At 43.3% G+C, this 144,179-nt stretch overlaps 2 protein-coding genes across 5 annotated transcripts in view; both read left to right on the top strand.

Annotated features, from left to right (window-relative positions):
* LOC145344271 (podocan) overlaps nucleotides 1–6,419 on the top strand; it is a 14,367-nt gene extending 7,948 nt beyond the window's left edge. Inside the window, exon 4 of the mRNA XM_080191323.1 lies at nucleotides 5,202–6,419. Coding sequence (XP_080047449.1) covers nucleotides 5,202–6,288 — 1,087 coding nt within the window. The 3' untranslated portion in view covers nucleotides 6,289–6,419. The remainder of the gene's footprint in view (nucleotides 1–5,201) is intronic.
* A 57,077-nt stretch (nucleotides 6,420–63,496) lies between these two features.
* Nucleotides 63,497–132,071, top strand: dcn (decorin). Of its 4 annotated transcripts, none has more exons than XM_080191326.1 (8): nucleotides 63,497–63,768; nucleotides 87,943–88,155; nucleotides 107,421–107,533; nucleotides 119,814–120,027; nucleotides 120,564–120,677; nucleotides 126,887–126,980; nucleotides 128,781–128,919; nucleotides 131,308–132,071. In XM_080191326.1, the coding sequence occupies exons 2-8, from the start codon at nucleotides 87,972–87,974 to the stop codon at nucleotides 131,500–131,502; spliced, it is 1,053 nt and encodes a 350-aa protein (XP_080047452.1). In that variant the 5' UTR covers nucleotides 63,497–63,768; nucleotides 87,943–87,971; the 3' UTR covers nucleotides 131,503–132,071. The 4 variants fall into 4 exon arrangements, with proteins under 4 accessions (XP_080047452.1, XP_080047453.1, XP_080047455.1 ...); XM_080191327.1 differs by lacking the exon at nucleotides 63,497–63,768 and adding an exon at nucleotides 63,866–63,950; XM_080191329.1 differs by lacking the exon at nucleotides 63,497–63,768 and adding an exon at nucleotides 63,900–63,920.
* Nucleotides 132,072–144,179: the final 12,108 nt, after the last annotated feature.

The raw sequence follows: 144,179 nt of genomic DNA, 5'->3' as shown, positions 1-144,179 counted from the left end.
ATCTGCTTCTGTCTTCTTTCTCTTTTGCTTTCTGTCTCAGCACTCTTCCACTCTCATTCCCCAACCCCAATACTCACCTCACTCCCCTTTGCCGTCCTTTGAACTTCCGGTCTACTCACTCAGTCCTGTCCATGATCCTTACCTTTCCTCATTTCAAAGAATCATACAATTCCTACAGTGCAGAATGAGGCCATTCAGCCCCTCATGCATACACCAACAGAGCATCCTACCCAGGCCCAGCCCTCATCCTGTCCCCATCATCCCATGCATGTACCCCATTAATCATCATGACCAACACAATTTGGGACATTAAGGGGCAACTTATATGGCCAATTGACCTAAATTGCATCTTTGGACTGTGGGAGTAAGTCATAAATGCATTTATGGCATAGAATGAGGCCACTCAGCCCATCGGGTCCAAGCTAGCTCCCCATGGAGCAAATCCAGCCAGTTCCACTCCCCCGAGTATTTTTAATTCAGAGATAGATAGATTCTTGACAAGCAAGTGGGGGGGTGGGGTGAAAGATTATCGGAGTCAGCAGGAATATGGGGCTGAGGTTACAATCAGATCAGCCATGATCTTATTGAATGGCGGAGCAGGCTCAAGGCACTGAGTGACCTACTCCGCTCTTAATTCATATGATCGTATGTTCTTGTGTGTCATTGTTTTCCATGGTGGCTGATGGGTTTACGGAGGGGAGTTGTTTGGAGAGGAAGGATTGAAGAGACCCAGAGAGGGGAGATTAGTGGAATGGTTAGAAAGGATCAGTGGCCTCAGGGGCAAGGAAAGGAGAGAGATAAGTGGGAAGGAAAATTGATGATGGGGGGGTGGGGGGGGGATTGGTGTTGGTGTTGGTGGTGGTGGGTGGTGTTGGTGGTGGAGGATGGGGGTGTTGGGGGGATTGATGGCAGAGGAAGTGGGGGATAGGTAGGGTATGTTAGTGGCTGGGTTGGGGGGGGTGGGGTGGAAAGGAGTGGTGGCACTTGAGCACCCAGTTCCTCTCCCTTACAAAAGCATAGCTGAGTCACAGCCAATAAATAAGATTGCAGTGGCGTGGCAGTCCTGTGCTGTGAATCAGACACAGTCTGGTTGGTTTAGTTGTAAAATACCCCAGCCATGATTCAGTCTGTCCACAGTGGGTAGTCTGAATTCTGTGACCTGGCACAACTCTGTTTTCTTTTCCGATGGGCTGTGTGGTCTGTTACTTTCACACATGTTCAGATTGGCAGCCCCACTGGAGACAGAAAGAGATAGCCTCCACCATTCTCTGCACCTCACAGGAGTCTCTATGTCAGCTGCGGGGAAAACCTGTCAACAATAGGCCTTCTGTTTCTCCAGGGAAGCCAATGTTGTTTGATTCATGTCAGGACGATTGACAGCTTTGGACCTTTGACTGTAAACACAAGTGCTCAAGGCAGATCATACACGTTAACCATTTCGCTGCCAAGGTGCTAAAAACATTCTTTTAATTCCATAGCCTTGTGCTGTCATGTTACTCACAATGAAAGAAAGATTTGGATTTATTAAGGCCTCTCATGATCTCAGAACTTTCCAAAACACTTCATAACCAAAGAGGTGTAATCCCGGAAGTAGGAATCTTTTGTGAGTTGGAGAGGAACAACACTGGGATTGTGTGGAATTGTGTGTTTGGATGCACTTTGCATTAGCTTCATAGATTACATACAATCTACAGCACAGAAACAGGAGACTGAGTTTTACATGCTCCCAGAGGGCATGTCTCCTCATGGTGGGTGGCCATCCCACCATTTTCCTGCCCACCCCAAGTTCATCACCATACTATGAGGGATGGGCAGGTGGTACTGAAATAGGCAGCATGCCTGCAAATTGAAATGATTAGTTAAGGGTAAATTGGTCTTATTGTCAAGACTATTGACCTTAATAATATGCTGCCCATGCCATAATACCTTTGACGTTGCAGCAGTAAGCCCAATTTTAAACGTCAGATGGTTAAAGGCAGGAAAGAAGCGGTTTGGGGGAGTGTTGTTCTTTGGGGGCTGCCCTTTGCTAATCATGGGGTGGCCCTCCTCAGACTGAACTACCCCTCCCTACCTACTCCGCTGCTTAAACCCATCCAATTCTCTACTGTCTCTCCTTAATGCTCCTAAACCCTCCTGGCCTAAGACTCGGGGCTTAACTGCTCTGGAAATCACAGGCCTTGGGTCCCTCTCTTTAGGTGCATTTCTGGTGGCAGCCACCTTCCTAGTGCTGCTGGGAACCATAAAATCCCTACATGTACAAGGAGGCCATCTGGTCCATTGAGCCTGCACCAACTGTCTGACAGAGCATACCATCCAGGCCCTCCCTTCCACCCTATCCCCATAACCCCTCTCATTTGCCATGCCTAATCTACCTAACCCACACATGTTTAGACTGTGGGAGGAAACCGGAGCGCCCGGAGGAAACCCATGCAGACACAGGGAAAATGTGCAAGCTCCTCACAAGCAGTGACTCAAGCTGAGAATCGAACCCGGGCCGCAGTGCTAACCACTGTGCCACCATGCTGTCCTTTGTGTTGTCCATTCTTCCACCCTGCCCCCCCCTCGTTCCTGGTACTATTCTGCCAAAGACATTCAGCTCAACTAGTCAAATATGATTAACTGGAACCCCCTTAACCTTTCATTGCTAATCAGTCTCTATTCCCTTATTCCTCATAAGCCTGTCTAGTCTCCCATTCATTGCATCTATGCTATTCACTTTAACCACTTCCTGTGGTAGCGAGTTCCACATTTTCACCACTCTGTCGGTAACAAAAAATCTTCTGAATTCCCCGTTGTATTTCTTGCTGACTGTCTTACATCGAGTTATGTTCTCTACCACAAGAACTAACATTCTCTCTGTATCCATTCCATCAAAATCTTTCAGAATAATAAAGTGTTCCAAAAAGGGGTCATATTGGATTGGAAATGTTAACTCTGTTTCCCTCTCCACAGTTGCTGAGTCTTTCCAGCCATTTTCTATTTTGATTTCCTCATTTTAAATTGATGTTTAATTAGATGGCCCCTCTGAATGGAAGAGAAACCCAGCCCATTCAATCACCGCAGAAAGACTTGCCTGAGGAAAGTCTGGCTTTTGTTCAGCTTCTTCATGACCTCAAAAAATCCCAAAGTGTTTCTCACTTCCAATGAAGTATTTTTGAACTGTAGTTACAGCTGTAATGTTATCCTTCACAAATGTGTAACCCTGTGCTTCATCTATTCAGAGTGACTCCCTTTTAAATTTTTCTGTTTTCTTAAGTGGCTTCATATCCTTTGGAGCATATTGCAAGCAGAGTCACACTAAGAGTGTGGGATGCCCCAATGCAGACCACTTACACCCCTATGCAATTGAAAAGCTCAATAGATTCAGAAAGGAGCTAAGTGAACGTGCACTTTCGAGGTCCAAATAAAATTTGATTTTTGATTTGATTTGATTTATTATTGTCACATGTATCAAAATACAGTGAAAAGTATTTTTTGCGCACTATATAGAAAAAGCATACCTTTCATAGGGAAGGAAAGGAGAGAGTGCAGAATGTGGTGTTACAGTTATAGCTAGCATGTAGAGAAAGATCAACTTAATGCAAGATAGGTCCATTTAAAGTGTAGGAAAGTGCCAATATGACAAAATGAGATTCATGTCAAGACTTGAGTTTGTTAACATGTCCTTCACACTTGCTCATCTCTCCATAAATGGTCAGAAACTTAATTTGATCATCATTCTTTTCCTGGGAGACGCTTCCCAATCTCTTATGTAAAATGCAAACTATAAACGTTTCTTGGAATGTTAGTATGTCGGGGTCTGCTGCTTACCTTCACATTCCTCACAATCTCTCACAGGACCAAACCGTGCATGGACACGTTTAATGCTTTAACTGGAGATTCATTTTCTCTATCACAACAATATCGTCATGCATTTCTATAGCACACTTAATGTAGAAGAATATAGGATTCTTAAGGGACTTGAGAGGATGTTTTCCCTCATGGGAGCATCTGGGGAGCCAATTCAAGACTAGGATGAGGAGGAATTTCTTCTCTCAGTGGGTAGTGAGTCTTTGGAACTCCTTGCCACAGAGACCTGTGGGGGTAGAGTGCTTGTGTATGTTTAAGGTTGAGATGGATAGATTTTTCATCAGTAAGGGAATGCAGGGTTATGGGGAAAGGGTAGGAAGGTGGACGTGAGGAATGCTTAATCAGCCATGACCCTATTAAATGGCAAAGCAGGCTCAAGGGGCTGAATGGCCTTCTGCTGTTCCTATTTCTTATGGTTTTATGGTGTTAGAAACACTTTTCAAGGCACCACACAGAAGCAGAGGGAGATTTTAAGGAACACCTTAAAGGAGGAGAGATAAGGAGATGGAGATGGTTAGCAAGGGAATTCCAGATGTCAGAGCTTTGGCAGTTGATGGCATGGGTGCCAAATGTACAGCAAAGTTAATCAGGAATGTCAAACAGGCCAGAATTGGAGGACTACCAAGATCTTGGAGAGCTGCAGGTCTGAAGAAGCTTAAAGAGATAGGGCAAGGGGAGCATGGAAGGTGGGCAGATGGGAGCCATGGAAGGATTTGAACACAAGGGTGAAAATTTTAAAATACCAACTTTGTTGGACTGTGAGTCAATGTAAGTCAGCAAGTATGGAGGTGATGGGTACATGGGATTTGGTGTACATTAGAATATGGTGAGCTAAGGTTTGGATGGATTCAGCTTTAAGGAATGTTGTAGTTGGGAGGACCATCGAATCCGTAGAATCCTTACAGTGCAGAAGGGGGGCATCAGCCCTTCGAGTCTGCATCTACTCTCTGAAAGATATCTTACCCAGACCACCAGCCCCATCCCCGTAATCCTGCGTATTTACCATGGCTAATCCATTGAACCTACACACCTTGGACTTGTGGGAGGAAACTGGACCACTCAGAGGAAACACATGCAGGCATGGGGAGAACATACAAATTCCACACAGACAGACACCCAAGGTTGGAATCAAACCCAGGTCCCTGGCATTGTGAGACAGCAGTGCTAATCACTGTGCTACATGTGTCATCCTTGATTTTGAACTCTTGTGCATCACTCTCCTCCCCTTCTTCCAAAGCTGTGATCACAAATAATTAGAAAATACAACTATAATTTCACATAATTAAAGAACAGCAGTAAGGTTCCATTAAATGATTACTTTTATTTCATCAGTCCGAAATGTTTGCTTTCAGGGTTGTTCAGTGCTCAGATAAAGGCCTAACTAAAATCCCGTACGGAATTCCATTCAACACCAGGAATCTCTTCCTAATGAATAACAAGATCGACTTAATTCCACTGGATTTATTGAGTGAGTATATGTTGCTGGAATTTCTGGTCCTGAACAATAACAGGCTGACAGATATTGGGATAGAGGGTGCCTTGGAAGGCATGCAGAAGCTGACTCGCTTGTACATGGACCAGAACAATCTCTCCAGTGTCCCGACAGATCTACCCCAGGCCCTGGAGGAGTTGATGCTAAACTCAAACAATATCAGCACGATGTCATCTAATGTCTGGGCAAATTGCAAGAATCTCAAAATCATTAGTCTTAATAACAATAAGATAAGTGATGAATCGATCCCTCTGGGAGCATTCAAACCAGTGCAGAACCTTCAAGTCATTAAAATGAACCAAAACCTGTTGACTGCTGTCCCCGCCAATTTAAGCACAAGCCTCCGAGAGCTACACTTAGAAGGAAATCAGGTTCAGAAAATATCGGTCAAGGTATTTACCAATTCCTCTGCACTGATATATCTTAGTCTCCACAACAACCAGCTCAGCAATAAAGGCATCGGGGGAAAGGCCTTCCAGCACATGAGCAAGCTGGAATATTTGGATCTTAGCAAAAATGCCCTTACTAACATCCCCAAGCTACTCCCTCACTCCTTGAAGAAGCTGATTTTACAAGCCAACAGCATCACCTCAGTTAGGAAAGATGCCTTTCTGAATATGTTGAACCTGGAAGAGATTTACTTAGCGTACAATCAAATTTCACTGGTGGCCGTTGGCACTTTCAGGGGCCTGGTGAGTCTGCGGTGTTTGGACCTCAGTTACAACCAGTTACTGCAGGTCCCCCGCCAGCTACCTTCAACGTTGCAATACCTCCACCTCCAAAGTAATCAGATTGTTGATATTCCGAGAGATGCTTTCTGCGGCCACCAGTGGGGGAAGAGTGACCTCATCCTTGTGCGTCTTGAGAAGAACAACTTTGACCTGAGGCAAATGGATGCCCATGCATTGAGATGTCTTCGGGGCTATCAGGTGATTCACTTTGAGTGAACTTCAAAGAGGAAGTGAGTCCTATTTCCGGTCTAGAGGATTAGTTATACAAAGTTCAAATTCTGGGTTTATTTTAGCTCAGGGCAGAACAGACTTTTTATGTAAGCTCTATCTCCTTTGCTGTGATATATCAGTGGTAGCCATAATGTGGAGTTGCCAGTGTTGGACTGGGATGCACACACTAAGAAGTCTCACAACACCAGATTAAAGTCCAACAGGTTTATTTGGTATCACAAGCACTTGATGAAGGAACAGTGCTCCAAAAGCTCGTGATACCAAATAAGCCTGCTGGACTTTAACCTGATGGTGGGAGATTTCTTACTGCTATATATCAGAGTAGACCCCAACTTCTTTGGCTGCAATGAAGATATTAGTTTAAAAAATAACAAAGCTATGCTCTGATTGACCAGGTAAAGTTGTATTGTAATAGAATTGGAACATGTAACAGGGACTTCCAGAATCATTGGTGTGTCTCCCTTTTTTATATGGGTGTGGGTTGATGTATATGAATAAAAAGACTCTTTTCCATGTTTGAACACATCTCACTCAGTCCCTTTCACTAATGCACCTGAGCAAACACATACAATCTGCAGAAGGCAATAACGCTAATTGGGAGCTGTCAACTGAATCATAACTTTTACACATTAGAATAAGCAATTGTTCATTGATGCAGCATTTAATAAATAGATCTCATTCATGCACTCTGTGCAGTAAATGAAACTGAGTTTATCTCTATGTTTATCTGTCTCACTATCCATACATGTCTGTTCATCTATCCATTTCTCTTTCTGTCTATCTATCTGTGTCTATCTATCCATCTGTTGATCTATGAACCTGTCTGTCTTTCTGTCTGTCTATTTGTTTTATCAATCTTTGTTCTGAATTTTTCTATTGATCCTCCGGAGCCTCAACAGCTGGTGGGGAGAAATGGTTCCACATTTCCTTTGCTCTTTGTGTACAGCAGTGATTCCTTGTTTCATCCCGAAATGGCCAAGCTCTCATTTTAAGATTAAGTCGGACTCCTCCTGGGGGAAACAATGTCTCTCTTCATTCTATCAACTCATTTAGTCATTTAAAAAATACTAATTGCATCACCTATTATAATTGAGGGATTACAAGTGGATAATATAATCATTTCTAGCCCTGGTATCATTCTAGTGAATGTGCACCACACCCACTCCAAGGCCAATATATCCTTCCCCAGGTACAGTACCGAATGCAACTGTCTAAGCAAAGCTCTTTACAGCTTGAATGTAATTATCACCCATTTGTATTCCAGCCCACTGTTTCCAGTAATATCTGGGCATGAACGCCTAAGTCTCTCCACCCCTTCACAATGAGTAGCTTCCCACCATTTAGAAAATACTCAGATATATACATTGTTGGAAAAAGAGATATGCTATCAAAACCTTTCATCTTCCACTCATCAGGACAGATGTAAGGGCACAAAATTTCAAAGGGAACCACAATTTCTACTGCATGAAAAATGGGCACTGATTGGTTGGCAGTTGGACTCTGATTGCTCAAGATATAGAACATAGAACATAGAACATTACAGCGCAGAACAGGCCCTTCGGCCCACGATGTTGCGCCGACCAGTTACAAAAACAATGACCCACTAGCCTATACCAATCCCTTTTCGTCCATAAACCTATCCACAGATCTCTTAAACGCCCCCAAACTAGGCGCATTTACAACTGCAGCAGGCAGGGCATTCCAATCCCTCACCACCCGCTGGGTAAAGAACCTACCCCTGACATCCGTCCTGTAGCTACCCCCCCTTAATTTAAAGCCATGCCCCCTCGTGCTAGCTTTCTCCATCCGAGGAAAAAGGCTATCACTATCCACCCTACCTAAACCTCTAATCATCTTATATGTTTCAATAAGATCCCCTCTTAGCCGCCTTCTTTCCAACGAAAACAACCCTAAATCCCTCAGTCTCTCCTCATAGGACCTCCCCACCATACCAGGCAACATCCTAGTAAACCTCCTCTGCACCCTCTCCAAAGCCTCCACATCCTTCTTGTAATGTGGGGACCAGAACTGCACACAGTACTCCAAGTGCGGCCGCACCAGAGTAGTGTACAGTTGCAACATGACGCTGCGACTCCTAAATTCAATCCCCCTACCAATAAACGCCAAGACACCGTACGCCTTCTTAACAACCTTATCTACTTGATTCCCAACTTTCAGGGATCTATGTACACATACACCTAGATCCCTCTGTTCATCCACACTATTCAAAGTCCTCCCGTTAGCCCTATACTCGACACATCTGTTGCTCCTACCAAAGTGAATTACCTCACACTTCTCCGCATTAAATTCCATCCGCCACCTCTCGGCCCAGCTCTGCAACCTATCTAAGTCTCCCTGCAGACTATGACACCCTTCCTCACAATCTACCACACCTCCGACTTTGGTGTCATCAGCAAATTTACTAATCCACCCAACTATACCCTCATCCAGATCATTAATAAAGATTACAAACAACAGTGGCCCCAAAACAGATCCCTGAGGCACACCACTCGTAACCGAACTCCATGATGAATATTTACCATCAACCACCACCCTCTGTCTCCTATCTGATAGCCAATTCCTGATCCAACTTCTTAGATTACCCACAATCCCATACATCTGCATTTTCTGCAGAAGCCTACCATGGTGAACCTTATCGAACGCCTTACTAAAATCCATATATACCACGTCAACTGCCTTGCCCCCATCCACCTCTTTGGTCACCTTCTCAAAAAACTCAATAAGGTTAGTAAGGCACGACCTACCCGCTACAAAACCATGCTGACTATTTCTAATCAATTCCTTACACTCCAAATAACTATAAATCCTATCCCTAATAATTTTTTCTAAAACCTTGCCCACAACAGAAGTAAGACTCACCGGTCTATAATTCCCGGCAAAGTCTCTGTTCCCCTTCTTAAACAATGGGACAACATTCGCTATCCTCCAATCCTCCGGGACTACACCAGAGACCAATGACGACCTGAAGATCAGAGCCAGAGGCTCTGCAATCACCTCTCTAGCCTCCCAGAGAATCCTAGGGTAGATCCCATCCGGACCAGGGGACTTATCTATTTTCAGCCCCTCAAGAATATCCAGCACATCCCCCTTATCAACCGTAATACTGTCTATTTTACACCCCTGCAACCCAGTGTCCTCCTCAGCTATATTCATGTCCCCCTGCGTGAACACCGAAGAGAAATATTGGTTCAATGCTTCTCCAATCTCCTCCGGTTCCACACACAACTTCCCTCTGCTGTCTGTAACTGGCCCTAATCTTGCCCTGACCAACCTTCTGTTCCTGACATACCTATAGAATGCCTTAGGATTCTCCTTAATGATATCGCTTCAGGGAGCATAATAAGGCCATAAGACATAGGAGAAAAAGCAGGCTACTCAGCCCATCAAGTCTGCTCCACCATTCAATCATGGCTGATATTTTTCTCATCCCCATTTCCTGTTTTTTCCACATAACCCCGATCCCCTTATTAATCAAGAACTTATCTATCTCTGTCTTAAAGCAACTCATTATCTGGCTTCCACAGCCTTCTCTGGCAAAGAGTTCCACAGATTAACCACTCTCTGGCTGAAGAAATTCCTCCTCATCTCTGTTTCAAAGGATTGGCTCTTTAGTCTAGGTTATGCCCGCTGATTCTCGTTTTTCCTACTAGTGGAAACGTCCTGTTTATGTCCACTCTATCCAGGCCTTGCAGTATTCTATAAGTTTCAATAAGATCCCCCCCCTCATTCTTCTAAACTCCAATGAGTACAGACCCAGCATATTTCCAATGCTTTTGCTTAATTGAAAAAGATACAATATCTGGAGATAATTTTACTTCTTGAAGAGGACAGAGTCCTGTGTATGAATATATATAAATCTTTGAGCAGAGATAAGTGAGCTGCATTGCAAACCTGACTGATAGGTTGGAATTTTACTGCCTTACCCGGAATCTGATGGGCGAGATTGTAAAATCCTGCCCACAATGTTAAATTGGTTATTAAAGTATTTCTTTGCATATTTGAGATGAGTCAGTAAGCGCTGTTCAATTGTAAATCATATCTAGTATGACAATGCTTACAGAACAATCTCAAGTGTGCTAAGAATTAGACTAACAACCAATTTAAGATTATCAGTTTGCTTTGCAATATGCTTCACTTACCTTTGCTGCCAGCTCGAAGAAGAACATGCCCAGGCATTATGTTGTTATCAGTTAAACGAAAGCATCGGGGAAAATGTTCACTCATGCATTCCCCATGACAATGCCTCAACCAATTAGAGTCGATTTGCCTTTAGTGAATTTAAACAAAAGCCTGGAATCGAACCCTTGTCCCTGGCTCTGTGAGACCTGTGCTACCATGCCGCACATACTCTGGAACTTATTCTGGAAAGGCAAAGGATCTCAAACACCAAACAACCTAAACAACCCTTTTCATGATGTTATCATGTAGTAGTGTCACAAGTGGTGTTTTTCGCTGACAGGATGCTGCCGACAGTCCAAAAATACTTATCACCGACTGCAAAATTGAGCAACGTCATGTATGAATTTCAGTGCCACTATGATACTAAGTGTATAGGCTGTAATCCCAATGATTAATAGATTGAGTCAAACAACACGTTCCTTCAGTTATTCGTAATAGGCAGAGTACAGGCCGTGCTTACAAAAGCCAAGACAAAATGTCTACTATTAGATGTGATTCCACGATTGGGCAGCACTTGCTGAACAAGCCCAAGTGCGCCAATAGCTACACTAACAGCCAATTTAAGGTAATCAGTTGAGCTCATAATATGCTTCATTTACACCTGCTGGAAACAACACACATTCATATGCAGGGACCTATTGTCTGCAAACAAAAGGAATATATTCAAACCTTGTGCTTTATATAAATTTCCCAAGACATGAAAGGCCCATGGTTCCCCTGTTGGTTTCTCCATGGCAATGCTTGGCCAATTAGAGTTGACTTTTCAACCAATCACATCCTTTTTTCCTTCAGTATAAATGGTTGTGATTGTTTGGAGTTTGCTCTGACCAGTGCCTTCAGCTGTTTCTTGATATCATCTGAAGTGAATCAAATTGACTGGAGACTGTGAATTTGGGGATTTCCAGGCGAGACCGTGATAGATCATCCACTCTGCATCTTTGGCTGAAGGTTGTTGCAAATGTTTCAACCTTATCTTTTGCACTGATCTTTTTGCTGGATCTGTTTAAAGTCTATCCCATTTCACATGGTAATAGTGCCATATAGCATAACCTTTCAAAAAAGAATTTGATAAATGCTTGAAAAGGAAATTTTGCAAGGCTGTGGGGCTAGGCTGAGGGGCAATTCACATTTCTCTTTCAGGCAGCCAGCCAGCACAGATGCAATGGCCAGAGTGGCCTCCTTTTGTGCTGTTAGATTCTATGATTCCAAGTCTTAAAGACTTTTGACTCACCTGATGAAGGAACAGCACTTCAAAACCTTGTGATACCAAATAAACCTGTTGGACTTTAACCTGGTGTTGTGAGACTTCTTACTGTGCCCACCCCAGTCCAACACTGACATCTCCCCATCAGATCTGAAGGTGGAGGCTTTAGTGTAAGTTGTTGATTTGGAAAAAAAGCCAATTCAGCCTTTTAATTTGAAGAGGTCAAAATCAAAAGTTGTTTGGAAGCAGAGAGAAGGAGTTGAGTTATATCTTACCCGTTACAACCTTTTATGGAGAAACTGTTGATCCAAAACATTCAATTTGCCAGCAGTTTCCTGTCAAGCTGGCTTGCAATGTGTATCATTTCAGAAACGAAGACCCCCAATCAAGGTACAAGTGTTCTAACCACAATCTAACAGCTGATTGAGCAAGTGATCCCTTGACCTTTCTGAGGAATATTTTTGCTGTGGCCCACATTACCACACAAAAATGTCCATCTTTTTGACACTTCATTGGCAGGAAAGGTGCTAATTTTGGTTCAGGAGTTTAATTTGGCGCATCCACTCAGCACTCAAACTAAGATAACCATTCATTTCTAAAGAAACTGGATCTGGAATCACCTCATTTGCTGCATCATGCAATAATATGGCAGAATGATCAAGATTATCATTGTTTATTTCAATGTATCATGACCTTGCAATTCTCTGACACACTCAGATGATTTACTTACTGTATATTGCAGCAAATGAGTTAACCTGCTGCATAAGATGACCACATTTTTTCAACGCCAATGGTATGTTTAGACCTATCCTTTGCATTTAAGCTGAACGACACCCAACCCAATTTTTAGTGAATATATCCATGTTTAAGACTAATACCTGCATTAGGAACTGGCTTCAATTTTAGATCAGAAATATATATTTGCGGTTACATTTACGGAATTGGCGTAAGGAATGAAGCAGGTGATACAAGTCATGTTGCCAGGAAGATGTGTAGCAGTTTAAGGTACACCAATGCAGAGCAGAGTATGGCTTATCAACAACAGAAATGGGTTCCCTGACAAAAAGAATGAAGTATGATGCTGGTTCGAGCTACAGCAAGGAAATTTGCTGTGAGGGAGAAATTGGTGCAAGAATGGAAGAAGAAGGAATCCGTCTTGAAGAAAATGTCCAAGACAAAATGTGCCAGGAGATCAGGAACCAGCTGTGGGCCTGATCTGAAAAGCTCATATCAAAAATCTTCAGAATGGTTTCACTATCAACAGAATCGCTATGTGTATACACATTGGGAGGAGATGGTCTGATATTATTATCGCTAGACTATTAATCCAGAAATTCAGCTAATGTTCTGGGGACCTGGATTCGAATCCCACCACAGCAGATGGCGGAATTAGAATTCAATAAAAAAAATCTGGAATTAAGAATGTACTAATGATTGTTAGTTGCTGGAAAATCCATCTGGTTCACTAATGTCCTTTAGGGAAGAAATCTGCTGTCCTTACCTAATCTGGCCTACATGTGACTCTAGAGCCGCATCATTGTGGCTGATTCTCAACTGCCTTCTGAAACGGCCTAGCAAGCCACTCAGTTCAAGGGCAACTAGGGAAGGGCAATAAATGCTGGCCCACCCAGCGATGCCCATATCCCATAAATGAATTTAAAAATATACATAGTTAAGTGAGCCAAATCAAACCTTGAGTCCAGCAGAGAGTTCAGAAGAACAGTGAGCTGGTCTAACTGCTTTATGGAATGGAACAGTCTGGTGCTCTGGCAGTAGACCAAGATCACTCGGTGATTACCAAGGGACCTCAATGCCAAAGTTTCCAGTGATTCATCATTGACATTTTTTGTATCCATTATGTCACATCGGCAAAATGGATGAAACACCCATGAATTTTGAAATGCCACCAACTGAATTACGGCATGAAAAGATTGTAAAACAAAGAACAAAGTACAAAGAAAATTACAGCACAGGAACAGGCCCTTCGGTTCTCCAAGCCTGCACCAACCATGTTGCCTGACAGAACTAAAATCCCCTACCCTTCTGGGGGCCATATCCGTCTATACCTATCCTATTCACATGTTTGTCAAGACGCCTCTTAAAAGTCACTATCGTTTCTGCTTCTACTACCTCTCCCAGCAGCGAGTTCCAGGCACCCACCACCCTCTGTGTAAAAAACTTGCCTCGTATATCTCCTTTAAAACTTGCCCCTTGCACCTTAAACCCCCTAATAATTGACTTTCCCATCCTGGGAAAAAGCTTCTGACTATCCACTCTGTCCATGCCCCTCATAATCTTGTAGACTTCTATCAGCTCATCCCTCAACCGCCATCATTCCAGTGAGAACAAACGAAGTTTCTCCAAGCTCTCTTCATAGCTAATGCCCTCCATGCTAGGCAACATCCTGGTAAATCTTTTCTGCACCCTCTTCAAAGCCTCCATATCCTTCTGGAAGTGTGGCAACCAGAATTGAACACTATATTCTAAGTGCAGCCTAACTAAGGTTCTATAAAGCTGCAACATAACTTGCCAATTTTTAAACTCAATGCACTGGCCGATGATGGCAAGCATGCCATATGCCTTCTTGACTGCCTTCTCTACCTGCATTGCCACTTTCAATAATCTGTACCTATACACCCAGATCCCTCTGCCTATCAGTACTATTAAGGGTTCTGCCATTTACTATATATTTCCTCCCTGTATTAGACCCTCCAAAATGCATTACTTCACATTTGTCCGGATTAAACTCCATCTGCCCACTCTCCAACTGATCTATATTTTGCTGTATCCTCTGATGGTTCTCATCGCTATCCACAAATCCACCAACCTTTGTGTCATTCACAAACGTACTAATCAAACCAGTTACATTTCCTGTACATCATTTATATATATTACAAATAGTTTCAGCAAAAGGCACAAGACATGGGAAGACAGGATTCAGCGTGGTGCCAGCCTGTGAGACCTGAAGATGATGTGAGAGTCTAAGTGAATCCAGATACATTCAATGAATTCTGTATCTGATGTTGAAGATGATGTGTTTTTAAACCATCACAATAGTGGTTCAAACTATCCTTGTAGAATAATTTCATTAAATCAAATGTGACATGTTGATTTAATTTGCATCAACAATATTATATTATGCACATAAAGCCCTAGCAGTGCAGAAGGGGGCTATTTGGCCCATCGAGTCTACACCGATTCTCTGACAGAGTATCTCACCCAGGCCCTATCCCTGTAACCCCACGTATTCACCTCGCTTTTCTCCCTAACCTACACATGTTGATCACTAAAGTACAATTTTGCATGTCTGGGCAGCACAGTAGCACAGTGCTTAGCACTGCTGCCTCATAGCACTAGGGACCCACATTTAATTCCGGCCTCAGATGACTGTGTGGAGTTTGTGCATTCTCCTCGCATCTGTGTGGATTTCCTCTGGGTTCTCCGGTTTCCTTCCACACTCCAAAGATGTGTGGGTTAGGTTGATTGGCCATGGTAAATTGACCAACAGGGTCAGGTGGATTAGCAGCATAAATACATCGGGTCACAGGGATAGAGGCTGGGTGGAATTGTTGTTGGTGTAGATTCGATGGGTCAATTGGCCTCCTTCTGCACTATAGGGGTTCTATGATTCTATTCTATGACCAATCCACTTAACTGACACATCTTTGGCCTGTGGGAGGAAGCTGGAGCATCCAGGGGAGAATGTATAAACTCCACACAGTCACCCAAAGCCGGAATTGAACTCGGGTCCCCGACACTGTGAAGCAGCAGTGTGCCACCATGCCATCCATTTGCAAAAGCCATCTGATAAAGTGCTGTAAACAGATTTGTGAATAATGTTACAGTTCACGGAATAGAAGGGACAGTAGTGGCATGGAGACAAAATTGGGTGAGTGACACGAAACATAGGGTGATGGTAAATGGATGTTTCTTGGGACCCTTGCTTTTCCTGATACCTATTAATGACCTAGACCTTGGTGTTTGGGGCACAATTTCAAAGTTTGTGGAGAGGAGGATAGTGTAAATTTTAAATTCAAAAGGACATGGACAATTTGATGGAATGGGCAAAACAGTAGCAGTTGAATTTCAATGTGGAGAAATGCGAATTGATTTGGTTTGGCAGGAAGAACTTGGGGAGACAGTGTGAAACATAGGGTACAACACTAAAGTAGGTACAGGGGCAGAGGGACCTGGCTGTATATGTGCATAAATCCACTGTGGCAAGACCGATTGAGAAAGCATACAACATCCTAAGCTTTATTAATGGAATTCAAGAGCAAGAAGGTTATACTGAAGACTTGTGCTGCAGAACTTGCTGTGTCCCTGGTTAAGCTGTTCCAGTACAGCTACAGCACTGACATCTACCCAACAATATCAAAGTCTGCCATATCCCATACCTGTAGTCCTCTTTATCAAGCCCTGTGTTCATTTTAAATGATCCACATGCTGTTTTACACAAAGACCTTGTACTTCATCAGAAGTGATGTTAGGGGTAAGTTTTTCACTCAGAGGGTGGTGAGTGAATGGAATCGGCTGCCGTCAGTGGTGGTGGAGGCGAACTCGCTGGGGTCTTTTAAAAGACTTCTGGATGAGTATATGGGGTTTAATGAGATTGAGGGTTATAGATAGGTCTGTAGGTTGGTAGATGATGATGTGATCGGCGCAACTTGTGGGCCGAAGGGCCTGTTTGTGCTGTAGTGTTCTATGTTCTATGTTCTACAAGGTGAGAAAGTGGCCCCATCCTCTCTGCAATTTTCCTGCACTCTGGTCAGTCCAGCACCAAAGTTCCTAGTCATAACTAAGTCATCAACCTGGTCCATTCTATCCCCTTTTCTCAAGTCATGGTTTTCTTTCTGAGAGGATTGCTTAGCCTCCACCGTCACCGACAAATCTGGAAATACCAAATCCAAGCGGGTTGGTAGGTGGTGTCCCATTAATAATTTACCCACTCATGCGGGTGCTATGTTTCCAGCCTTTTAATCCATCTAAACAGAGATTCAGAGAGATACCTGCCTCTGACTCCCATACAACAACCTCCAGAGAAAAAGCTATCTTCAAACCCCAAAACTACAGAGAAGGAGACCTATTTTCTGACAGGGCCCAATCTCCAATCTTCAGAGAGGGAAAGAGCTACTTCTTTCTGCTGCTCCCAAGCAGCAACTGAACTCTTCATATAAGCTTAATCCTTCCCAGTCACATGATTTTTCCTATTAATCAATTTAATCAAGCCCATCTCGAAAAACCCCAGGGGAAAACATTAAAATAACAACACTGTATTAGCCATGATTAAAACAAACATTCTAGCAGTTAGGACAATTATGCTGCTGCAGTAACAACAAGGGCTGCCAGTTTTCAATGAAATAGCACTGGTCAATAGAACTGACTATTAAAGCAAATCCTGCACAAGAAACATGACACAAATACATTTCTTAAATGCACAGTATTGTCACACAATGGTTTGGTTATATCAAAATGTATAAGTAGTGTTGATGACTGTAAAGCTTGCTTTACTTTAGTAAACACATCTTTTTGCGTCTTTCCTCATTTCCATCATTGATGTTTCTTCAGAAGGTTGTATATTTTGGCCAAAGTTGTAGACACATTTTGCAGGAATCTATCATACACAGGAGACTCTATGGAGAGGCCATATGAGAAACCCAGGAACAATCACTTTCCTCCTCATCTAATTGCACACTGTGATCTCCAATGACTGGCGTAGTTTTTCCTTGTCGCCAGTGTAGTAAGTTTGAAGGCGATTTGTTGTAGCTCCAGCAAGAAAAAGTTAATTAATTAACTAATATAACATATATTTACAAGATAAGGGGCTAACAAAACTAATACACAAGTCTTCTCTTCTCCTCCCAAGCTCCAACAAAGAATCCTCCCCATCCCAAGATGGGTGCCCTTGCTCCCGATTAGCTCAGCTTTCCACATGCCTTCCACATAGTGTCCAATCCAGTCATGTGGTCCACAAAGGCTCGGCCCCTTAAAGGGACCACCTTACCACACTATCAAAACTCTACCCTGAATAAATTCAAGAGCCTAGCCTTCTATCCTTTCTGGGGAAGAGAATTCCACAGAGTAACGATCCCGTGAAAGAAAAAGAAATGATCTCCTCTCCATTTTCAAAGGGAGACCTCTTATCCTTAAAACGTGTCCTGGAGTTCCAGTCTCCCCACAAGTGGAAAAATTCTCTCGGTACCGACTCTATTGATAAGCTGAAGTGGAGCAAACTCAGGGGTGTGTTGCATTTGAGTAGCAAGTTTTATGACATCCCAAACCTTTTTACAGCTAATTCTGTACTTAGTCCCTGTTGTAATAGGAAAGGCTGCAACCAATTTGCACTCAGCAAGTTCACCAATCCAGCTATGTGATAACAACGTGATAATCTGCTCTTTTTTATAATGTGGGCTAAGGGTTCAATGCAAGCTATCAGCACTCCCTCCGTTACAACATCAGAGGTTCAGCCTTAACTTAATTTCTGGAGTGGGACTCGATCTGACAACCTTCTGACTCGGAATACTCCTGGCAGAACCACAGTCATGGGCAGGAGTGCTACAGTTTGATGTCTAACTGCGCAGTCTGCAAGAGACCCTGTCCACAGGCATGTATCACTGCTCTGAGGGAAAGGTGAAAGGACAGCTAGATATCCGAAAGATTCAACCATCCTTTGGGAAGTGTGACACAGCTAATTAAAAAAAGAACACTTAAACAAATGAGCCCAGAAGTATCAGCAATCAGGGAGGCAGTTTTAAAATTGCAAGTCAGACACCAAGTGTTCCTTATGCTCCAAAAGGACCACAGCTCCTCCTCTGCATTCGTTATACCTGCGGGTACTATTCTGAAATGCTTTTTAACATGATGTGAGACTAGCAGCTGTTGTGCAATCAGATATGTTCACTAAAGGCATTGCTGCTCTCACTAAAGTGCAGGGAAGACACTCATTTTAAATTGTGAGAGAGGCTCAGATACAGAGAGCAATGAATCACATAGCAGACTACTACCAGCCATGAGTTAGTCCAGTACTCAGAATCTATGTCCAGTCTCCCCGCTGCGATTAACTCGATATTCAGGGAGGGTTTGGAGCACCCCTGCTGTTGACCGTTTAGATTGACGTGAGAAGAAATTTAAAGTCACATCTGAATGAAGGGGCCTGGAGGGAACAGAATCTTTTTTTCAGTGTTCCTTGTAGAAAGGGGAGGGGGAAACTGCTTCAAGCAAATTATCGAGAGCAGAAGCCTTTAAATTTGTCAACTTTTGCAAAAAGTATTTGGAAAGGAAATAATAAAATGTCACGACCGTTGCAGTGTCGGGAATATCTGTGAAATGATTGCCAATAGCAGTAAAATAAAAAAATTTAAGCCTAGGCAAATTCTAATGGCCTAATGCCCAAACAGTCCACTGCACAGATGGTTCACATCTCTCTCTCAACAACTGCAGGAAGCTCATCAACCAACTGTAAGTCATTTTATCATAATATTCAGAGTTGCCTCCCCCACCCCTTCGCCACCTCATCCCTATTCTTTCCCTCCTTGCCCCTCTCACCTTGATTCCCTCTCTTTTCCAGCCTGCTCATCTTGATTCCCTCTCCTCCTTATCCCTCTTAACTTGATTCCCTCTCCTTCCTCACCCCCTCACCTTGATTCCCTCTCCTGCCTATTGTCTCACTTTGATTCCCTCTCCTCTCTACCCCTCACCTTGATTCACACTCCTCCCCATCCCCTCACCTTGACTCCCTCTCCTCCCTATCCCCTCACCTCGATGCCCTCTCCTTCTTATCCCCTCACCTTGATTCCCTCTCCTCCCTACCGCCCTCCTTCTCCTCATCCTCATTGAATGAAACACAGTGAGTGAGAAAAGCAGTGGGGATTTACTTGCACATACTCCTGACTGTCCCCAAATAATGCAGGAATGATTAACCCATTCCTGCCTGAGCACTGAGTGAGTGGAGTGGAGGGGGTTCAATACAACGCTTAACAAAAAGCCAAAAGACTAAATAAAAAAAAAATCTGCCAGTCCTTAGCCTCCTGTAGTGGAAAGATCTGCTTTGAATTAATTGATGCAAAATGCTTTCTGCAATAAATTATTGCTTTTATTACTTACAGATTTTTTGCTCATTTGGAGTTGATTTTCATTTGATAACTTTTGTGTCTGCCTGCGAAAAGCAAGGAATTGGCTCGCTAGTTTATGATTAGTTTTTGCTTCTTTGTCTCTGTATGTTCAACAGAATACATGAAATGACTGCTAAATAACTTTTGCCTTTGCTTCAGGGAGAGGTGCCTGTAGCTGCATGCTGAATAAAGGAATGGAGCCATGAGAGCCAGGCGGACCCATACTCTGGTCTGTATTGTTTAAAAGTGAAAAGGAACAGCAGCCCAAAGCTGATTCTAAATACTACATGTTCTGCACACACACCTCTGCCAATACTGCACCCATTTGTTAATGAGTTTTCGCTTAATAAACTTAGCCCACACAGTTTATCTCTTCCTTTACAAAATAAGAGCAAATCCTGTGATGAGAAAAATAAACCTTCGAAATCAATGGAACATTTCTTCTTTCCAATCAGTACAGAACATCTTAATGAGCCCCCAAAAACTGAAATGTCTGTTTAGTTTGTTTAGTTTAATTGGTAAAATGAAAGAACTTGCTTTTATATAGCCCATTTTCATGAATTCAGGAATTCCTGTTGGATTTTATAGCCAGTGAAGTACTTTATTGAAGTGTGAGGATGCTGAGGGAAATGGCAGCTAATTTGTGCAAGGCAAGATCCCACGATCAGCAATGTGATTATAACTAGGCGATGTTCACGATGCTACTCAAGGGTTAGATATTAACCAGTACATTCCCCCTGCTCTTTGTGTAAAAGAGGATTGGCGCAATGGTTAGCAATGCCATCTCACAGCGCCAGGGACCCAGGTTCAATTCCAGCCTGAGGTGACTGTGTGAAGTTTCCACGTTCTCCCCGTGTCTGCGTGGAATTTCTCCAGGTGCTCCGGTTTCCTCCCACACTCCAAAGATGGTTAGGTGGATTAGCCATGCTAAATTGCCCCTTCGTGTCCCAAGATTAAAAACATAGAAACTAGAAGCAGGAATTGTTCCTTTGAGCCTGCTCTTTTACATTCATCTCAGAGGGTAGACAGGGCCTGTAGAAGGATAAGAGATATTGACAACTCACAAATTCTGTGAATTAGGTTCAAGGCCCAGAAACAACAGTAAGGAAAATTGGTAATTGTTTTAAAATGTTTGGAGAATCTGTAATTGTTTTTAAGAGCGTTTAAAAATGACTTTTAAGCATTTGTCTCACATATAAGGGAATCAATTATAAATTTGGGATAATAAGAAATATTGATCCATATGACCTGGTTATTCTTGACCTGAAAGTTGTGCCAAGAGGAAGTTAAAATACTGAGGCTGTGAGACAATGCCATAAAAGAGGGAAGAGAAAAGTTGGAGTGGAGTCAGAAAGCTGGATTCCTGTATGGCGGGAAAGCACGTTTATAATGGCTGCTGCTGTTTCTTACACTGCTGAATAATTGAATAGAATCATAGAATCCCTACAGTGCAGAAGGAGGTCATTTGGCCCATCGAGCCTGCACCAACAACTATCCCTATCCCCATAACCCGACATATTTACGCTGTTCGTCGTCCTGACACTATGAGCAATTTAGCATAGCCAATCAACCTAACCGGCACACGTTTGGACTGTAGGAGGAAACCAGAGCACCCGGAGGAAACCCACACAGATATAGGAGAATGTGCAAACTCCACACAGACAGTGGCCCATGGCCAGAATTGAACCTGGATCCCTGGCGGTGCGGGACAGCAGTGCTAACGACTGTGCCACCATTCCACCCATAGAATGCATGGAATCAGCCATTATATCAAAAAAAACCATGGTTTTGGTCGAGCCAACTACCACAGCCAAAGGGAGGTGAGAATTGAGGAGGTTCCAGAAAGAAGGGTGCCATTGTGTGAAAGACTGCACAAGTGGAACCCCCATTTACGTGGACACTGCTGCCTGCACAATCCTAGCTAAGTCCTTGAAGGAAAAGGATTGGAATTCTACCCAAGGAAGATCCAAGCTTGGAAGATCTTTGTCACTGAAAATGTTTGCTGTGGAGAACAGGATGAATGTGTAGAAACTCTGTGCAATAGTTGTAATCTATTGCAAAATGTGGTCATTTTGTTATATAGAACATAGAACATTACAGCGCAGTATAGGCCCTTCGGCCCTCGATGTTGCGCTGACCAGTGGAACGAATCTAATAAACCTCTAATGTAAGCTATTCCAATGTTATCCATATGCCTATCCACTGACCATTTGAATGCCCTTAAAGTTGGCGAGTCCACAACTGCTGCAGGCAGGGCATTCCACGCCCTTACTACCCTCTGAGTAAAGAACCTACATCCGTCCTATAATTATCACCCCTCAATTTAAAGCTATGTCCCCTCATGTTAGCCATCACCATCCAAGGAAAAAGGCTCTCACTGTCCACCCTATCTAACCCTCTGATCATCTGGTATGCCTTAATTAGGCCACCTCTTAACTTTCTTCTCTCTAATGAAAATAACCTCAAGTCCCTCAGCCTTTCCTCATAAGACCTTCCCACCATACCAGACAACATCCTGGTAAATCTCCTCTGCACCTTTTCCAGTGCTTCCACATCTTTTTTGTAATGCGACGACCAGAACTGTACGCAATACTCCAAGTGCGGCCGCACCAGAGTTTTGTACAGTTGCAACATGATCTCACGGCTCCGGAATTCAATCCCTCTACCAATAAAAGCTGACACATCGTACGCCTTCTTAACAACCTTATCAACCTGGCTTCTAACTTTTGGGGATCTATGCACATGTACACCAAGATCTCTCTGCTCAACGACACTACCAAGAGTCCTTCCATTAGCCCTATATTCTGTACTCCCGTTACTCTTTCCAAAGTGAATCACCTCACACTTTTCCGCATTAAACTCCATTTGCCACCTCTCAGCCCATCTCTGCAGCTTATCCATGTCCCTCTGCAAACTGTAACATCCATCCTCACTGTCCACAACTCCTCCGACTTTGGTGTCGTTAACAAATTTACTAACCCATCCTTCTACACCCTCATCTAGGTCATTTATAAAAATGACAAACAGCAGTAGTCCCAAAACAGATCCCTGAGGTACACCACTTGTAACTGAACTCCAGGTTGAATATTTCCCATCAACCACCACCCTCTGTCTTCTATCAGCTAGCCAATTCCCGATCCAAACTGCTAAATCACCCTCAGCCCCATGCATCTGTATTTTCTGCAGTGGCCTACCATGGGGAACCTTATCAAACGCTTTGCTAAAATCCATACGCCACGTCAACTGCTTTACCCTTATCCACCTCTTTGGTCACCTTCTTAAAGAACTCAATAAGGTTTGTGAGGCATGACCTACCCTTCACAAAACCATGTTGACTATCCCTAATCAATTTATTTCTCTCTAGATGATTATAAATCCTATCTCTTATAATTCTTTCCAAAACTTTGCCCACAACAGAAGTAAGGCTCACCGGTCTATAATTCCCAGGATGGTCTCTACTCCCCCTCTTGAACAAGGGGACAACACTTGCTATCCTCCAGTCTTCCGGCACTATACCTGCAGCCAATATTGCCCTCTCTGGTGGAGAGGTATAAGTTAAGTTAATTCAATAATAGCTATCATCAGCTGAGCAAGTGTTAGTCTTATTCAGTACAATACACAACAGAATGATTCTAACAAGGCTGGGATGGATTTTCTTTTACATTTCATGTGAGAAATTAAGACTGAAGAACATTGTGACACATTTTTGGAACTCCTAAAGTTGATTTTGAGGAAGTTTGGACAATTTGAAGGATTTGTTTGTGTGCACATGGTAATCAAGTAAACAATGACTGAGTCAGCGTGGTACATATAGGGGCAGTAGGGGAATTCCACCTTAACAAAGAGAATTGATGCACTATGTATATCCCACGCACTAAGTTGATCTTTCTCTAAACCCAGATATGACTGTAACACTACATTCTGCACACTCTCCTTTCCTTCTCTAGGAATGGTATGCTATGTATAACATGCAAGAAACAATACTTTTCATTGTGTACTAATACATGTGACAATAATAAATCAAATCAAAATGTACGAAAGTTACACATTAGGCTGAAAGCAAATAAAACTGCAGATAAGAATAAAGTGAATGTTCTCTCAGCACATCCCAAAGCCCTTTTCACCCAGTTAATTATTTTTGATGTATAGTCGCTGTTGTAATGTGAGAAACACAATTGCCAATTTACACACAGCAAGATCCCACAAACAGTAATTAAATAAATGAGCAATTGCTGCTATTTAGAGGTACACATGTTGACCCTGCTCAATCCTACAAAAGGTTAGTGAACAAAAAGCACATTGGATTAGGGACAATATACTGGTATGTATTTTAAATTGGTTAATGGACAGAAAACAGGCATAAACGGGTCATTCTCAGGTTGGCCAATTGTTAGTGGGGTACTGTAAGGATTTGTGCTTGGGCCCCAACTATTCATTATATTAATAATTAGGATTAGGATTTGTAACATTTCCGACTTTGCTATTGACACAAAATTAGACGGGAACGTGAGTAATGAGGAGGATGAAAAACAGCTTTAAGTGGATTCAGACAGGGTGAGTGAGTGGGCAAGAACAGGGTTAATGGAATATGATGTGGAAAAATAGAAATGCAGAATATTTCTTAAATGGAGGGAGGCTGGGAAGTGTTGATGGCCAAAGGGACCACAAGAAACTACAAGAGGTTGTGAACATAGCCCAGTCCAACATGCAAACCATCCATTGACTCTGTCTGCACTTGCCGGTGCCTTGGAAAAGCAGCCAGAACAGTCGAGGACCCCACACACTCCGAACATTCTTTCAGCTTCTTCTGTCGGGAAAAAGATTCAAAAGTCTGGGATCACGTACCAACCGACTCAAGGACAGCTTCTCTCCTGCTGCCGTCAGGCTTTTGAATGGACCTACCATATATTAATCTTGTCTTTTCCTAGCTATGACTGTAATACCCTCTCCTTTCCTTCTCTCCTATGTATCTATGAACAGTATGCCTTATCTGTATAGTGCGTAAGAAAAATACTTCTCACTGTATCCCAGTACATGTGACAATAATGAATCAAATAAAAAAAGTATGATGAGTTAGTAGATATGTTCAATGCAAATACCTTGTCATAAAAGGATTTGGTTCAGTAAGGGTTAACCTGGGGCTGAGTACAGTACCGGCCACTGGTGATGTAAGAAGACCCTGACCTAGAGCTTAGGCCAGCATCTGCAGTGAGGTAGCAACAGGGAAGGACATGCCACAGAGCCCTGTCCGTATCTATCCCCTCGACTATGAATATGTACATGTTCAGTCATATTAATAAAGACTTCTTAGTAACTTCTACAAAGCTGCTTTATAGTGTCTAAGCAGAACACACAATGGATACCGACAACCCAGCAATACACATCTTGAAACTCTTCTGAAAATGTAGAGTGATTGATGAATTTTGGAACTTAACAAAGCTTTTGTGGCTCTTACCTTTAAAATTTTATACTGTATACTCTTTAAAGTTCAATACAGTGCATATTGCCATGATGATAGAGCCAAACCCCCAATTACATACACACAGACATATGGGACTTTTAAATAACACATGTACTTTTAAAAATGGACACACAAACCAAGGACAGCTGAGGATGTTAATTCTGAGAATTTAAAATTCAGTGACTGAGAGGTTCTTGTGTGGGTGTAACTAAGAGAGAGATAATAAAATGTCACACCCTGCCTCAGAAAGAAATTTCGATGAAAGAAGCCATGCAAGAGTGAACAGCTATTTCCTGTGGAGACAATGGAAGCTGATTATGATCTCAGCAGAAATCATATCTTCTAAGTTATGCCCCAGAATTGTTTTGTGTGTCTTCTCCTACCAGGAATACACACAGGTCTGGCATAAAATTCTAGCTCAAAAGGTAGTGTGTGAACTAGTGCTGAGTGTGTCAGAGTGTGTGACACAAAAGCAAGAAAAGATAGCAACAGTCACCCCTTCAAAGGTTTCAGATAACAGCCTCTCTCTAATTTCTGAATCAGGTAAGTCAGCAAAGTCACAAGTGAAAAGGGAGCAGGACAACATCTCTCAGCTAATTTGCAGAACTCCAGGATCTCAAAACTAACTACTCAACTGCTGAAGTCAGCGCAACTGAATCACAAATCTCAAATGACCGCAACATTTCACCACGGATATGTCAAAAGCTGATTAACGTATCTTTTTTTAACCTATTCTTGAACTCTTCTTATTTCTAATCAGTATAAATGCATATGCATGTGTTTTATTACTTTCCTTAACTTAGTAGCAAATAAGCTCACTCTCCCTTTAACTCATGAAAATCTGATTAAATCAACTCATTTTAAAACATAAATACATTGGGACTGGGAAAAGGTTTCCATAAGGAAAGGGATCCTTTTTGAAGTAATCTTACAGCGACCAACCAAGTGGTTTGAATAAAGAAAGGGAGCTAGTTCATCCCTTCTCACTCGGGACATAAAATTTGGGGGTATCCCATCCTGAATTTAAAAAATTGGGGCTCTTGTAGCAACATTTCACACAGAGGGGATGGAGGGTAATGGATTTGAGGACATCGCCTGTGTCATAACAAATTGGGAGTTCGTTGGGACCTTGTCCAGGAACCAGTTCTTACATATTGTTTCAAATAGATGGTGACCATGATAGATGATATGCAACCTTGGTTGGAAACATCTACAAAATAATACCATAGGTCATAAGAACGTAAGAAACTGGAACTGGAGAAGGTCAATCAATTGCTTGAACCTGCTCCACCATTTAACAAGATAATGGCTGATGATCTTCCTCCAACTCGATCTTCTTGCATTATCCCTATATCCAATAACTCCCTTAGTACCCAAACATCTACCAACTTCTGTCTCTGATCTCCTCAGTAATTGAGCACACAAAAGCCTCTGAGGTAGAGAATTCTGAAAGAAATGTCTCCTCCTCTCAGTCCTAAATGTCCAAGGCCTTATCCTGAGAATAGATTATTTGATGTGGAGATGCCAGCGTTGGATCACAACAAAGCTTTGACAAAGGGTCATTTGGACTCAAGATATGAATCCAAGTGTAATGACTCAGGAATGACAGGAAAGGAATGCATTTTACTACAGGATGCAAAGCAAAACCACTACATGGTGCATACACACTAGTCCCAACCTGGGACTACATGTCAGCAAGTCCAGTCCTGGGACTACAGGTCAGCAGGTCCAGTCCTGGTACTACCTTATAAAAGGTAATGAGTCCCACCTAGGTAGGCCACTGAATGTTACCAGGAGACCTCATACTTAGCGAGCCCCACAGGTAAATTAGTGATTCCCCATGGACCTGGAATTAGAAGGGCGAAGAGAGGGCATGAAATGGCTTTGGCTGGTAGGATTAAGGAAAATCCAAAGGCATTTTATTCCTATATTAGAGGCAAGAGAGTAGTTAGAGGGAAAATTGGTCCTCTTAGGGACAAGAGTGGAGAGTTATGTATTGAGTTGGAGGGAATGGGGGAGCTCCTGAATGAATACTTTGCGTCGGTATTCACGAAGGAGAGGGGTTCGGAATCGTGCGGTCTCTTGGAGGGAGCAGAGGATCAGTTGCAGGAGATATCCATTACGAGGGAGGAAGTGCTAGGGCTTTTAGGTAGCGTAAGGACGGATAAAGCTCCGGGGCCTGATGGTATTTATCCCAGGCTGCTTAGGGAGGTGAAAGATGAAATTGCTGGGCCTCTGACGCAAATCTTTGTCTCTTCTTTGGACACAGGTGAGGTCCCAGAGGACTGGAGGGTAGCAAATGTGGTACCGCTGTTCAAAAAAGGTAGTAGGGATAACCCTGGAAATTATAGACCGGTGAGTTTGACATCGGTGGTAGGGAAATTAATGGAAAAAATACTTAGGGGTAGGATGTATGAGCATTTGGAGCGTTGCGATCTGATTAGGGATACGCAACATGGCTTTGTTAGAGGGAGGTCTTGCCTTACGAATCTGGTGGAATTCTTTGAGGAGGTGACAAAAATGGTTGACGATGGGAGAGCCGTTGATGTCATCTATATGGATTTCAGTAAGGCGTTTGACAAAGTCCCTCATAGTAGGCTGGTAGAAAAGGTTAAGGTGCATGGGATACGAGGCCAGGTAGCTAGGTGGATCGAGAACTGGCTGGGCAATAGGAGACAGAGGGTAGTTGTGGAGGGGACCTTTTCGGGCTGGAGGCCAGTGACCAGTGGTGTGCCGCAGGGCTCAGTACTGGGACCTCTCCTCTTTGTAGTATACATAAATGACTTGGAAGACAGTGTAGGTGGTGTGATCAGCAAGTTTGCTGATGACACCAAGATGGCAGGGTTGGCGGGTACTGAACTGGATTGTCAGGTGATACAACAGGATATAGATAGGTTGGTGCATTGGGCAGATAGGTGGCAGATGGAATTTAATCCTGACAAATGCGAGGTGATGCATTTTGGAAGGAATAAAGCAGAGAGGAGCTATGTGATAAAAGGTAGACAGATTAGGAGTATAGACATACAGAGGGACCTGGGAGTGCAGGTTCACAAATCCATGAAGGTTGCGTCACAAGTGGAGAAGGTTGTTAGGAAGGCGTATGGAATGTTAGCCTTTATAGGAAGGGGTATAGAGTATAAAAGCTGCCGTCTAATGCTTCAGTTGTACAGAACGTTGGTTAGACCGCATTTGCAGTACTGCGTCCAGTTCTGGTCACCTTACTACTGGAAGGACGTGGAGTCTCTGGAAAGGGTGCAGAGGAGGTTTACCAGGATGTTGCCTGGCATGGAGGGGCTGGGTTACGAGGAAAGGTTGGAGAAACTGGGACTTTTCTCCTTGGAAAGACGGAGATTGAGGGGGGACATGATAGAGGTATATAAGATACTGAAGGGAATAGATAGAGTTAATAGTGAGAGACTGCTCCCTAGACTGGGTACAAACACGAGAGGTCATGATTTAAGGGTGAGGGGGGAGAGGTATAATTTGGAAGTGAGAGGAAGGTTCTTTATGCAGAGAGTTGTGGGGGTATGGAACGCGCTACCGAGTAGGGTGGTGGAGGCAGGGACGTTGGACTCGTTTAAGGTTCAGTTAGATAGACACATGAGTGAAACGAGGATGGAGGGTTATGGTAGGGGCTATTAAATAAGGTTAGAACCTCAGGAGACACCGGAAAAGCAGGCTTGTAAGATTAACGTTTTTGTCTTTTTATTCCGCAGGTGGAGGTCCACCTCGTGTCAAACGAGGGGCATGCACACGGTGGGTCGTGTGTGGGCTGCTCTTGGAAGTTCCGGGAGTGGCCTAGTACTTCGTGTCGGTGTGTGTGCTTGATCCTGGACCGGTAGACGGGCGCCGCAACAGCTCAGTGACTAGCACTGCTAGCTGTGCAGATACATGGATTTGGGCCTGTGTCTGTGGGAGTTTGCGCATTCTCCCTGTGGTTGCGTGGGTTTCCTCCGGGCGCTCCGGTTTCCTCCCACACGCCAAAGATGTGCTTTTAGGCTGATTGGTTTTACCAAATTGACACTATTCTCCCCTGAATCTGGCTAAGTTAGGGGTTCCATTCGTAGACATGCAGGGTAGAATAGGTGTAGGGTGATGCGGCGGCACGGGCTTGTTGGGCCGAAGGGTCTGTTTCCCGTGCTGGGTTGTTCTTTGTTCTTTGTAAGAAAAGCAGTTGTTTAAACATTCATGCTGTATTGTGTGCTTAATAAGATTTGAGTGGAGCAATTTCCTCTGTAGAGAAATACTTTGTGACCAATCCAACATTCACTGGCAGGTGTATGCATTCCAGAGTGAGATCTTAAAGCAATCAATGGCTTCTGGACAGCAGATTATTTTTCAGTGTCCAACAAAAATCAAAGGATCAGTTTGGGGCTGAAATGATTAATTTTTTATTTTTTGTGATTGCATGAGGCTCATTATCAATGAGGGGGAGGCAGAGGGGGAGGCAACAGGGTGGAGGGCACTATCGTCAGGAAGGTTGCAGAACTGTGTGGACATAGAACCAGAGAATCCCTACAGTGCAGACCCATTTAGCTCATTGAGTCTGTACTGACTCGGAAAGAGCATCCCACTGTGGCGCCAACCCGTGCTGCCTATCCCCATAACGCCCCACAGTTACCATGGCCCATCCACCTAACCTATACATCTTTGGACTGTGGGAGGAAACTGGAGCACCCGGAGGAAACCCACATAGTCATGGGGAGGATGTGCAAACTCCACAGACAGTGATCCGAGGCTGGAATCGAACACGGGTTGTTGGCGCTGTGAAACGCTGAAGAATCCTAACCAGCCTCACTCGTCCCAGATCAGTCTTGATTAGGGGCCTAAAGTATGTTCTTAATTTACATACATAAGATCTAAGATCTGTTTTTGGTAGCTATCAGGGGCGCCTGTAAAATAGCTTCCCACAAATTCAGGTCTGGCACTTTTCAAGCATCCTGGAGCGCAAGGCATTGGTCCTCAAAATTAGACCTTGTTGCATATGTAAAATAAGCACAAGACCAATTCCTACCCATAGAAATCCACAGGCTGTTATTGATTTGGTTTTGGAAATGTAATCCTGCGATGGCTAACTGAATTGCCGTGGTTACCTGACTCTGTCACGAGGGCCCTGCCTCTGGAAGCAGACATCTTAAGATCAGTTCAATAATGACTCTCACTGAGTGGACACTGCTCTTTGTAATTGAAACATGGACCACAACAGCGGGATCTTCCCGTCCCACCAATGATCCACTCCCACCACGGCTTTCACAGCGGCAAGCGGTACATTCAAGGGGAAATCCTGTTGAAAATGATAGGACCAGAACATCTCACTGATGGTCAATGGCAGGCTGTCCACAGCTGCCATGAAACATGTGGCAGGTTGCGCAGTAGATCCCGCCCATGGCTTAATAAAATGATTAAAGATTGAATTTTGAGCCATGGAAATGATTTGGAGAAAATACTGAGAGCCTGGAACACAAAATGGTTCAATGTATGCAGAAAATAAAAGCTGCTGAGAAAGGCAAAGTAAATCAGACAAAAGCTTTAAGGCTGCAAATGAGACAGCTTCAGACAGGCACAAAGCAATATAGCTGGCAGAATCATGTGAAACTGGACAGCTGAGAGATTATCTGATGAAAGATAGATTGCTTCTTGGTGTGAGGGACCCCACGGCAAGAGCAAGTCCACTAAAAGATAAAAAAAAGTTAAAGAACGCAATAGATATGTGCTATAATGCAGGAGTTGTGAAATGTCAGTTTTTTGAAATGTTTATTTATTAGGGTCACAAGTAGGCCTATTTGGGTACACTGAGGGAGAATTTAGCATGGCCAGTGCACCTAATCAGCATGTCTTTCAAGCTGTGGGAGGAAACCGGAGCACCCAGAGGAAACCCATGCAGGCATGGGGAGAATGTGCAGACTCCAGTGACCCAAGCCGGTAATCAAATCCGTGTCCTTGATGCTGAGGGGCAGCAGTGCTAACCACTGTGCTGCCGTGCCACACTGTGCCACTCTTGCCGCCACCTAGAGCAGATATATGGCAGTGTGGACCTGGAGATATATAGTTACAAGAGATGGTGCAGAGGAAACAAGCTGAGCACTGGCAGGCAAAGGGCAGAATGCAATACTGTGAAGCACGGTACACGGGAAGAGAAGGATTGTCCAGCCTGGGGAAAGCAGTGTTTAACTGCAAGAGGCAGGATCATTTTGCATGGCAGTGCTTACCGAAAAAAAAAGCAAATGAGTTGATACAGACAGTCACTGCTGAGATTTCAGCGGACAGGTCTGATGAAGAACCATACACAATGCAACAGGTTAGTGCAGTCAGGTCTATAGGTAAATAGGGCCCAGATGGATCAGTCAGTAGAGCATCAGGCTTTTAATCTGAGGGTCCAGTGTTAAAGTCCCTGTTCGAGCGTTGCTTTATGGGCGGCACGTTGTACAGTGGTTAGCACTGTTGCCTCACAGTGCCAGGGACCTGAGTTTGATTCTCAGCTTGAGTTAATGTCTGTGTGGAGTTTGCACATTCTCCCCATGTCTGCGTGGATTTCCTCTGGGTGCTCCGGTTTTCTCCCACAGTCTGAAAGATGTGCCAGTTAGGTGCATTGACCCAAACAGGCACCATACTGTGGCGACTTGGGGAGTTTCACAGTAACTTCATTGCAGTGTAAATGTAAGACTTATTTGTGGCTAATAAATAAACTTTATTTATATAAAGTAGGCAACAAATGGTTTGTGATTGTTACCAGACAGAGCATATCAAGCGAATAAGAAGTGTCAGTATACACTGCATTATACAACATGATGATCTTCACAGACCTGTGAGAGGTAGTTCAACATGGCAATCTAGAAATGAAACCTTTGAAAGAAAGATTAAGGCTCTATGATGGCATGATTCTCATACCAAGTGGGCAAATTAGTCTGACAGCCCAATGCAACGGCAAGAAGGAAGATATCGAGTTCTAGAATAGAGATGGGACGCAACAGCTACTTAACTCAGTTGGAACAAGTCTAAAACTTGCACTGGTAGCCCCAAACGTGTCAACAGAAAGGGCAGAATGAGATTCCAGTGAAAGGGTAGAGAGAGAGAAACAAAAGACTCCAGAGAGAGGGAGACGGAAGACCCCGGAAAGAAAGAGACAATGTTCAAGTAAACCGCAAGATGATTATCGACTGTATCAGTGCAATGAAATGCGTGAGCTGAACGTAGATGTTCTACAGAATAATGTTCACATTAGAGCTGAACTGGAGAGTTGAAGGTCAAAATTCCAGCTGAGTCTATATCTTTGAAAACACGTGATAAACTTAAAGTCTTCAATGGACCAAACTGTGTGAGGTCGGATCAAATAAATTTCAGCGACAACTCTGACAACCCAGGAGGGAAGAATGACCCACGGTTCCACAGCTTGGAGCTCAAAGTGGAAACTGAAAAGACTCTGCCAGATATACATGCAAGCATAAACACTCAACGAATGAAGATGCTCCTTCTCAGCAATTGGGTGGTTGGGGAGAACATAGAACATAGAACATAGAACATAGAACATTACAGCGCAGAACAGGCACTTCGGCCCACGATGTTGCGCCGACCAGTTACAAAAACAATGACCCACTAGCCTATACCAATCCCTTTTCGTCCATAAACCTATCCAGAGATCTCTTAAACGCCCCCAAACTAGACGCATTTACAACTGCAGCAGGCAGGGCATTCCAATCCCTCACCACCCGCTGGGTAAAGAACCTGCCCCTGACATCCGTCCTGTAGCTACCCCCCCTTAATTTAAAGCCATGCCCCCTCGTGCTAGCTTTCTCCATCCGAGGAAAAAGACTATCACTATCCACCCTATCTAAACCTCTAATCATCTTATATGTTTCAATAAGATCCCCTCTTAGCCGCCTTCTTTCCAACGAAAACAACCCTAAATCCCTCAGTCTCTCCTCATAGGACCTCCCCACCATACCAGGCAACATCCTAGTAAACCTCCTCTGCACCCTCTCTAACGCCTCCACATCCTTCTTGTAATGCGGGGACCAGAACTGCACACAGTACTCCAAGTGCGGCCGCACTAGAGTAGTGTACAGTTGCAACATGACGCTGCGACTCCTAAATTCAATCCCCCTACCAATAAACGCCAAGACACCGTACGCCTTCTTAACAACCTTATCTACTTGATTCCCAACTTTCAGGGATCTATGTACACATACACCTAGATCCCTCTGTTCATCCGATACATCCCGGACCCCAGTCCCTGGTAGGCAACACACCAGCCCTGAGTCCCTACCCTTACCTCCAACTCTCCTATCCGTCCCCAGAGGTACCAGATATATTGAATATAAAACTATTATTAATCCCAGGCATCCATCAGTGCCAACAACTACAACAAAATAAGAAGAATCACCAAGGTAACAAGGGCCATGGGAACAACAGTCTCCAGACAAAAAACGTCACCCAGAAGAACAGTCAACATGCATGTTTTCCCATTAAGGAACCTGCACAATTTAAAAATTACCATGTATAATTCATATCTAGAGATTGATACTAGACCAAGCAGTTGTTAATGCATGAGAACAGTGGTACATAGTGGATAACTTGGATAATCATAGTCACACAGGATCGTGCATGCAAATGTGTCACTGGGAATGAAGACTGCTGTGCTTATAATTTAAACAGTATTCAAAGAGGAATGGATGTGTCCTTGCCTCAATAACCACTGCGAAAGAAATGAATTCATTGTTTGTTTATCTTGGGGGGCTGTCTGTGGAATCTTGCTGTGTACAAATCAGCTGTCATGCATGTTTACATTCTAAGAGTAATTACACTTCAAAAGAATTTCATTGGTGGTAAAGTCTGAGATGTCTGCGGTTGTGAAACAGGCTATATAAATCCAATTCTTTGTTTCTAACTGACCTTATGGCCACTTAACAAATAAATACTTTTAGATGGTAGGGTTACAGTAATTCTGAAAACATGTGGGAGCCTGCCCTTACTTTCAAATAATAAGTAGGAACATATGAGGCCCATTGATTCTGTTATACTATTCAGTTAGATCCTGGCTGCTATTTAACATAACTCTATCCACCAGCCTTGGTTCCACATCCCTTAATAATAATGTCTAATAACAATCTATCAATCTCAGGTGGCACAATGGTTAGCACTGCTACCTCACAGTGCCAGGACCCTAGTTTGATTCCTGGCTTCCACTGTCTGTGCAGAGTCTGCACATTCTCCGATTCTGCGTGGGTTTCCTCCAGTACTCAAGTTTCGTCCCACAGTCTGAAAGACGTGCTGGTTAGGTGCATTGGCCGTGCTAAATTCTCCCTCAGTGTACCCGAACAGTCGCCGAAATGTAGCAACTGGGGGTTTTCACAGTAACTTTATTGCAGTGTTAATGTAAGCCTAATTGTGACACTAATAAATAAACTTTAAAACTACATTTGCCCTGGAGACTCAGCAGCAATACTCTGGGTGAGAAGGTTTCAGATTTCCACTCGTGCAAGGAAATGTTTCTTCACATCACCGTTAAATGGCTGTTGCTCTAAATTCAATGTTATGCTGTTCTTTGTTCTCCCAGCACAGGAACTAGTTTCTCTCTATCCCTTCTAAAGGTACGATGCCCCAGTGGGCATTGGTGACCATGGGCTTCTATTGGATTGGTCCATGATTATGCTTGGCAATGGTTTGCTATTGTATTCTGCTGCGTGGCTGACCAGGAATCTCTCCAACTCCTACTTCCTGTCATCAGGCGTGTTGGAAACATTTACAGGCTGATAATCAAGCTGTTGGCCAAGTTTTGAATTATCTTCTGTGACCAGCAAGTCTTGAAGGGCGTCTTGTCCCAGAAGTAGGGACCTTACCACTGCATCTCAAGACCTCCCACTCTTTCCATCAACCCTATCAAGTCGTTTGATTATCTTAAATAGTTCAATTATATCACTCTTTAATCTTCTATACTCAAATGCACACAAGACATTGTAACCTGTCCTCCTAATTTAACCATTTTTGTTCTCAGTGATTGGGTGCAATTTAAGTTCCAAAGTGTTAAATCCTTCATGTGCAAGCTTAGATTTAATCCAAAATCTGACTGTATTTTGTGACACAGGATGCTTCTGTCCAGCTGCAGAGGTAAACATCTGGTTCATAGTTTCTCAGAAGAGGAATGTGCTGTAAAACAAATATACAATGTAAAATCCAAGCCCTGTATAAATATTAATGAGATCCAGGTGAGAGGCCACATGTTTTATTAGATGGAACTCGTTGGGAGGACTGATGCTAAATAAGGATTCCAGTATCCAGGAGGGGGTGGAGGTCAGGATTTTTGAATGCCCAAGGCCAGGCAAATAACCTGCAGGTGGTTGTACAAGGAAGGATGTGCAATTAATTAATGAGGCCGTGTGGGGGTCATTCAAAATCGATTTTGGTTCAACCAGATGAATTGTGGGAGAACTTCAGGAATTAACTGGAATTCAACACAACTCTCAAGGAAACAGAGACACCAACAAAGAGGAAGAGGGGCTTGACGCAAAATCTGGCTGGAACATGAGCCCAGTGAAGCAACGGGCAGATGAAGACTCTTTCAACTGCTCACTTTTTACATGCTTTAAGTGAAAGAGCTGATGGGAAGTTTCAACACCAGGAGAATGTACAATGGCCCATTTAATGGCTGAACCTCATGTAAATGGAGTCATCAAGGTGCAGGGTGAAAATGGGCATCTAGACACAGCTTTCCAAATTCACACTGACACAACACTGGGATAGCCCAGCAAGATTGTTTTTGATGGGAACCTGAGCCGCTTTCTTGTTCCTCCCCACTTCAAGGGAATAATTTTCAGCATTCATTTTTGCGATCTGCTCAAATTTATCAGTAGTGGAACTATACTCTGAGAGTATACTACAGATTCCTCAACCGGCAATTGGCTCCCTCACTTTGATATAGAACACAACTTGCATTTATAAAAGTCTTTCCTCATGAAACATGTGACCACTGCCCAATGAATGATCCTTGTAAAAATGTCAATGAACAGATAGCCTCAGCTTTAGAAGGGCCATTTGGTCCTACTGCTGTGAATCTTGGCCAGTTAAAATTAACTCAAACCATTGTGAAATGATCCCAACGTGTAAACCGAAAGCCTTGAGCGTGGCTCCCATGGATTGTCTGTTATAATCATTATCCTCCACCCTGATCAGAAAACACTCCATCCATGAATGAGTTTACCACTGACTTAGGGCATCATGAATGAGGGGTTGCCGTAAACAGCCTTGAGTGAGAGTTAATTAGTTGGAGGTCATGTTTCCAATGACCTATACTGGGCATGATCATCCATGGTTACCCAGTGAAGACCTTCTTAAGTTTGGTTGTATACATGCCTGATACCATAGGATGACTTGCCTTAAGAACATCAGAGATGGATAAGATTGGTTGGAAAAGAAGAAGGGAAATTAAATGTAGAAAAGTACTCTGAGAAAGAACCACAAAGGAAACACTGAGCAACTAAAATGACATTGAGCTTCAGTGTTAGTTAATTGGCTTGTGCATGGATTGCCAACCAGACAGTAGTAATGGAAAGAAGTGTGTTGTAAACAGAAATTTGTGGCAAATGGAATTCTTTGTTGTTGGAAAACGTTACTTGTTTACTGGTACAAGTACATCATTGTAATTGTACAGTATCATAAAATAGGAATTGTGGGAAGTTATTTTAGCTTAAACAACGGCACTTGCAAGTTGTTGACATAAGGTGGGAGACATGAATTGTAAGCTGTAGTCCGAGCAGTGTGGCTTCATGAGCCGATTGGACTGAAGGTGCAAGTAAAGTTAGCAGCTCTATGTAGCTTCCAGAACTTAGTGATGGTTTTGTCAGTGTGTAAGGCACATATGGATGGTGAGACACTAAAGCTTGCACCAGGAGAATGTACAGCTGACTCTGTTGGTTTTCTGGTTTTAATTATTCAGATGTCTTTATATCAAATCTTGCAATCATCAAAGAGTAACTGAGCCCTTCATTTTGCTAAGCAGCTTACATGCCTTAAAAAAAGCAATTCTGTATTAAAGACCATGCCGAATTCGACCTAAGTATTCATTGAGCAGCTAAATCAAAACTGTGCCAACAAGCCTGTTTCATTAAAAGAATATGACATCTGGATAATAAAGTTGAATTTTGTGCAGGCCAGATTGGCACTGCATTTGCTCAGAAATTCAGAACTTTCTCAATTTTTCTGAATGTATATGGGTGTAGTGAGATCTTTCCCTTGGTTGAAGAGTCTAGAACAAGGGAGCACAATTTCAAAGTAAGGAGGGTGCCATTAGCACAGAGATTATGAGAAATTTCTTTACACAGAGGGTTGTGAATCTATGGAATTCTCTACTCAGAGGGCTGTGGAAGCTGTCACTGAAAATGTTTAAGGCAAGGACTGTTAGATTTCTGATTAACAATAACGTTAAGGGTTATGGGGATAATGGGTGTAAAAGGCATTGAAGTGTCTGATCAGTCATCACTCTATTGAATGGCGGATAGGCTTGATGGGCTGAATGGCCCAGCCCTGTTCCTATGTTCCTGTGCCAATCAAGCTGAAGACTGCATGGAGCTACCTAGAGGCTTATGACTGACCCTGATATTCAGTGACTTATATCAGATTTGATCCTTGAGCATAAATGAATGATGCAGAACAAATTGTTGTTCATTTATGTAGCAAACCTGTAATGATATACTTGTGGAAGATGGACTGAAACCAAATTGTGCAAAACCAGAGGCAGTGCAGTTTAAATTTATAACTGGTCATATATAACATTCTATTTGTGGATGCTTGCGTTATAGAAATGTAAATCCTTCATTCCTTAACCCTTTAAATAATTCAAAATAAAAAGCTTGTATTATCTATTTGTGTCTATTTTTTGTCTACTATTTGTAAGTATGCACTGGAATCCTGTGTGTCCAACATGGGTAGTTTTTTTAGCAGAAATTTCTACTCAAGATACTAATGCAACTTTGCCAAATCAACATTTCATAGCATCTATAAAGTGCCCTCTACAAGATGTACTGCAGCAACTCACCAAGGCTTCCAAAATTGCAACCCCTACTACCTGGAAGGACAAGGGGACACTACCACGGTAAGACCCTCTCCAAGCCACTTAACATTCTGACTTCAAACTATTGCTAAGGACTAGGTTAGAAACTCCAAGGTATTTTGTGAACTTAGCCGGGACCCTAACTTTTACATTTGATTTTGGCATTGGTGAGCACAAGGTGTTTCACTCCAGGTATGATTCAAGTGACCCACTAGGAAGCTTTTATCAAAACAAGCTTTAGTTAAGAACACAATTAGAATATAAAAAAAGAATTAGCATAATTTTTACCAATTAAAATACTTAAAATGACAAAGTATATTTCTAAGCAGTTAGCTATCTATTGTTGTACTTTAGCAATAGCCCCGCAGGAATGAATCCCTTCTTTAGAACCAGTTAACACAAACACCAAAGATACTTACATAGGTACTAGATTTCCAGCCCTTTGACACTTCTGGTGAGTGATCGAGCCAGACATTTGTCTTCTAATTCTCATATAGCAACTTCCAGAGAAACCCCAGACAGTAGAATCTCAGAGAAAAGTACTTATTTCTTGGCAGATTCCGGACTCCACTTCAAACCCTCTCTCCCTAAAGAGCCCAAAAAACAGACTGCCTGGAGGACTCCGTGAAAGTTTAGTTACACCTTATAACCAGTCACATGACCCTACCTATCAATCAACCCAATCAAGCCCCATTCTGCAATATCCCAAGAGAAGACACAAAACAACAGAACCATGCATTTATTCAGATCAAAATAAACCCTGTATCAATTAAGATCAATTATGTTGCTGTAGGAACAATATAGTGCTCTTGGCTCAAGACAAAACAGCTCCAATAAAATGGAAGGAACTAGTAAAAATACTCAGCACAGAAACACAACCAAAATACATTTCTTAAAGACACAGTTTTGTTGACAAAACTGCTGTTCCTTCATTGTCACTGGATGAACATCCTGGAAGTTCCTAACAGCACTCTGGGTGCACATAAGAACATAGAAACAGGAGCAGGCCATCTAGCCCCTCAAGCCTGCCCCGCCATTCAATAAGATCATGGCTGATCTGAAGTGGATCAGTTCCACTTTCCTGCTTTCTCCCCATAACCCTTAATTCCTTTGTCTGTCAAAAACCTATCTACCCATGACTTAAATATATTTAGCGAGGTAGCCTCCACCACTTCAACGGGCAGAGAATTTCAGAGATTCACCACCCTTTGAGTGAAGAAGTTCCTCCTCAACTCCGTTCTAAACTGCACCCCCCTTATCTTGAGGCTGTGCCCTCTAGTCCTGCTGTCCTTTCTGAGCGGGAAGAATCTCTCTACCTCTACCCTATCCATCCCTTTCATTATCTTATATGACTCTATAAGATCCCCCCTCATCCTTCTAAACTCCAACGAGTACAGACCCAGTCTATTCAGTCTCTCTTCATAGTCTAACCCCCTCATCTCCGGTATCAGCCTAGTGAACCTGTTCTGCACTCCCTCCAAGGCCAAAATATCCTTGCGCAAGTGTGGCAACCAAAACTGCACACAGTACTCCAGCTGCGGCTTCACCAGTGCCCTGTACAGTTGCAGCAAGACCTCCCTGCTTTTATATTCTATCCCCCTCGCTATAAAGGCCAGCATCCCATTTGCCTTCTTGCACCCACAGTGAATTACCATTGTTCAAGAAGGAGGCTCACCACCACTTTCTCAATTACAATTAGGGATGAGTAACAATGCTGGCCTTTCCAGCAACTTTCATATCTTCTGAAGGATTATACAGTATGCAATTCTGTGGAACAATCTTGTGATCTGTCTGAAGCAAGCTCTTTGTAAGATTGTAAGATAATCTGTTAAGAGAATGTTAGCAGTCCATCCTTCATGCAGCAAGATATAGGGAAGTAATTGCCCGATTAAAACATTGAAACTTATGCAGCAAAGACTTTAAGAGGGAAGTGAACTGAATGGCAAAGTTATAAAAATAAGGACACTAGCCCCGAAGGAATCTATTTCATTGAATCCTGTGCAGATTGTATTTCTGTATTATGTAATGAAATAAACTATACCTGTAATCCAAAACTAATTGACTCTCTTTGAATTTTTACACATTTCAAACTTTAACAAGATTCAACATAACAAAATCTCAAATCCTGGAATACAACTGAAGAGCCTAACCATCAAAAGGGAGTACATTCTAGAAGAAAGTCTACAGATTCTCTGAGCTGTGAGCTCCTGCCCAGAGCAAAGTGGGCCAGTGAATTTATCACTATCCCAGTCCAGTGTAGTATATTTAGTTCAACATTTGTGTATAAGCAATGTTCTGCACGTACCTTTAGAAATACAAATCATTAAAGGGACATCGTCTTTCTGAAACCAATATCATGAAAATGTTTCTTTACAAACATAAATTATCATTGAATCATAGAACCCCTACAGTGTAGAAAAGGTCATTCAGTCCATCGAGTCTGCACCAACTCTCTGACAGAGTATCTTACTCAAGCCCTCCCTCTCACCCTATCCCTGTAACCCCACATTTACCATGGCTAATCCACCTAACCTACACATCTTGTGATGCTAAGGGGCAATTCAGCATGGTCAATCTACTTAATCTGAACCATGGGTGGCACTGTGCATTGTGGTTAGCAATGCTGCCTCATAGCGCTAGTAACCTGGGTTCAATTCCAGCCTTGGGTCACTGTCTGTGCAGGGTCTGCACATTCTCCTTGCGTCTGCGTGGATTTCCTCTGGCTACTCCGGTTTCCTCCCACAGTCCAAAGATGTGCGGGTTAGGTTGATTGGCCATGCTAAATTGACCTTAATGATAGGGGGAACTAGGTAAATATATGGGGTTACGGAATAGGGCCTGGATGGGATTGTGATTGGTACAGACTTGATAGGCCAAATGTCCTCCTTCTGCACTGTAGGAATCTCATGGTCTTATGATCTTTGGACAATGGGAGGAAACAGAGAATCTGGAGGAAACCCATGCGGACACAGGTTCCACTTAAATAACTTTATGCTTATGAATATTTGAATGAATATCAAATAATGTCTGAACTTGCCTATTGGCTGAAGTATACCACACATGCTCCTCAAAGAGCTTGTGTCACATTGGGGTTGGACCTCTGCTAAAATTGACTGCTGTAGGGGAGACTGATGAATCCCTGTGACCTTCATATGGATGGTGTGGTTCAGAAATGAATGGATCTAATCATTCTGGATGTTAGTAATCACCCGGACTTGATCAACAATTGCCAAAAACAGTTTCATAAGATAAAGGTTGCCTTAGACACACCTAATCCAGTTTCTTTGGAGATGTTACTAGGGTGGTAGCTCTGGACGATCAAGCAACTACTTGGATTTCTGAAAAGCTTTCAATAAATTCCCTCTTGACAGATTGTGCACAAACTTTAACATCATGGAGTGAGTGTAGAAAAGGCAAAGTGAATTCAAAATTAGCCAGCATTGAAATGGTGACTTTGAGCAAGGTAGCTTTGCATTAAGGGGCCTGTCACAGGTGGGTTTAGTTTTGGGGCCTGTGTCAGTCATCAGGTCTCTGCATGGATTCCTTGCTGCTAACTATGTCAGTTAATGATTTTGTACAGGAGATAAATATAGTTGGTAGATGCAGGTGACACTAAATTGTGAGGTAGCTGAATCTTATGAAGAAGGAAATTAGTCACATTTTTTTGGACAGATGAAGAACGTGAGTCCAAAATTGGCAAATTCTATTCAATCCTATAAGATCATAGCTTGATAGTCACCCTAAGCACTTGACGAAGTGTAGCTTAGCCAAGCGGCACTGCATAGACCTGCTAACCTTTAATGCCATGATCTAAGTACACTCAGTATCAAAAGGTATTGTCATCTGTTTAAACTGGGAAACTGCATGAAGGGCGTGATTTTCCTTCCTTCAACTCTTTCTGGATGGCAGCTTGTGAGACTATCAAAACAATGCAGGACAACAACGTGCATTTATGTAGCACTGTCAAGTTAGTAAAATGTATAAAAGTACTTTATAGCAGCTAAATCAAACAAAATTCCACATTGAGCCAAAAGAGATATCTTGAATGGGATGTGGGTAGCACAGGCAGGACCTGCAATTATTGCCCATTTCTCATTGCCTTTAAACTGAGTGGCTTGCTGGACCATTTAAGAGCCAACCACTTTGCTGGGGTCTGGAGTTACACATAGGCCAAAAGCCTGCAGATTTCCTTTCCAAAAAACGCATTAGTGGACTAGATTTGTAAAAATTCATTCTTGTGATGTGTGCATTCCTGTCTAGGCCAATATTTACTGCCCATCCTTAACTGCTGGCTTTTTGAATCGCTGCAGTTCATGTGGTGTAGCTATACCACAATGCTGTTAGGGACGGAATTCCAGGATTTTGACCAGCGACAGTGAAGGAAGGGCGATATATTTCCAAGTCAGAGTGGTGAATGGCATGGAGGGAAACTTTCAGGTGGTGTTGTTCCCAGGTAGCGCTGTTCTTGTCCTACTAGATAGTAACAGCTATGAGTGGAAGGCTCTGCCTAAGTGAATTCCTTCCTAAGTTGTTGCAGTGCTTCTTGTAGATGGTACACACTGCTGCTACTTGCATTGGTGGTGAAGGGACCAGATGTTTGTAGATGTGGTGCCAGTCAAACGGGTGCTTTGTCCTGGATAGTGTCAAGCTTCTTGGGTGTTGTTGCAGCTGCACTCATCCAGGCAAGTGGAAAATATTCCATCACACTCCTAACTTGTGTCTTGTCGATGGTAGCCAGGCTTTGGGGAGTCAGGAGTTACTTAGCACAGGATTCCTAGATTCTGACCTGCTCTTGTAGCCACAGTATTTTTATGGCTAGTCCAGTTCAGTTTCTGGTCAATGGTAATCACCAAGATGCTAATAGTGGGAGGATTCAGTGATTGTAATACCATTGAATAACAACTTTTACAGACGCACCATAGAAAGCATCCTTTCTGGTTGTATCGCAGCTTGGTATGGGCTCCCACTCTGCTCAAGACTGCAAGAAACTACAAAAAGTTGTGAATGCACCCCAATCCATCACAAAAACCAGCCTCCCAACCATTGACTCTGTCTACACTTCCCACTGCCTTGGCAAAGCAGCCAGCATAATTAAGAACCCCACGCACCTTAGACATTCTCTCTTCCACCTTCTTCTGTCGGGAAAAAGATACAAAATCTGAGTTCACGTACCAACCGACTCAAGAACAGCTTCTTTCCTGCAGCTGTCAAACTTCTGAATGTACCTATCTTGCTCTTGTTGATCTTTCTCTACACCCTAGTTATGACTGTAACACTGCATTCTGCGCTCTCGTTTCCTTCTCTATGAACAGTATGCTTTGTCTGTATAGTGCGCAAGAAACAATACTTTTCACTGTACGTTAATACATGTGACAATAATAAGTCAAATCAAATCAAACAGATGATGGTTAGATTCTAACTTGTAGAGATGGGCATTGCCTGGCACTTGTGTGGCATGAATGATATTTGCCACTTGTCAGCTCAGGCCTGGATATTGTCCAGGTCTTGCTGCATATGGACATGAACTACTTCAGTATGTGAGGAGTTGCGAATGGTGCTGAACATTGTGCAATCATCAGCGAACATCCCCACTTTTGAAGGTATAATGAATGGAAGATCATTGATGAAGCAGCTGAAGATAGTTGGGCTTAGGATACTACCCTGAGGAACTTCTTCAATGATGTCCTGGAGCTGAGGTGATTGACTTCCAACCACCACAACCATCTTCCATTGTGCCAGGTATAACTCCAACCAGTTTTCCCTCTGATTCCCATTGACTCCAGTTTTGCTAAGGCTCCTTGATTCCACACATTCAAATGCGGCCTTGATTTCAAGGACAGTCAGTCTCACCTTACCTCTGGAATTTGCTCTTTTGTTGATGTTTGAATCAAAATTGGGTGGCCCTTGCGGAATCAAAACTGAGTGTCAGTGAGAAGGCTATTTCTGAGCTTTATATTTCAGATTTATTAATTAAATTTAGATCCAATCAGCTGCTGTAGAGGGATTTGAACCCCCATACCTTGGTATACATGTACACTGTCCTTTAAGATGGCAGGATAGGTGAATAAAGTAAAGAAGGAATATGGGGTACTTGCCTTTATTAGCTAAGACATAGAGTTTTAGAGCAGGGAGGCTTTGCTGGAACTGTATAAAATGTTGGTTAGGCTAGAGTATTGTGTGCTGTTCTGGAAACCACATTATAGGAGGGATGTGATTGCACTGGAAAGAGTGCAGAGGAGATTTGCCTGGATGATACTGAGTTTTAGTTATGAAGAGAGGCTGTATAGACTGAGGTTGTTTTGCTTGGAGCGAAGGAGACTGAGGGGGTTATGATTGGGATGTATAACATTACGAGGGTCATAGAGTAGACAGGAAGGATCATTTCATCTTGGTAGAGAATGAATGACCAGGGGACCATAGATTTAAAATAAGGGGCAGAAGATTTAGAGAGGATGTGAAAACTTTTTTCACCGAGAGGGCGGTGGGAGTCTGGAACTCACTGCCTGAAAGGATGGTGGAGGCAGAGACCCTCATAACATTTAAAGAGTGTTTAGATGTGCACTTGGGATGCCAAGGCATACAAGGCTACAGACCAAGTGCTGGAAAATGGGATTCGTATAGTTGGCTAGTGTTTTTGACCAGTGCAGATGTGATGGGCCAAAGGGCCTTTTCTGTGCTGTGGACTCTATATCTCAGCATTGGCCTCAGCCTCTGGATTGAAGTTTATTTATTAGTCACAAGTAAGGCTTACATTAACACTGTGATTTTGAGTCCAGTGACATTGCTGGTTGTGTGGCTTATCCGATCCAGAGAGACTGTAGTCTGACTTGGGGCGTTACTGCAATCTGTTTTATATACATGATAGGTTATAGAGTAAATACATCTCTCATGAGTTCAGACTGTTCCATTCTGCTGATGCCACTGTTAGATCATAATCTACATCACTCACTATCATAACTTTTCTATTGACGCATTACACTACAGGTACAATTACCACAGCACCACCATCTCCTGTTAAAAAATAACCGTAAAATGATCAAAACCTTGATCAAAGACGATTGGTTTTGAGAGGAGTAAGAGAGGTAGAGAGGAGGAAAGATCTAAGGAGGAAATTCCAGAGTTTTGCGCCAGGTAGCTGAAAACATGGTCACCAAAAACAGAGCGATTAAAACTATAAATGTATGAGAGATGGCAATGAGAGGAATGTAGTTATCTCAGAGGGTTTGCAAGCTGGAGTTGGCTACAGAGCTAGGGGGGGTGATAACTAAACCATTGAAGCTTTTGTAAACAATTGATACAAACCATATGGAAGTCCCTATATCCCTGGAACATCTCAGCGTTTCCTCATACATACTTCCCCCTTCTACTTATTCAGATTGTCTTGAGATTTCACAGTTTCATTTAGATATAACTGTTCAAATTTATTCTTTCTTAACAATTTCATCAGAAAATCTTCACTATTCCCAGTTTAATCCAGTATGAAGGTAATTATAGGGTCTCCGCCTAATTGACTGAATGTAGCACTCTTGCTTCTGAATCAGAATGTTATGGATACATGCTCCAGTCCAGAGACTCAAAGACACAGGCTGATCCCACCCAAAGTCAAGAGACTTTTGGCTACTCCATCAAATTTTCTGCCTCCCCATAGCAGGTGGGAGCAGAAAATCCCAGCCATAATCTAAGCTGACACCCTAGTGCAGTCTAGATGCCATCTTTCAGAGGAGATATTAAAGCAAGGCTCCCTCAGTCCTGGCCTTCAAATATCTCAATTATACTGGTCTGCAGCTCCAATGATTGGAGCTCAACTCTACAGATTATGTTTTCAGACAAAGTCAATGAGTTCAAACTCCAGGCAGGAAAATCCCCAAGTGCTGCGGCTGAATAGCCAAGCAGCATCAATCAAAAAAAAAAAATTTTTGGCTGCTAGAGCATGCTTGTGTAAGATCAGAAGGATAGATTTAAGTTTCATGCATAGTTGGGGTATAGCTCAGTGGTGGAGCATTTGACTGTAGATCAAGTGATCCCTGGTTCAAACCTAGGTGCCATCTTGAAATTGTTTTCAATGAGCCAAAAGGCCTCCTCCATCTTTTTGACTCCCATCACACTGTCTCAGTGCATTAAAAACATAGATAATAGAAGCAGAAGTAGGCCATTCGGTCCCTTGAGCCTATTTCACCATTAATTTTGATCATGGCTGATCATCAAATTCAATATTGTGATCCCACCTTCCCCCATCCCACTCCCCTATATCCTTTGATCCCTTTAGCCCCAAGAGCTATGGCATCATTTGTTGAAAATAGTTCCCTGATGTGGACAACAGAAAGGAATGTACATTTTAAATCCAGGATCAGGTCACTAATAAATAGAAATACCTCGTTGAAGAGGGATGGCTTGGAGTTGAGAGATCGAAAAGGTTATGGCTGTGATGAAATAAACTAGGAAGGCTCCACTGGTCTGTGTTGAAGATTAACTCACAATCTGTGAAAATCACTTCATGTATTTTTCGGTTTCTCCCATTGTCTACTGATCTCATGCTGGAAAAAATTCTGACTGCTTTTTCCCAATTGACATTTTTCAAACAAATTGTCCCAATAAAGCTGAGCCAGATGTCTGTTTTTTTTTTGTACATAACCCCGAGGAACTATTTTTTTTGAAAACTCAACAAATTAATATTCCAGCAGCTGTCTGGTGCAGTGAAAAAAGAGTGTTACAAAACACTTGCATCAAGTACTATAATATTTTGGGTGGTTTCTTTCCTGTCAATGAAGGTATTCGATATACTTTGGCATTAAAATTCAAGAGAAAACTTGGATTGTTTGAGAAAGCAAAGTACTTTACTAATGCTTTATTCTCCTGTACTATTGAATTGCATATCTCCCTCTTGCATGTACAGCAGACTCAGAAAGTACCAGACATTGCCTACCCGAATATAATTTTCCCATATGTCAGCCTTGGGCAGTGTCATGCCTTGATTGAGTTCCTGTAGGTGCTGCAGCTGCGATATATTAGGGCAAAGTATTCGACATGTTTTGAATTGAAAAGCTGGCGATGTTAACTAGGAAATCTAATGATTATTCTGAATTGAACATGGGATTAGATATGAGTATTTTTGTGTTCATTTAATATTAATATTTGAAAAAACTGCCATGATTTTGTCTCCTGTCTGACTGTGATACACTGACAATTCAAAATTCTGTTTGAGATAGTTGCCATAGAGTCAGAAGATCAGACTGGGTTCAAGTCCTGCTCCAAAGATCTAAGCATTTAATCCAGGCTGTCTCTTTGGTGCAGTACTGAGGGGGTGCTGCACTGTTGGAAGTGTGGCCTTTCTCATGAGACATTAATCCTCTCCAGTGGACAGTTAAAATGCCATAATGCTACTTGGTTAAGTGTTGCTGATGCTTTCTGATGTCCTGACTGACATTTGTCCTTCTAACTAATGCCAAGTGTGCAATTATTTATTTAATTGTTGTTTCCGGGAGCTTGCTGTGCGCAGTGCTCTGTTTCCTATGTTATAATAGTGAGCACATAGCAAAAGTAACTAATTGGACGAAAAGCACTTTGGGATGTCCTGAGGTCACAAAAAGGAGTATATAAACTTGGTGTTGCTTCTCTTTTCAAAAATGAACAACCTCTACCAAGACCACAGTGACACAGTGATTAGCACTGCTGCCTCTCAGCGCCAGGGACCCAGGTTCAATTCTACCTCAGGTAATCACTGTCTGATTGGAGTTTGCACATTCTCCATGCGTCTGTGTGGTTTTCCTCCAGGTGTTCTGATTTCCTCCCACAGTCCAAAGATGTGTGGGTTAGGTTGATTGACAATGCTAAATTGCCCCTTAGTGTCAGGAGATTAGCAGGGTAAATATGTGGGGTTGGGGGAATAGGGCATGGATGGGATTGTGGTCGGTTGAGACTCAATGGGCCAAATGGCCTCCTTCTACACTGTAGGGATTCTATGATCCTCTGATCAGGGAAAAATGTCAATGGAAGTCCTGCTCCGAGGAGTTGGTGGTTTTTCACTTGTGTCATGGGACAGCAGAATTGGCAAACTCATTCTTCAGTGCTAACTGGTGTTTTCAAACAATTGTGGTGGTCATGTTCGTAACAGCTATTTAAAGAAAAAAAATGGAAGAACTAATGTTTGCAACAGCTCTTTAGCAAATCTCCAAGAAGTGTTCTAAACTGCTTTGCATGTGTAGAGCTCCATTGTGCGAGCAGTGCTGTTATGTAAGTCATTGAACATTTCAGGATGTGTAAAGGATCACGAAAGTCTGGACAAAAATTGAATCCAAGTTTCAGGGGCAAAATTTATGAACAATCAGTTTGATTTAACGGATAAATGCAAGCCAGGATTTCCAGGGTTGAAAGGTCAGGTCAGTGTGCCATCCCATTTTGGGATTTTCAATCAGGGAAAATCAAATAAAATCATAGAATCCCTTTGGTGCAGAAAGAGGCCATTTAGCTCATCGAGTCTGCACCAACTCTCCCATCCAGATTCATCCTTCAACTCCATCTCTGTAACCAGCCACATTTCCATTATTGCCACTATAAGCAGAAGCTATTTGTGATTCTGGCTCACAATTTGATGACTTTTTGAAAAATAAATAAAAATATTACTAAAGATGCGAAGGCAACACTGTTAAATGAATTAGTAGTGCTGGTCTATTTTTTCATTAATTGTTAAAGGAAAATAATAATTTGCATTTCACAAGCACTTTATAGCTTATTGATGAAGTCTTTCTTCTGTGTTGGAAAAGCAAGAGCCTGGTCTTAATGGAAGTTGTCAGTTTTTGAAATTAGAAGGGACATTTGCATTTATATCCCCCGTATTCACCTCCCCAACCTCTTCCTCATGTCCCATCCCCTGCCCTTTGTGATCTCAGGACATCCAAAAACCCTATGTGCCCAGTTAATTACTTTTGAAGCTTGGTCACTGTTGTCATCCAACAAACAGTTTATGTTTACTTTATACTAAATTATAGGATGCTTGAAATTTAAAAGTCTAATGTGATTGATTTTTGCACTTGGATATTCCACTTGGAACTTCACTGAACTTTAGATTTTTTTCTGAGTATCATTTTTACCTTCCATTTTAGGTGATCGGGACTAGCAACAAGAAGCTGAAGTGATGGAGTGACAGATTTATAGACTGAGAAGCACACAGTTGCCACTAGGTGGCATAGGCCTAAACTGGAGCAAGGGTAGGATGGTGGAACAGTGCAGAGTTACCTCAGATTGTAGAGGTGTGAAGTGTATGGAAATGTTGTGAAAGTGAAAGACTGGATGCCTGATTGGGCTTGATCTGTGTCAGTTGAGATGCCATTTTCAAATGAATTGTGTCATGTTGTTGAGAACCCCGTTGATGTTAAATGCAAGAGTAATCCAAAACACAGAAGGGTAACTTGTAACGTCAGTTCTTCGTGGTATGTATTTTCAATTTGGTATAATGTGAGGAAAGATGTGCAAATCAGTGAGGAACCATTAGTCTTGTTGTAATCAATTAATAAAGACACAATTAATAAACACACAATAAAAAAGACTACAATACAATACCACAGTACTCTTAATTTCAATGACGGCTATGCACATACAGTATCTCATGAAGTTAATCCTTGTTCACAGCTATCTATATTCCTAAACTATGAAAAATGCCCTTTTCCCACACAAAATCCAATATTATATAACTCCATGAGCTAAATCCAGCATTTAGTTACCACCCATAAGTTATCTTCCCGTTTGGGATAATCTTTCTTCAGTTCAGCGTAGTGTTTCTTCTCTTCAAGAGATTTAAAACAACAGCTTTCAGCACCAACCTGTTTTTGGGACATGCTGCCTTCTCCAGCAGGGTGCGGCTATGGTTGCAACTGCTTATCAGTTTTATCTTTCTTCCTCCTCTCCTACTGTACTTAATTAAGCAGTAAGGGTCAAGAGCTTCAAGTTTTTAAGTGCCCAGATCACCAACAACCTGTCCTGGTCTCCCCATGCCGATACTATCGTTAAGAAAGCTCACCAATGCTTCCGCTTTCTTAGAAGACTAAGGACATTTGGTATCTCAGCCCACGACTCTCACTAACTTTTACAGATGTACCATAGTGAGCATTCTTTCTGGTTGTATCACAGCTTGGTATGGCTCCTGCTCTGCCCAAGACTGGAAGGATCTACAAAAGGTCGTAAATGTAGCCCAGTCTATCACTCAAACCAGCGTCCCATTCGTTGACTCTGTCTACACTTCCCGCTGCCTCGGCAAAGCAGCCAGCATAATTGAGGACCCCACTCACCCTGGACATTCTCTCTTCCACCTTCTTCCTTTGGGAAAAAGATAAAATTCTGAGATCACATATCAACTGACTCAAGAACAGCTTCTTCCCTGCTGCTGTCAGGCTTTTGAATGGGCTTATCTTGTATTAAGTTGTTCTTTCTCTACACCCTAGCTATGACGATAACACTACATTCTGCATTCTCTCGTTTCTTTCTCTATGAATGGTACATGACAATAATAAATCAAATCAAATCAAAATGAATATATTGTTTCTTCCCTTTGATGTTATTCTATTTTAGTATCACCTTGGACCAGGTTTTTAGCATACAGGCGCAAAGTATTTTCTTTTCTCTCCACTTTGAACTTATCTCTTCCCCAGTTCTAACACATATTTTTATACAACATTGTTCACCTCCTAGTCACTTAGATAAACATGTATTTTCCTATTGCTATGCTACTTTGCATATCAAAATGATCCCTTCGGACTTGTAACACTTGTAATGGTTCCCCTTTTATCCAATACTTGATTTTACTCTATCCTTGAATCTTCCTTTTACTCCAGTATTTTGACAAATGTGGTGGTTACATTGCAATTTGAAGCAAGACTGATGATACCATGCATTTTACAAGTATGTCAAGTGCAGCTTAGCTTGTTGCGATCTAAATGTTTCAAGTTTCAGCTCTTTCATACTTTAATGAAATGAATTGAGATAGGACTGTAAAAATGTTTTTATTCTGCACTGTTTGCAATGTATAGACATGTAGGTTTGCAATGGATTAATTGAGATTTTTATGAATAAAGTATATTTTTGGGAAAAAAAATTGAGATGTTGTTTTTGAAATAAAGCCCTTGTTTTTGGTATCATCTATGCCTCACACAAAGGTTTGCAAGTTCACAGAATTATTACAGTATATAAGCAGATCATTTGGCCCACTGTGTCAACACCGGTTCTTAGTGCCATTCTTCAACCTTCTCCCCATAACCCTGCACATTCCTCCTCTTCGGATAACGGTCTAATTCTCTTTAGGATTCTTTAGTTAAACTTGCCTCCACCACACTCTCAGGCAGTGCATTCCAAAACCTCAGTCACATATTTGTAAAAACGTTTTTTTTCATATTGCTTTTGATTCTTTTGCCAATTATGTTAAATCTGTGTTCTCTGGAACTCGATCCTTCCATGATGGGAACAATTTTTCCAGACCTTCTTGTCCAGCCCCCCCATTATCTTGAATTCTTCGATCAAATCTCTTCTCAGCCTTCTTTTCTTCAAGGAAAACAGTCCTAACTTTCTAATCTATCTTCGTAACTGAAGTTCCTCATCCCTAGAATCATTCTCATGAATCTTTTCTACACTTTTTCCAATGTCTTTACATCCTTATTAGTAAAAAAAGTAGGACTAGAGAAATTAATAGACTGGTGGCTGTCAAGGTAGTGAATGCACTGGTGGTCACTTTCCAAAGTTATTTAGATTCTGGAATGGTTCGTGTACATTGGAAGATAACAAATGTCACTCCACTATTTAAGAAGATAGTGAGAGAGGAACCATACATATTGGCACTCCACTAGTTAAGAAAAGAATGAGAGAGGAACCATACATGTTGGCCTGACATCAGTTGTAGGGAAATTGCAAGAATCTATTATAAAGGATGTGATAACAGAACACTTGAAAGTTATCACATAAGGCCAACATAGATTTATGAAATAGAACTCATGTTTGACTGACCTGTTGGAGTTTTTTGAGGATATAACTAACAAGGTAGATAATAGATATTTAGAGGCTTTTGATAAGGCTTCACACAAAAGGTTAGTAAGCAGAATTAGAACATATGGAAATGGGAGTAATATATTGGCACGTATTGAGGATTGGACAGAAAACAATGAATAGGAATAAATAGGTCATTCTTAGGTTGGCAGGCTGTGACTAGTGTGGTACCACAAGGATCAGTGCTTGGGGCCCCAGCTATTCACAATCAATATCAGTGATTTGGATGGGGAGACCAAATGTAATATTTCCTTGTTTGCTGTTGAGATTAAGCTAAGTGGGAATGTAATTTTGAGGAGAATGCAAAGAGGCTTCCAGTGAATTTAGACAGGCTGAGTGAGTAGGGAGGAACATGGCAGATGGGATATCATGTGAAAAAACGTTATCCACTTTGGTGAGGAAAGCATAAATGAAAAGCCTTGTTTAAAGGGTGAGAGGTTGGAAGGTGTTGATGTGCAAAGGGACCTGTGTGTCCTTGTTCACGAGTCACTGAAAATTAACATGCAGGAACAGCAAGCAATTAGGATGGCAAATGGTATAATGGCTTTCATTGCAAGAAGACTTGAGGACATGAGTAAAGATGTCTCGCTGCAGCTGTATAGAGTCTTGGTGAGACAACACCTGGAGTATATTGTACAGTTTTGCTTTCCTTACCTAAAAGAGGAAATATTTGCCAAAGAGGGAGTGTAACAAAGGTTCACCAGACTGAATGCAGAGATAGCAGGATTGTCCGAGGAAGAGAAACTGAGGAGACTGGGCTGGCATTCTCTAGTATTTTGAAGAACGAGAGGCTACCTCATTGAAATTACAAAATTATTCTAGGGCTCTAATAATAATTTATTATTATTATGCATGCAGGAAGGATGTTTCCCCTAGTCAGTGGAGGGGTCCAGAATCCAGGGACACAATCTCAGAATAAGGGGTAGGCCATTTAGGACAGAGATGAGGAGGATTTTCTTCATTCAGAGGGTGGTATATCTTTGGACTTCACCATTCCAGAGGTGATGGAGTCATTGAGCACATTCAAAGCAGAGGTCAATAGATTTTTAGATAGTAAATACATTAAGGAGTATGGGGATGGTGCAGGAAAATAGCATTGTCATGGTAAATCAGCCATGATCTAATTGATTGACAGAGCAGACTTGAGAGGTCAAATGGCCTGTTCCTGCTCCTATTTCTCATGTTCCTTCCTAAAGTATAGTTCCCAGAATTGGATACAATACTTCAGATGACACTGAGCTGGTGGCTTATACAAGTTCAACATAACCTCCTAGCTATTATACTCCATGAGCCTTTTAGTAAAGACCAGGATATTATTTTCTTTATTAACAACTTTTTTAACCTGTCCTGCCACCTGCAGTGATAATGCACATATACATCCAGCTCTCCCTTCTTCTGCACACCCTTCAGAATTGTATCCTTTATTTTGTATTGTCTCTTCATGTTCTTCATACCAAAATTAACCACTTCACGTTTCTCTGCATTGAACTCCATCTGCTGTGGCTGCCGGTCTGTTCCACCAACTTGTCAATGTCCTTTTGAAGTTCAACACAAACCTCCTCACAGTGCTTCCATGTTTTATGTCAGCTAAACATTTCTAAATTGGGCCCTGGAACACCACAGTGGGTTCAAACTTCACTACACCTGACACACCAATGCAATAATGGATCAGTGCCAGAGGTGCTATTTTTCAGATGTGATGTTAAACTAACGCCATGTCAGCTCTCTGCAATGGGCACAAATAATCCTATGGCATTCTTTAAGAAGGGCAGGTGAGTTCTTTGTCAAGCATGATTTCCCCTTCATAAATCCATGCTGATTCTGTTTGATCCTCTCACTGCTTTCTAAATGCTCCACTAATGGTTTTGAGAATTTTCACCACTGCCGGTGTTAGGCTTACTGATCTATAATTCCCTGTTTTCTCTCTACCTCCTTTTTTGAATATTTATTAGCTATCCTCCAATCTGCAGGGACAGTTCCACAGTCTATAAAATCCTGGAAGATGGCCATCAATGCATCCACTGTTTCTAGAGCCACTTCCTTAAGTACTCTGGGGCGCATCAGTAACAATGTGCATCATTCATATGCTGTTCATTCTTCAGCAAAATCTGGCCCAAGCAAATTCTTTCCTTTGTTAAAGGCAATTAATGGAAAATCTAAGGCAGCTGTTCAAAGTTATGAGAACATCAGATAAATCTGGAGGAACAATTGGTTGATGAGTCACCAACAAAGGCCGTCTCCAAAAGAATTAAAAAGATGTTTGAAGAGTGTTTTTCATTTTCTTCAGGCAGTTAATCCAGAGTGGGTGACTTGACCAGAAACAGTGTTGGAAGCAGAATCCACAATATCTTTTAAATGGGAATGAGATTAGTATCAGCCATGAGAGGGAAGTAACTTGATAAAAATGGAAAGTGCTAAAAATACTCAGCCAGTCAGCCAACATCTGTGAAGAAAAGGCAGTGTTAGTATTTCAAGTTGGATATTGCTGTTCTTCAGAGCTTAGTATTTCCAGCATTTTCTGTTATTATTTCAGATTTCCAGCATCTGCGATATTTGTTTTTGTATTTTTGAAAAGAGAGACATGTTGTGGAAGTTTTCCACCTTACGCTCATCAAGACAAATGCAAAAATTACAAATTTCAAATGCTCACTGCAATTTACGCAACAGGAGAAAAGGGTGCTGATTGGTTGGCAAGACAACTCTGATCAAGCAAGATGTATAAATTGTGGTGATTGTTTGAAATTCTTTTATTTGTCTTGACGAGTGCAAGTGAAAAACTTTGACAACCACTGAAATCTTGCTCTTGCTCACGCTGGCAGAATCTTACAGGCTAGCTGACGGCACACTCTCGCTGTGGATTTCAGTGGGAAAACCCGGTTGACAAAGACAGCACCATAAGATCCCACTGCTAATAAGTGATATGTCACCTCCCACTGCCACCAAACTCGTCATAGAGAGGGAGAAAAATCCCACACAACAAGTCTTCCTATTCAGTAATGTTCAAGTTCTGTAATTTTGAGCAATGGTTTTGCTTTTAGTATAAGTATAAAATGATGCTAGAAAGGGCAGAAAAATGGGATTCTGGAAGACGTATGCTTGAACCAGCTCTCTTTGATGAACCAAATGATTTTTCTATGCTGAAACACTCACTCCATGGTCTTCTTGTGATTTTTTTGAAAACATATTCCTCATGTTGTGCTGTTCTCCTTAAAGCTGAAAGTTCAAACTATTAATTGCTCTCATGCACCTTTGAACCTATGGAATCATCCAATGCAGATGGAGGGCATTTGGCCCTTCATGCCTAAGCTGACTCTTTGAAAGAGCTATGCAATTGGGTTCACACCCCATCCCTCTTTCCCCCATAACCCTTGCAAAACTTTCCTCTTTAAGTAGTTGTCTGATTCCCTGATTTTGATTTGATTTGATTTATTATTGTCACATGTATTAATATACAGTGAGAAGTATTGTTTCTTGCACACTCTACAGACAAAGCATACCATTCATACAGAAGGAAATGAGAGAGTGCAGAATATAGTGCTACAGTCAAAGCTAGGGTGTAGAGAAAGATCAACTTAATGCAAGGTAAGTCCATTCCAAAGTCTGACAGCAACAGGGAATAAACTATTCTTGAGTTGGTTGGTATGTGACCTCAGACTTTTGCCCCTTTTTCCTGATGGAAGAAGGTGGAAGTGACAATGTCTGGCGTGTGTGGGGTCCTTAATTATGCTGGCTGCTTTTCCGAGGCAGTGGGAAGTGTAGACAGAGTCAATGGATGGGAGGCTGGTTTGCGTGATGGATTGGGGTACATTCATGATCTTTTGTAGTCCCTTGCGGTCTTGGCCAGAGCAGGAGCCATACCAAAGTGTGATAAACATAACATAAGAACATAAGAACATACGAAATAAGAGCAGGAGTAGGCCATCTAGCCCTTTGAGCCTGCCCCGCCATTCAATAAGATCATGGCTGATCTGAAGTGGCTCAGTTCCACTTTCCCACTTTCTCCCCATAACCTTTAATTCCCTTGCCTACCAAAAACCTATCTACCCACATCTTAAATATATTTAGCGAGGTAGCCTCCACCACTTCAACGGGCAGAGAATTCCAGAGATTCACCACCCTTTGAGTGAAGAAGTTCCTCCTCAACTCTGTTCTAAACTGCACCCCCCTTATCTTGAGGCTGTGCCCTCTAGTCCTGCTGTCCTTTCTGAGCAGGAAGAACCTCTCCACCTCTACCCTATCCATCCCTTTCATCATCTTATATGTCTCAATAAGATCCCCCCTCATCCTTCTAAACTCTAACAAGTACAAGCCCAGTCTATTCAGCCTCTCTTCATAGCTCAATCCCCTCAACTCTGGTATCAGCCTAGTGAACCTCCTCTGCACTCCATCCAAGGCCAAAATATCCTTGCACAAGTGCGGCGACCAAAACTGCACACAGTACTCCAGCTGCGGCCTCACCAGTGCCCTGTACAGTTGCAGCAAGATCTCCCTACTTTTATATTCAATCCCCCTCGCTATGAAGCCCAGCATCCCATTCGCCTTCCTGACCACCTGCTGCACCTGTAGGCTGGGTTTTTGCGACTCATGCACAAGGACCCCCAGGTCCCTCTGCACTGTAGCATGCTGCAGCTTTTTGCCCTATAAGTAGTAGTTCTTCCTACTATTATTCCTGCCAAAGTGGATAACCTCACACTTGCCAACATTGTATTCCATCTGCCAGGTCCTCGCCCACTTGCTCAGCCCATCTAGATCCCCCTGCAGACTTTCTACACCTTCCGCACAATTTGCTGTTCCACTTATCTTTGTGTCATCAGCAAATTTCGACACTTTACACTCAGCTCCCTCCTCCAGATCATCTATATAAATGGTAAATAGCTGAGGCCCCAGCATCGATCCCTGGGGCACTCCACTAGTCACCAACCGCCAATCCGAATAGCACCCATTGACACCCACTCTCAGCCTCCTATTTGACAGCCAATCCCCTATCCACAACCAGAAAGAATGCTTTCTATTGTGCATCTGTAAAAGGGCAAGTTACCATTGAATCAGCTTCCACCAACAAGTCAGGCAGCACATTCCAGATCACAACAACTTCATTCAGTTAAAAAGGTTCTCCTCATCTCTACCTCTCTGGACAATTATCTTATATATCTCTGTCACCTGGTTGCCAACCAGCCAGTGGAAACAGTTTCTCCTTATATTTTTGATGAAAGCATGGCATCCCTATCCCATGCTTTGTGAAGATCTTTGTTAAATTTCTACTTAACTTTCTCAACAACTAGAACTTGCGATGGGACTTACTAGATTACGTTCTTATGTTGCATTTACAAAGCCTATCCATTGCAGCAAAATGTCCCACAGCGAATGTCTTCACAGGGGCGATTGTCAAACAGAATTTCACAACAAGTCACTTTGGGAGCTTTAGAACAAGTGACCAAAGGCTTGTCAAATGGATAGGTTTTAAGGGATGTCTTAAAACAGGAAAGGGAGATTGAGAAGTAGAAAGGTTAAAGGAAGAAACTCCAGAGTGATCTTGCTGGTGGTGCAGATCATTTCAAGGTTATGATAACATCAAGTTTGCAAAGAGTCTGGTCAAACATCAGGCAGTTGCTAGGGAGTGGGATTGAGTTGGTAGTGAGGGAACATAATTTGTGGTGGCAATTAAGACTTTTTAAAAAATTTAGTTGGATGAAATTTCTGGTCATCGATAGCTGGGTGCATATCGGACAACCAGTGTGATGATTTGGGGACATTGGCGGGGTCGGCAGAGATGGTGGTGAGGTAAAGTAAAGTTTATTTATTAGTCACAAGTAGACTTAATGAAGTTACTGTGAAAAACCCCTAGTTGCCACACTCCGGCACCTGTTCAGGTGCACTGAGGGAGAATCTAGCGTGGCCAATGCACCTAATCTGCACATCTTTGAACTGTGGGAGGAAACCAGAGCACCCAGAGGAAACCCACACAGACACGGGGAGAATGTGCAAACTCCACACAGTCAGTGACCCAAGTCAGGAATTGAACCTGCGTGCCTGGCACTGTGAGGCAGCAGTGCTAACCATTGTGCCACTATGCCGCTCCTGGGGAAAGGGGGTAGCTTTTCACATACATGTCAAATGCGACATGTTATTGGAAGGAAGAAATAACTTGCATTCATATAACGCTTTTCACGACTCAAGACTTCCCAATTCAAATCAAACAGTACTTTCTGAAGGGTAGCCATGCTGTGAGGGATGAAACACAGCAGCCTGTCCCACGTGACCCACTGTATACAAAATGCGGTATTGAGGGAATGCTCCACATTTGGAGATGCCAGGTTTTGAACCTGGCGTTAAACCAAATTCCCATCTGCTCTCTTGGGGCGGGGAGGTTGTAAAAGATCCTATGCCAGCAGTCTATGGAAAAACAGGGTGGGGTTAGCGCCATTATTCTGGCCAATATTTACCCTTCAACCATCACCACTAAAAGCAGATTACTTGGTCGTTGTTTATTATTAGAAAAAATCTTTTTTGATGGTAAAGTACTTTGGGATGTCTTGGGCCGCTATGTAAGTTCTTTTTATCTTTCTTTCAACATAGAAAAGTTTCCAATGCTAACATTCATCACTGTGCATGGCTTTCGAAAAGGTTATTAAGATTTTGTTTCTACTTTAAATCCCAATTGCTTTTTTAAATCAATTGACGGGCCATTACCGGTCCTGATTGGAAATTTGACATGGGTGGAGAAAGGCAATTATAAGCTACTTCACAGTGAAGGTCTCTTGAAATATGATTTTACACAAGAAATGGTTTGCCCAGAGCAAAGTGGCGTGGAGTTACGAATGAAGCTGGGGACAAACATTTAGCCTGCTTGTGCTTCATTCCTCCACGTGCTGCTTTTAGGCAGGTTATTCTATCATCATTGTTATTAGCCCATTGAATATAAGACCAAGTAAATGAGCTAACTGCACATGGAGGTACGTATTTCTTTTTAATGCTTTCATGGGATGTGGGCGTCATTGGCAAAGTCAGTATTTATTACCCATCCCTAAGCAACAATCCCTAAGGGAAGGTGATGGTGAACCACCTTGTTTAATCTCAGAAGGCCAAGTGATGTAGGTATATCCACAGTGCTGTTAGGGAGGGGGTTCCAGGATTTTGACCCAGCAACAGCGAAAGAACGGTGATATATTTCCAAGTGAGGATGGTGAGTGGCTTGGAGGGGAATTTGAGGGTGATGGTGTTCCCATGCATCTGCTGCTCTTATCAATCTAAGTGGTAGAAGTTGCAGGTTTGAGAGGTGCTGTCGAAGGAATCTTGGTGAATTGCTGACTATAATGAGTGCAATAAGTATTTGTACCTAACTTTGCAGATTGGAATTCTGTGATGTGTTTCCAGGTGAGTTGTTTTGCTGCTGTAACTGTTCACCTAGGAGCTACTTCTGCACACCACCAAGTATCACTGAAGCATCCATTTTAGAAGAAGGCCATTTGGTGCATAATGCCTGTGCCATCCCTTTCAAAGTGTTATTGATTAGTCCCACTTGTGACACAGTCAAAAATGGGAGAGGATGCAGGGTTCTTCTGGCATAATGGCCAAGATTTATCCTTCAACTGTCACCATCAAAAACAGATAATCTGCACATTTATCACATTGCCGTTCACTTCCCCTCATATTTAGTTACTAATGCATGTTGGTCTTTTCCAGTTTGTGACTATGGTGTGTGCGCTTAACAAGTCCTATGTGGTGTCTTTTAGGATGCATTTGTGTAACTTAGTGGGAACATTACTCTCCTTGTTCTTCCTCTTATTCCGACAACTTTGTCCCTCGAACCACTGAATCCCTACAGTGCAGGAAGAGGCCATCGGCCCATCGAGTCTGCACTGGCTCTCCAAAAGAGCATCCCCTCTGTCCTATCCTTGTAACCCTGCGCACTTAGCATGGCCAGTCCACCTAACCTGCACATCTTTGGACATTAAAGGGGCAATTTAGCATGGCCAATCCACCTTGAAGTATATATCCAACTTCTGGTTTGCTAGTTGCAATTGAATTTGCTTCCATCATTTTTTTAGTCAATGTATCCCAGATCACAATAACTCATTGTGTATAAAGAATCCCCTCTACACGCTTCTAGCTCATTGTGCTAATTAGCTGCTGCAATCTCTATCCTTTGGTTAGCAACTGATCTGCCATACATTGACATTCATTTAAAACTGGATGAAAAAAAAGCTTTACACTTATGTAACTTTTTAAGTTTGTGAAAGATCCCAAAATGATTCACAAAAAGTAGTTAGATATCAGTCAGCTGAAAAGAACTTGTGCTGAAATACACCTTGGTGAAACTCGATCACAAGATGGTCCAAAGTGCCTTTTGTACAATTACCTTGAAGCTAAAAGTCACCACACTCCACTGCCTGTTCAGCAGGTACACTGAGGGAGAATTTAGCATGGCCAATGCATGTAATGAGCACATCTTTTGGACTGTGAGAGGAAACCCACACAGACACAGGGAGAACTTACAGACTCCACATAGACAGTGACCTAAGCCAGGAATTGAACCTGGGTCCCTGGCGCTGTGAGGCAGTAGTGCTAACCACTGTGCCACTGGCCCACTCCAACACTGCGTGGATAAATGCACTGGACAGTTTGCACAAGCTCCTTGGCTACGTCATTTCAATCTTGCAGCTGAATTCAGAAGGCTGATTACTCCGGAGTCATGAGCACAATCTCCAGGCTGAAACTTTATTGCAGTACCGAGGGAATGCTGCACTGTTGGACTTGCTGTTTTCTGGATGAGAAGTTAAATTCAGGCTCTGTGTGCCCTTTCAGTTAAATGAAGGCCCTCTGACATAATCTCATGACGGGAAGGAGGCCTCCTAGTGTCCTGGCTAACATTCAGTCCTCAACAAACTGTACGAGTCTACAATTTCAGGCATCCAGCATCAAGTCAAATATTCACAGAATCCAGGTTAACCATAGTATAGTCAGTGCTGATCTCTCTGCACTTTCACCCTTGCTAACACAACCTACGCAATTGTAGAATGATTTCCATTTCCAGTATCAATCCTTTTTAAACCTGCCTGAGTGATGAGGGTGGAGCAATTTGAAGCAGTTTGTGCTCCTTTACTGCATTTTTATAAAATTTACTTTATTCCATAATCAGAAATGTTGTCATCAGTTTAATAGCTGCAGAATTTGGTGAATAATTAACAATGAGTTCACAAAGTCTGTCATTATTACCATGTAAAACAACCCCTAGGAAATTGAGGCAAGGAAGGGATCCACCATAAGTTTGGGAATCATCACAAACTGCTGGAAGATTTGGCCCATGTTGCCCCCAAATATGGCAGCAAAGCCTTCAGCCTCCCAAAGAGTGTCAAGGAATGGCTAGATTTACAATGTGAATATGAATAAGCCTCATCACAGCAAGTTAGGGCTGGTATTTTACATCACAAGGACCCTGATATTGGGGGGATTTATCGTTCTGATCTTCCACCCAACCTCCCCAGCCCAGAAAAGAACAATTGAAAGTGTCTAATTGCAGCAGGTAGTAACTTATTCCTGGAGTTATACAAGGTTTTTACTTTTTTTTTCTTACTTTTCCTTTTGGTTGCTGTTTCCTCTCTCGTTTTTAATCCAATCTTTCTTTCCCTCTCTTTATTTCTTTCTGTACTTGATTTGACCCTAATTAATCCTTATTCCTTCAGTGTTGCTTCCTCCTTTTTACCCCTCAATCTTAAATTTTATTAGTTAATAGGAGATAGATCATTGGATCCATCTTCTCTACCAGGTCTTCTTTTCTCAACTCTCAAATGGCTAACTTTGCAGGAGAGGCCAAAGAAAACACTTCAAAGACACTCTGAAGCTTGCCTTGAAGCATTATAGCATTGACCTTAATGACTGGAAGGAGCTTGTCATCAACTGTTAAAAATAGCAGTAACTTGTATACCAAGTTGCATCACGCTTTGAGTCACAAAGGGCAAGATTCTCTGGCCTTCCAGCCATGTGTTTCCCACCAGCGGGAGGTGGCACATTGTTTGCTTGTGGCGGGGTTCTGTGGTCCCATAGCTATCAATGGGAATTCCCATTGACGTCACCCCACGCTGGTGGGAAACCTGCAGGAAGGGGTACGCTGCCGGTGAGGCTGCAGAATCCCACCGGCCTCAACGGTCGGAGAATTCTGGTCCACATCTTAATGATGAGGCAGGGCAGCAACAGAGAAGGAAAGTAAAGGATGCAAATCCTACACTCCAGATGCCACTACCTCGTGGGAGATTCTGCGCCTAAAGATTGATTAGTCAATTCGGCCTGATCAGTCACCGGAAGACCCATGATGGGATCTCGCCACCCTGAGTAGAAGTCATTCTCGACAGCCAGTGAGAAGAAGCACCGCAATAACACGCCACCAGCAGTCTGTCATGCAAAAGATGCGTTCTGAGGGGGTGAGACAGTAAGAATTCAATTTGTGGCACTCACTACTAGTTGTCCCTCTCCAGCAATTTCTGGGTAGACGTTTCGACAAGCTAGTGATAATAATTGTTTCAGCAAAAACTAAATGTTAATTGTGTTATAACTCTTTAGTGGGTGTGATGGTCTGCTGTGGGGTCGCAATTCAGGTTAACTTGTGGGGAAAGTGAAGTACTGGCCACTCACTTTAGTATAGCGGTGGAAAGAGGTTATTCTGGTGCAATAAGCACTTTAGAAGACCAGGCTAACGGCAGCCTTGTTATAAAGCTAAAAATGGCCAGGCGTCTTCTGTCAACTAAATAGCAGGCCACCCAAAAAGGGTTTCTTTTATTTAAAAAAAACTTTTTTGCATTTTACTAAATACTCTGAAAGGTTCTGTGACAGAACCTTGGATTTCCATTAGGTTGAAATCTTCACCTTGAATATACTGTGCCCCAAGTAAGATCATTTCTAATTGATACCAATTATCATTTTAAGTAACTGTAACTGTTTCCTTTTCAAACCCATGGAAAGTGTCACCATTATGGAGTTTATTTTCACAAACCCCAGCGACACATTTGATAAATTACAGTTCAGATCTAGTGGGTGTGTGGCTTCACAAATCCACCAGCAAAGAGGAGTACACAACTGGGGTGGAGAGGTGGGGGGTGGGGTGGGTAGAATCCAACAAAAGGCTAATAAAGTGTTCTTGGCTTCAATACAAGGGATATATCATTACCATATGATCAGGAGTTGCCGGTGTGTGTGTGTGTGTGTGTGTGTCAGTTAAAGTTCTCTGCAGTTAATGGGACCTAGTCTGGAGGCTAGCTAAAAGAACAGGAGCAGGGGAGTTTTTTTTTAACCAGCTGTGACCCTCCAGCGAACAGCAACAAGGCTCCCTCCCCCTTACACACCTGTACTGCTCTCCCCAGGCAGCTGAAAACTTCACCATCAGAACATCTTCAGAGGAATACTGGGACAGATCTCAGCAACTGAAAAGGTATGGCTCGCGTCCAATGCTGATCAATTCAGTCTTGCTGTAAATAGTCATTTGATTGTGATTTTTTCTCTCTCTGTCTAAATGCTGTCGCCTCTGTGAACCTGAGCGACTTGTTCTCAATATTCAACTCGATTGCATGCGTTGGATCCGAGGTACTTTTCTCATCCACCAAAACATACAAGGTTTGCTTTGCTACAAAAATAAGTTGAGTTCTTTTTATTTGCCCTTTCAGCATGGGCTAATTATTAAATGGCTCGCAGTTATCGTGCAGGACGGGCGCTTTGTTTTGACTGCAGTAATGTAAATGTAGTGAAATGTTTTAGCCTGCAACGCTCAGAGTTTAACGGGCTTGAGGATGGATGTGTTGACTTTATCCCCTTAACGTTTGAACGCACCGAAAGGAGTTGCAAAACTGACCTTGTAAGCTCTTTGTTAGCAGCGCTCGGGGGGTGCAGTCAATTAAAGCGACACGGTGGAGCTGAGCAGATAAGCTTGTGGTACTGGAGTACATTGCTGTTAGTCCCATTCACAGAATAATGAAACTGATAAGTGAAACAATCACATGGTCCTAAAAATATTACTTTAACTAAAAAGATTCTAGATGTATAGAATCCCGTGTTGTCTAATTCTGAGCAGTTCCATTTTCCGTCACAAGCTATTTTCTTAGCATCATTTCTGAAATGATCACTTTGATCTCTTCCTGTAAGTGTTTGGAAACTGTGCCCAAATTCATGTTTCAATGCGGTAAAGTAAATAGTAGCTTGAGAGTCCCTTCGTAATGTTACATTCCCATAGATAGTGACCAACTAACCCTTTGTACACCAGATTGAAATATAGATTTTTTTTGAGGAAAAATTAAGAACAAGAGTCACCACAAAGGGTAATTCCAGTCATTCAGAGTCCTTGCCCTCAATATTTTGTTGAAATGTGTTGCAGTTTGAAGAGGGTGTTTCATTAGTATTGTAGCAAGGTGACATATGCCCCATCTGATTTTTCCTTCAGAGATAAAAATTAATCCCTCTATAAACTCATTTCCATTTCCTTTGTTGCCCTGATCTATTGAATGGAGGGGTATCAGCTAAAACATGAAGGTGTGTGTGGCCAGGAGCATATTGTTATGGGGCACTAAATGGAGGGGGGGTGGTGGTGGAATCATTCATCAATCAGTTGGTGCCCACTGTGGCTCACTGAGCTGGACTCACACCCTGACTTACAAGGTCATTAGTTCAAGTCTCATATCAGACAATTGAACATGCAATTTAGGTTCATAGAAATACTACAGTGCAGAAGGAGGCCATTTGGCCCATCGAGTTTGCACAAACAACAGTCCCATCCAGGCCCTATCCCCATCACCTACATATTTACCCCACTAATCCCTCTAATCTACGCATCCCTGGACACTAAGGGCAATTTAGCATGGCCAATCAACCTAACCCGCACATCTTTGGGTGTGGAAGGAAACCAGAGCACCCGGAAGAAACCCATGCAGACACAGGGAGACCGTGCAAACTCCAAACTTAAGTGGTTAACATTACTGCCTCACAGCACCAGGGTCCCGGGTTCAATTCTGGCCTTGGATCACTGTCTATGTGGACTTTGCACATTCTCCCCTTGTCTGTGTGGGTTTCCTCTGGGTGCCCCAGTTTTCTCCCACACTCCAAAGAAGTGCAAGTTAGGTTGAATGGCTATGCTAAATTGACCCTTAGTGTCAGGGGACTAGCAGGGTAAATATGAGGGGTTACGGGGCCTGGCTGGATTGTGGTCAATGCAAACTTGATGGGCCAAATGGCCTCCTTCTACACTGTAGGGATTCTATGATTTGATGCAGACAGGGACCCAAGCTGGGAACTGAACCCAGATCCCTGGAGCTGTGAGGTAGCAGTGCTAACCACTGTGCCACAGTGCCACTGCCATTAGGTTGACATCAGCACACTGTTGAGGGAGTGCTGCAGTGCCGCAGGTACTTCCTTCTGCATGAAATATTAAACCAAAGCCTTGCTGCTCTTCCAGGTGGCATTACAATATGTTGAAAAAGGCAACATAGTTCTTACTGACATCCAGGTCAATATTTACCCTCCATCAGAGAACATACAGCATAGCAAGAGGCCCATCAGCCTATCAGTCCTATACTGGCTCTTTCAAAGACCTACCCAGTTAGTACTTATTTCCCCACTGCCCAACACTGCCCAATTATTCCTCTTTAAGTAAATATCCAGTTCTCTTTTGGAAGCACCTATTGAACCTGCTTTCATTTCACTATCAAGCAGCACATTCCTGTGCATCAATTACCCTTTCATGGGATGTTGGTGTTGCTGGCTAGGCCAATATTTATTGCCCATCCGTAATTATCTTTGTGAAGGTGGTATTGAACTGCCTTCTTAAACTGATACAGTCCATATGGTGTAAAGTACACACACAATGCTGAAAGGGAGGGAGTTCCAGGGTTTTGACCCAGGGATAGTGAAAGAATGGTGATATATTTCCAAGACAGGATGGTGAGCGACTTGAAGGGAACCTACAGGTGGTGGTGTTCCCATGTGTTTGTTACCCTCTCCTTGCTGCATAAAATCTTTCTTCTTGTCACTTCTGGTTCCTTTGCCAATCACCTTAAGTCTGTGTCCTCTTGTTATTGACCTTACTGCTAGTGGAAACTGGTTCTCTTCATTTACTCTATCAAATCTCCCCTAATTTCCTCTTTCCTAAGGAGGACAATTCCAGCTGCCCAAGTCTCTCTAAACTGCTGCAGTTTTTTTATTCCTGGTCTCATTCTATCCTCTCGAAGACTTTGAAATCCTTCCTAATGTGTGAATCCTGCAATTGTACACAATGCTCCAGTTGGATCCTACCCAATGTTGTTGTAATTATGCGGTCTATCTCTTTAAGACAGCACAGCAGAAGAGGGTTACCTGGCTTGAGGGACCAATCGGAACTGAAAATGAGTGATCACCCAGAGGGTGGAGTCCTCTCTTGGTTCCTATTGGCTCCTCAAGGCAGGTAACCCTCTTCTGATCTGCGTTCTTAAAGAGATACCCCACAATCACTCCAGGTGTCTTATAAGTGACATAATTGCTTTGCTATTACACTGTTGCTGGCAAGCCCAGCACTTATTGCCCATCTCTAATTGCCCTTGACCTGAATGGCTTGCTAGGCCATTTCAGAGGACATTTTAAGAGTCACTCACATTGTTGTAGGTCTGGAGTCACCAGTAAGCAGAACCAGGTAAGAAAGGCAGATTTCCTTCTCTAAAGAGCATTGGTGAACCAGATAGGATTTTATGACAATCGACAATGGTTTCATGTCATCAGTAGACTTTTAATTCCAGATTTTTATTGAATTCAGATTTCACCATCTGCTGTTATGGGATTGAAACTTGGACATTATACGGCCCCTTTCTTCCCATGGGCTTCAGTTTTGCTAACAAGTCTATTATTGGCATATTGGCAAAGTTTGAAAGTTTGCATAGCCAACATCAGCCACACTGTCTCCATCAATCCTCTCTAAAACTTAATTCAAGAACTCAGTCAAGTTAGTCAGATATGATTTCCCTTTAACAAGCCTACACTGGCTTTCACTTCTAACATAGCTTTCCAAGTGCCAATTAATTGTGTCCTGGACTAACCTCTCTAACTGTTTCTCTATCACAATATTAAGCTGAATAGAATTTAATTCCCAGGTTTACCTTTTTCTCCATTTTTGAACAGAAGTATGACAAATCCATCAGCATTACGTATAAAAACCCCAAATTATCTGGTCATTATGACATTGCAGTTTGTGGGAGCTTGCTGTGCATAAAATTCCTACATTACTGCAATGACTATGAAGTATTTAATTGGCTGTAAAACACATGGGGACATTCTGAGATTGTGAAATATGCAAGTTCTTTCTTTTATCATTCCATAGGAGCTGCCCTTGGCCTCTTTTAAGGTCAAACCAAATAGACAAATTCAAATTAAATTAAGACAAAGTAAAAGGCGCAGCTCCCCAAAAGGATGGGGAACAGCCCGAACAAAAAACAAAGTACAAAGTAAACTTAAAAAACGTCAAATTAAATTGTGATTATTAGGGTCAATAATGCACCCCAGCCCCTGTGGTGCCCAACGGGTGCAGAAGGCATCAACTGCGCCTGTGGACACCACATGTTCCCTCTCCAGGGACACCTGGCCACGAACGTAGCCGCGGTAGAGGGGCAGACAGTCAGGATGGACGGCCCCCTCAATCGCCCGCTGCCTGGACCTATAAATGGTGGGCTGCCCTCGGAGTCCCATAGAATTACTAAGGTGCAGAAGGAGGCCATTTGGCCCATTGAGTCTTTACTGATTTAGCATCTTATGCTCGCCCATCCACCCCTTCGCCCTGCCTTATCTCAGTAATCCTGATGGCTAATCCACTTAACCTGCACACTTTTGGACTGTGGGAGAAAACCGGAGCACTCGGAGGGAACCCACGCTGCATGTATTTTTTTCCCTGTGTCCCTTAAATTGAATAACCTTTAAACATCTGCATTAATTGTCACAGAACAGGGCCAACATGGAGGAATCTAGTATCAGGGAGGGCACAGTTTAAAATTCATTGAGCTTCCATTAAAGATGGAGATGAGGAGGAATAATTTCTTCTCTGACACGGTGGTTAGTATTGAGAATTCCCTTCCCCAGAGAGCAGTGGGTGTTGGGGCATTGAACATATTCAAGGGAATTGAGGGTTATGGGGAGGCAGACAACAAAAAGGAGTTCAAGCCACTATCAGATCAGCCATGATCTTATCAGTGGAGGGAACATTTTCGAGGGGCAGATTGGTCTACTCTTGCTCCAATTTCTTATGTTCTGTATGGTACTTTCAGTGGCCACTGCACTCAGCTTTGCTGGAACAATGCCTGACAGTTTCTATCTCAATGCTTCCCCTTTCTTTGTGATTCTCACCCCATTCCTTTCCTCCTCTCCCCTCTCTCTGTTACTCTCTCCCTACCTCTGTCCCTTTTTCTTTCTCTTGCCCGCTCCAGCTGGATGGAAGGTGAGAAAGAGAGGCTGATATGGAAGGAGGTTTCATCTGTATCTAACTGCATTTTCTGAACTGCCTGTCCTTGTTTGATGAAACAGTGAAATGGGAGATTGACTTTGTAATGGGCTGTATGTGTGTGTGTGTGTGTATGTGTCTGTGTGTGTGTCTGCGTGTGTGTGACTGAGTGTGTGTGAGTGTGTCTGTGTGTGTGTATATCGTTGTATGTATCTGTGTGTGTATTTCGGTGTATGTATCAGTATGTGTATGTATCGGGTGTGTGAGTATGTAGCGGTGTATGTGTCAGTGTGTCTGCATGTGTATATCTGTGTAGGTATCAGTGTGTGTGTGTGCATGTGTGTTTGTGTGTTGGTGCGTGTGTGTGTGTGTGTGTATGTCAATCCGTGTGTCTTATCAATGTGTGTGCGTGTATTATAGTGTGTGTGTCTGTGTGTATATCTGTATATGTGTGTGTGATATCTGTGTGTGTGTGTGTGTGTGTGTATCGGGTGTGTGTGTGTATCGGGGTGTTGTGTATCAAAGACAAAGACAAAGAACAGTACAGCACAGGAAACAGGCCCTTCAGCCCTCTAAGCCTGTGCCGCTCATTGGTCCAATTAGGCCATTCATTTGTATCCCTCCATTCCCAGTCTGCTCATGTGACTATCCAGCTAAGTCTTAAACGATCCCAGCGTGTCCGCCTCCATCACCCTACTTGGCAGTGCATTCCAGGCCCCCACCACCCTCTGTGTAAAAAAACATCCCTGTGGGTCTGCATTGTGGATCTGAGGTGGTTTGCATTGGTTTATTTGCACGTGTGTGAGTGTGTGTGTGTGTGTGTGTGTGTGTATTCTGCATGTATGTATGTGCACATGTGAGTATATGTGCATGGGAGGTGTTTGTGCATATGTGTGCCTATATGTGAGAGTATGGGTGTGTACGTGAGTGAAATTGTGTGTGTGATTCTGTGTGTGAGTGTGTAAGTGTTTGCCTGCATGGGGGTTAGTGTGTGAAACATAGAAATGAGAATCAGGAGGAGGCCATTTGGCCCTTTGAGCTTGCTCCACCATTCATTTTGATCATGGTTGATCATCAAATTCAATATCCTGATCCCCCTTCCCCTCCATAACCCTCAATCCCTTTAGCCCCAAAAAATATGTCCAATTTCTTCTTGAAATCACATGTGAACATGTGCAGGTTCCTAGCCATCTGTATGTGTGTGTGGTGTGTGTGTGTGTGCATACATGTACATGTGTCTGCATATATGAGTGTGTGTACATGTGTGTGTGTGTGTGTGTATGTGTGTGTTCACATATGTTTGTGTATATGTGCATATGGACTGTATGTTGTCGGTCAGTCTGTGTACATCTGCTCCCTTTCTCTGTGTCTCTGGAACACAGATTCTGCCTCAGCAGTTCAGCATTTGATCATTTTCTATTTCAATATCTGACCTTTCCCCACTGGAACTGTCTGTAAATCATGTTGGAAGGAACATTAGGGCCAAGTCTTGCTACTGAGGGAGAGACAGAGAGTGAGAGACAGAAAAAGAATGAGATTGGGATGGTTAATGAGGGCTAATATTGCCACAAATGTGTGTAGCAGTGTGAAGGTAGTAGCCAGACTCTGCTCTGTGTGAAATAACCGTCTCTCTCTCTCTCTCGGGGACACGAATTTGAAGGGATTGGTGAAAGAACCAATTGTCATATGAGGAAATCCTCTCTATCCCAGCTTTTGGTTGCCTGTCCGAATATCTCCCCGTGTGTCTGGCTGGGAGAATTTGTTTTTGGAGGGCCCCCATGTGAAGTGTCTTTGGGACGTTCCACTCTGTTTCTGGTGCTATACTAATGCAAATTGTTGTTGCTTTACAAATCCTGCTCACATGTTCCAACCCGGGTTGGGGGGGGCGCGGTTTCTCAGCCCCTGTAACCTGGGCCATTTGAACGTCCCCCAGTCACAGTCACTCCAACATCAGTGGCTGTGTCTTCAGCTGCCGAGGCCTCTAACTGTGCAATTCCTTCCCTAAAGAGGTGATGATGGCCTAGTGGTATCATTGCTACACTCTTCATCCAGCAACTCAGCTAATTTTCTGGGGACCCGGGTTTGAATCCCACCACTTCCTCCCATTGTTCTCTTAATATGGCCCCACATCATTTTACACCCCTCCACCCCACTAAATCTCTGCTCAGCTCCCACCACCGCCTTGATCTAAAGAAGTCCCACCCCGTCTAATCCTTCCTAATCGCTAATATTCCCTAATCCCGATAATTTAGAACCATCGAATCACACAAAGCAGAAGAAGCCCTTCTGCCCATCGAGACGGCACTGACACGTGGAAACCTGACCTTACCTGATCCCATTTACCATTGCCCTGAATATACAATGTGCTATCTTTTATAAAGGATGTGAGGCAACCCGCCTCTGCCACTCTCCCTGCAGCGGATTACAGACTGTCACCAGCATCTGGGTGACAAAGTTTTTCCTCAAATCCCCACTAAACATCCTCCGCTCATCTTGACCTAAAAGCATAAGATCTAGGAGCAAGAGTATGCCTTCTGGCCCCTCAAGCCTGCTCTGCCATTCAATAACATCATGGGTTACTTTATAAATGGGGAAAAGCTGGAAACAGTGCATGTCCAAAAAGACTTGGAGCAGTCACTTACATATAGAAAATAAGAGGAGGAAGAGGCCATTCGGTCCATTGAGACTGACCCACCTTTCAATACTATTATGGCTGAGCCTCTGTCTCAGTGCCATGCATCAATGCAATCCCCAGACTAGAACCTTAGAACTTCATATATTCCCTTCTTTTATATATCATGAATTGGCTTCCACACCCTTATTCGTTGGAGAATTCCACAGGTTCACCAACCTCTGAGTGAAAATATTTCTCCTCATCTGAGTCCTAAATGGCCTAACCTGATGCTGAGACTGTGATCCCTTGTTCCAGACTCTCCAGCCAGAGGAAACATTATCCCTGTATCCAACCTGTCAGAGATTTATAAATTTCAATTCGATCTCCTCTCATTCCTCTAAATTCCAGTGAATACAAACCCAGTTGCCACATACTCCCCTTATACAACAATGCTGCCATCTGAGATAAAGAAAGCAAAACTCACAGGTGTCGTCTTACCGAGGCCCTGTGCAGCTGCAGTAAGACACCTTTGTTCTTTTACTTAAATCCTCTTGCAATGAAGGGCAACATACCATTGATCTTCCGAACTGCTTGCTGTATCTGCACGCTGTTTTCAGCAACTCGTGTTCTCGGATACCCAGGTCCCTTTATACAACATTTCCCAATCTATCACCAGTTACAGAATACTCTGCCATTCTGTTTCTCTGTCCAAAGTGGATAAGGTCACATTTATCCACATTATTCTGCATCTGCCGTGTATTTCCTCTCTTACTCAACTTGTCCAAATCACTCTGAAGCCTCTTAACATCCTCCTCATCAGTCACTCACTCACATTCCCACCAAGTTTCATTTCATCAGCAATCTTGGAAATATTGCATTTGGTTCCTTCATCGAAATCACTGATGTATTTTGTGAATAGCTGGGAACAAGAACTGAACCTTGCGGGACCCCTCTAGTCATTGCCTGCTATTTAGAAAAAGGTTCATTTATTCCTACTCGCTGTTTCCTGTCTGCTAACCAATTCTCAATTACCTCCAATCCCATGCACTTTATTTAGCGCACTACCTCCTATGTAGGACTGCTCCATCCATTTGTGTGCAGTGTAGATTTACCAGAATGATACCAGGGCGGCACAATGGCACAGTGGTTAGCACTGCAGCCTCACAGTGCCAGGGACCTGGGTTCGATTCCTGGCTTGGGTCACTGTCTGTGTGGAGTCTGCACGTTCCCCCCATGTCTGCGTGGGTTTCCACCGGCTGCTCTGGTTTCCTCCCACAGTCCAGAAGACGTGCAGGTTAGGTGAATTGGCTATGCTAAATTGCCCCTTAGTGTCATGGGGGCTAGCTAGGGTAAATGCAAGGGGTTATGGGGATAGGGCCTCGGTGGGATTGTGGTCGGTGCAGACTCGATGGGCCAAATAGCCTCTTTCTGCATTGTAGGTTTCTGTGGTTCTATGACGGTCACCCAAGGTTGGAATTGACAACTGTGCCATCGTGCTGCCCTGGTACTCATTCACTGATCCTCGTTCTAAATGATGCTGAACTGTGCTAAACCACATCAATATAATTAACCAGTGTCGTGTTAGTCAGGCCTCCCATGATGTACAGAAACTGTGAAGAAATGTTTCACAAATAATGAACCTAATTTAATTGGTTCACAATTATTGCTGGCCAAAATTTAAGTCCCCCATATCTGGAAGGAAGATGAAATTAACTTAAATGACCTGCATATTTCCATTCCTCCTAAGTGCCACATTCCATTTTATCTTTCAAAATGGACACAGTAAGTAGTCTCGTAACACTAGGTTAAAGTCCAACAGGTTTAAAGGGAATATTAGGGGGAGGCTTCTTCAAACAGAGAGTGGTGGGAGTGTGGAATGAGCTTCCAGATGAAGTGGTGAATGTGGGCTCACTTTTAACATTTAAGAAAATCTTGGACAGGTACATGGTTGAGAGGGGTGTGGGGAGATATGGTCCAGGTGCGGGTCAGTGGGACTAGGCAGAAAAATGGTTCGGCACAGCCAAGAAGGGCCAAAAGTCCTGTTTCTGTGCTGTAGTGTTCTATGGTTCTATGGTTTATTTGGTAGCACAAGCTTTCGGAACATTGCCCATTCATCAGGTGACTCACCTGATGAAGGAGCAGCACTCCGAAAGCTTGTGCTACCAAATAAACCCGTTGGACTTTAACCTGGTGTTGTGAGACTACTTACTGTGCCTAGCCCCAGAACAACGCCAGCAACGCCACAAAATGGACACTGGTAATGTTCACAGACATCAAGCCCTTGTTTAATTCTATTACCTCAACAACTTGGAAGGCAACGTACACCAGCATCCCTACACTCAATGACGAAAAAAAGTGATCCTCCTTTAAGAAATGGAGGTGTGAAAATACATACGAACACATAAATTTGGAGCAGGAACCTGTCTGTCACTCAAGAAGATTGTGTTTGATCTGATTGTAACCTCGATTTCACATTTTCACCTACACGATAACCTTTCACCCTCTTGCTTGTCAAGAATCTCTCTACCACTGCCTTAAACATAATCAAAGACTCTTCCCACTGTCTTTTGAGGGAGAGAGCTCCAAAAACTCATGCCCCTCTGAGAGAAAAAGTTCTCCTCCTCTCTATCTTAAATGAGTGACCTCCAACTTTTAAACAGTGACCCCGAGTTTAAGATTTTCCCACAAGAGGAAACATCCTCTCTAATCCACCCTGTCAAGTTGCTCTTTGGATCTTATATGTTACAACCAATTCGCTTCTTACTCTTATAAACTCCAGCGATGCAAGCTGAGACTGATCAACCTTTCCTCATAAGAGATCCCACCCATTCCAGGCATTAGTATAATGAATCTTTGTTCTTACTGGAATGACGGAGGTTGAGGGATGACCTGATAGAAGTCTACAAGATTATGAGGGGCATGGACAGAGTGGATAGAAAGAAGCTTTTCCCACAGAGGAAGAGTCAATTACTAGGGGGCATAAGTTTAAGATGCGAAAGGCAAGGTTTAGAACAAAGAACAAAGAACAACCCAGCACGGGAAACAGGCCCTTCGGCCCAATGATCCCGCACCGCCGCATCTTCCTACACCTACCCTGCCCTGTGTGTATGTGAATGGAACCCCTAATGTAGCCAGATTCAGTTTAAAGGAGGAAATTTTTTACACAGAGAGTGGTGGCTGCCTGGAACCTGTCGCCAGGGGAGGTAGTGGAAGCGGATAAGGTGGTGACTTTTAAGGGGTGTCTTGACAAATACATGAATAGGATGGGAACAGAGGGATATGGTCCCCGGAAGGGCAGGGGGTTTAGTTCAGTCGGGCAGCATGGTCGGTGTAGGTTTGGAGGGCTGAAGGGCCTGTTCCTGTGCTGTAGTTTTCTCTGTTCTTTGTTCTTCTCTGATCTGCTTTCAATACATTTGCATCCTCCCTTAAATAAGGAGACCAATACTGCACACAATGCTCCAGTCGTGGTCTCACCATTGTTTTTGGTTTTCCATTAATGAATCGGGACAGAAATAATAATTGCTTCTGGATGCCTATGCTCTGTGGGATTTAATTGGTAGGTTTTCTACCACATGTAATCTTGCACTGTTTAACATGTGTATAACTTAATCAAGGACATTAATCCAATTTCAGAGTGGGAGCCAACATGAAAATGAGCAAACCAATTTATTTATCCCAATTCAAAGATATGTTCCTTCCTGAATTTTTCAAGACTGTTTTAGAATTCATAGAATAATACAGAGCAGAAGGAGGCTATTCGACCCATCGAATCTGCACAAACCATAATCCCACCCAGGTCCTATCCTGATAATCCTATTCAATTACCCTAGCTAATTGCTCTGACATTAAGGGGCAGTTTAGCATGGCCAATCAACCCACACAGCTTTGGACTGTGGGAAGAAACCAGAGCACCCGGAGAAAACCCATGCAGACACAGGAAGAATGTGCAAACTCCACACAGACAGTGACCCAAGCTGGGAATCAAATCTAGGTCTCTGATGCTGTGATGAAAAGTGTTGTTTCTTGCGCACTATACAGACAAAGCATACTGTTCATAGAGAAGAGAGTGTGCAGAATGTAGTGTTACAGTCATAGCTAGGTGTGGAGAATGATAACTTAATGCAACGTAAGTCCATTCAAAAGCCTGATGGCAGCAGGGAAGAAGCTGTCCTTGAGTTGGTTGGCATGTGACTCAGACTTTTGTATCTTTTTCCCGACAGAAGAAGGTGAAGAGAGTACGTCTAGGGTACTTGGGGTCCTTGATTATGCTGGCTGCTTTGCCAAGACAGTGGGAAGTGTACAGAGTGTCAACGGATGGGAGGCTAGTTTACATGATGGATTAGGTTACATTCATGACCTTTTGTAGTTTCTTGCGGTCTTGGGCAGAGCAGGAGCCATACCAAGCTGTGATACAACCAGAAAGAATGCTTTCTATGGTGTATCTGTAAAAGTTGGTGAGAGTTGGTGGGATTTGGTGGTGCCCAGATTATTAGCCTGGGCCTCTGGATTGCTAGCCCAGTGACATTACTATCATGTCACCTTACAACATCATACAGAGTATAAGTTTGTGAACATCAAGCAAAATATGAACACAAGGTTACATGAACTCATTGCATTTAAATAGCAACTTTTCTTCTCCGAACCAACAGTACTAAGTTCAACTCTTCTGTCCCTGTATGTAACACGTTGGGTCACCTCCAATCGGAATGGGAGCTCGTACTGCAGTCTATAAATAAGAGGAAAAGCTGTATTGAAGTATTAAGTTCCATGAGAGTCGAGAGCAGGAGTTCACAGCTGACACAAGAATACAACACAAGATGTAGCAGCAGGAGTAGCCACCAGGACCTGCACCGTCATTCAATATGATCATGGCTGATGTATGCTGGCCTCAGCTCCTTTTCTGTGATATTTTCCCATAGTTCTCTATTCTTCAATCTATCAAACATTTGTCCACTTCACTTTGATGATCCAGCCTCCTCCACCCTTTGGGTCAAAGAAATTCAGAGATTCCCCACCCTCTGCGAAAAGAAATTTCCACGCACCTCAGTTTTAATGACTGGCTCTTTAGCTTGTAACTATGTCCTCTTGTTTGTGAATCTCTCACTGGCAAAACATAAGAACATAAGAACATAAGAAATAGGAGCAGGAGTAGGCCATCTGGCCCTTCGAGCCTGCCCCGCCATTCAATAAGATCATGGCTGATCTGTCGTGGCTCAGTTCCACTTTCCCGCCCTCTCCCCATAACCCTTAATCCCCTCTCTTATCAAAAACCCATCAACCCGCTTCTTAAAAATATTTAGCGAGGCAGCCTCCACCACTTCAACGGGCAGAGAATTCCAGAGATTCACCACCCTTTGAGTGAAGAAGTTCCTCCTCAACTCCGTTCTGAACCGCCCCCCCTTTATCTTGAGGCTGTGCCCCCTAGTCCTACTGTTTTTTTTGAGCGGGAAGAGTCTTTCCACCTCTATCCTATCCATCCCATTCATCATCTTATACGTCTCAATGAGATCTCCCCTCATTCTTCTAAACTCTAACGAGTACAAGCCTAGTTTATTCAGCCTCTCCTCATAGCTCAACCCCCTCAACTCCGGTATCAGCCTAGTAAACCTCCTCTGCACTCCCTCCAAGGCCAAAATACGTTTCACCATCTACCCTGTCAAGCCTCCTTAGGATTTTATTAAACAATAAGTACTAATGGAAACGGGCTACTGCTGGATCTGCCATCTTTGATGTCATTAGTTTACCAGGAGTGCAAACCAAAGTACAAATGCAAATTGATGCAGTTAAAGACCATCTGATCCAGCAAATATGCCCCAAACCTACGTGATGGTTGGGGCATCAAGATTAGATGATACCAACCCTTGTCCCCTGCCTTGAATCCTCGCGCCTCATCCACCAGAAAGGGAGCTAAAGAGAAAACCCATGGTCAACGATAAAAATCTGCGATATTTGTTTGATTTATTATTGCCACATGTATTAACATACAGTGAAAAGTATTATTTCTTGCGCGTTATACAGACAAAGCATATCATTCATAGAGAAGGAAAGGAGAGAGTGCAGAATGTAGTGTTTCAGTCATAACTAGCATGTAGAGAAAAATTGACTTAATGCGAGGTAGGCCCAATCAAAAGTCTGATGGCTGCAGGGAAGAAGCTGTTCTTGAGTCGGTTGTTATGTGACCTCAAAGAACAAACAACAACCCAGCACGGGAAACAGGCCCTTCAGCCCAACGAGCCCGTGCCACCATCTTAACAAAGCATTTTCCTACACCTACCTTGCCTCGTGTGTATGCAAATGGTACCTCCATTGTAGCCAGATTCAGGGGAGAATAGTGTAGGGTCAATTTGGTACACCAATCAGCCTAAGAGCACATCTTTGGGGTGTGGGAGGAAACCGGAGCACCCGGAGGAAACCCATGCAACCACAGGGAGAATGTGCAAACTCTCACAGACACTGGCCCAAGTCCATGTATTTGCACAGCCAGCAGTGATAGTCACTGAGCTGTTGTGGTGCCCGCCTGCTGGTCCAGGTTTAAGCACACACAACGACACAAAGTACTAGGCCACTCTCGAAACATCCAAGAGCAGCCCATGCACGACCCACCGTGTGCATGCCCCTCGTTTGACAACAAGGTGGACCGACACACCTGTGGATTAAAAGAAACAAAACATTAACATCTAGTATTACATTTCCAGTATCGTCCTGAGGCTCTGACCCTTTTTAAAACCGTCTTCTATAACCTTCCATCCCTGTTTCACTCATGTGCCTATCTAAGTAAACGTTAAACAAGTCCAGCATGCCTGCCTCCATCACCTTACTTGGTAGCGCATTCCATACCCCCACGACCCTCTATGTGAAAAACCTTCCTCTAGTATCCAAATTATACTTCTCCCCCCTCACCCTTAGCTCGTGACCTCTTGTGATAGTTGTCTCCAATCTAGGGAAAAGCCTGCCACTGTTGACTCTATCTATACCCTTCATTATTTTATACACCTCTATCAGATCCCCCCTTAATCTCCGTCTTTCTAAGAAGAGCCCCAGTTTACCCAATCTTTCCTCATAACCTCGGACTTTTGTATCTTTTTCCTGACGGAAGAAGGTGGAGAAGTGTATGCCCGGGGTGAGGGGAGGGTGCTGGCTTTAAACCTTAATTATGCTGGCTGCTTTTCTGTGACAACGGGAAGGGTAGACAGGGTCACTGGATGGGAGGCTGGTTTGCGTGATGGACTTGGCTTCATTCACGACTATTGTAGTTTTTATGATACAACCAAAAAGAATGCTTTCTATGATGCATGTGTAAAAGTTGGTAAGAGTTGTAATGGACATGCCAAATTTCCTTAGCCTCCTAAGTAGAGGTGTTGGTGGGCTTTTTTTTTACTGTACTTTTGGCATGGAGGGACCAAGACAGGTTGCTGGTGATTTGGACACCCAGAAACTTGAAGCTCTTGCCATTCCCCTCAGGTACTTAAATTCCAGTCCACAGATCATTATTGGCTCTTTAGTTATCTCATTATTCAAGTAAGCATTTACACATTCTTAACTTCCAACGAGGACCTTTATTTCTAAGACCTGAGATTCCACAGGTGTTCCTGCCATAACTCAGACCATTAGTGCTGTTTCCCTAGGGACAGATGTTGCTTCACATTTACTGAGAGGCTGAGAGGTTGCAGTGAAACATTCCACTACATTTCAGAGCCTCAGTCCTATAGCAAACAGCAGCCACTCATATAACACCAATAAATAATATCTCACATTCCAAAGGATGACATTTATAATATTTAACACTCCCTGAAATATTTGTTCTGCATATATTTGGTAATAATTACAACAAATTTCCAGTTTTCCCCTGCAGTAACCGCATTTCTTCCTATTCTGTGTTCACCCTTAATGTATCCTGGTTGGGGGGGTAGTGGCAGGGAAGTGGTGGTTGTATGTGTGGCTGGTGCAGGCAAGGACAGCTGGATTTTAAACAGATGTTTGGTGCCAAATGAAATAACAGTCGGAGAGTCTGGTGGAACATTAGTAGAGGAAGGATGAGGTGGAGTTCAGTTGCAGAATTGGCATGTAGGATTTCACGTGGATCTGTCAAATAATTTGTCATATCTTAAGAATTGAGTAGAAAAACAGAGTGTAGAATAACATCAAATAGCAGCAAATGAATATGGTGTTTTTCTGACTGCCATCTAAACTTGTTACTGATAGTTCTCAGCTGGGCTTCAGTCAGCTTTGGAGCACTGAAATTTAATGTACAGTGTCTATAATTTGAGCTTTCTATTCATGCTGTCTGTCTCTTTATCTGTTCTCCCTGGCTCCTTCTCTCGGATTGCTATTTACTGCCTCTGTATGTAGTGCTGCAGCTCGAGTTTTGAATAGCCATGAATGTATAGATGTACTGTCTGGCTGAGTTCTAGAGCAATCTTGATCTCTTTTCATAGCCTCCCATTGCTAAGGGTGCAGTCAATGATACTGCAATCAGTCAATAGAAACTGGTGCAGCTCCTACCAATTATTGCAAATTGAAGCATGAAGATTAGCAAAATTCACCCAGTATATGGTGGAGGTTGGGTGTCTATTTAAAAATGCTTATCCTTATGGATGTTACAGTCTCTCTGGTAAAGTTAGGTAACAAAATAAAAGGAAAAAAAGATTTAAATTATCTCACATCTTTCATAATCCCATGATGTTTCAAAGCATTGTACAGCCAATGAGGTACTTTTGGAATATAGTCACTGTTGTTTACTGAACATTGTCTAACCATGATCAGTTTATATTTCATCGTTAATGTGCAATTATGTATATTAGTTCTCTATTTAAACAGGGAATTGAAAACAATGGCCAACATTTCTGGGTGTTTCCACTGGAGGGATCTTCCAGTCTCATTGACACACCCACCCCCCTGCCCCCACTCTCCACTATGGGGTCTTTGGAGGGTGTGACCAATGTGGAAACCTGTTGACAGGTGCGGAACTGGAAGATCCCACTGCTGGCCAATTGTGGGCCACCTCTGCTGCCGCAATGCACGCTGCAGAGAGGTTGGAAAATTCCACCCTTTGAGTGAAAGTATAATAAATTCACATGCTATTTTGTGCGCACGGTGTGATGACAGATATTTTTAAACATATTTTTGGGATTATGGTGGTACTCTTTAAGAAAGTTGTGTTTGTGTGTGTGTGTCCATGATTCATTAAACCAGAGGAAGGTGACTGGAGACAGCTTCTCTGTGAGAACTAAGAGATGAAAGGGTAAAGGTGTGGTGAAGTTTGCTTTACAAGTAAATCGGCTGGATTTAAAATTTGCATTAAGAGATAAGCAGGGACCTGGCTTTTCAAAGGGGAGTTTAGAAGTTGCAAGGGACTATTTTCACAACCTACAAAGGTTTCATAAGTAAACATGGGAAGGTACATTACATTTTATTGGCCCAAAAGTGGAGGCAATAGGAAAAGATGAAAGATTTCTATATTTCGAAATGTTGAATTCAAAGAGGTGTTTGAGGGCAATGAACTCTGAGGTGAAAGGGAAAATGGATGTTTTAGAAAAGAAGTTTAGTTGTGTTGTGGGCTGGAAATGGCCTGAGGATCATATCTGTGTGTTGAAAAGATACAAAAGGGTGAATTTGAAGCAGCCATACAGCTTCAAGCCAGAAAAGTCTTTGGTTAAAATTTTCTTCCCGGTCCCACCAGTGAGATCTTCCAGTCCCACTCATGGCAAATAGTCACACTATGGCATGTTCCCTGGTGGCAATGCAGTGTGCAGGGCATACAAAACGTTGCAGGTATCGGTGGGACAAGGAAATCTTACCAACAGCCGCCATGACTACTGGAAAACATGCCGTATGGAGCAGATGGGGGGTGGGGGAGGGGGCAAAAATTCCCACCCACCCTTTGTTTCCAGAAAGCAGTTTATTTCTGACCTTTTAGTTTGGATTTCCACTGTCTGAGGAGAAGTGTTTGAGGAGTTGTCCAATACACATTTTTTAAAGAGACACCAATTCATGCTTCGGATAATTTTACTGTACTTTTATGATTAAAAATCTGTAAGACAGTTGTTGTCAAGAAGGAAGTTTACTTGTGTGTTTTGACCAAATGGGTTTTTTTGAAGGGTTGTTCTACAAGATAGATTTAACTGTGTAACTTTAATTTTTCTTTAGTAAATCTCTTAATTTTCAAAGTCCTAAAGGTGTTGCTGGAGTTCTATGCTTTTGGGGTAGTAGCTATCCCTCCTCATTTTCACAATAGATTAAAAAAGTTTTATGGTCAGTCCCTCTGGGATCTGGCTCGCTTAGCAAACAATGTCTGGTGTGATCATAAAAGCAGTGAGTATTTGCAATTTGGAAGGATGGTGGAAGCAGATTCAATATTAACTTTCAAAAGAGGATTGGACTGATATCTGAAAGGGAACAATGATCGGTGAAGGAAAGTGGGACCTCATTGAATCTTTCAAAGTGCCACTACAGGCACAATGGGCCATATGTCCTCCATACTGTAAGATGTGATGATTCTATGGCCCCGACTCTGCAGCCATTCATGTTGGCGGGATTCTCCAGTCTCACTGGCAGCGCACCCCATGCTGCGGGTTTCCTGGCAGTGTGGGGTGGTGTCAATGGACATTCCCACTGAAAGTGACAGAACCAGAAAAATGCAGAGGGGGAGGCCGGAGAATCTTGCCATTGTCTAATTCAACTCCTACATTGTTAAAGCTGCTAATTCCATTACCTGTATTATTTACTCAAATTTTTCCAGTCCAAAAACATCTAAATCCTTCCAAATCCTTACTGTGTAGCGATCTTTGTTATAAAGAAACTGATCACTTGTTGTCAACCTTTAACTATTACTGGATACATTTTTAGAGGTTCCTTGCTGCAAAGCAGAACCTCTCCTAAAGGGTTCTGCAAAGCAGAACCTTTCCTAAGGGAGGAATTTGCTTGGTATTCTTTATGGCAAGTATGTTGTTAATATTTTCAACCAGTTGTGTCTGCTAGCTGTGGTTCAGTGGGTAACATTGACACCCTTGAGTCAGAAGGTGTTGGGTTCAAGTCCAGCTCTTGAGATGTGAGCACCAAATCTTGACTGGTGCTTTTGTTCAGTAACTGGGGGAGTGTTTTGGATTAAATGTTGAAGTGAAGCTCTATCTGGGTTCTTAAAGATCCCTGGCACTTTTTGAGCAACATTTACTCCTCAACTGACGTCGAAAAGCAGATTATCTGGTCATTTCTGCTTGCTGTGTGCAAATTGGTTGCCATGTTACCCTCTGTTACTATAGTGACTACACTTAAAAAATGCTTCATTGGCTGTAAAATTCTCTATGATCTCCTGAGGATATGAAAGGTGCTAGATAAATGCAAGTTCTCTCTTTTATTCTGTAGTGAAATTTCTGTGCACGATTGTGCGTCTGTTTACTTGTGTTTTGATTGTAAATGATTTATCTAATTGTGTAGATATGATGATAATAACTTTTACAATAGCCTTCTAGAACATTCTTTTTGAATATTTGATTATTACATTTAGGAGTACAATTGCATAGTAATTATGCTACTGGGTTATTAACCCAGAGATAAAAACAAAAAGTGCTGGAAATATATTTTCAAAAATGACAGGCTCTGTGGTTTAGTTGGTTGAAGCGCCTGCCTAGTAAGCAGGAGATCCTCGGTTCAAATCCCAGCGCAGTCTTGATTCTTATGGGCAGCACGGTAGCACAGTGGTTAGCACTGTTGCTTCACAGCTCCAGGGTCCTGGGTCCTGGGTTCGATTCTTGGCTCGGGTCACTGTCTGTGTGGAGTTTGCACATTCTCCTCGTGTCTCCGTGGGTTTCCTCTGGGTGCTCCGGTTTCCTCCCACAGTCCAAAGATGTGCGGGTTAGGTTGATTGGCCATGCTAAGAAATTGCCCCTTAGTATCCAGGGTAGCAGAGGTTAGAGGGATTAGTGGGTATGATATGGGGGTAGGGTCTGGGTGGGATTGTGTTTGGTGCAGACTCGATAGGCCGAAGGGCCTCTTTCTGCACTGCAGGGTTCTATGATCTATGAAGTCAAAGTGGTGAGTGGCTTGGAGGGGAACTTGCAGATGATGGTGTTCCCATGCATCTACTACACTAAGTGGTAGAGATCACAAATTTGGAAGGCACTATTGAAGGAGCCTTGACAAGTATATCTTGTAGATGGGCTGCCACACTGTGCATTGGTGGTGGAAGGAGTGAATGTTTAAGGTGTTGTATCCATCAAGCAGGGCTGCTTTGTCCTGGATGGTGTTGAGCTTCTCGAGAATTGTTGGAGCTACACTCAACCAGTCAGGAGTGGGCATTCTGTCACACTCCTGACTTATGTCTTAAAGATAATGGAAAGGCTTTGAACAGGGGTAAATTACTCGCTGCAGAATTCCAAACTGTTGATCTACTTCTGTAGCCACAGTCTTTATATGGCTTGTCCCTTTCAGTTCCTGATCTAAATTTAAATTCAGAGGGAAACACATTGATACAAGCTATTTAAAAAAATCTTTACAAAATGATATCCAATGTGGTCACACATGACCACATCTCCAATCCTTCTAGCGACAAATTTAGAATATTCGGGCAATATAATTTATTTAGCTCAAGAGATGGCCAGCTGTGGAATGAGACAATGTCTGATCTGAAATTCCTTATTTTCATAAGCAACACATTGGCTGGAATGTCACAGAGAGTAACTGCCTGAATTTTGTGGTAACTAGAACTGCTGTAGTTTTAGAGTAATACACCAGACTGATGACTATTTGACGAGACTTAATTATGATTAGATGTGAATGAAGATGCTGAAATAGGTAGTCAGGGATTCAGTGATGTTTTCCAAAGTTATATTTTTTCTTAATTATATGCCTCAACTCCACAAACATCTATTTCAAAATAACATTTCCCTCTGCATTTATCAGAAATGTGCATGTTGAATGAATTATTGTCAATTCACTTGAGACAGTTCAGGAGATATATTTAGAACTCATTGGTATTAGCAGTGGAGGAAAATATTCCTGCTGATAAACTGAATTCTGGAGGACTCTGAAAGGGATGGCCTTATAGAGCGCTATTAAATTATTGTGACACACGCTGTGACAAATTTCACCAGTTTGTGTCTACTTCTCTCATTAAACATTGAGGGAACAAAACAGAAAATGCTGGAAAACCTCAGCAGGTCTAACAGCATTTGTGGAGAGAGAATAGAGCCAACGTTTCGAATCTGGATGGCCCTTCATCAGAACTCTACCAGCTCTGGCAAAGGGTCACCGAGACTCGAAACATTGGTTCTATTCTCTCCCCATAGATGCTGTCAGACTACCTGATATTTTGCAGCATTTTCTGCTTTTGTTTCAGATTCCAGCATCTGCAGTATTTTACTTATATGTAAACATTGAGGAGAGACTGTCTGCTTTGGAGCTTGCACCATGGACCCATCTTTATCAGTTACACATATTGGGTGGAAATCAGGAGCAGTTTTCCCATTCCCATGGAATAGGAGACAAAGTGGAAGAGCTGGCTGCTTCGGATAAACCTTGTGTGATGCTCATATAACCAAATGGATCAGGCTCAAGTTCCCATATTTCTTTCAGCATTTCGTCCAGCTTTGGTAACCCGTGGCACATTTTCACAAAGGATTCCCACATCACTCTTCAGGCCTGAGAGCCTTTCTCCATTATTAGGTTAAGCAGAAGTTTGGAACTGTCTGTCCGGTTCCCCTTCTCTGCAAGCTTGGTGACTTCATGACATTCTTGTCCACTGAAATGATCTCCATCTGTTAACATGAGATCAGGGTTCTTCCATCTCTTCTTCAATCACCTGTTCCAATCTGTCCCCGTAGAATTTAGTCAACTGGAACAGCTGGTAATCGTCGTACTTTGTCACAAGTTCAATGATTGTAGGGTTCAAACCTCACCCCCCCCTTCAGTAACGACTGCAGCCGCGCACCCTACGACCTCGAGACCTCCTCAATCTGAAACTCTCCTTGAATGCTCAGTGCTAGGGTGGTGTAAAGAGCCAGTAAATCTCTCCTTCTGAACAGCTTCTAGTTATCCAATGTACAACTAACAAGAATTACTATAGAATCCCTGGCTCATTCAAAGCCGGAATTGAACGCAGATCCCTCACAGTGCCAGGGAGCTGGGTTCAATTCTGGCCTTGAGCGACTGTTCGTGTGGAGTTTGCACATTCTCCCCATGTCTATGTGGGTTTCCTCCGGGTGCTCCAGTTTTCACCCACACTCCAAAGATGTGCAGGTTAGGTAGATTGGCCATGCTAAATTGCTCTTTAGTGTCTAATGATATGTAGGCTAGTGGATTAGCCATGGTATATGCATGGGGTTATGTGGATAGGGAAGGGGTGAGTGGGCATGGGTAAGATGCTCTTTCAGAGAGTTGGTGCAGATGTGATGGGTCAAATGGCCTCTTTTTGCACTGTAGGGTTTCTATAGATTCTATGGATAATTGACAAGAATGAGTCACTATAGGAAGAATGTGATTGCACTGGAAAGGGTGCAGAGAAGATTCATCAGGATGCTGTCTGGACTGGAGTGTTTCAGCTATGGAGAGAGACTGGTTAGCCAGGGATTGTTTTCCTTAGAGGGGAGAAGTCTGAAGGGAAGACCTATTGAGATGTACAAAATTATGAGGGACACAGATAGGGTAAATAGGTAGGAACATTTTATATTAGTGGAGGTGTCAATAACCAGGGGCATAGAATTAAGGTGAGGAGTAGGAGATTTAGAGGGGGTTGGAGGAAAGGGTTTTTCATCCAGACGGTGGTGGGAATCTGGAACTCACTGCCTGAAAGGGTGGTACAGACAGGAACCCTCACAACATTTCAGAAGCATTTAGATGAACACTTGACACACCATTGCATACAAAGCTATGAATGAAGTACAGGAAAAGGGGATTCAAATAGAAAGTGCTTAATGACCAGTACACACATGATGGACTGGATGGACTCTTTTTATGCTGTAAAACTGAGAATGAAATCTAGGCTGACGCTGCGGCAAAGTACTGAGGGAGTGTTGCACTTTCAGAGGTGCAGTGTTTCAGATGAGATGTTAACTGAGACTGCTCTACTGTCTCGAGTGAATCTAAGAAATTCCTTAGCAGTTATCAGAGAAGAATAGGGAATAACTCCTCAGAGTTCCTGCCACTATAATATTTATCCCTGGATCAACATCACTAGAACAAAACAGATTATCATTTGTTTTCTCTCTATTTGTTAGAGTTTTCTGCACACAAATTATTGCTTCTTGCATCACATCAGTTCAAAATAATAATTATAAAACACTTTGGGATGATCTGAGGTTGTGAAAAGTGCTATATAAATGTAAGTTCTTTCTTTCACTCAGTGCTGTTGAGCAGTGCTGGCTGAAGCTTTGAACAAGTGTGCAAGGGGTTGGAAAAGATTGGAAGGAGTGTTAGCTGAGTGCAGAACCATGAATTACAGTGAGCAGCTGGTCTTTGAAACCCCCAATTTAATAGATGCAGAATCTATTTCAAATAAACTGCAGGAAAGAACTGACTGGGAGTGGGAGGAAAATCTTTTCACTGAACTGCATACAGTTTTGGTCTCCTTCTGTAAGGAATAGAGGGATTGCAAAGAAAGTTCAACAGATTGATTCCCGGGACTGTCCTGTGGGGAGAGATTGAAGAAACTGGGCTCGTATTCTCCAGTGTTTAGAAGAATGAGTGGTGATCTCACTGAAACAAAGACAATTCTTACATGGCTCGACAGAGTAGATGCAGGTAGGATGTTTCCCTGGCTAGGTCTACAACCAGGGATCCAGTCTCAGAATAAGGGTTAGGCCATTAAGGTCTGATTTTAGGAAGAATTTCTTTAGTCAGAAGGTGGTGAATCTTTGAATTCTTTACCCCTGCAGATTGTGAAGTCATTGAGTATGCTCAAAATAGAGATTGATAGATTTTTTGATATTAATATAGAAACATAGAACAGTACAGCACAATACAGGCCCTTCGGCCCTTGAAGTTGTGCCGAGCTTTGTCCGAAACCAAGATCAAGCTATCCCACTTCCTATTATTCTGGTGTGCTCCATATGCCTATCCAATAACCGCTTGAAAGTTCCTAAAGTGTCCGACTCCACTATCACAACAGGCAGTCCATTCCCCATCCCAACCACTCTCTGAGTAAAGAAATGAATGATATCAAGGAATATGGGGATAATGTGGGTAAATAGCATTGAGATGGAAGGTCAGCCATTGTCTAGCTGAATGGCAGTGAAGGCTCAAAGGGCTGAATGGCCTAACTCCTGCCATTTCATAAGCTCCTATGATCTCAAAGGTTTGTGTTTCCCTGCCCCCTGCAAAGCTTTACTACATGTCACTATCTTGATCTTTGAATGACATGTATATTATGTATATGTGTTATACATAATATAGCAAGATGCATTGAAGGGGGAATATGTGAGAGGGATAGAAGGACATGCTGATGGGGTTAGAATAGAGTGTGGGAGGAGACTAGTTGGGCTGAATAGAGCTGCTCCGGGACTGTCAACGTAATGCATTTCTGTGCGTCATAACCACAGTGTTCCTTTGTCTTCTCCTAGGTTAAGTCACTGTGTTACTTGTACCAACCATGCGTGTGATCATATTGCTGGTGTTCCTGATCGCAGCCTCCTGGGCCAAGCCATTCCATCAGACACAGTTCCTTGACTTTATGCTGGAGGATGAGGGATCTGGTTTTCTTCCTGAAAGCGAGGGACCCATCTGCCCATTTGGTTGCCAGTGCCATCGCAGAGTGGTTCAGTGCTCTGACTTAGGTAAGCTATGTGATCTCAAATTGCTCCAGTCATGGGGATTTCTCTTCCCCGTCATCTTCATGTTGAATAAATCAGGTCAAATTCTCAGTCTTGTTTTCATCTTCCTCCATTTTCTCACCCTTTACTATCTCTGTAACTACCCCTGAGGTTTCCAGCCCTCCCAGATTTCTTTTTTGCTCTTATTTTGTGAGCATCCCTGATTTTTAATGGCTCCACCATCAGTGCCCGTGCCTTCAGCTGCTTAGGCCCGAAGCTCTGGAAATCTCCCCTAAACCTCTTGGTCTCTCTTGTCCTTTAAAATGGTCTCCTAAACACCTACCTCTTGACAGGATTTTTAATCAGCTGGCCCAGTAACGCTTTCTTTGGCTTAGTTTTATTTTTGATAATGCCCTTGTGAAGCTCCTTTTGGGCTGTTTTATCATTTCAGCTAGTTCTTGTTCGCTATGAAGAATGGTTCTGATAGAGTAAATGAGGAACAACCACTTCTATTGGTGGGGCCCGATAAAAACAGGGTGTCCATAACCATGAAGGGGAAATGAGGACAATCTTCATTTTAACACAATTAGTAGTTATGATCTGGAAAGCACTGCTTGAAAGGACAGAAGCAGGCTGAGTCGTAACTCTCAAAAGGGAATCGAATTTGTACTTGAAAAGGAAAAAGAAATGAAGGGCAATACGTGAAAGAGCTGGAGCGGGACTAAGTGGGCATGCTTTCAACTAGCTATCATGGGCACGATGGCTGAGTGGCATCCTCTCTGTGTTAATGTTGAATGGAGTACATACTTTAAGTTGGTAATTAAGCACCGCTGTCCCCGGCTGGGGAAGGAATAGGAAACCATTGCAAGAGTACGTAAACCAGTTCACTCTGGGTGTCTGGAAGGAACTGGGTGAGTCTGTGACTTTATTTTGTTGTCTGGGAAATAAACCTATTTTAAGATACAGGCTAGCTTCTGACTCATTCTTTCACAACATTCCATTATTGGAATTAACAATCTGCTGGATGGTTGTACGGTTTGATAATATTACTAACCACAAAGAATGGAATTGTGAAAATGATGAATAGAATCCTATTGTATCTGATACTGAATTGTAAATCTGGATTTAAAACAGCAAATGCCTGATAAACTCAGCAAGTTCGGCAGTATCTGTGGAGAGAGAAACAGAGTTAACATTCCGAGTCCTTAACTTTGTGACACTATAAGATGTTTTCAGTCCTTAATGGCACCATTAGCACCTCCTTTGCCTTCTGTCCACAACGTATTTGCCAATTCCTCTTTAGCTCTGACCTATGCCTGATATTTCATTCTGCCCCAGCCCGCTCTCAAACTATATAACTCACTACATTTCATTCCTCTTCAGTACTGTAGAACAGTCATATTAGACTCATGTAGAACGCATGTTCCACTGTGAATAGTCACAGTACCTGCATAGTCCAAGTTCAAGAACCTGCATCCAATCAGCCAGAGCCCAATTTCCCAACCATTCAGTTGGAAAAACAATGACTTTGGAACAAAATCCTTCATAATGAGTCCAAGCCTGACCACTGAACACATCCTAAGAATGGAAAAACATTCTTTGAATATCTTCTCTTTTTGAATAGACTGGCTTATAATGAGTTGTAAGGCACATTTGTGCGTGTTTTTATTTAATTTTTGGATCAGTGATGTGCACGACAGAAATGTAGATTGAGTCCAGGGCAAGGACACAAACACAAATGTGTCCATAATTAGTTTGATCATCAGCTTTGACGCAGGCTTACAAAGCTTTCTGAAAAAGATAGATGGTCTGGGTAAATTAAATCAAGTTGCCTTTATAGAGTTCATCAGACAGAAAGATTTGGATTGTTTTATTCTCTCAGGGGATGTAGATATTATTGGGCTAGGCCAGAATTTTTGCCCATCCCTAATTGCCCAAGATGGTGCCTTCTTGAGATGTTGCAGTCCTTGTGTTGTAGGAAGATGCACAGTGCTGTTGCCTCACAGAAATGCTCTCGGGGTCCTTTAGCACTGTGCGGAATGGTTTCCTATATAGGCTGCTGCTGCACACCATTCACTCCCTTGCCTTCATCCGCTGTCCACACACATCCAAGTGTGCTTTCCATCTAGTGATGGAGGATCCACTGGAGGGTTTTCTACACAGGAGTCCTTCCCCATATAGGAACCTGGGGTGGAGGATGTTGTTAGAAGCAGCCCCATACAACTGTAGGTTGCATTGTTTCAATGACTCTCAAGATGACTGCATCTTTTGCAGTCGTGTGGACTATGTGGACTAGCTTTCTGAGAAATCTGTTACTTTTTTGGTTGCACTTCAGATCCATGTTCTTGATCTTCAGGCACCTGTACAAAAGGGATGGGGGGGCTTGATAGTAGGGCAGGGGGTGAGAGGACCATCTCCTCTTAGCTCCTCTCCTGGGAGTCAAGCTGGCCATTAATAGGTTCAGGCAGTGGGCGTTTGAGGGCGTTGCCCTTCCTGACTTTCTGTCCCTTTTCTGCGGCTATGTTTGCTGCTGGGTGTTCCTGGAAAGGGAGCATGCATGGCACATGGGTGTCTATGGACATCATCAAGGCCTTCCATGCCCAGTGGGCACCGCGGGGACTGGGCTGCATTATCATATTTAGCCATATTTTGTTTTGATGTTTTATATTTCCTTTGAGATTCTGTTTACTTTGATATTATGGTGGCACAAGGCAGCATGGTAGCACAGTAGTTAGCACTGCTGCTTCACAGCTCCAGGGACCCGGGTTCGATTCCTGGCTTGGGTCACTGACTGTGTGGAGTTTGCACATTCTCCTTGTATCCTCATGGGTTTCCTCTGGGTGCTCTGGTTTCCTTCCACAGTCCAAACATGTGCAGGTTACGTTGATTGGCCATGCTAAAATTGTTCCTTAGTGTCCTGAGATGTGTAGGTTAGAGGGATTAGCGGGTAAATGTGTAGGGATATGGGTGTAGGGCCTGGGTGGGATTGTGGTCAGTGCTGACTCAATGAGCCAGATGGCCTCTTTCTGCACTCTATGATTCTATGATACAGTTTCCCTTTAAGAAGTTGCATTGTAATTGATCCCACAGTTTGCTGCGTTAGTTTATTTGGTTAATGAAGAAAAGCAGAGTGCTGTTAGAGAAGGCGCTCTAAGATTTTGACCCAGTGACAGTGAAGGAACGGCAATTGCGTTCCAAGTCTGGATGATGGGTGGCTTGGAGGGGAACCTTCTGTTGTTCCCATGCATCTGCTGCCCTTGTCCTTCTAGCAGATAATGGTGATGGGTTTGGAAAGTACATAGCACATCATATCGTCAGGTTGTCCCAAACTGTTTCACACCCAATGAAGTAATTTTGAAGTATAGTCACTGTTAGAATGTAGGATCGTAGAAGCATGTGGCACAAGAGGGGGCCAATTGGCCCATCATTTGCCAGGGAAGAAGCAGACTGTATTCCCCAGGTCATGCCCTGGGGTCACTTTTAATACTTTACCCCACCCAGCTGGAATGGTGAGCAGGAAGGTTAAAACCAGCCCCATTTAAACTAGGTAGGTATGAGGGGAGTGGGGGGGTTGGAGGGTGGAAAGTGGGAAGAGGGGAAGGGGTTGGGATGGAGAGAGGGAGAGGTTGGAATGAGGTGGAGTGGGTGTGGAAGAAGTTTCATTAAGATGGCGGTGAAATTAGGGGCGGGGGGGATGAATGAGGTGTCTTGGAGGGTGGCAGGGTGTTCTGGAGAGCTGGGGGTTGGGGGGGTATTGCAGGACTAGACTTAACGTCAGTGGAAAAACAACAAACGCTGGAAATACTCAGGTACCATCTGTGGAAACAGAGTTAAATGTTTCAAGGTGATGACCTTTCATCAGAGCTATATTGTGTCAAACACAATCGAGAAACCTGGCTGGAGATAGCAAGTGGCCAAACTAAGTTAAATTATTTATATTCTCCTGAAGAAGTCCTTGTCCAGGTTCTGTAAGGAATTCTTGCCTGCCTCAAACTCTCCTACACTTAACATTCCCACAATCCTCTTAAGCAGTTAACTTATTCTTGTTGTGGTCTCCCAGTGCCCCAACTCTTGATCCCACTCATTGATCATGGGGTTGTTCCCACCGAGCAAAAGACTTAATTTCAAATATTAAAAATGTTGGATCTACCAGGCCTCGCTTCCTTCTGACCTCCAGAATGCGATGTCCACTCCCGGGCCTCAGCTCACTGATCCCAAGAAAATTGTTCCTCCACCTCCCCAGGTTTGATTGTCCCTAACACAACTCCCACCTACAAGACACAGAGAGGGGTTGATATAAGTACAAGACATATCACGTGGAAGAATTTGTGCAAATTGGCATATCAACTTGAATAATAATCATATCAGCACAAATCATTAATCTCCTGGTCAGAATCAAGGTTTGAAAAACTAGTTTGGAAACTGGTGGCAGCAATAAACCTGGCAAATAGTTTAAGGACTAATTCAAGTGGAGCCTTTTTGCTCTGGTTCCATTACTTCATTTAGGCTAAAATATCAGATGTGCAGGGAATTTGTTTGACTCAAGGTTCTTGTTTTAAAGCTTAATGATATTCTTTTGGCACATCGCTTTGGTGAGAATGTATCCACCAGAAATCTTGGACAAGGGACTCTCATTCCTAAATCTTTCCACTTCTCAAAGTTCTTTCCAAGATGGTGATGTGATATTTGTGATATTTTCTTTGTGCTTATGCCTGTGTAGGATGTGACTAAAGGGGAAAAAAAGAGCTTTCCTCGTTTAAGTTACCCAACGAAAACATCAAACACATCGAGTGTGGCAGGGCCAGATGGAGAGTAAAGGCTTTCTCCATCCTGCCAAACAATGTTCCTCAGACACAAACCCGGAGGTCATTTTACATCAGACCACTTAAGTTTTTCCAACTCCTGCGAATGGCATCCTCCCAGGAGTGTCAATTGGTAACAGAAATTAGGGACAGTTCTTGTGCTGTGGGACACACATCCCCTAAGAATAGATTGAAAGTCTCCAAATTCTTTCACTATCAGGAAAAACAGAGCAGCTTTTATCTCATTCTTCTATCCATGTTCCGACTTGACATAGTGGAAGAACAGTTTAACTGTTTCTACCCATAACTCAGGCAGGAAACACAGGTAATAGCAGTTTGACACCATTGAGTGTCAAACTAAGGGGCAATTAAGAGTCAACCACATTTCTGTGGGTCTGGAGTCACGTGTAAGCCAAACTGGGTAAAGATGGCAGTTTTATTTCCCTAAAGAATATTAGTGATCCTGATGTATGTTTATGGCTGTTGATGATATTTTTATGTTCAGCATTACTGAGAATAGCTTTATATTCCTAGAATATAGAACACTACAGCACAAACAGGCCCTTCAGCCCACAAGTTGCGCTGATCATATCCCTGCCTACCAGGCCTATCTATAACCCTCAATCCCGTTAAATCCCATGTACTCATCCAGAAGTCTCTTAAAAGACCCCAGCGAGTTTGCCTCCACCACCACCGACGGCAGCCAGTTCCACTCACCCACCACCCTCCGAGTGAAAAACTTACCCCTGACATCTCCTCTGTACCTACTCCCCAGCACCTTAAACCTGTGTCCTCTCATAGCGATCATTTCAGCCCTGGGAAATAGCCTCTGAGAATCCACCCTATCTATACCTCTCAACATCTTATAAACCTCTATCAGGTCACCTCTCATCCTTCGTCTCTCCAGGGAGAAAAGACCTAGCTCCCTCAACCTATCCTCATAAGGCATGCCACCCAATCCAGGCAACATCCTTGTAAATCTCCTCTGCACCCTTTCAATAGCTTTCACATCCTTCTTCTAGTCAGGTGACCAGAACTGCGCACAGTACTCCAAATGGGGTCTGACAGGGTCTTATAAAGTTGCAGCATTATCTCTCGACTCCTAAACTCAATCCCTCGATTAATGAAGACTAGTACACCATATGCCTTCTTGGCCTCCACCTGCGAGGCTGATTTAAGAGTCCTATGGACCCGGACCCCAAGGTCCTTCTGATCCTCTACACTGCTAAGAGTCCTACCCTTGATATTATACTCCTTCATCCCATTGGACCTGCCAAAACGGACCACTACACATTTATCTGTGTTGAAGTCCATCTGCCACTTCTCTGCCCAGTCTCGCATCCTATCTATGTCTCCTGATTTTATTTATTAAATTTATTCCTGATTTTATTAATTGAATCTAAATTTCACTAACTGCTGTGGTGGGATTTGAACCTTAGTATTAGATGGGTTTTTGGATTACCAGTCCAGTGACATTACTACTACACCTTTACTGCATCAAAGAGCCTTAGCAAAACTGGAGTCATACTTAACACAAAGCAAGATGGTTGTGGTGGTTGGAAGTCAAGCATCTTAGACATCATTGCAGGAGTTCCTCAGGGCAGTGTCTTACACCCAACCATTTTCAGCTGCTTCTTTAATGATCTTCCCTCCATCAACAAGTCAAGTCATATGGGACTACGATGTTGTGGCCATTACGGAGACATGGTTAGAAAAGGGACAGGAATGGTTGTTGGAAGTTCAGGGGTAAAGATGTTTCAGTAAGAGTAGAGAAGGTGGTGAAAGAGGTGGAGGAGTAGCATTGTTAATCAAGGATAGTTTAACAGCTGCTGAAAGGTAGTTCGAGGGGGATCTGCCTAATGAGGTAACATGGGCTGAAGTTAGAAATAGGAAAGGAGCGGTCACGTTGTTAGGAGTTTTCTATAGACCCCCAAATAGTAATAGAGATGTGAAGGAGGAAATTGCAAAACAGATTATGGATAGGTGTGGAGGTCACAGGGTAGTTATCATGGGTGACTTTAACTTTCCAAATATTGATTGGAATCTTTATAGGTCAAATAGTTCAGATGGGGCAGTTTTTGTATAATGTGTGCAGGAGGGTTTCCTGGTACAAAATATGGATAGACAAGAGGTGAGGCCACATTGGATTTGGTACTAAGTAATGAACCAGGCCAAGTATTAGATTTGTTTGAGGGAGAGCACTTTGGATATAATGACCACAATTCAGTGTCTTTCGTTATTGCAATGGAGAGGGATAGGGCCATATGGCAGGGCAAGGTTTATAATTGGGGGAGGGGTAATTATGATGCAATTAGGCAAGAATTAGGGAGCATAAGATGGGAACAGAAACTGTCAGATATGGGCACAAACGAAAAGTGGAGCTTTTTCAAGGAACAAATACTGCATGTCCTTGATAGGTACGTCCCTGTCAGGCAGGGAGGAAATAGCCGTGTGAGTGAACCAAAGTTCACAAAAGAGGTTGAATGTCTTTCAAAAGGAAAAAGGAAGTGTATGTAAGGATGTGAAAACGAGGTTCAGTTGGGTCGCTTGAGGGTTATAAGGTAGCAAGGAATGAACTAAAAAAAGGGCTGAGGAGAGCTGGGAGGGGGCATAAGAAGTCCTTGGCGGGTTGGACAAAGGAAAACCCCAAGGCTTTTTATTCTTATGTGAGAAATAAAAGAATGACCAGGGTGAGGTTAGGGACGGTCAGAAGAGATAGGAAAGGCGATGAATGAATACTTTTCTTCAGTGTTTATAAGGAGAGGGGCCGTATTTTTGAGGATGAGAGTATGTACAGGCTGATAGGCTGAAGGAAGTAGATGTTCTGAGGGAAGATGTATTAGCGATTTTGGAAAACCTGAGGGTCGATAAGTCCCCTGGGCCAGATGGGATATATCCTAGGATTCTTTGGGAGGCAAGGGATGAGATTGCAGAGACTTTGGCTTTGATCTTTGGGTTCTCACTGTCCACGGGGATTGTGCCAGAGGACTGGAGAGTGGTGAATGTTGTTCCTCTGTTCAAGAAAGGAAATAGGAATGACCCTGGTAATTATAGGCCGGTTCGTCTTACTTCGGTGATTGGTACGTTAATGGAAAAGATCCTGAGGGACAGGATTTATGACCATTTGGAAAGATGCAGCTTAATCCGGGATAGTCAGCACGGATTTGTGAAGGGTAAGTCTTGCCTGATAAACTTATTGTATTTTTTGAGAGGGTAACTAAGTGTGTAGATGAAGGTAGAGCAGTTGATGTATACATGGATTTTAGTAAGGCGTTTGATAAGGTTCCCCATAGTAGGCTCATGAAGAAAGTAAGGAGGTATGGGATAGAAGGAAATTTGGCCGATTGGATAAGTAACTGACTATCTCATAGTCACCTGACGAAGAGGGAAACCTCGAAAGCTTGTGCGTTTACTATCAAATAAATTGGTTGGACTAAAACCTGGTGTTGTCAGACTTTTTACTGTATCTCATAGAAGACAGAGGGTGGTGGTGGATGGAAAATTTTCAGATTGGAGACCAGTTACCAGTGGTGTACCACAGGGATCAGTGTGGGTCCTCTGATATTTGTGATTTTTATCAATGACTTGGAGGAGGGGGCTGAAGGGTGGGTCAGTAAATTTGCTGATGACACCAAGATTGGTGGAGTAGTGGATGAGGTGGAGGGCTGTTGTAGGCAGCAAAGAGACATTGATAGGATGAAGAGCTAGGCTGAAAAGTGACAGATGGAGTTTAACCCTGATAAGTGCAAGGTGATTCATTTTGGTAGGACAAATTTGGATGTGGATTACAGGGTCAACGGCAGGGTTCTGAGGAATATGGGGAACAGAAAGATCTTGGAGTTCATATCCACAGATCTCTGAAGGCTGCCACTCAAGTGGATAGAGCCGTGAAGAAGGCCTATAGTGTATTAGCATTTATTAACAGGGGGTTTGAGTTTAAGAGCTGTGGGGTTATGCTGCAACAATATAGGACCTTGGTGAGACCACATTTGGAATATTGTGTGCAGTTCTAGTCACCTCACTATAAGAAGGATGTGGAAGCATTGGAGAGAGTGCAGAGAAGATTTACCAGGATTGCCTGGTTTGGAGGCTAGGTCTTATGAGGAAAGGTTGAGGGAGCTGGGGCTTTTCTCTTTACAGCAGAGGAGGATGAGCGGAAACTTAACAGAGATTTATAAGATAATGAGGGCGGTAGAGCGGATGTTCAGAGACTATTTCCTCGGGTTACTGTTACTAGGGGGGATAACTATAAGAGATATAGGAGGGATGTCCAAGATATGTTCTTTACACAGAGAGAGGTTGGGGTATGGAATGGACTGTCTGTTGTGATAGTGGAGTGGGACACTTTAGGAACTTTCAAGCGGTTACTGGATAGGCACACGGAGCATACCAGAATGCTAGGGAGTGGGATAGCTTCATCTTGGTTTCGGACAAAGCTCGGCACAACATCGAGGGCCAAGGGCCTGTAATGTGCTGTACTGTTCTATGTCTATGTTTAAAAGCATATCAAACATAGAGAAGAAAAGTGAAGAGTGCAGAATGTAGTGTTACAGTCATAGCTAGGATGTAGAGAAAGATCAACTTAATGTGAGGTAGGTCCATTCAAAAGTCCAGTGGTAGCAGGGAAGAAGCCATTCTTGAGTCAGTTGGTAAGTGTCCTCAGACTTTTGTATCTTTTTCCTAATGGAAGAAGGTGGAAGAGAATATGTCTAGGGTGCATGGAATCCGTGGTTATACTGGCTGGTTTTCCTAGGCAGTGGGAAGTGTAGACAGAGTCAATGGATGGAAGGCTGGTTTGCATTATGGACTGAGCTTCGTTCAGGATCCTTTATAGTTTTTTGTGGTATTGGACAGAACAGGAGCCATTCTAAGCTGTGATACAACCAGAAAGAATACTTTCTATGGTGCATCTGTAAAAATTGATGAGAGTGCTACTGGACATGCCAAATTTCCTTAGCTTCCTGAGAATGTAGAAACATTGGTGGGCTCTCTTAACTATAACATCAGCATGGAGGGACCAGACAGATCATTGGTAATCTGGACACCTAGAAACTTGAAGTCCAGTCCATAACACAAACCAGCCTCCCATATCAACAGGGGCATGTCCTCTACTATGCTTCCTGAAGTCGATGACCGTCTCCTTTGTTTTGTTGACATTAAGGGAGTGATTATTGTCGTTGCATCAGTTCACCAGATTCTCTATCTGTACTCCAGCTCATCATTGTTTGAAATCTGACCCGTCAGCAAACTTGAAAATGTGTTAGAGAGCAATTTGGCCTCACAGTCATAGGTGGATACGGAGAATGGTAAGGGGCTGAGGACACAGGGATGTTATTGCCTATCCTTACTCATTGCGATCTGTGGATTAGGAAATCTAGGTTTAATAGAAGTCTGGGTTCATTCAACCAACCATTGCGGAATAGCCTATCTAAGATTGCAAGTAGCAGTTAAGCACATAACCTACAAGTTGGAACCCATCGTGAGAGGTCAACCTTTTTCCTCAGAATCAACACACTCCTCACACTTTCCTCACACTCCTGACTTGTGCCTTGTAGATGGTGGACAAGCTTTGGAGAATCAGGAGATGAGTTACTTGCTGCAGAAACCCTAACCTCTGACCTGCTCTTGTGGTCCAGTGTTTATACCATAAAATCATAGATTCAGTGATAGTAACACCATTGAATGTCAAGCGGCAACAGTGAGATTCTCCATTTTTGGAGATGGTCACAAATATGAAGAGGGGTTTTAGATAAGGAGAGTGAGCAGTGATAAGAGAATTTAGATAGGGAGAGCGAGCAGCGATGAGGGGATTTAGATAGGGAGAGCAAGAAATGATGAGGGGATTTAAATAGGGAGAGTGAACAGCAATGAGGGGATTTAGATAGGGAGAGTGAACAGCGATGAGGGGATTTAGATAGGGAGAGAGAGCAATGATGAGGGTTTTTAGATAGGGAAAGCGAACTGTGATGAGGGGATTTAGACAGGGAGAGTGAGCAGTAATGAGGGGTTTTAGATAGGGAGAGCAAGCAGTGATGAAGGGATTTAGTTCGGGAGAGTGAACAGTGATGAGGGGATTTAGTTCAGGTGAGTGAGCAGTGATGAGGGGATTTAGACAGGGAGAGTGAACAGCGATGGGGGGATTTAGATAGGGAGAGTGAACAGCGATGGGGGGATTTAGACAGGGAGAGTGAGCAGTAATGAGGGGTTTTAGATAGGGAGAGCGAACAGTGATGAGGGGATTTAGAAAGGGAGAGCGAACAGTGATGAGGGGATTTAGATAGGGAGAGTGAGCAGTAATGAGGGGATTTAGACAGGGAGAACGAGCAGTGATGAGGGGATTTAGATAGGGAGAATGAACAGCGATGGGGGGATTTAGATAGGGAGAATGAACAGCGATGGGGGGATTTAGATAGGGAGAGTGAGCAGTGATGAGGGGATTTAGATAGGGAGAGTGAGCAATGATGAGGGGAATTAGATAGGGAGAGTGAGCAGTGATGAGGGGATTTAGAGTGAACAGCGATGGGGGGATTTAGATAGGGAGAATGAGCAGTGATGAGGGGATTTAGATAGGGAGAGTGAACAGCGATGGGGGGGATTTAGATAGGGAGAATGAGCAGTGATGAGGGGATTTAGATAGGGAGAGTGAGCAGTGATGAGGGGATTTAGATAGGGAGAGTGAACAGCGATGGGGGGATTTAGATAGGGAGAGTGAGCAGTGATGAGGGGATTTAGATAGGGAGAGTGAGCAGTGATGAGGGGAATTAGATAGGGAGCGTGAGCAGTGATGAGGGGATTTAGATAGGGAGAGTGAACAGCGATGGGGGGATTTAGATAGGGAGAATGAGCAGTGATGAGGGGATTTAGATAGGGAGACTGAGCAGTGATGAGGGGATTTAGATAGGGAGAGTGAGCAGTGATGAGGGGATTTAGTTCGGGAGAACGAGCAGTGATGAGGGGATTTAGATAGGGAGAGTGAGCAGTGATGAGGGGATTTAGATAGGGAGACTGAGCAGTGATGAGGGGAATTAGATAGGGAGAGTGAGCAGTAATGAGGGGATTTAGATAGGGAGAGTGAGCAGTGATGAGGGGAATTAGATAGGGAGAGTGAGCAGTGATGAGGGGATTTAGAGTGAACAGCGATGGGGGGATTTAGATAGGGAGAATGAGCAGTGATGAGGGGATTTAGATAGGGAGAGTGAACAGCGATGGGGGGATTTAGATAGGGAGAATGAGCAGTGATGAGGGGATTTAGATAGGGTATAGTGAGCAGTGATGAGGGGATTTAGATAGGGAGAGTGAACAGCGATGGGGGGATTTAGATAGGGAGAATGAGCAGTGATGAGGGGATTTAGATAGGGAGACTGAGCAGTGATGAGGGGATTTAGATAGGGAGAGTGAGCAGTGATGAGGGGATTTAGTTCGGGAGAACGAGCAGTGATGAGGGGATTTAGATAGGGAGAGTGAGCAGTGATGAGGGGATTTAGATAGGGAGAGTGAGCAGTGATGAGGGGAATTAGATAGGGAGAGTGAGCAGTAATGAGGGGATTTAGATAGGGAGAGTGAGCAGTGATGAGGGGATTTAGACAGGGAGAGTGTGCAGTGATGAGGGGATATAGATAGGGAGAGCGAGCAGTGATGGGGGGATTTAGATAGGGAGAGTGAACAGCGATGGGGGGATTTAGATAGGGAGAGTGAACAGTGATGGGGGGATTTAGATAGGGAGAACGAGCAGTGATGAGGGGATTTAGATAGGGAGAGTGAGCAGTGATGAGGGGATTTAGATAGGGAGAGTGAGCAGTGATGGGGGGATTTAGATAGGGAGAGTGAGCAGTGATGAGGGGATTTAGAGTGAGCAGTGATGAGGGGATTTAGATAGGGAGAGTGAGCAGTGATGGGGGGATTTAGATAGGGAGAGTGAACAGCGATGGGGGGATTTAGATAGGGAGAGTGAACAGCGATGGGGGGATTTAGATAGGGAGAGTGAATAGCGATGGGGGGATTTAGATAGGGAGAGTGAACAGTGATGAGGGGATTTAGATAGGGAGAGTGAACAGCGATGTGAGGATTTAGATAGGGAGAACGAGCAGTGATGAGGGATTTAGATAGGGAGAGTGAGCAGTGATGAGGGGATTTAGATAGGGAGAGTGAGCAGTGATGAGGGGATTTAGTTCGGGAGAACGAGCAGTGATGAGAGGATTTAGATAAGGAGAGCAGGACTTTCTGCCTTTGCCGTGCTTATTGCTCTCCAGTGATTTGGCGAGTCTATTAACTTTAGTGGAACTGGATGATCCCTCTGGCATACAGGGCCAGAAAATCCCAATGGAGAAACTGTTCCACATTGACGAGCATCAGTGACCAAAGGACAAAGATTTAAAAGAAAAATTTAAAATTTGCAATGAGAGAGGCGATGAGTATTATTGTTACTCAGTTATGGTCTGGAATGTGTTGTGATCTGGAATGTGATGAAAAAAGTTTAAATCATAATGTTTGGAAGGGAATTGGATAAATATTTGAAAAGGAGATATTTGTAGGACTTTGGGGATAGAGCATTTATATCATGTCTATTCCAAACACAGGACATTCCAAAGTACTTTAAAGTCATTGAACTATGCTTGAAGTGTAGGATGGGATCCAGTGGCATGCGGGAAAGTCGCCCTGATTTCCACTGGCAGTGGAGAGGGTGGAAACATACAATCCTTCACTTTCCAGCTTATTAGTTATGCATCAGGGAGGCACTGGGTGAGTCTCGTGGTGGGATGGGCAGGAAGTTGCCTGCCCCACATTTATCTCATAGGGCCTAAGTTCTGCTGCCATTTCTAAAAGGCACCTGGACAGACATTCAATCATTGCAGGTGAGGAGTGCTACACTACTCCTCCAGAGTCCTTGTGGCCACAGCTCGTATAGGAAAAGCCGGCAGATGTGGGCAACCACAACCCAGGACATGGGAGCACCTCGGGCATTGCCTTTCGTGCATCCCTGCATAAGGGCAGTGTCAGCAATACACCCATGCTCAGGCCAATGCCCTAAAGCAGTGGTCGGTGTTCACCAGTCCCTTGACCTTCTAGAGGTTGTGCTGCCTCTTGCTGTTCAAGCACTTGCTCCTCCTGGCCCTGTGCCAAACTACAATGCACCCCGTCTTCTCCCCATCTGATCAGAGCTGTTACCAAGGCAATGTGGCCTATTGAGTGAATCAGTGACATCTCAGTGCATCTTTGAACAAATTGAAGTGATACACTTAGTAAGCATGTCCTCTACAGGTTTCCCTCCATCTGAGAGTTAGAAGGCTAATGCTGAGCTCTCCACCTGTCAATCCTACCCCATGTTCTACCAGATTCTAAATGTGGACTTGCTACCCCACTGCATCCCACTTCCCCCTCTGACTGTGTCTGTTCGCTCTTGTTTTTATCCTTTTATGGCATGTGACCGTCACTCGTTAGGCCAGTGTTTATTGCCCATCCCTAATTGCCCTTGTGAAAGCAGTGGTGAGCTGCCTTCTTCAACTTTTGCAGTCCTATAGGCAGTACCTTGAGTTCTTATCCAAGGAGCCAAGCATCAATAGTACTGACCCTGCCTTATAAGATGCAACCCACTCTAGACATTCCCCCTCCCTTTCTCCTGTAATCCTGCCTCTCCTGTCCAGCTTTCACTCACTGTCCACCCTCTCCCTCTCCCCATCCCAGCCTTTGCCTGCCTGCTTTGTTCAGTCTTGGTGCAATGTTTGCTAACGCCACTCGAGTGAAGTTACACATTGCCTCCGAGAAGGAGAAAGCAACATTTATGGACCACCGCGGTGTGAAGAGGTGAAGCTCTGCCAGGCATGTGCCACTCACGTACAGTCATAAAACTGAATATACTAAATTCTCGCTGGCAAGACACTGGATTATAAAGGGTGAATTTCATGCTGATAAGGTGGCTTTCAATGAGCATGCAGGAGATGCTTTAATTCATGCAAATAGTGTTCCCAAATTGTTCATCGGGAAGGCTATAACCTGCCTTGAAAGTCGGGAATCAGTTTATCCCTCTCTTTGGAAACAGGTCTTTTGCCTCCTGTCAAATTAAGTGACCATCCCCAATCCCTCATCATGATTCCCACTGTTGGAGACACCAGAAAATGTTGCCCGTAGTGAATGTAGTGAAATGCAGCAGCCAATTCACAAAAAAGTGGCAGGAACTAGTGGGATACCTCCTTCAAAGAGTTGGAACAGCCTAATGGGCCAAATGGCCATGTTCTTTGCCATATGAATCTATGAGCTGTATTGGTTCCTCATTTCAGAATTGACACTGGCTTAACAAGATGAATCTCAGGGGAACATCTCACCGGTGAAACAATTTTGAGACAGGCCCACAGGCAAAACCCACACTTGCTCTTTCCCAGTTTTCAGTCAGCAGTTCGCCTTTTCCATCAGTTAACTCCAGCCCAGCATTTAGTCAGGTATCTCGCAGGCACATCACACAGACATTTCCTCCTGTCTCCAGTGGAGCAGCCTGACAGCTTTTGAACCGCCTGCTTCACTCCACTGGGAAGGACAGCTTTAATTGTTGAAGCCAGACTATGGCTCCAGGCTCTCAGCTAAATGAACCAAGCGTCTGATTCAGTTCAGACCTTGCTGAGTCTGGTTAATGCAAGTTTTGCCATCCCTTCCCCCACCAGCCCATATATTTTTAAGTCTGTTTCAAAGTATATCTCTCAAAGCTAACTCCTGACACACCAGTAAATGATCCTTTAGCCCGCATTTCTATGCAGAGGGAAATATGGGACGTGTAAAATTCAAAGGGAGGAGGGAAATAGACTGTGTGTGTTATATGAGGTGGACTGGTGGGAATTGACACAAACAAGTACCTGGTGTCCTCCAGCAATGTCAAAACACAAGGTAGCTGTCCACACAGTCATGGGTGGCCCTTCCCACCAGGATCTTCCGAACCTGTCGAAGGAGACCAACCCCCTTGTCATGCCAAAGGTCCTGGCACCTGGACGGGCAATCCATGCAAAACATCGTTGAGATTGGCAGGTATGGAAGTTCCCACCAGCAGAACTAGAGGGTATAGCCTCAAAATCAGAACGAGAGGGCACAGCCTCAAAATAAGGGCAGGGGGACAGTTTAGAACAGACTTGGGGAGGAACTTCTTTACTCAGAGGGTGGTGAATCTCTGGAATTCTCTGCCCATTGAAGTGGTGGAGGCTACCTCGTTGAATATGTTTAAGTCACGGGTAGATAGATTTCTGATAGATAAGGGAATTAAGGGTTATGGGGAGCAGGCAGGTAAGTGGAACTGATCCACTTCAGATCAGCCATGATCTTATTGAATGGCGGGGCAGGCTCAAAGGGCTAGATGGCTAACTCCTGCTCCTATTTCTTATGTTCTTACGTCAATGGTAAGCTACCATTGCTGCTGGAGAACACTGCGGGGTGGGATTGGAAGAATATCGGCCACATTTGTTTCCAAGATACAGGGTGGGATTTTCCAGCCCCATTAATGGGGTGGGGTGGGGTGGGGGCAACCATTGCAGGTGGGATGTGTGAAGTCAATCTTCAGTGTTCCCATGTCACCTATATGAATGTTGGCGCGACTGAGATGTTAGTCTGTTACCAACATGACTGGAAGAGAAGCAGAATTCAGGAATACTCTTAACTATTACACGGGATTCTTATCATTACTTTGAATGTTCCATTAACCCAAAGCCAGAAAAGCAATTGGCACTTACTAATTGCTTTTTAATTCTTGGATCATAGGCTTATTCAACACGTTATTATAGTTTCTGTCATTTGAACCATCTGTTATACATACATTCAGGTACATGGAGTTTGTTTCATTCTTTCACGGGATGTAGGTGTCACTGACGAGGCAAGCATTTGTTGCCCATCTCTAATTGCCCTTAAAATGAGTGGCTTTCTCAACTATTTCAGTGGGCAGTTAAGAGTCAACCACATTGTGTGAGTCTGGAGTCACATGTAGGCCAGACCAGGTAAGGACAGTAGATTTCCTTCCCTAAGGATCATTAGTGAATTTTTACAACAATCAATAATAGTTGTCCTGGTCACCATGACTGAGACTAGCTTTATAATCCTGATTTATTAATTGAAATGAAATTCCACCATCTGCTGTCATGGGATTCAAACCCACATTGCCAGGGCATTAGCCTGGGCTTCTGGATTACTAGGCCAGTGACATTAACACAATAGAAAACTTTGCTCAATCATTTTGCACAAATGCCTCAGCAAGTTTGCCATGAATTGTGGACTATTTTAAATAAATCCGACTAAACAAACTGATGGTCTTTGCTCCGGAGAGGATAAGACTGAGATCTTGAATATTATCAAGAGGTTCGATAGGGCATATGGAGAAAAGGTGGTTTCACTTGTAAGGTGAATCTAAAACTCGGGGCCACAAATCTGAGATAGTCATAATAGAACTGAAATGTCAGGGAGTTATGCTGAATCTTTATTGATTAGGGTATGGCATGCAATTCTGGTCTCTATATCATAAAAAAAGATATAGAGGCACCATCAAGGGTGCACAGAAGATTTACAAGGGCGATAGTAGAAATGTGTGGGTATAACACCAGGAAAGGATTAACAGGTTGGGTCTCTTTTCTCTTTAAAAAAAAATGACCAAGGGCCACAAATGTGAGATAGTCATTAATAGAATTGAAATGTCAGGTAGTTATGACGAGGGTTTTTAAAATGATAAACCTCTTGAAAGACTGGATACAAAGAGAATGTTTTTTCTTTTGGGAAGGAGCATATTTGGAGGCCACTAACACCAATAAATTCAACAGGGAATTCAGAAGAAATTTCTTCACCCAGAGAGTGGGGAAAATGTGGAAGTCACTCCCATAGCGAGTGGTTGATGTGTTTAAGGGGAAATAGAATAGAGAATTGCAATGATAGATTAGATGAGGAAAGATGGGAGGAGTCTTGAGTAGAACGCAAACACAGCATGGGCTGGTTGGTCCAAATGGCCTGTTTCTATTTATGGATAAATCCAATGGGGAATTCAGGATAAATTTTGGGTGAGATTCTCTGGTCTCCCCACAGTGTTTTATTCAGCGACGTGAGATGATGCACCATTTGCTGGTGGCGGGATCTCCTGGTCCTGCCACTGCTAATGGGATTTCCTATTGACGGCACTCTACACCGCTGCGAAACGCATGGCAGGGTGCGTCGTCAGTGGGACCAGGAGATCCGGCTGGCATGAACAGTTGGAAAGTTCCAGCTTTTATTACTCAGAGAGTGTTTAGAATGCTACAAGGAGTAGTTGTGGTGTATTTTACAGTTGCATTTAAGGGGGAGAGAGTTGAGTACATGAGGGAGAAAGGAGTAGGAAGATTAAATGAAAAAGGGCAGAAGGAGGCTCATATGTGGAGCATTAGCACAGGCCTAGGCCAGTTAAACCGAGTGGCCTGTTTCTGTGCTGTGAAACGCTATGTAAATCATGAGATACACTTCTTTTATCAACGTTTCATGTCTTCAATTAAATTAAATTTGTTTTTCATAAATCTACTTGATTTTCAAACCTGGGGCTATGTTGTTGGAGCATCTGTATAACATTAAATGAATTACACATTCTTGTAAGTGGACCATTATGTTCTGGGATACATGCTTTGCTTTGAGTTGTTCTGAGAAAGGAAAGTTTTGGGGGCTGGGGGTGCAGCTGGGAAATGGGTTGCTACTTTGGTTCGATAGTTTGGTTAACATACGCAAGGCTGAAGTGTCACAGCAAAATACCCTCCTGGCAATACTCAAACTAATATTCATTGCCAACTGTATGGACCTGCAGATAACAAGGCAGATAATACTCAGTGTTTACCGTCTCTGCTTGTCTGTAGCTAAAATAAATCAACTGATTTTAGAGACATGTATCCTAAAATCAGATGTGGAAAAGATTGGAGCTCAGAGTTAGGTTGCCCAGAGGCTGTAATTTAATCCTTTACTCGGCCCTGCTTTTCACATTGCTGACTGAATATCAATGTTCTTTCGTCGTCATTTCAGTGCAAGAGTGATGGTTTCTGACCCTAGCTGATTTATGTTGATTTTACACCATGCCAATTCTGCTGGAATGCTCTTTTACTTATTTCCATTGGTCCCGCCTATTCATGGCCATAATGCGCTATTGGAGGTGTCACCTATTGGGTGGATGTAAGAGATTGAATGCCACTGCTTTCAGCTGGGCAACTCTCCCTAGTTCCTCAACCAATATTTATTTATCCCTCACCTAACACCACTGCAGAAACAGAGTACCTGCTCTAAATCACACTGCAACTTGTGGGAGCTTGCTGTGTGCAAATTTGCTCCTATGTTTCCTGCATTGTAACAGTGTCTACATTTCTGATACTTCATTTAGTGTCAGCCTGGATTAAGCGCTTGCACGCAGAACTCGAATCTTCTAGGTGAGGTGCTGACACTTGAGCCGGGGTTGGTGCAAGTCTAAAAAGCGATGTGTAAACTTGTAAAAAGTGATGTCTTTCAAATTTTCTTTTGAAACAGGTCTGACCACAGTGCCCGAGAACATTCCCAAGGACACCACAATGCTTGATCTGCAGAACAACAAGATCACAGAGATAAAAGAAAATGACTTCAAGGACTTAAAGAACCTTAATGTAAGCCACCTCTCATTAGTGGCCTGTAGATCCTATTCCCAAGACAGTCAGCCTCACACAGAATTGCCTCTTGATATGTTTTCTTCAGTAGTGGGGTTGAGGTCTCGATCTTCACCATGATCTTCTCCCAATGCCACCTATCTTCCATTATCTGAGAGGACTGCCCCCCTAAATCTGGGTCCACTTCAGGCCCGACATCCTTGCTTACTGGTCGCATAGTGTTGTGGGGAAATGGGAGAGAGGGTAGGAGCAGCCTGTTGGTCTGCTCTTGGGCCTAAACAGGGCATCAATTGCTTAGATAAAAGCAAAATACTGCGGATGCTGGACTCTGAAACAAGAACAGAAAATGCTAGAAAATCTCAGTGGGTCTGACAGTATTTGTGGGGAGAGAATAGAGCTAATGTTTCAAATCTAGATGGACATTGCAATTGCTGAGTGGAGCCACAGAACAATAAAATCCCTACAGTGCAGAAAGAGGAAACCCAGCCCATCGATTCTGTGCTCAATCTCCGAAACAGCATCGAACCCAGGCCCTCCCTTCTGCCCTTCCCTGTAACCCCATGTATTAATTCACCTAACCTACAGATTTTTGCACACTAAAGGGCAATTTAGCATGGCCAATCCACCTAATCTACACATCCAGAGGAAACCCACACAGACACCCAAGGCTGGAATTGAACCCAGTTCCATGGCGCTGTGAGGCAGCAGTGCTAACCACTGTGCCACAGTGTTATCCAGTGGGAATGTTCAATACCTCTCTTCCACGGTTATGCCTCTGTTCAGATGTTCCCAAAGGAGGAGCACATGTTGTCCCCAGCTATGCTTGATTGGTGGACACATGAAGAACTGGAATGCATTGAAGACTTAAGGAAACAAAATTAAATTGTTAAATTATTTTTCTAGTGAGTTTTGTCATCATTTGGAACTTTAATTTGTACCACTGTAATAAGGGACTCATAGGTTTAAATGTTCTTGTGCTGATCATTTATCATCCTTGCTGATTGGTTAACGGAGTCAAACTAGCTTCAACTTGTCTTTGCAAAGGAATGTTCTTACTGCAGTCTCTCTTTGTTTCAACGTGTAGGTTACAGTGGTGGAGTGGTTACGTTACTGGGCAAGTAATGCTGTGACCTTAAGCAATAATTACAGTACATTCAAATCCTCTCCACAGTCATTTGGGAATTTAAATTGAGTTTTAAAAAGACCTGGCAATACAAAGCTGCAGGGCATGAGTAAAAGTGAAAAGTGTTGGACTGTCGGGAAAAAGAAACAATCTGGTTTGCTGAAGTCCTTTGGTGGAAGAAACTTGATCCAATCATTTTAAAACATTTGGTCAAGGCACAGCCACCATTTATTGCTCTTGAGAAGATGGTGATGCTGTACTCCATGCGGTGGAGGTACATCCACAGTGCTGTTGGGTATGAGGGAATGGAATATTTCACACCTAAAGGGCAAAGCTTTAACATTGGCAGGGATGAAAGTGAATAATAGTGGATTATTTATTAATCTTTCATGGGATGTGGGCATCATTGGCAAGGCCAGCATTTATTGCCCATCCATAACTGCCCTTGAAGTGAATGTCTTGCTTGGTCATTTCAAAGGGCAGTCAAGAGTCAACCATATTGCTATAGCTCTGAAGGCACATGTAGACTAGACCAAGTAAGGACAGCGCATTTCCTTCCCTAAAGGACATTAGTGAACCAGATGCCAGTCAATAGTAGTTTTCATGTTCACCATTACTGAGACTAGCTTTATATTCCAGATTTATTAATTGAATTTAAATTCTATTAGCTGCCATAGTGGGATTTGAACCCGTGTCCCCAAGACATTAGCCTGGGCCTCAGAATTGCTGTGCCAATGAATGCCACTTTGTAATTGTCTCAGACTGTGCACCCTACGTGCCTCATTCCACTCTCCTGTGACTTTCCACTGATGGCAATGGATAGAAATATTTAATGGTTCATATAACGGAAAGCAAATTGTCCCTATCAAAACCCCTGTCCAGCTGGAAGGTTTGATGCACAGATATCCTTCTCCAGCTCTCTAACTAGTTCCTGGTGAATACTGGGGGGTGGAAGGCAGGGGGTTTTGTGGCATTGTCATTTTGTTGTGGTCTTTTGTGCTCTGTTCAGCCTTCAGTGACAAAGCGGCCCATTTATATTGCAAGTCACTAACTGTGGGCGATTCTTTCTTCCCACTGCCTTTATTGTTGAGCACAAAGTGGCTTTCCCTGAGTCAAATCAATTCTGAGCTGTCCTCCATTACTGGTACAAGGTATCATTCTCTCATTTAAGTATGAGCCGTCATTCAATGAGCCAGCATAGGGCCTATGTACCACTGGTTTCTGTGGTTCTCCTTAACAGATCCCAACCCCCCCCCCCCCCCACCACCACCAACTCCCCCACCACACCCGCACTCCCCTGGCCCATCACAGGACCACCCATAACATTCCTGTCAGGTACCATCCCATGTACACATTCCCAACCCCGGCCTATGTACCTCCACCACCTATGTACCTCCCCGTGCCAAGCCACTTGTGCATATGCTATCAAACAGGTAATGCACCATTGTATCATTTACTAATGAGCTTGACTTTCTGGCCTCCTCAAACTTGCTTTGCTTCCAAAGGATTATTTTTTCCCAAACATTTATCCCATACATATAGCCATTTACCTGTAAGTGACCACTTCCTGTTAATTCCTTTCTGGCGTCACTTCCATGCCCTAACCCCTTGCCAAGCTGCCTCCTATATACTTAAACAAAGTTAGTGGGAGTACTGTTATTATTGCAAATGGCCTACAGGATTTAGCAGGAACAGGCCCTTAGGAGTAACAATAATTGCAATTGACACCAAACAGCTCTGGCCTGATATCAGAACCTTTGCTGCTGATGTAGTGTGCAGTCACCTTCAATTCAAATCAGTAAAGCAATCAAGAGGCAGGAACATTGGAGTAGAATGGGCCAATATTCCCAGGCATTTGAGAGAATGCCAGGAAATCTCACTGAAATCTTACCCTGACAAGAGTACGGCTACTTTGGAGGAAATATTTCTTCACTGGAAGGGTTGTGAATAGTTTGGGATTCTCGAGCGAACTGTGACAGCACAGACATTGAGTTCAGACAGAGGTTATTGATTTTTGGGCACCTCAAGGATTTAAGGAGGAAGGCAGCAAAATGGAGTTGAGGTCGGAGATCAGCTATGATCTTTGGCAGAGCAGGTTCCAGAGGACAAAAGAGCCACTCTTCTTTCTTGTGTTCATAAACAGCTCCAATTTATCTCTTAATCAAGTGTCCTCTGGACTAATTCATTGAAGATTAATTAAACCAAAAGACACATGATTAGCAAGGAGAGACATCCGCCTCCTATTTTTTTGCAGCACAGTGGCACAGTGGTTAGCACTGCTGTCTCAGAATGCTAGGCACCCAGCTTTGATCACTGTCTGTGTGGAGTTTGCACGTTCTCGGCATGTCTGCATGGATTTCCTCTGGATGCTCCGGTTTCCTCCCATACTCCAAAAGACATGCTGGTTAGGTTCATTGGCCATGATAAGTCCTCCTCAGTGTACCCGAATAGGTGCCGGAGTTTTCACAGTAACTGTTAATGTAAGCCTACTCGTGGCAGTAATAGATAAACTTAGTAAACTAAACTTTGCCTGCACCTGAAGCACCAAAGGCATAAGTGAGATAACTTAGTCCATGTTCAAGCACCCGTCTCAGAGTGCAGAATTCAATAGGGTTAAAACTCGGATTAGCCATGTTTCTAGAGGTTTCATCATGTGTTGGCCATGGCATTTCCAAATCTAATATCACACTGTTTTTCTATTAATTAATACTTGAGTCACCAAACATCAGTAAAATGCACTTTTTTAAGTGAAAAATATTAGTGCCTGTAGGCATTTTATTTCAAACCAAGCAGTATTCTGAATCATTAGCCTTTAGCATAGCTAGAATTTCGTTATGCAATGTCTAATTATTTAATTCAAACCTATTACGTAAGAACATAAGAACATAAGAAATAGGAGGAGTAGGCCATCTAGCCCTTTGAGCCTGCCCCGCCATTCAATAAGATCATGGCTGATCTGAAGTGGCTCAGTTCCACTTTCCTGCTTTCTCCCCATAACCCTTAATTCCCCTGTCTATCAAAAACCTATCTACCCGTGACTTAAATATATTTAGCAAGGTAGCCTCCACCACAACAACGGGCAGAGCATTCCAGAGACTCACCACCCTTTGAGTGAAGAAGTTCCTCCTCAACTCTGTTCTAAACTGCACCCCCCTTATCTTGAGGCTGTGCCCTCTAGTCCTGCTGTCCTTTCTGAGCGGGAAGAATCTCTCCACCTCTACCCTATCCATCCCCTTCATTATCTTATACGTCTTTATAAGATGCCCCCTCATCCTTCTAAACTCCAACGAGTACAAACCCAGTCTATTCAGCCTCTCTTCATAATCCAACCCCCTCATCTCTGGTATCAGCCTAGTGAACCTCCTCTGCACTCCCTCCAAGGCCAAAATATCCTTGCGCAAGTGCGGTGACCAAAACTGCACACAGTACTCCAGCTGCGGCCTCACCAGTGCCCTGTACAGTTGCAGCAAGACCTCCCTGCTTTTATATTCAATCCCCCTTGCTATAAAGGCCAGCATCCCATTTGCCTTCCTGATCACCTGCTGCACCCCCAGGTCCCTCTGCACCGTAGCATGCTGCAGCTTTTCTCCCTTCAAATAGTAATCTTTCCTACTATTATTCCTGCCAAAGTGGATAACCTCACACTTGCTAACATTGTACTCCATCTGCCAGGTCCTCGCCCACTCGCTTAGCCTATCTAGATCCTTCTGCAGACTTTCCACACCCTCTGCACAATTTGCTTTTCCACTTATCTTTGTGTCATCAGCAAATTTCGACAACCTACACTCAGTCCCCTCCTCCAGATCATCTATATAAATGGTAAATAGTTGAGGTCCCAGCACCGATCCCTGGGGCACTCCACTAGTCACCAACCGCCAATCAGAATAGCATCCATTGATACCAACTCTCTGCCTCCTATTAGACAATCAATCCTCTATCCATGCTAACACCTTACCGCCAACTCCATGCCCCCTAACCTTCTGAAGCAACCTTTTGTGCGGCACCTTATCAAACGCCTTCTGAAAATCGAGAAACACCACATCCACCGGTTCCCCTCTGTCTACCGCACTAGTCACATCCTCATAGAATTCCAATAAATTCGTCAGACACGACTTCCCCTTAACAAATCCATGCTGCGTCTGCTCTATCAAACAATTCTTCTCAAGGTGCCTTGCTATTTCTTCTTTGATGACGGATTCAAGCATTTTTCCCACAACAGACGTTAAACTAACCGGCCTATAATTCCCTGCCTTTTGCCTGCTACCCTTTTTAAACAGCAGCGTAACATTAGCCGTTTTCCAATCTTCCGGCACTTCCCCGGAATCCAGCAAGGTTTGGAAAATAATCACAAAGGCATCTGCTTTCACCTCTGCCATTTCCTTCAGAATTGGATTGAGAACTGGATGGGCAATAGGAGGCAGAGGGTAGTTGTGGAGGGGACCTTGTCGGGCTGGAGGCCAGTGACCAGTGGTGTGCCGCAGGGCTCAGTACTGGGACCTCTCCTCTTTGTAGTATACATAAACGACTTGGAAGAAGCGTAAGTGGTGTGATCAGCAAGTTTGCGGATGACACCAAGATGGCGGGGTTGGCGGATACTGAAGTGGAATGTCAGGTGATACAACAGGATATAGATAGGTTGGTGCATTGGGCAGATAGGTGGCAGATGGAATTTAATCCTGACAAATGCGAGGTGATGCATTTTGGAAGGAATAATGCAGAGAGGAGCTATGTGATAAAAGGTAGACCGATTAGGAGTGTAGAAATACAGAGGGACCTGGGAGTGCAGGTTCACAGGTCTATGAAGGTTGCGACACAAGTGGAGAAGGTTGTTAGGAAGGCTTATAGAATGCTAGCCTTTATAGGAAGGGGTATAGAGTATAAAAGCTGCAGTCTAATGCTTCAGTTGTACAGAACGTTGGTTAGACCGCATTTGGAGTACTGCGTCCAGTTCTGGTCACCTTACTACCGGAAGGACGTGGAGTCTCTGGAGAGGGTGCAGAGGAGGTTTACCAGGATGTTGCCTAGCATGGAGGGACTGGGTTACAAGGAAAGGTTGGAGAAACTGGGACTTTTCTCCTTGGAAAGACGGAGATTGAGGGGGGCATGATAGAGGTATATAAGATACTGAAGGGAATAGATAGAGTCAACAGTGAGAGACTGCTCCCTAGACTGGGTACAAATACGAGAGGTCATGATTTAAGGGTGAGGGGGGAGAGGTATAATTTGGATGTGAGAGGAAGGTTCTTTACGCAGAGGGTCGTGGGGGTATGGAACGCGCTACCGAGTAAGGTGGTGGAGGCGGGAATGTTGGACTCGTTTAAGGTTCAGTTAGACAGACACATGAGCGAAACGAGGATGGAGGGTTATAGTAGGGGCTATTAAATAAGGTCAGATCCTCGGGAGACACCGGAAATGCAGACTTGTAAGTTAACGTTTTTTGTCTTTTTATTCCGCAGGTGGAGGTCCACCTCGTTGTCAAACGAGGGGCATGCACACGGTGGGTCGTGCGTGGGCTGCTCTTGGAGGTTCCGGGAGTGGCCTAGTACTTCGTGTCGGTGTGTGTGCTTGATCCTGGACCGGTAGATGGGCGCCGCAACAGCTCAGTGACTAGCACTGCTAGCTGTGCAGATACATGGATTTGGGCCTGTGTCTGTGGGAGTTTGTGCACTCTCCCTGTGGTTGCGTGGGTTTCCTCCGGGCGCTCTGGTTTCCTCCCACACCCCAAAGATGTGCTCTTAGGCTGATTGGGTTACCAAATTGACACTATTCTCCCCTGAATCTGGCTAAGTTAGGGGTTCCATTCGTAGACACGCAGGGTAGAATAGGTGTAGGGTGATGCGGCGGCACGGGCTCATTGGGCCGAAGGGCCTGTTTCCCGTGCTGGGTTGTTCTTTGTTCTTTGTTCTAACCCTGGGATGCATTCCATCCGGTCCCAGGGACTTGTCCATCATCAGTCCTGCTAGCTGATCAAGCACTGCCTCTCTAGTGACAGTGATTGCATTCAGGCCCTCAACTCCTACCATCCTCCTATCTTTAATACCCGGCAAACTATTCGCGTCCTCCTCCGTGAAGACCGAGGCAAAAAACTTATTTAAGGCCTCAGCCATTTCCTCATCCCCCATCACTAAATCCCCCCTCTCATCCTCTGAGGGTCCAACATTCACCCTAGCCAGCCTCCTCCTCTTTACATATTTATAAAAACTCTTACTATCCTTTTTTATATTTAGTGCTAATTTAGCTTCATAGTCTATCCTTCCTTTCTTTATCATCTTCTTCGTCAATCTTTGTTGATTTTTAAACCTCTCCCAATCTTCTACTCGCCCACTACTTTTAGCCACTCTAAACGCATCAGCTTTTAATTTAATACTTTCCTTTAATTCCGTCGATAACCACGGCTGATTATCCCTTCTCCTACGATCCTTCTTTACCATTGGAATAAATTTCTGCTGAGCACCAAAAAAGATCTCCTTAAAGATCCTCCATTGTTCCTCAGCAGTCCTACTGACCAAAAACACGAATTACAGAAGATTTTACCTACTCGAGAGTGAGGAATGGTATATAGAGGACCCCTGCTTTTCCTGATTTATATTAATAATCTAGACCTAGGTGCAGACGGCACAATTTCAACTTTTGAAGATGATGCAAGACTTGGAGGTATTGTGAATTGGGAAGGATAGATTTCAAGAGGATATAGATAGGCCGGGTGGAATGGGTAGACATGTGGAGAGAATTGTGAAGTGATATGTTTTGATCAAAGAGTGATGAAAGGAGGCAGAAAATAACGAGTAAAATTCTAAAAGAAATGCAGAAGCAGAGGAACTGAATGTATACGTGCATAAATCGTTCAAGATACACTAAGTACAAAAACAAGTAAGTTATGAACCTTCATAAAACACTGGTTTAGCCTCAACAGGAAGGATATGAAGGTTTTAGAAAGGGTGCAGAAAAGGTTTACAAGAAAGGTTCCAAGGATGACAGACTTCAGTTATGTGGACAGATTGGAGAAGCTGGGACTGTTCCTGGGTGAAGAGAAGGTTGAAAGGGGTTTTTTAGACATGTTCAAAATCACGAGGAGTCTGGACAGTGTAAATGGGGAGGAACTGTTCATATCAGCAGAAGGTTGAGAATCCGAAGATGATTAACAAAAGGAGCAGAAGCAACGTGAGGATAAACCTCTTTATGCAACAAATGGTTTGAATCTGATATGCACTGCCTGCGTGTGTGGTGGAGACAGATTCAGTGTGGTTTTCAAAAGGGAACTGGATTATTATCTGGAGAAAATAAATTACATGGCTACAGGGAAAAGGTTGAGGAGTGGAATATAATGTTCAATTCTGGTTGCCACACCTCCAGAAGGATGTGGAGGCTTTTAGAGGATACAGAAAAGAATTACCTGGGTATTGCCTGTTATGGAGGGCATTAGCTATGAGGAGAGGTTGGAGAAACTCGGTTTGTTCTCACTGGAATGACGGAGGTTGAGGGGTGACCTGATTGAAGTCTACAAGATTATGAGAGGCATGGACAGAGTCGATAGTCAGAAGCTTTTTCCCAGGGTGGAAGAGTCAATTGCTAAGGGGCACAGATTCAAGGTGTGAGGGGCAAGGTTCTTTGGTCTTTGTTCTTTGAATGGGACTGGCTGAGTTGCTGTTGCAGAGAATTGATGCAGTGATAGTGTGCTGAATGGCCTCCTTCTTTGCTGTAAGTATTCTAGTTACGTTGTAACAGTTATTGTTCCCCAAAAGTATTCCAACGGCTGTGGAGAGCTTTGGGACATCTCATAAAAGGCATTATTATAAATGCATGTCTTTCTTTTTAAGAGAAATGAGCTCCAATAGAATAAAAGCCATGGGAAGCACTGGAGGTAACCTCCGGCAGGATGCAATCTGAAAACAACAACTTCATGTCTGTCATTTACTCTCAGCACCAAGGTACCTATAATAAAATTCAGATGGGGGCTACACTAACTGGTTTCCTCTGTGGCTCCATAAAGACTATACCAGCAAAGTTCTAAAAAACTGTTTATAGGTATTGGGTAGAAGGTCATTAGTCAGTATTTTATTCTGTTGCACGAATCTAGGCTTTGTTGGAATTAGAGGTTTAGCTTCATTAAGGCCAAAAGAATGATCCAAAATTCCTTTATGCCAACATTATTTTTATAAGCTGTTCTTTTTTAAAATTGTACATTTGAGGCCAGAGGCAGATTTCACAGTGAGTTGTAAACACATTCCATTAACTGACACTAATGATGTCAGTGTAAATAGCAAATAGAGAAAAATGTTGCCCCCATATAATCCTTCTATATTCGCTCACAGAGTAAGTTCCTTATCTCAGCCAGCTACAGGGCCAGGTTGAGCAAAGGTGAGGTGCAACTCTAGAGAGAGGGAGGGAGAATCAGGGAATGTGTTAACTCAAAGCTCCTTGTAACACATTGATCAAACTGGGATCAAAAAGTGCCTGGGAATGGCTTGCTTGGTCATGTTGTGTCAGGAATGGTGCCAAGGACACTCAGGATACTAAATGAGGCTAAATGATCAATTCTATTTGAGGTGAGTAATCAGTATGTCAAATTAGCAGCAAACAATTGTGCACAATAATCAGCCTGGGAGAGACTATTATCCATAATCAGCTGATGAATGTGTGAGGGAGAAATGTTAGCCACGGCACAAAGAGAACTCCCCTGCTCTTCTTTAAACATCACCAAGGGATGTCCTCTTTAGAGAGAGCAGAGAGGGCCTCAGCGAAAAGACAATGCTCCCACAATACCCTACAGTTATGATAAATCCACCTTCTTCCGTCAGAAAAAAGATACAAAAGTCTGAGGTCACATACCAAGCGACTCAAGAATAGCTTCTTCTCTGCTGCCATCAGAGTTTTGAATGCATTAAGTTGATCTTTCTCTACACCCTAACTATAACTGCAACAGTACATTCTGTACTTTCTCGTTTCCTTCTCTATGAATGGTATAATTTGTGTATAACGCACAAGAAACAATACTTTTCACTGTATACTAATACATGTGAAAATAATAAATCAAATCAAATCAAATAAATCGACCAGGTGCTTGACCTTTTGGCTTACCATAAGAACATAAAAGATCAGAGCGGGAGTAGACCATTCGGACCATTGAGCCTGCTCTGTCATTCAATGAGATCATGATTGTTCTGATCGCAGCCTCAGCTCCACTTTCCTGTCTGCCCCATAACCCTTAACTCTCTCTTGTCGATCAAGAATCTATCTAACTCAGCCTTGAAAAGATTCAATGATCCTGTCCCTGCTGCTCTCTGGGGAAGAGAATTCCAAGGATTAATGACCCTGCACTGCTGTTTGCATTCAGCAATGATGGAAAACTAGCCTCAGCATTCCAAATTCGATCAGAGATTCTCCACTTCATGGATGCCCCCTCACAGGTGAGATAACAGAATAGCAGCTGTTTGCTCGCTGGAGGTAAGACATATCTGTGTGCCATTTTGGTCTCCATGGGCACGACCTTCTGGCTCTTCATGCCAGTGAGATTGTCTGGTCCCATCTATAATCACCCCTGCTGTGGGTTTCCTGACGGTGTGGGCTGCAGTCAATGGGAAATCCCATTGACAATGACGGAACTAGAAGATACCACCACTGAACAATGGCGCGCCCCCTCCTGCGTTGAAGCCAGAGAATCCCAGCACATATTTAAGGATGTATGTAAATACATTGGAGGCGGTCCAGAGGAGGTTTATTGGATTGATACCTGACATGAGTGACTTGTTTTCAAGGCTTGTTTCCACTGGAGTTTACAGGAGTAAAGGGTGATTTGATTCAAGTATATAAGATCTTAAACAGTATTGACAAGGTGGATGTGGAAAGGATGTTTCCTCTTGTGGGTGAGTCCAGAACTAGGGGACACTGCTTTAAAATTAGGGCCTGTCCTTTACAGGCAGAGATGAGGAAACATTTTTTTCTCTCAGAAGGTTGTATGACTTTGGAGCACTCTGCTCAAAGGTGGTGAAGATAATGTCATTGAATATTTTAAAGGTAGTAGTAGGTAGATTCTTGTCAGGCAAGGGACCACAGATAATCAGGTAGATGGGAATGTGGAATTCAAAACACAAAGAGATCAGCCATAATCTTTTTGAATGGTGGAACAGGCTCGAGGAGCCAAATGGCCTTCTTCTGCTTTTAATTGGCATGTTTGTAACTCAGAAGTAGAATCTTTTGATAAAGAAGAGGTAACATGTATATCTTCATATCTTCTCCTGAATCCAATCAGGTAATTATAGGCAGCTAGGAGCAGTAGATAAGTTTTTTTTTAAGAATTGCTCAGACACATAGGCCATTCAGCCCATCTGGTTCATGTTGGTGTTGTCCTCCATAAATGCCCTCTTCCACTGCTCTTCGTCTAACTCAATCTTCTTCTCTCTCTAATCCTTTCTCTCTCCTGTATACATCTAGCTTCATCTTAAATGCATCCAACCATAACTACTCCACGAGGTAGCAGGTTTCTCATTCTAACTACTCTCTGGGTAAATATGTTTCTCCTGAATTCTCTTATCAGGTTTATTAGTGACTACCCGATACTTATTTTCCTTAGTTTTAGAATACCCACAAGTGGGCACATTAGCTCCACATTTACCCATTCATAAATTGAAAGATAGTCAGTATGTGGAAAAAATGACATCAGCCTATTCAGTCTTGCCTGATACATCTCAGATCTGCTATCATCTGTGAAAGTCTTTTGTTGCACCTTCTGGAGTGCCTGTGTCCTTTTTGTAACATTGAGATCATGACTGTGCGCAGGGTTCTGTGCCACCTACTAAAGTCCAGTACAAGTTCAGAAGTTAATATGCATCACCATGGAGTATGAATCCAATTTAGAAAATTAATATGGGTGGAACAGCATGGTTATAATTTAGTGGACACCCAGGCCCTGATCCTTAAGGTGGTGGTGCTATTTTTGTATAAGTTGTATACAAGCCAGATGAAATGATATGTTGACAGACACAGAGTTAACATTTCAGAATGATGACCTTCTGAAAGCCCGTGAACTCTCTCTCTCTCCACTGGTGCTTGTTGACATTTTCCGACATTTTCAGTTTCTTTTTCAGATTCCCAGCATCCATGGTATTTTGTGTTTTGTGGCGTTCATGCTGATTTTTGTGGCTTTCCTTTCTTTTCCAGGCATTGATCCTGGTCAACAACAAAATCGGCAGCGTTCATCCCAAAGCCTTTGCACCCCTGGTGAAGTTGCAGAGACTTTACTTGTCCAAGAACGTGCTGAAGGAAATCCCAGAAAACATGCCTCCCGCCCTCCAGGAGCTACGCATCCATGAGAACGAAATCACCAAAGTGAAGAAGAACGTGTTTGACAATCTGTCGCAGGTGTACGCCTTAGGTATAACTCAGTGACACTTTGCTGACTGAGATCAGACAGGGTACAAAGCTAATCCAGGCCATCTTCCCTCTCCTTTCATTGATACTGAGTTTATTCTCATCAGCTGACACCAGTGGTTAAAAGACTGGGGGGTGTGGAGAATTAATTTCACTTTACTGTTAGAGAGGGAGTTCCAGATTTTGATTCAGTGACAGTAGAGGAATGGTGATATAGTTTAAGTCAGGATGGTGTCTGACTTGAAGGGGAACTTGCAGGTGGTGGTGTTCCCTTGTGTTTGCTGACCTGGCCTTTCTAGGTGATATTGATCATGAGTTTGGAAGGTGTTGTTGAAGGAGCTTGGGCAAATTGCTGCGGTGCATCTTGTAGATGGTACACACTGTGTCAGTGGTGAAGAGAGTAAGTGTTGAAGATGGTGAATGGGGAGCCAACCTTGAATGGAATTCTTGAATGTTGTTGGAACTGCACTCACTTAAGGTGAGGTAAAATATGTTGATTCTAATTTTTCTTTTCAATTCTTTCACCTCCAACTTCAACAGAAATGGGCGGCAACCCCCTGAAAAATTCGGGTATTGACAGTGGAGCTTTTCATGGACTGAAAAAGCTTTCTTTCATTCGACTATCAGATGCAGCCCTCACCGCTGTTCCGAAAGGTAATGAACGAATGAAGCAATTGGAGCAATCCATCTTGGCAAAGGAGCTGTGAGCTTGGCGGGATCTGCGTGTCTAGCCAGAACTGTACTGAGCGTATGGTGCCATTCTCCATAAATGTGTCTGTTATCTATTAATTTCTTATTAATTTGCCAACACACTTATTAACTCATGATCACCAGTGAAGCTTGGATTGTTCTCCATTAAAGCAGAGAAAAGCAGAGAAGACTAGTAGGAGATTTAATCAAAGTGTTCAAAATGAAGTGGGACTTTGATAGAGTAAGTAAGGAGAAACTGCTTCCATTGGCAGAAGGCTCAGGAACCAGAGGGACACATACCAATGGTAATTGGCGAAAGAGCTAAAGAAGAAGAGTTTTTTTTATACAACAGCTTGCTGTGATCTGAAAGGTAGATGCAGAATCAAAGGTAACTTTCAAAAGGAAGTTAGACAGATACCTTTTTAAGGAAACACTTGCAGGCCTAGGGGGAAAGAACAGGGAAATGGCAAGAAAGGATAGTTCTTCATTAAATTGTCTGGGACATGATGGGCCGAAAGGTCTTCTTTGGTGCTGTTTGACCTTGGTTTGTTTACAAGTGTGAAATTCTGTCCCTTAATGAAGGTAGCTAATAGTAAATAAGATTATCCCTGCTGATATTAATGAACTGATAATGAATATATATTCTGGTCCATTTGTCAATCTGATATTTTTAAGTGGCTGCACATTTGACATAGTTAACACCTCAACAGAAATGGTGGGCACATAACTGTCCGATGAACAGCTTTAAATGCTACTTTGACAACAACCATTTCAACCTTGTATCCATCAGATTCATGTCAGTGCAGATTTAGTGGTGTAACTTCCAATTTCACAATCCCGATGGGAAAATGAGCCCATCAAATATAGTGGGATTGGACTGCATGTTTCCCTCACCATTTAAATGAATGGTTGGAAGTTGCATGCTTGTGTGGATCTGGGTTTCTGATATATGTTTCCCGGTGACCCTTTTGGTCTAGGTTGATGCCGGAGCAAGCAATAGATCATAGATATTACTTTCAGATTGGAGATAATCTTGTTCCCAGGCCTTGGAATTTTCTTTGCATTCATGCTCAGAAATAAGCTTGATGCAAATGATTTGCAAAGTTTAATGATGGCTGAGGTCTGGTTTACGATTTTTAAAATGTTTCCTACTTCATGAGATGTGGGCATCACTGGCAAGACCAGTATTTGTTACCCAATCCCTAATTGCCCCTTGAACTAAGTGTGTCGCTCAGCCATTTCAGACGACAGTTAAGAGTCAACCACATTGTTGTGGGTCTGGAGTCACATGTAGGCCAGACCGGGCTAGGATGGCAGATTTCCTGAGAGTGCCTTGCCCTCCCACGGCTAGCCTCTGTTACACTGGATGATTTCTGACTGTCAATTGCTCAGCCTTCAATCCCCTCCCCCCACATCTGAAATATTTTGATCATGAATAACAAAAGTAATCAAATAAAATGAACGTAACGCAATTTATTTAATGTCCCATGATATTTTTTCCCCTGCCTGTTACTCACAGCAGCATTTTGGAGATCAGTTTTCTATTCCTGGACACTTTGGGCCACAGTAAGAAGTCTCACAACACCAGGTTAAAGTACAACAGGTTTATTTAATAGCACAAGCTTTCGGAATACTGTCTCTTCATAAGGTGCTCCAAAAGCTTGTGCTATAAAATAAACCTGTTGGACTTTATCCCAGTGTTGTGAGACTTCTCACCGTGCTTACCCCAATCCAATGCCGGCATCTCCACACTTTGGGCCAGTCCAAAAGTGTTGCTGACCCTGAGAGGAATTATAGAATCCTACAGTGCATAACGAGGCCATTTGGCCCATCGGGTCTGCACTGACCACAACCTCACCCAGGCCCTATCCCCACAACCCCATGCATTTACTCTAGCTAATCCTCCTGACATTAAGGGGACATTTAGCATGGCCAATCTACCTAAATCCACATCTTTTGGACTGGGGGAGGAAACCAGAGCACCTGGAGGAAACCCACGCAGCCATAGGGAGACCGTGCAAACTCCACACAGATAATGACCCAAACTGGGAGTTGAACGTCAGTCCCTGGTGCCTTGAGGCAGTAGTGCTAACCACTGTGCCACCCATGAAGAGTGCAAAGGAGCATTTAACTGTGGCAACCTCATTGACTGATCATTCCATTCTCACAGAGTAATTACTAACCAATGTGCAACATCCTTCTCAATTCATGTTTCCTAATCTAACCACCACCCAGCTGCAGGATTTAACCAACAGACCTAATCCTTAAATAGCAGCATACCCAGCTTGTAATGCATTTAATTCAGGGTTTCATTCTTCACTTATGTGGAACAACTCCCTATCTCTTTCCCTGTTTTGGGATTTCTCTGATCCCTGTTTAAAAATGTTTAAAATTTTTTTGTTAGTCACAAGTAAGGCTTACATTAATATTGCAATGAAGTTACTGTGAAATTCCCCAAGTCACCCAAAGTTCGGTGTCTGTTCGGGTCAATGCACCGAACCAGCATGTCTTTCAGACTGTGAGAGGAAACTGGAGCACCTAGAGGAAACCCACGCAGACACAAGGAGAATATACAAACTCCACACGGTGAGTGACCCATGCCGGGAATCGAACCCGGGTCCCTGGCACCATATCCTGTTCTTATGAGGGCATCTTTGAGCATCTGGAGGTGTCTGTTGCGATCATTCTCATCTGAGCAGATCCTGTGTATACGGAGGGCTTGTCATAGGGGATGGCTTCTTTAACGTGTTTAGGGTGGAAGCTGGAGAAGTGGAGCATCGTAAGGTTATCTATCTTTTGCCAGCGAACACCTGCCAGACGGCCAAATCGTACCGATTCCTGCTCCTGGTGGTTCAGGGACAATGCCTACTGTGACTGGCCTTGAAACAAGGTCCACGCTCGCTGGAACTGATGAAGGGGGGCAAACACAGATTCTCCTCCCATTCCACTAATCAGAGATTTAGCCTTTGGAAAGGAATTGGGTGGGGGAGGGGTGGTGGGGTCGTGGGACAGATTTAAGTTTCTCTCCAACATTATGGGCTGGCTGTCTCTTGTGTCCTGGGGCAGTACAATGGACTTGTGACATTGTAGAATAGGTAGAAGGATACTGTTCCTAAAAGTACAAAACTCTGGAAGTTCTCTGGGGGTTTGTTTCGTTTAGACTGCCAAATCTCTAAAAGGAAGTGTCAGTAGCGAGAGGCTCTGTTGCACTAGCCTTGGGCATCCTTTGGGGGTCTACTCATGTGGAACCTTATTAGATAAACAGGTTTCCCTTACAATTTCCAGCCTTAGGTCCAGAATGGCCTATTCTATTGCAATGGGAACTAGCTTCTATGTGTTCTCTTTTTGGGCTGCAGGAATGCTTTCCTCACCCTCCCTCATGTTTTCCTTTCTAGTTGGGGGCCTTTCCTGTCTAGATCACCCTGTTTACCTTTCTAATGTTCATGGGAATGGTTTGGAAAGAGCCTGCCTGAGTTTCGAGGCCTATGGGTGAGATCGTATCCCTGGCTGTGAGGAGTCTTTGCTCCTCCGAGTGCACTTGCAGATTGGAGTGTTGACAGCATTTGAATTCCTGCAACACTATCATCTCACACAGCCCCTCACAGCTGAGTGGGATTCTTGGGGATCTTACCCATCAGTCGAATGGGATTTGCTTCAGACGTTCAAACTCGATGTAGGTTTGTGTGGATTTCTTCGTGTGTTCCAGAATTGCTGATGTACCTCCAGGACTAACTCATTGACACTTAGGATGGCAGGCTCTAGTCTGCTTGTAACTCATGGACACATCAGGAGACAGCATGGGGAAGTCCTCTTGGCTCTCCCTGTTAGTTGTCCTTGAATTAATCTTGTCCAGAAATCCAATGGTCATTTTAATTATCCTGCTACTTTCTCAATGACTCCACATCACTCTTTTTGGATTTGTGAATGAATCTAGCCTGAGAGCCTCAGAGAGTGGTTCAAGATTAGAAAGATAAAGGTGTGTTCCAGGGTAGAGAGAGACTTCCCCATGTGACTTCCAGCTGTCTGCTCTCTCTCTCTCTCTCTATCACTTTAAGTTGCTGGCTCTATTTCCAATTTTCAAAGCTGGAATTCTTCTCTCTTCAATTTCACCTTCTATTTCTTTCTTTCCATCGAATCCCTACAGCGCAGAAGGAAGCCATTTAACCGACTCTCTGAAAAAGCATCTTACACAGGCCCACTTCCCAGCCTATCCCCATAACCCTGTGCATTCTTCAAAGACCATAGAGAAAATAATTATTGCTTCATGTGTGTCTAGAGTTAAAGTCCAATGAGGAATTCCTTCACAAAGGTCAGCAGGTAGAAAAACAATGCTGTATATTCACTTGGATTGACTTCACACAATGAGATAGTGACACAGTGATAACTAAACTAGGATTGTTTTCACTGGAAAAGGGGAGGCTGAGGTGAAACCTGATAGCGGTCTACAAAATTATGAGCAGCATAGACAGGATGGATAAGCAGAGGCTTTTTCCCAGGGTGAAAGTGTCAATTACAAGGGGGCACAGATTCAAGGTGAGAGGAGGAAAGTTTAAGGGAGAGATGGAGGGGACATTTTTCATGCAGAGAATGTGGGTGTCTGGAACGCACCATGGTTGCCAAAGGAGGTGATGGAAATAAGCACATTAGCAATGTTTAAAAGGCATCTGGATGGGTACATGAATAGGGAGGGAATAGAGGAATATGGATTGAGTAAGGCAGAATGTTTTTTCAGTTTAGTTAGGGCATCATGATTGGCAGAGGCTTGGAGGGCCAACAGGCCTGTTCCTGTGCTGTACTTTTCTTTGTTCTTTGTAACATTACTGAAAAGCAGGTCAATTGATTTACTTACCTACATTACTGGTGAAGTGACAACATTGCAAAAGTACTTCAATGGCTGTAAAGCACTTTGGGAACCCAGAGAGCACAAATGGCACTATATAAATGACCCTTTCTCTGAATAATTTGTTGATACGTTGATTTTGTTCTTGGGATTTGAGCAGTACTCACAAGGCAAGCAGTTATTGCCCATTCCTAACTGCTCTCAAAGGCGTAACTGTGAGCTACCTATAACTGAGTGGCTTGCTGTATCATCTCAGAGGCCACTGCAATGTTGTGGGTCTGAAGTCATGCTTCTGGGTACAGATGGCAGATTGCTTCTGTTGAAAAACATTGGTAACCAGATGGGTTTTTGTGACAATCAGTAGTTCCACAGCAACTGCTGTTTGAAACTCACATCACTAGCCCAACACCGTAACTATAATGCTAGTGCCGCCCATCCAAAGACCCATTGATGTTCAGAATTTTTAAAGGATTGTTTAATGGGATGTGGGCATCACTAGTTAAGTGTCATATGTAGGCCAGACCACATTAGGAAGCCAAATTTTCTTCATTATTATTTTTATTTACTAGTGTTACAAGTAGGTTTTTATTAACACCGTAATGAAATTACAGTGAAAATCCCCGAGTCGCCACACTCTGGTGCCTGTTCGGGTACACTGAGGGAGAATTTAGCATGGCCAATGTACCTAACCAGCAAGTTTTGCAGACTGTGGGAGAAAACCGGAACACCCAGAGGAAGTCCAAGCAGACACAGGAGAATGTGCAAATTCCACACAGACAGTGACCCAAGCTGGGAATCGAACCTAAGTCCCTGGCGCTGTAAGGCAGCAGTGCTAGCCACTGTGCCACCATGCTGCCAAGTGAACTAGATGGATTTTTACAATAATCAATTGGCCATCATTAGACTTTTAATTCCAGACTTTTACTGAATTCAGATTTCACTATCTGCTGTGATAGGATTCGAACCTGGGTTCCCGGAGCCTGGGTTTCCCACTAGCCCAGTGACAATATCATTGCCCCACCAGCTCAAAGTACTTTCAATTGATAATGACATTCCTTAAATGTATGAGGGATAATTTGACAAACCCAATAATTCCTGGAATGGAGGGGGCACATCATGGGGACCAATAGGTTTCTTTCCAATGAATATTGGAGTTGGGTTTCCAGTGGTAAATGCTTTTTATTGGAGTGCAAGAGAATGGAACCTACTCCTTGTCTTATTTGAAGGTGATGGAATATTTATCAACAGGCCTTTAGTCTCAGTGGTTTATACTAACTCACACATAGCTCTTTTTGATTAATTTCTTTCCCTTCCCCCCGACCCCCTAAACCAGGTCTCCCGAGTTCTTTGTCTGAAATCCATCTTGATGGCAACAAAATTACTCGTGTGAAAGCTGATTCACTGAAAGGTCTTCAAAACTTGGCCAGGTAAATGGAACATGTGGTCTGACAGTCTCCCTGTCTGTCTGATCTCTTCCAATCCCATCAATCCTCCCACATACAGTTATAGGGTCATAGAGGTCTACAGCACAGAAAAAGCCCTTCAGCCCATTGCATCTGTGCTGGCCAAAGACAAACCACCTAACTTTCCAATTCCATTTTCCAGAACTTGGCCCATAGCCTTTTGTGCTTTGGCATCACAAGTGCACATCTCAATACTTTTTCATTCCTCCAATCCTGGCAACTTGTGCATCCCTGATTTTACTCACCACCATTGCGGCTGTGCCTCCAGCTGCTTAGACCCTGATTTGTGACCTGTATAGTTCCCTTTCTTCCTTTAGACACTCTGTAAAACCTACTTTTTGATTATTGGCCCTAATGTCTCCTTTTTGTGGCTCGGGATCACATTTTGTTAAATAACACTCCTGTGACAAACCTTGGAAAATTTCACTAATTAACGGTGTGTATAATGGACAATGTGGTTCAATCCTTAATGCCATTCACATTCCGTTTGTTTTGTGTCCATGACTTTTTGTCCATCTCTTCGTAGCTCCGACCTAAAAGTTAAAGTTTATTTATTAGTCACAAGTAAGGCTTACATTAACACTGCAATGAATTTACTGTGAAACTCCCCTAGTCACCACATTCCAGCACCTGTTTGGTCAATGCACCTAACCAGCATGTCTTTCAGACTGTGGGAGGAAATCAGAGCACATGGAGGAAACCCACGCAGACACAGGGAGAACATGCAAACTCCCCACATACAGTGACCCAAGCTGGGAATCAAACACAGGTCCCTGGAGCAGTGAAGCAGCAGTGCTAACCACTGTGCCGCCATGCCACCTCTCCCTGATCTTCTATTTTCCCCCACATTCTCCATCTCACCTCTCCCATTATATAATTCAAAATGGTCTGGTTAGATTGCTCTACAGGTACCCACTCAATGACTGAATAGACTATTCTGTGCCATACCATCTGTATGATTCGAGGTCAGCTAGCTTCAGTGGACAGAGTTAATCTTTCAAGTTGATAGGTTTTGTGCCAACCTAAAAGCTAAGAACCTAAGAACTAGGAGCAGGAGTGGCAATTCAGCCCCTTCAGCCTGCTTTGCCATTCACTGTGATTATGGCTGATCTCACCTTGGACTCAACTCCATTTACCTGCCCGTTCTCCATAATCCTTCAACCCAATGCTAATTACAAATCTATCTATATTCTTCTTAAATTTACTGAATGGCCCAGCATCCGCCGCACTCTGGGATAGTGAATTCCACGTATTCACCACCCTTTGAGAAGTAGTTTCTCCTCATCTCTGTTTTAAATCTGCACACCCCTTACCTTAAGACTATGACCTCTTTTCCAGATGGCTTATAAGAGGAGCATCTGCAATTCACTGTCAAATGAGAGGTGACTTGTTATTGGCCGATGGCAGGTCTTCTGGTCCCGCTGTTGACAATGGGTTTTCCCGTTGAAGGCACACCTCAGTGCAGTGAAACCTGTGGCTGGGATATGCCATTGGTGGGACTCTTTTCAGAAGCTTTTAGCATATTCTGTCCCCATTGGCCAAAATCTTCCATCATCATTCATGGCTGGAGTTTTCCAGTGTTGCTGATAGTGAATGGAGGTTTGGCTGGAAAGCAACATTCTCTGTTCTCGCTGCAATAGGCCCAACCGCGGCCAAGACTGGAAAACCCTGCCCATTATTACCTAACATCTCCTGTTAGTATTCAACTTGTGAGGTTTCACATCACATGAACTATAGTGTTCTAATTCATTTCCACAATTGCAGGCTTGGCTTGAGTTTCAATGAGATTGTCACTGTGGACAATGGCACACTGAATCATGTACCATACCTGCGAGAACTTCACATGGACAACAATGCACTCAGTAAAGTGCCTGCTGGCTTGGGTGACCACCGATACATCCAGGTACGTAGGTGAAAGACAAACTGTGATATGTTTACACTAATGATCCTGTGTTTAATCTGTTTGAGGTATCTGGCTATTTTATAAACTGAACATGATGTTTAAGAGGAACATTAAAAGACCATTTTCTTTATTGTTTTCTGATGCATTCTTCATGGCAAGACTCTGATCAAGCAGAGTCAACATGCCAACCAGCCGGCACCCTGATAAATGGGAGCTCCCTTTGAAGTTTGACATTCTTGTGTCTGTCCTGATGTGTGCAAGATGAATAGCTTTGATTGTCCCTTTTTTCAGCAATATTCATTTTCTTTTTATTCTTGAGGTATGAGCATCAGTGGCAATTGTTGGGAATTTTTAATATATTTGTGGGATATGAGTGTCACTAGTAAGGCTAGCATTGATTGACCATCTCTAATTACCCTTGAGAAGTTGGTGATGAGCTGCCTTCTTGAACCACTGCAGTCCCCGTAGGAGTCTGGACAGAGTAGACAGAAAGAAACACGTCCTATTGGGAGAGGAGTTGTGAACCAGAGAATAGTCGCTTGGTGTTACAGAACTTGAATAATGCTGAAAAGAGAATGTTACTGACGTTTTCACTCATCAGGATAAACATAAGAATGTCAAATTTCAAACAATCACAACAATTTATACCACAGGAGAAAAAAGTGCTGATTGGTTGGCAAGTTGATTCTGATTGGCAAAGGCAATTGGAGAAAGCAACCATAGGCTCCCCAAGCTCCTGGGTAATTCAGAAAATGGGCAAGACTTGAAGCACATTCGTATATACATTCATACGTAGGATTCTGTTCTTTGCAAACAAAAGGAATATGTTCAAGCCTTGCACTGCTTTTGAATGACCCGGGAGCTTGGGAGTCTGTAGCTCCCCATTGTCTTCTCCTCAGCCAGAGTTGACTTGCCAACCAATCAGCAGCCTTTTTCCCCTGCGGTAGAAATTATTATGATTGGTTAGAATTTGCCATATTTATGTTTCTCCTGATGAATACAAGACAAGAAACTTTGACAGCATGGCTGGAATTTTACCAGCGCGCCCACCCCAATTCCGGGGTGGGCGAGGCTCAGAGAACAGCATTCTCCAATGGCCTCAGGTGGGATCATCTGAAATTTGGGTGGACATGCTGGTAAAATTCTACCCCATGTCTCTATTTCCAGAAATAACCAGAGGAAACCCCATTTTAAGGTGTTTGACAAAAAACAGCAAAGACAGCATGAGGCAAAACATTTCAATGCTGTGAGTGTTAGGATCTGAATTGCAGTCCCTGAGGGTGGAGAGTGATTCAACCATGGCTTTCAAAGGAGATTTGGAATAGTGCCTAAAGAGAAATAAATTTGCAGGGCTACAGGGAAAAGACAGGGGAGTGGGACTTGCTTGGGGTTGCTCTTGGAGAGAGCTACCATGGATAGAATGGGCCAAATGTTCTTCTGCCCTGTAACCATTTTATAATGTGATGAATCAGAAGACTAGGGCTTGACTCCTAGTCCAGAAACTTGAAATCACAATCATGGCCAATGATGGGCAATCTTGGCTAGCGAGTGAGCTTCATGAGTGGCCCTCCTTCATCTCGGTGGACCACAAGATTGAAATCAGGCTTGTTCACTAACTGTGACCCCATGAATAAGGTTAGATACATTTAATGCACACTGAATATTTCATAAGGAGTACAGAAAATGCTTCATCATTTATATATTAATAGAATTATCAACTTCAAATGGTAAAAACAAAAGAAATGTTTACACTTTGGACACAGAGGGAGCGCATGGCTTTCACAGTCAATGTTGTGAGCAATCAGCACACACCTCACTTCACTCACTTTTGCTTTACATCACTTCAGTCATATTGGTAGGAAAAAAAATACTCAGAAGGAAATCAGTGGGAACTGGCAATTCGGCACCTGAACAACAGTGAACAAAATGTCTGGTGGACCACACTCAGAACCCTGTTGGGTCGGATGTTGTCCCCACCCCCCGCCCCCGGGTCACAGGTTGCCCATCACTGCTCTAGGCTGACACTCAGTTGCATGCTGCACTGCCGGCGATGCCGCTTTTCAGATGAGATATTAAACTAAGGTCCTGTTTTCCTTCTCAGTGACTTGAAAGATTCCAGGGCACTATTTTGAAGAAGAGTAGGCAAGTTTTCCCTGATGTCTTTGCCAATATTTATCCCTCAGTCAACATCACTGAAGATACATTTCCTGTTGCTCTTTATAGGAGTGAATTGGCTTTCAATAAGTTTCCTATAACAGAAATAGGTTCCTCATATTGGCTGTGAAGCACTTGGAGATGGTGCAAGCTGCTATGGAAAGGCAAGTTTTTCATTTTGTTCACTGATGATTGCTGTTCTTGCTAACACTATCGTTTCCTTTCTCCCTGCAGGTGGTTTACCTGCATAACAATCTCATCACGGCCGTGGGTGTCAACGACTTCTGCGGACTCGACTACTATGCAAAGAAGAACCTGTATTCAGGGATAAGCCTCTTCAATAACCCTGTCGCATACTGGGAGATCCAGCCATTAACCTTCCGCTGTGCTACAAACCGAGCGGCCATCCAGCTCGGCAACTTTAAATAAAACCTTCCCAATCAGTGAGAAGGAAATGTCACATTTGGTGCTGAGTTTCCCCCGTACAGTTTAAAACCAAAAAAATACAAACACCCCAAGAGCTGGTGGGAAGTGTAACCCTACAGCTGACCAAACAGAAACAGTGCTACTACACTATCTTCATTATTCCTGAATAATTATAGGGTCGGGCATATCCACGAGCTTCATTTTCCATCAGTTTCCTTAGCCTGTAATGTCTGCGGGCGCAAGTGCATTACACGGTCCGACTGAATCCTCCCCCCACCATCAGCCAGTAATTTATTATCCATTGCTATGACAACCTGTCAACCATAAACCTTCTCCAGCGCTCATTGCTAAATCTCACATTGTCCCTGACCAAATTTGTCAAGAATTCCTTGGAAATGCTTTTTGTCCCATTTGTGTTGAAAGTCTTTGTGTGTGGGGAAAGGGGAAGAGGCGGTTTTGATTGATTGAAATATGTGGCTCTCCCATTCTTTGCAAAGTGTATGTATCATAAGCAGCATGTTGGTGCTCATCTGACTAAAGTGAGAACCATACAAAATATATCGTATGCTCCAGTTCTGGTTTCCTTGGATTCATTGTTTTCGACAACAGCATTTATGTTGCGTCTTTAATGTAATAAAACATCCCAGGGCGCTTCACAGGAGCGTAATAAAACAAAATGTGAAACCTAGACACAAAAGGGTCAGATGGCCAAAATTTAATCAAAGAGGTAGAATTTAAGGAGTTTCTCATCACGGTTCCAGTGGATGTTACAACTGGACAGAAAGATCTCAAAATGGAATCCTGGCTCAAAAAACCGTGGCCGGAATTTTCCGGCTGTTCACATCGGCAGGATTCTCTGGTCCTGCTGCAGCGAATCCAGGTTTGACTAAGCACCAAATTTTCTGTCCTCGCTTACAGAGGCAGCAGGGCATGAATGGCTGGAAAATTCCAGCCAACAATTTTTTAGAAGAGAGTCATTGGGCCACTAATTAGCTTTAACAAGAAAAAAGCATTTATTAACCATGAAAGTTTGGTGATGCTATAATACTCCTTTACCCCTCCCTTAGCTTCACAAATATACACAGATTTTAAGGTCAACACAGGTTTCAAAGTATAACTTTTGCAATAACAGTCTTAGTAATACACAGTCCCTATACTATAAACACACAGGATGCCTGTGGTAAGACACACTCTCTTTTTCTTAACCTGAGTGAATTTCTGTGGATTTCTCCTCAAAATCCAACCACCAACCCCCATCCCCGTGGCCCACCGCTCAGATGAATCTTATGCCATGAGCCACCTAGACTTAATCTTAATTTTTCTTAATCATTACTCCATGGTACCATTTATATAGATGATCTGGAGGAGGGAACCGAGTGTAGGGTGTTGAAATTTGCTGATGACACCAAGATTGGGGGAACGGCAAATTGTGCGGAGGGTGTGGAGAGTCTGCAGAAGGATGTAGATAGGCTGGGCAAATGGGCCAGGAAATGGCAAATGGAATTTAATGTTGGCAAGTGTGAGGTGGTCCACTTTGGTAGGAAGAATGGTAGGAAGGACTATTACTTACGGGGCGAAAAACTGCAGCAGGCGACGGTGCAGAGGGACCTCGGGGTCCTTGTGCATGAGTCGCAAAAACCCAGCTTGCAGGTGCAGCAGGTGGTCAGGAAGGCGAATGGGATGCTGGCCTTCATAGCGAGGGGGATTGAATATAAAAGTAGGGAGGTCTTGCTGCAGCTGTATAGGGCATTGGTGAGGCCGCAGCTGGAGTACTGTGTGCAGTTTTGGGCGCCGCACCTGCGCAAAGATATTTTGGCCTTGGAGGGAGGTTTACTAGGCTGATACCGGAGTTGAGGGGGTTGAGCTATGAGGAGAGGCTGAATAAACTGGGCTTGTACTCATTAGAGTTTAGAAGAATGAGGGGAGATCTCATTGAGATGTATAAGATGTTGAATGGGATGGATAGGATAGAGGTGGAGAGACTCTTCCCGCTCAAAAAAGACAGTAGGACTAGGGGGCACAGCCTCAAGATAAAAGGGGGGCGGTTTAGAACGGAGTTGAGGAGGAACTTCTTCACTCAAAGGGTGGTGAATCTCTGGAATTCTCTGCCCGTTGAAGTGGTGGAGGCTGCCTTGCTAAATATTTTTAAGATGCAGGTTGATGGGTTTTTGATAAGAGAGGGGATTAAGGGTTATGGGGAGAAAGCGGGAAAGTGGAACTGAGCAGCGACAGATCAGCCATGATCTTATTGAATGGCGGGGCAGGCTCGAGGGGCTAGATGGCCTACTCCTGCTCCTATTTCTTATGTATGGCTTTCTTCTAGCAAGGCTGAGAGAGCTGTTCCCTCTCTAGCCATCTAAACCAATTATCAGTCAATTCAACTAAAACTAAACTCAAGAAACCTTTCTACCTTAAAAGGGTCCCCCATTGCTCAGCAACAACCTCATGCTTCTGCTAGCTTTTATTTACTCTTTATGCTGTAACCTCTCTAAGCAAAATAGAAGCACATTTTGAACTGAATCCAAAACCTTCACCTTTGTCTCAATGAATCCAACTTTATGCTTTCTTACACAAATGCTAAATTAAATCCATTTAAAGCTGTATCTTCTAAAATTTACCAATACAAATATAAATCACTTAAAACTATCTTTGTTTTCCTAACAGTTTTAAAGGAGGAAAGTGAAGTAGAGAAGCGGAGAGTTGTAAGGGGGAAGGATTATTCCACTACCTAGGTTTTAGGCAGTTGAAGACATGATTGCCGATAGCAAAGCAATTAAAATCAGGGCTGCTTAAAAAAGCTAGAATTTGATGAACACAGATGGCTGGGAGAGCTGGAGGACATTAAAGAGATAGGGAGAGGTGAGGCCATCAAATGATGTGAAAACAAGGATAAGGATTTTAACATTACTTGACCAATGCAGGTTACCATCATGCACAGGCTGATAGTTGGATGGCTCTCGATGAGAGTTAAGAGACATTGGAGTTTCAGATGAGCCCCTGGAGGGTGAATGTGGGAGACGACTGGATAGTCAATGTCACATTACCTCGATGGTCTTGCTTTAACTGTCTGTCAACTGATTTTTGACCAATCCGAGACGTAACTTCTGATGTGTTTTGGCACCAAATTTAAAAGTTCAAAATGATTGAGATAAATAATCAAAATAAATGCAATAAAAATCAGACAAGTATGTAATCTAATTCTAGACTTCACCTTGGTGCACAGCTGCACCAACAATAACACTGGCCCCATTATTTGATGGGTTTGAGCAGAGTGAATGCGTCTGTAGACGACCAGCTTGCAAATTCCAATCCTGCCTAATTTTAACATAGATTATCATTAGCAACTTTTTTTTACTCTGTTGCCTGGCCAGATTGAAAGTCTGCCTGACTGCTGTATGGGAAAGCCAAAGCCCGCAAATCGGATTTGTCCCCAGCAATCAAAGATCAGGGCATGGTGAGGAGAGGGAAGTGGTGGAGAGGATGGAAATAGGAATTGCTGGGAGTGGGGGGGAGAGCAACAGCAAGATGGGAGACATGGAAAGGTGTGGGTTGATTGCAAGGGGAGAAATGCAGGGCGGAGTTGCTGGTTGGCCAGTCACAGTGGGGTAGGGATCGCAGGAGGAGAGGTTGTGGTGGCAGATTTGCCTGTGGTGTTGAGGGAAGCCATCCTACTCCCTCTGGCCCACAGCAATGTTGGAAAAATCTTTACCTGCTGCACCTGACTGGATGGGTTTCCCAAGCCCTGCAGCCAGCCCAAAACTGTTCAATTTAAATAACTCCTCTGAGGAGCTGATATTTGAATATTATAATCACCGATACGCCTCCCCAGACAGTTTACTCACATATCCCCCAGAACTGTCACACCTAAACCAGAAGGAGGCATATTTCCCATGGATGGGGATCCGGTTTCACTTTTTAATGAGTTTTAGAAATCTTTCCCTCTATCATGGGGAGGGGGGAGGGGAAAGGATAAGATTCACAAAAGAGCCTCTGAAGATCAAATTTAACAAGCGCCTGCATTTTACACTCCGGCCAGCGTGTTTTCGACAGGTAAGGGGACATAAAATAAGACTTGTGTCCACCCCATCCACCCCTGAGTTCATCTCAGAATATAGAGGGGATGGACAGACACCAAAATTGGCAGTCCGCCCATCATATTGCCATTACCAAGCCAGCTCCCCAAAAATATACTCCCCACATGACAAAACGGCATGGGAGTGAGGGGGCAACTAATATTTTAAATAAATTTATTGAAAGGACAGGAAGGAAAGGGGGTGGGATTCTATCTTCTAGGATCGAGGGGTGGTCCCTTCATGACAGAATTCCCCCCTTTCTTCTTGCCTCGCTGTACCCATAAAGTCACCAGCCCAACCTCCTCAAACCCCTCTCTAACCTGTCCAAACTTCTTGCCCAAGATTTCAGACATAACTGTTTCTGTGGATCCATTGGGCTGCCTTCTGTTTCCCCGTTGCAGTCCTGGCAGAATCCCCACTAATATGTTCTTGGTGCTGCCAGGGTTGATGGAACTGCTGGCCACTCCCAAAGGCAGGGCTTCTCCTTAATGAGTGTCTGAAGTCCTACACAGATCCTGTTTAGCCTAAGTGTGCAGCATTACAGTGGGTTATTGCCATGCCAATTTTGTTTCCAGGGTGGGGTGAGCAATGTATCATATCCCAAATCCTCTGCACCCGCAACCCACCACCCCGTTACATTCATCTTAAGATCTTTCATATTGAGCCAGACCCTGTACAAGGGTAAATAGAAATATAGAAGATAGGAGCAGGAGGAGGCCATTTGGCCCTTCAAGCCTGCTCCGCCATTCATTACGATCACGGCTGATCATCCAACTCAATAGCCTAATCCTGCTTTTTCCTTATAATCTTTGATCCCATTTGCCTGAAGTGCTATATACAGCTGCCTCTGTATGCATTCAATGTTTTGGCATCAATTACTTCTTGTGGTAATGAATTCCACAGGGTCACCACCCTTTGGCTAAAGAAATGTCTCCTCACCTCTGTCCTAAATAGTCTATCCTGAATCCTCAAACTGTGATCCTGGTTCTGGATTCACCCACCATCGGGAACATCCTTCCTGCATCTATCCTGTCTAGGCCTGTTAAAATTTTATGAGTCTCTATGAAATCTCCCCTCATTTGTCTGACCTCCAGCAAAAACAATCCTAAGTTAGTCAATCTCTCCTCATACATCAGTCCCGCCATCCTGGAATCAGCCTGGTAAACCTTCGCTTGCACTCCCTCCAGAGCAAGAACATCCTTCCTCAGAAAAGGAGAACAAAACTGCACACAATCCTCTAGATGTGGCCCCACCAAGGCCCTGTATAGTTGCAACAACATATCCCTGCTCCTGTACTCGAAACCTCTCACAATGAAGGCCAACATGCCATATGCCTTCTTTACCACCTGCTGTACCTGCATGCTCACCTTCAGTAACTGGTGCAAAAGGACATCCAGGTTCCCGCTGCACACTCCCCTCTCCCAATTTACAGCCATTCAGGTAATAATCTGCTTTCTTGTTTTTGCTTCCAAAGTGAATAACCGCACACTTAACCAAATTATACTGCGTCTGCCATTGTTTAGCCCACTCACTCAACCTTCCAGATCATTCTGAAGGATTTCTGCATTCTCGTCACAGTTCCCTTTCCCACCCAACTTGGTATCATCTGCAAACTTTGAGATGTTACATTTTGTTCCCTCATCCAAATGATTGACATATGACGGGGGAGGGGGAAGAGATTGAGCTTCAGACAAAGCCCCCTTCCTATAGAAAGAAACTGGTCACACTTCTCACTCGTACCTCAGCCTCTGCTGCCACTTCTCCTTTATTGGGAACAATGCAGTTCAACACAAGGAAGAGGAAAAAGACCAGGTTTTCAGGCCGTATTCCCTACAGTCCTCCACCTATGGGACATGCAAGTATGACAGGAATCCTCGAACAGTAGAGGGAGTAAAAGCTCTTCATTGACTGAGGCATGCCAATAAAGACAGGCTTTCCCAACCAATCTCCCTTCATTTTCTAGCACCTGGTCAGGGTCTAGAAGGAAGATTCAGGTAATTATATTTATTTTCAATGAAGAAGCTTGTCTGAAAAATGAGATGGGTCCATATTTGTTGTTAAGGGGAATCTACACTAGCAACAACAGAATTTGAATGTTTGGTGGGAGAACCACAGAATCTCTTTAGTGCAGAAGGAGGCCATCAAGCCTGAACTGACTCTCTGAAAGAGCATTCCATCCATGCCCTCTCCTATGCCCTACCCCCGTAATCCTGCACATTTATCATGGCTAATCTACTCAACTTACACATCTTTGAAGGGAAACCAGTGGTTGAAAATTGATCTGTAAGTTCTGGAAGGAGCAGAACCATTTGCTAAGTGGCTTTTTCTCACTCCAGGTTTTGTGAAACTGTGATGATATGAGGTTCTGTGACATTAATAATGGATGTGTGACTGAGCTAGGAAAATCTTCCATCCACTTCTTTACCCAGAAACAGGATGTCTCCATGCAGGAAGGAATTTGACATGAGCTTGTTAACCTGTTAATGTGATAGGTCGATAGGAATGAGCCCTTTCCCTTAATAGAGGGGGCCAATAACCAAAGCATATAGATTTAAGATAAGGAGCAGGAGATTTAAAGGGGATTTGAGGTAGGACATCTTTACCCAGATGCTGGTGGGAATCTGGGAGCTCACTGCCCAAAAGGGTGGTAAAGACAAGAATCCTCACATCATTTAAGAAGCATTTAGATGAGCACTCAAAACGTTACAGCATACAAGGCTATGGACCAAGTGCTGTAAAATGAGATTAGGATAGGTAATCCTGATGAAGTGTATCCAAGGATATTGTGGGAGGCTAGGGAGGAAATTGCTGGTCCCCTAGCAGAGATGTTTGATTCATCAATAGTTGCAGGTGAGGTGCCTGAAGACTGGAGGGTGGCAAATGTTATGCCTTTGTTGAAGAAGGGTGGCAGGAAAAAGCCTGGGAACCTAAAGTCTATGAGCTTAACATCTGTAATGGGTAAGTTGTTAGAAGGTATTCTGAGAGAGAGGATCTACAGGCATTTAGAAAGGCAAGGACTGATTAGGGACAAGTCAGCACGGCTTTGTGAGTGGAAAATCATGTCTCCCGAATTGGAGTTTCTTGAAGGGAGTAACCAAGAAGGTGGATGAGGGCAGTGCAGTCAATGTTGTCTACATGGATTTTAGCAAGATCTTTGACAAGGTACTGCATGATAGGTTGTTGCATAAGGTTAAATCTCATGGAATCCAGGGATATAAAATTGGCTTGAAGACAAAAGACAGAGGGCAATTGTGGAGGGCTGTTTTTCAAACTGGTCTGTGACTAGCGGTGTGCCTCAGGGATTGATGCTGGGTCCACTGTTATTTGTCATTTATAGAGATGATATGGGTGAGAATTTAGAAGATATGGTTAGTAAGTTTGCAGATGACAGTGAAGTAGGTTATCTAGGATTGCAGCGGGACCTTGTTCAATTGGACCAGAGGGCTGACGAATGGAGTTTAATTTAGATAAAGCAGGATTTACTCATTGATGGTAGGACATTGGGGAAAGTTATAGAACATAGAGAACTAAGGGTACAGGCTCATATTTCCTTGAAAGTGGAGTCATGCTGAAAAAGGCATTCAGCATGCTTGGTTTCATTGGTCAGAACATTAAATACAGGAGTTGGGATGTCTTGTTGAAGTTGTACAAGACATTGGTAAGGCCACATTTGGAATACTGTGTATAGTTCTGGTCACCCCATTAGAGAAACGATATTATTACACTAGAAAGAGTGCAAAAGATTTATTAAGATGATATTGGGACTTGATGGTTTGAGTTACAAGTACAGCCTGGATAGTCTGGGACTCTTTTCCTGGAGGCTTAGGGATGATCTTATAGAGGTCTATAAAATAATAAGGTGCATAGATCAGCCACAGTCAGTATCTTTTCCAAAGGCAGGGGAGTCTAAAACTAGAGGGCATTGTTTAAGGTGACAGGGGAGAGATACAAAAGGTCCAGAGGGACAATTTTTTACATAGAGGGTGGTGAGTGTCTGGAACAAGCTGCCAGAGGTAGTACTAGAGGCTGGTACAATTTTGTCTTTTAAAAGGTGTTTAGGTAGTTACATGGATTAGATGGGTATAAAGGGATATTGACCAAATGCGGGTAATTGGGACTAGCTTACTGGTAAAAAATAGGGCGACATGGACAAGTTGGGCCGAAGGGCCTGTTTCCACGCTGTAAACCTCTATGACTCTAGATGCACAATGGATTGAAGGGCCTCCTTTTGTGCTGTAAAATTCTATAATTCTATGTTCACGCTGGTCCCAGTCAGTATTCATTGCAACCCTGAGAAGATTTGAAGTATCAACTGTGAAGCGTTTGATTGAAATAAAATGATTATCAATTCAATGGACAGGAAGTGGAAGTTATACTGCTTCCCCTTGGCAAACTTGACCCAGATATTTGTTTATTAATCAACGTGTAGTCAGCTGCATTTGTGTCTGGTGAAACAATGCAGACCCGTTTTAACTTTCCCTCGTCCTGCTGTTAATTTATGATAATATTTTGACAAGTGTACATCATCTGATGCTGCCCAGGAGAGTGATGGTTCACCAGGCCACTGACTTTGTTCTTTCCTGCTTAGAAATCTAACTCAGCTTCTCTGACTGAAGAAATGAGACTTCATGCCTGGGTCCATGCCATCACAAATAAACTTTTATCAAAACCACACATTCTGTGCTCTCTGATGGCCCTCATGTGTTCTATGAAAACAGGAATATCAGTGTTGGAAGCATTTTTCTCACTAAGTCATTTCCTCTGGCAAGTGTTGGATATGACAATTATTCTTGGCGGAGGACTGAAGGTCTTATTTCTTTTCGACGGAGGTTTTTCCAGTTGAATTCGACAAGTCTTTTAAGTCCAAATATGAAACAATAAAACAAAATCTAGAAGGTTCTTTGGTTGGCCTCACTGGAGCGGAAGCTACCTGGCACAAAATACCTTTGGTGCAAAATCAGCTCTTTGTCATGTTCTGTGCCTGCTTCTATCCCAACCTCAGGATGTCCCAAAGCACTTTACAGCCAATGAAATACTTTGAAAGTATAGTCCCTGTTGTAATGTTGGAAACATGGCAGCCAATCTACGCATAGCAGGATCCCAAGAACAGCAACATGATAATGATCAGATAGTCTGATTTCATGATAGTGGTTCAGGGGCAAATATTAACAGCACACTTCCACTTTTCATGGAGAAGAGAAGGTTGTGAGAGGTTTGATAGAGGCGTTCAAAATCTTCCAGGTTCTGGCCAGGGTAGATCAGGAGAAACTATTCCCATTTGTGCAAGAATCGAGAGCTAGGGAGCACAGGTTTAAAGTGACTAGCAAAATGGTGACATGAGAAAAAATGTTTTTACAAAGCGAGTGACTGGAATCTGGAATGCACTGTCTCAGAATGAGGTTGGGTCAATCGAGGCTTTCAAAAAGCAATTGGATTATTTTCAGAAGAGGAAAAATGTGCAGGGCCATGAGGAGAAGGCAGCTTGGTACAGGGCAAATTGCTTCTTCAAAAGACCAACGCAGACACAATAGGCTGTATTATCCACTTTGAAAGGAAACCAGAACTAGAGGGCACAGCCTCAAAGTAAGGGGCCGGGGGGGTGTGCAGTTTAGAATAGAGTTGAGGAGGAGCTTCTTCTCTCAGAGGGTGGTAAAGCTCTGGAATTCTCTGCCCATTGAAGTGGTGGAGGCTACCTCGTTGAATATGTTTAAGTCAAGGGTAGATAGATTTCTGATCGATAAGGGAATTAAGGGTTATGGGGAGCAGGCGGGTAAGTGGAACTGATCCACTTCAGATCAGCCATGATTTTATTAAATGGTGGGGCAGGCTCGAAGGGCTACTCCTGCTCCTATTTCTTATGTTCTTATGTTCTTACGGCCTTGTTTTGTGCTGTAAAAAAGTTAAGCCCTGGATCACCATAGGCTGAGGATCACCACACCTCAGGTTCGAGGTGTAAAGGACCCTGTGGTGGTATTTTAAGAACGATTAGGACAGTTAAGTGCAGTGTCCTGGCCAATATCTATCCCTCCATCATCATCACAAATCCATATAATCTGGTTGTTGTCATGTTGTTAGCCACACATCAGTGGAATACAGATGTTAGTCTGTGTTGTTCAAACAGCCAAAATAAAAGGTGCTGAGACTGTCAGGTACCTGAAAAAGCAAATTGTTTCCAGTTTCTTTACTTTACTTCAGGGAGCCTCAGAAAGCAACGTTTAAGTATCCCCCGACCCAGGCTATCCAATCTGATTTTTCCAAGAGTAACAGACTTTCCATTGGTCGCTGCTATTCGCCTCTCACCACCTGACATTGACTAGCTTCCCACTGGGTGCTTCTCACCAGTGTTGGGTGGGAATCTGAGTGGGGAGTGTGCAGGTGAAACTGGGGTTAAGCTGAGCTCAGGGTGGGTTGTCACTCGCCTGACTCCTGCCGTGAGTTATATATGCAAATAAACAGCTGGGGTCAAGTGGTTTTGTGAGATTAGATTGACAAGTGATTTCCTACCATTTTTACTCTTCTTAATGTCAAATAAGTTGCCAGAGTTCACCTTTGTATTCTTGTAGTCTGAAAATTCAGTGCTATGAATATGTGTGTGTATATGTGTGCATGTGAGCATGTGTGTGCAGGCGTATCTGTGTACATGCATGTGTTTGCTTGTGTGTGTGCATGCGTGCAGGCATATGGTTAGTGCAGATTTACTACATGGACTGCTGAGTTCAGGAATGCAGCTCATTACCTCTGTCTAAAGGATAACTAGGGATGCAAAATAAATGCCAGCCTCGCCCAGCGGCACCCAGGCGTCAATATGAGACAGCAATTAGGGTCGATACTTTGTGCGCCATTCAGTCAATGCTTCTGAAATCTCACTTTGGAGACACATATGCCAGAAATCTCTGACCTCGCCAGCATTTGGGATTCTCCAGCCCTGCTGCAATCAATGGAATTTTGGGTGAGTGCCAAACTCTCCATTCTCGCTGGCAGTGGGGCGGAAATGGACAAAATTGGTGAACCCCACCCACAGTGTCATAGCATGGCTCTTTGACCTTCACATCTCATGGATCAGTCCATTGTTTAAGCTGCTGAGATGCTGAAAAGATACCCAATTCCACCAATAACACAATGCCATCTTCTAAAAAAAATCACAACACAAAGTGGGAAATATCCTGGATCAGAAGTTTCAGGGCTGCTCCCAAAGATGCATTTCAAACAGCATTGACCACAACACTGAAGATAGATGACAGTTGCTGCTGATGCTTTCAGGTAGTTTAATCAACAACTTGCATTTCTATAAAACTTTTAATGTTGTTAAATGTCCCAAGGCATTTCAAAGGAGTTCCTTTGGATAAGAATTGACACTGAGCCAAAGAAGGCAATATCATAGAATCAAGGATCCCACAGTGCAGAAGGAAGCTATTTGGCCCATTGGGTCTGCATTGAACACAATCCCACCCAGGCCCTATCCCCATACATTTACCCCAGCTAGTCCTCCTGACACTAAGGGGCAATTTAGCATGGCCAATCCACCTAACCCGCACACCTTTGGATCCATGTAGGCATGGGGAAAACATGCAGACTCCACACAGACAGTCACCCAAGCCGGGAATTGAACCCGGGTCTGGGCACTGTGGGGTAGCAGTTCTAACCACTGTGCCACCCAATGAGAACAAATGAGCAAAGGCTTTGTTAAAAAGATAGATTTTCTGGAATGTCGTAAAGGATAAGGGAGAGGTGGAGGTTGAGAGTGGGAGTTCCAGAGTTTAGGAATCAGGCAGTTGTAGGAATGTCTGCCAATGGTGGAGTAATGGAAATCAAAGTAGGAGGCCAATTAGAGGAATACTTAGATCTTGGAGGGTTGTCGGGCTCAAAGGGAAGGGGACAAAAGGCTCTCAAATCTTCGAAAGATCTTGGATCTGGACTTTCTCATGCCAGATTAAATCCAAGAAGTTTTTTTTGTATCATTTGGACAGAAGAAAGTCCACAATTTACAACAGCACCAGAACATTTCCAATTTTCTAAAATCTGACATAAGAAGACTCCAGAACAAAACAGGACTTGAAAATGATTAGATCAGGAATTGAGTCTGTAGTAACCTCAGAGATGACTCTTGAGGCTGCAAATTACAACTAATATATTAATAACAATATTTGTCTGACAGACCGCAATACATGTTCATTCTCTCCTCCTCCCCGGGTCCAACTGAGGTTCCTCCCTGACCCAAAACATGCGCCCTTGTCCCTGATTGGCTTGACTTTCTGCACTGCCTCTCCATTGGATCTGGCCTGAACACGTGGCCCTCAAGAATCGCTCCTTCAAAGGGGCCATGTTACTACAATGTTTATAAACAGACAGTGATAAAGATTGGAAATCTCTAAATACATTGGAAAAACATATTGTTCACACATGTGACACTGGGATTACACTGCACAGAATAGCTGCACCAGTAATTACTGTTTAAGAAGCAGCAATGTGACTTGGTGATATTCTATGAACATAAATCCATTACTGTCAGGGAAACTTTGTGGAATGTGGGATTGACTGTGACATATCAAGTATGATATGTCACAGTCAATCACACATTCCACAAAGTTTCCCTGACAGTAATGGATT

The sequence above is a fragment of the Carcharhinus amblyrhynchos genome, chromosome 6, assembly GCF_965287045.1.
Source record: "Carcharhinus amblyrhynchos chromosome 6, sCarAmb.v2.hapA, whole genome shotgun sequence".
In the NCBI taxonomy this organism is placed as follows: domain Eukaryota; kingdom Metazoa; phylum Chordata; class Chondrichthyes; order Carcharhiniformes; family Carcharhinidae; genus Carcharhinus; species Carcharhinus amblyrhynchos.
Note: the sequence above shows the minus strand (reverse complement) of the source record. Positions and strands in the feature narration are given on the sequence as shown.

What these genes read in the sequence shown, in the direction of transcription:
- dcn (XM_080191326.1), top strand. Translation starts at nt 87,972, where the DNA reads ATGCGTGTGATCATATTGCTGGTGTTCCTGATCGCAGCCTCCTGGGCC. An exon ending in GGTTCAGTGCTCTGACTTAG is followed by an intron (nt 88,156 to 107,420) that starts GTAAGCTATGTG and finishes CTTTTGAAACAG; the next exon opens with GTCTGACCACAGTGCCCGAG. An exon ending in GTCGCAGGTGTACGCCTTAG is followed by an intron (nt 120,028 to 120,563) that starts GTATAACTCAGT and finishes CAACTTCAACAG; the next exon opens with AAATGGGCGGCAACCCCCTG.